Genomic DNA, 144,179 nt, shown 5'->3' on the forward strand with positions numbered 1-144,179 from the left:
CATTGTTATATCAATGGTTATATCAATGTTATATCAATGGTTATATCAATGGTTATATCAATGGTTATATCAATGTTATATCAATGATATATCAATGTTATATCAATGTTATATCATTGTTATATCAATGTTATATCATTGTTATATCAATGTTATATCAATGTTATATCATTGTTATATCAATGTTATATCATTGTTATATCAATGTTATATCAATGTTATATCATTGTTATATCAATGTTATATCATTGTTATATCAATGTTATATCAATGTTATATCAATGATATATCAATGTTATATCAATGTTATATCATTGTTATATCAATGTTATATCATTGTTATATCAATGTTATATCAATGTTATATCAATGTTATATCAATGTTATATCAATGGTTATATCAATGTTATATCAATGTTATATCAATGATATATCAATGTTATATCAATGTTATATCAATGGTTATATCAATGTTATATCATTGTTATATCAATGTTATATCAATGTTATATCAATGTTATATCAATGTTATATCATTGTTATATCAATGTTATATCAATGGTTATATCAATGTTATATCAATGTTATATCAATGATATATCAATGTTATATCAATGTTATATCAATGTTATATCAATGTTATATCAATGTTATATCAATGTTATATCAATGGTTATATCAATGTTATATCAATGTTATATCAATGATATATCAATGTTATATCAATGTTATATCAATGTTATATCATTGTTATATCAATGTTATATCAATGGTTATATCAATGTTATATCAATGTTATATCAATGATATATCAATGTTATATCAATGTTATATCAATGTTATATATTGTTATATCAATGTTATATCAATGGTTATATCAATGTTATATCAATGTTATATCAATGATATATCAATGTTATATCAATGTTATATCAATGTTATATCAATGATATATCAATGTTATATCAATGTTATATCAATGTTATATCAATGGTTATATCAATGTTATATCAATGTTATATCATTGTTATATCAATGTTATATCAATGTTATATCAATGGTTATATCAATGTTATATCAATGTTATATCAATGTTATATCAATGATATATCAATGTTATATCAATGTTATATCAATGTTATATCAATGTTATATATATAATGTTATATCAATGTTATATCAATGGTTATATCAATGTTATATCAATGTTATATCATTGTTATATCAATGTTATATCAATGTTATATCAATGTTATATCAATGTTATATCAATGTTATATCAATGATATATCAATGTTATATCAATGTTATATCAATGTTATATCAATGTTATATCAATGTTATATCAATGATATATCAATGTTATATCAATGTTATATCAATGTTATATCATTGTTATATCAATGTTATATCAATGTTATATCAATGGTTATATCAATGTTATATCAATGTTATATCAATGTTATATCAATGTTATATCAATGATATATCAATGTTATATCAATGTTATATCAATGGTTATATCAATGTTATATCAATGTTATATCAATGATATATCAATGTTATATCAATGTTATATCAATGGTTATATCAATGTTATATCAATGTTGTATCATTGTTATATGTTATATCAATATTATATCAATGTTATATCAATGTTATATCAATGTTATATCAATGCTGTATCAATGTTATATCTATGTTATATCAATGTGATATCAATATTATATCAATGTTATATCAATGTTATATCAATGGTTATATTAATGTTATATCAATGTTATATCAATGGTTATATCAATGTTGTATCAATGGTTATATCAATGTTATATCAATGTGATATCAATATTATATCAATGTTATATCAATGGTTATATCTATGTTATATCAATGTGATATCAATATTACATCAATGTTATATCAATGTTATATCAATGTTATATCAATGCTGTATCAATGTTATATCTATGTTATATCAATGTTATATCAATGGTTATATCAATGTTATATCAATGTTGTATCATTGTTATATCATTGTTATATCAATTTTATATCAATGTTATATCAATGTTATATCAATGTTATATCAATGTTATATCAATGTTGTATCATTGTTATATCATTGTTATATCAATATTATATCAATGTTATATCAATGTTATATCAATGTTATATCAATGCTGTATCAATGTTATATCTATGTTATATCAATGTGATATCAATATTATATCAATGTTATATCAATGTTATATCAATGGTTATATTAATGTTATATCAATGTTGTATCAATGGTTATATCAATGTTATATCAATGTTATATCAATGTTGTATCAATGGTTATATCAATGTTATATCAATGGTTATATCAATGTGATATCAATGTTATATCAATTGTTATATCAATGTTATATAAATGTTGTTACATTGTTTTATCATTGTTATATCATTTTTATTTCAATGTTATATCAATGTTATATCAATGTTATATCAATGTTATATCAATGGTTATATCAATGGTTATATCAATGTTATATCAATGTTATATTAATGGTTATATCAATGGTCATGTCAATGTTATATCAATGTTATATCAATGTTATTATCAATGTTATATCAATGTTATATCAATGTTATATCAATGTGATATCAATGTTATATCAATGTTATATCAATATTTTATCAATGGTTATATCAATGTTATATTAATATTTTATCAATATTATATCAATGTGATATCAATATTATATCAATGTGATATCAATGTTATATCAATGTTATATCACTAAGTCCGTGTGCATGAAGTATTTAATATAGCTATATAATTATATCACTTATTGATAAGGAATTCTCTAATATTCAAATCAGTGATATTCTTTAAAATATTTTTTATACCTGTTTGCGTTTTTCTGGAAACTGAGAAACATATCAGTCTGTGCTGACTTGGTTGTGTTCTTTGATAAAGACACTTCACCCTAATACGTCTGGACGTTTTGCGTCGGGCCTCCCATATGTCATTCATTGAAATAACCACCAGCTCCCGCATCAAAATTGCTGTTCAAGGGACGTTAAACTCATCATCGACCAAACAGTTTGATTTTATTAGTAATGTAATCAATATTTTTGAATAGCGATACGATATTAGTTTGAATAAGTAAGTAACACATTTTGCTGACTATGCAAACTGATACAAGTCTATTTCCGGAGAACGAATGGTCTTTCTCCCTTGAATGTGCTATTATAACGATCACATGACTGCTCAATATCTTTAACGTTAGCCTACACGCTGTGCAGTTCACATAAGATCAATGACAGCTCAAGGGGATTCTACCGATATCTTCTATTTGACCGGATTTTGTATACAGATGCAAGCTTTGCATATTTCCAAATAAATTTCAAAATGTACGCATACAGGATACCGATTTAGTTTCCACGTAAATTGTCAATGCCCATGAGATGTGGTCATGTTAACATGAACAGCGATATCTCGCGTCATCTCGTAAAACATCGGGAGCGGTTAGCTTACGAGCGACATCTAGCGCCACCTAGGGAAAACGTCTTATCAAATTAGTGCGACTATTTTTGTTGGAACTTCCTTATTTGTCGCGGGTGACGACATCACCCTGTGAAGGCGGCGACTTGCTAGATAAAGAAAAGCTTAGCTGATCTTAACTGAACGTTTGTGGTTACCAGAATAGCTGTAGGTAAAATGTTACTTGATTGGTGTTATAAAGTACCATTACGATAGGATATGAACCAATATTTGAGATCTTTTACGTTAATAGATTTATCTAACCTTTATTTCACACCATACGCTGAATTCGATCCTTAATTTAATATCCGCTAGTGTAAAATTTTAACTGTAATTGTGCAATCTTTTATTTTCTGAAAATCATTTAATGCAACAATTTCGCAATTTGTGCTGATCTGATGTCATTTTAACATCTTAAATAAAAACAGCAATTCAGTATATTGCCTTCAGATTAAACTTTACCCTCATTAGAAGAGTATTTCTATAATGAGAACAGTGACATTTGATATTATAAACGTTTTCTGTTGTTTCACACACACAATCTTACGTCACGGTGCACGGTTCAAGAGCACAGTGAATTACCCTAAGGATCGTTTAAAATATCAATGATTCACTGCCACTTTCAAACCCGCGCAATTGAAAGCCCACATATTATCTTACCGTCCATATCCTCCTCCCAGGGGTTTTTGTAAAAATTAATCCGGCATTTTATCCGTTTCCACGAATACTTATTTATTGTCGCCTCTATCACCCGCCAGCTTTTTTAGTAAACTAGCAATAGAAACATAATGAGAGGAAATTATACCAGGACAATGGTAAGATCCCCAGGCACGTTTCTCGAAATCGTTGATATTAAATTTAAACTTTATTTTCATTAACACGATTAAGTCGATCTTCCCGAAGGCCTACCCTCAGTCAGAGTGTAACTATGATAATAATACGCTTTGATAGAGAGCTTTCTCGTTTGTTTAAAATTGATGACCTTCACCTACGTTCAAGATCGGAAAGATACAGTACATGGATATCCTCAAACGATTTCTTTCCAATAACCACAAGTTTTAGTGTCGTGATATTTGTAAAGTTGCTTTCTGAGATAAATTAAATTTCATAAAATGATTTTTATTCATTCGAATTGTAGCACGGTTACAGAATATAAACAAGCATTTGCCGCTGTTTAAAAGTTATCAGACATAAACATTACTAGATTAATGACATCGCTGAACGCCATTAACCCCATCTACATGTTGACATTGTTTTTAATCAATTTGGATTTTCCTCAGTCACCTCCTAGGTTACAAAGGTATTTTGCATCACTGACGAAACATTTGTAAGATGTGGTTTTATTCATGATATTGTGCTAATGCATCTAATTATAAATTGTGTTAAAATGTGCTGTTCACTTGTCATTTGTAATGTCCTTGAACGAACCACTTTCAAGGTCATGTAGTTTCTTTCAAACATTTATTATGAAAACCTAAGGTAATACTGTTTGATAAGTATAGTTTGTTTAGTTTAGTAGCTGAAGGAAACACATTGACCTACTTTCTAGGTCGTTTTGAGGTGATGTTTTAAATCTTTAATTCACCTCTGTTAAACAACCAAAATGGTTCAGGGTCACGATGTGACAATAACAGGTATTTATGAAGTCAATTTTATTTAAATATAAGAAGTGTGTGAATAGATCTCAGACTCCACACTCTTCGGATAGCCACTATCTTTATAGACTCATATTACCATTTGAATTCAACAACGCAGAAACTGTAAAACCAAAACGAGACCACGTTGAACTCCACACAAGTAAGGCAGACAGGAAAAAGGTTAATATGTCCTGTTCAAGGACATCACAGGAACACACCGTCTGAGGAGTGTGGACCTACGACCTTATCAGTAGCCTGCAACTCTTCTGACAGGGTTATATTTTCGATAGTTTCTCAGGCATCGTTAAATAACCATGTCACTGAAGACCGGTTTATCTTGATAATACTCGTCAACAGACGTAATTCTCAATGCCGACAATTGGTTCCTATTTTAAACACCCGTTTGTTATTTAGAGCATTGCTTTGTAATGTCAGCTGACAGATCAGTTTGTTTATGTTATGTTTTTAATATCCATGTGGGTAGAACGTAAGAATCAAAAGATGTGAATAAACTTAAAATCTGTGTTTTCTCTCTTTCCTGAGGACGTTTTCCCGTGTTGATTCTACAGCACTTTTGTTCAGTGTCCGCTCAGTTAAAGAAGGGCATCGGTTCTGTCACCAGGCTTTGATATATCAAAGTTATAAAAATGATACTTTATGTTCCTTGTTGGGCGGTCTGCATTGAATGCGAGTATATCGTATCCAGGTGGAGTGACATGCTACCGTATCAAAGTAGCGTCATTTCAGTGTGATGACACTATAAAAGTGTACCTGTAGTTAGCATAGAGCATACAATAACCGAATTGAGTATGTGTGTGTGTTTGGGGGTGTCATTCTACTGTGTGATGGAACTCTGAAAAGTGTCTCTGTACTCAGTATAATTTTACCACGTGGGATGTCATGTGACGGTGTTCAAGTGGAGACATTTCAGTGCGATGACACTATCAAAGTGTCTATTAGTAGCCAAATCGTCCGTGGAAACAGTCTTAGACGACAATGGATGTTGGATGGGTCTGAAACAAACAAAAAAACAAACAAACAATTCATCTGAGCGATCTATAATTTTCAAAATATCTGTAGTAAGTATTGTCATGGAAGGTCTTGTTACGAGTCCTGGCATTGGCAAATGACATTTACGAGTGCATTTGATTTTGTACACTTTTTAGACGTTATGTGCCGAACTCTTTTTTATAAAGGATGCGATGGGAGGTTCTTTTATAGTCGAGAGTTTGAAACCAACCATTACACCGATTTTTTTTTTCAATACAAAAGTTCAATGCATCATATTGTCAATGCTCAATCCTACACCGGTTGATGACCCTAATGACCTTTTATATGTTGACGGGCCGTTAAGATTGCAGTAATGATAATAATAAAACCGAGTCGTCTTTCATAATATTTTTCTCAAACTAGCTGTGCTGTCTTGCTACCTTCCCTTTCAGTTTGTATTAAGAGTTATCTCCCTTTTTACCACTCTTTTGTTAAATAGTTGCACCGTGCATGCTTCATGATAATCAAAATATCTTAAGGCAACTATCGTGTAAGTTTATTGTATCATTCCTATCTGATATCAGTTTATACTCAAATATTTGATTCCAGTTTAATTCAATTTATTAGTAATACACTGTAATGTGATAATTGATGCCTAGATTTAAAAATAGATCTTCCGGTCAAATCCATTCGGTATGTCCGTCATACACTGCTCGTTTATTTTTTATAACATGCTTGGAAAATTTAATCATAATTTCGTTTCTTTCAACAAAGTGTAATTCCAAATAGTGGATTTAGTTTAACAATTTAGATTAGTTTGACATAGATGCTAAATTTATTTGCCCCCGATTACGGTAACGGGGTTACATAGTATATTTATATGCATGTATATGAAACCACTCCAAGTTAATAGATGTGATTAGTGTGATTAGTATAAAATGTTAAATTCCAAGCTGCACATTTTATATTTACTCCTAAATTTTTGACACATTGTATTATTCTGTATTTTGCAATTTTTCACCCTCTCTTGAGGTCTGTGATCATTTACAATGCCAAAAACACATAAAGTTGATTCCATCACAGTGAAAAAACGATAATCCCTTATCCAAGATGTCTTCATCAAGGCCCCGTGCCAAATCCACTAAGGGAAATGACCTTCATGAAGCCTTTGTCGAGAGACATCAAAGGCGTATCCTACATAGACGCAAAGCCTTAGATGCAATATTTCAACAATCATGTGATCTCTCAAATATATCACGAAGTGAACTTGAACTCTACCAAAAACATTTTGAGGCTAAATATGACAGTTATCGGAACGCTACATCTGAATTTATGAGTTATCTCTCTCGCAACCGTTCACCAGAAAGTGACAATGAACTTTCATCTCAGAGATTAATATTCAGTAGTGTTCATGACAAGTATATGATGTTAAAAATGAACATTAGTGCTCAACTCGCCACTATTCCAGAAGGATTTGCTCCCGACCAAGATAATAAGTCCTCTAATTTGTTAGAAGCACATCAGATGTTGAAATGTAGCTCAACTCACGGATCGGGGTCAACACGATCAAACACATTGTATATTGAACAGAAAGCGGATATGGAGGCTGCGAGGGTCAGGTTAAAATCAGCACAGACAGAGGCAGATCTGATAAGACGACAGGCTGCCCTTCAGGTTGACAGATCTTTGCTTACAGCCCAACGCGAGTTTGATGAGGCACAAGCCAGGCACAGAGTTCTGTTTGAGGAACTGGAGATTAGTAAAGGTAACAGATCTGATGAAGGGTTGAGAAGTGAAATCTCTATCAGAACCAGTAAGTATGTGGAAGATCAAAACCAATTAATTGAGAATGAAAGGTCCTCCCTCCTACATGTACCTCCATCAACAATTAGAGATGTTTCCCCTGTTATCACACAGAATACTCCTCCCACAAGTAACCCCGCTTACCCGATGTCACACGTCCGCAGCTGTCATCTATACATGTGACACCTATGCCTGTGAATCAAACTGCTTGTTTTTCACCCTCTCTTGAGGTCTGTGATCATTTACAATGCCAAAAACAAATAAAGTTGATTCCATCACACCAGCTGTTGACGCCGTCTCATATAGGTGATCGACACGAGCTGACCAGGTGATGTGGCTGTGGTCGAGGCTTACCTATATCTAACGGTAGAAAATTAAGAAATGCTCACTATTGATACTGTAAACATAACATCTATTAGTTGGCTTTTTAGCTACAGGAGACAGTAGAATTAACACCGTTCTAGATACAGTCACAGCAGGAGCGTTATAAAACCATTGTATAACAGATTTCTATTTTTTTATTTTCATCTTTTTAAATGTTATTACTCCCCAAGAGGTTTCAAGTTATCCGTGAATGACAAAAATGTAATTAATTTTCCATTTTTCTCTAACGTGTTAATAACAATGCCAGATGTCTTCAATGTAAAGAAGCAATCGTTGTCTGACATCTTTAGGATTCGAGGAGAAAACTGACAAGCTTGCTATAATATGCATGCTACGTTTTCATCCATTCGAACATTTTTACGCTTCTGAATATACCCATGTGCTCGATGCTTTAAGATATTTCTTTAATTATAGGGCTAATGCACCTCTGTGCCTAGATTTTGTCTTTTTTTCGGATCAGTTTTGATTATCAGAGCCGCCTCCTAGGTCTCTAAAACCGAAGTCATTGGTATCAGTGATGAATCCTAGATAGTGGAAACAGCCAAATGCACCTCTATCATTCTGTATTTAGTGACGTTGGAGGAAAAATCTTTCTAGTTCTAATACATTGTCATCACATTTACTGCTTTTAAGAAATTTTAGTTTCTCTGATCCTTCAAAGTACAAACTATTTAAGCTTTATAGATCGTGGTAAGTCCATTACAAACAAATCAGTTTTCCCCATGATACTCGAGTTAAATAAGTACATGTATTGTCTCAGATCCATGAATTTAGATTTCATGGTTTTTGAGAAGAAGTTGGTTTTTAAAACTTCTCTTTGATCGATTAAATCATAAAATATGGCCAGTCGTTTCCTCACCCAATGTCATGACTTTTTTCTGTTCAAATTATTTCCGCGAAAACTCAAAAGTCATAGTTTGGGTTAGTTCTAAATGTAAATAATGTGACTTGGTTCAGGTATCACCTTAATCTTGTTACCCTGGTGATATCCTGCAACGAGATTCTAAAATTTCAGAAAACTAATTAATCATAACAGAAGCGGTGTTCCCTAATTACTCTTCCAGCATTTCAATATTTCACACAGTGCCACATCTGTGGTGTACCGCGCCACACGACAATGTAATAAGTGTTGTGAAATAGAGCGAATGTCAGTGTTGAGAGAAAGTCTAGCTGTCCATGTGATTACACATGATAATACGACGAGTGTTTAAGTTTTACTTACGATCACGAACGATGACTTGGTTCTAGTTTGTACAGTTTATTTACCACGTAAAAAGGTATGGAGTCACCTTTCCGACCTCGTGGGTTTTCCCTGGGTATTCCGGGTTCCTCCACCCGGGCCAACAACAGCGATTAATATAATAAATCATATATAATTTTTCAGTTTTCAAATTGAAATGTAGGGTGGTCGAGTGGCGCAGTGGTAGTCTTTCACATCGTCGTCCGAGGTTCGATTCCCGGCACGGATAAGAAAAGGAAAAGGATCACGTGACCGACCACGTGGGTTTTGTCCAGGTACTCCGGTTTCCTTCCACAGTAAAATCCTCATCACATAAGCTGAAGAAACTTGTTTTACAATTGTTGTAAAATAAATAAAAAATTCAATTTTTTTCTATGAAAATGTAAATCTGAATCAGTTGGTTTATGGATAAGGAATCACTGAGCCAGGCGTACCACTGTACCATATACATACAATATAATTGAATATAAATTACATACATTTTCATAATTCTGCTACCGTAGTGACCTTATGATTCCTGGATGACATTTAATGGGAAAAAATTATACGTGTATAAATATATAAATTCTTTATAAATAATATTCATAATGTAATATTCATCTATAGATTTTTTTGACTCCATACTTGCAAAATATACACACGTGAAAAATTCTGTCAATAGGTCTGTTAGGTACGAGTACAGAAAGGTTTTGAGGGCCTGTTATGGTCACGACAACCACATTTATTCGCGTGTCTTATCAGTAGTACACGCTCAATGTTGGCCTTTGTTTTTGTCGGATGTGGTGGTCAAAAGTGATTTCATTGTTATGTGGCCGTACCAGGCCAGACTCCTTATATAAACAACACATTTCAAAAGTCCACACAAAGGGCGTTCTTGTTTACAAAGATATCACATTAACGATACGAATTCATTCTTTGTGTGTGTGTGTGTGTGTGTGTGTATTCCAAAGATGATGTAGGTAATATGACTCTCAAAACTTGTCTATTTGAATAACTGTAAAATATCTAATTTTTGTGTTGGTTATATTTTCGTTAAACCCATGGTTACTCTTCATCCACGAATCAGTATATATCTACGACACGACAAACATAAACAAATTAACACGAGTTACAGTGCTAGTGGGTTTCGTGAACAAGACTTCTACACGAAACTAAGTCAGGTCTTGTCTATATAACGCTAAATACGACAACATGGAGATGATGCTACCAATATTATCTTATCATATAAGCGAGACAAATTCGGTTTGGAAAAATATTAATTTTGTTATGGAAATTGCGATATTTCTTTAAAAAGTCATAATTTGATAAAATATTTTTTAATTATCGAAGTGACACATAAATATATGTACATACTTATATATCGTTATGATTTAACATCAATATTTGAAAACACCAACAGTAGACGTACAACACATTGATCAGATTCAGTCTTTGAATGGCAAGCAAGGTGTAATCTTACTTAACAAAAAGTCTTATCGAAGGGCAGGGTTGACAGCTGTGTCAGGTAACCTCAGGCCGTGTCACTGGGTCAGATATATATCCTGTGTAACTGGGTCCTGTAATGGGCGAATTTTGTCGACGACTTTTAAAGACATCTTTTGGAACTCTTGGTCTTTTCTCCTTACACGTTTAAAGAGTCTAAGTGTAACACTTGTTAATATCTTACTCTGGAACACTGTTTTCAGGATTTCAATTGGTCAAGAGGCTAGTTGTATTACGATGTTTCCATAAAAGATCCAAACTGAATGTTTTAAATTCTGGGCAATTTTAGTGGCGTCTTATTGTAGAATTAGAATCGTCCGTGGTCCGGACATAAATGTCAAACCCATGATTATATTTCAGCATAAATTTGTAATAATGTGGAATCGTCCAGAATAATGTGGAATCATCCAGAATAATGTGGAATCGTTCAGAATGATGTGGAATCGTCTAGAATCATGTGGAATCGTCCAGAATGATGTGGAATCGTCCAGAATAATGTGGAATCGTCCAGAATGATGTGGAATCGTCCAGAATAATGTGGAATCGTCCAAAATAATTTGGAATCATCCAGAATAATGTGGAATCGTCCAGAATAATTTGGAATCGTCCAGATGAAAATTAGCATTTTCAGTATTCTTGTATTTTAGTAACTTTAATTTTTGTTGTCTAAGTCGTTTGACACTTGTTTATTTTTACATTGTTGAGATAAAGTCATTCGGATAGAAAATAGGGACAGACGACATATAGAACCCGCTGTTCTCGCGAGAAAACACGGACAGACGCCTTATAGAACCCGATGTTCTTGCGAGAAAACAAGGACAGTATAGAACCCGCTGTTCTCTCGAAAAAACAAGGACAGATACCTTATAGAATCCGCTGTTCTCGCGAGAAAACAAGGACAGACAACATATAGAACCCGCTGTTCTCGCAAGAAAACAGGGACAGTATAGAACCCGCTGTTCTCTCGAAAAAACAAGGACAGATACCTTATAGAATGCGCTGTTCTCGCGAGAAAACAAGGACAGACGACATATAGAACCCGCTGTTCTCGCAGGTAAATTTGTAGGTAAAACTAAGGTAAATTTGTAGGTAAATCTGTATGTAAATATGTATGGTAAAACTGTAAGAAAAACTGTAGCCGGATGTGACGGCCCAAACTGTATCACTCATCTGGTCCTCTCGCTAATATGGTCCCGGCGACGATACGCAATGTTACCTTGGTGATTATAACGTTACCGGAATCTACAACTTTCTTCCTAAACCGCACTTATTTAAGGTATTTGTGCTATTAATTGCCTTATCAAAGTCCCTTGGTTATTATATATACCATCATCTTAATCACAGTTTTATTTTCTTTAATGTGAAAATCCCTTGTTAGTTTATATCACGTAACTGGTTTACTGTTATGTCATAAGACCATATTAAAAATATCCTAAGACACACTATAACACTATTGTGACGTCATAAATAAATCACGTTTCGATGACGTCACATAATGGGACATTTTAGTTAAAAATAAATAAAACAAAATAAATAGAAACATAGATAATAAAGATAACTAAGTATTAATATCAATATCTGGATTTTTCAAGTAAAAATCATAATTTTACTATGACAATTTATGTTATAAAACGTACGATATCAGAAAGTTAAACACGCCCTTCACAGGTGCATGAATAATGTCCACAATTTATTTGTGAGTACATCCATATGTAAAACAACTGGACGGATTTATGTTATGACTCGGCGACCTACAAAAGTCAGACAGATAAGGAAACTTCCTCTATGCCACAGGACAAAGTCCATGTCCTGCTTCTCTTGACTGTGCGGTTAACGGCTACTATATAAGCGCATGCGCAATTACAAACGGATATGACTAACGCTTAAGTCACGGTTATTTCATAGGACGTTGATATGATAAATGTGATGTATGTTCACCTCAGCACGTACTTTAAAATATTCCACAGTCCGATAATTCGTTTTGCCTCCCGTATGACTTTTTTCCCATCCGGAAGTGGAGATATCACCAAGGGTGAGCTAACGTCTTGCGTAATGTTGACCCTTGACCTCAGCATGTCTATATTATCCATGTTAGAATATATACGATCTTAAATGATTGTATGTAATCTAAGATGAAGGTAAGGGTTCGAACAACTTAAATCGAGTCTCGGTTGAGAAAAAAAAAAACTCGACTTTTTAAATTTATATATCTATTAGTGCTACAGGTTTCGTCGAAGAAGCAGACGACACTTAAATGGTTTAATTTTTTTCCAAAACACGTTATTGTCCTTGTGCATGTTCTGAGTAAATCTTTATTTTCTTGATATTTTGTATTTGTTTCATTGATTTGGACCTTGAATTAAGATTGTTTGACTTTGTCTTTGTTTAATCATGTGAAATTCAAACTTTTCCCGTGTGTACTAAGCCAGGGATAAAATATGTTATAGTTTGAGAGGTGAACGATGGACTCATCCAATTTAAATGCTAAAACCATGACCTCATATCTGCCATGTCAGGTCTGGTATATCACAAATTAATGTGACATCCTCAATATTATGCCAAAACATGGTATTATCACCATAACCAAGTTTGTTAAAGTATACTATGACGTAAGATTTTCAATACTAATTTTTCAATATCACGTCATGATTTCAATATCGGGTCAGTATTTTCAATACTAGTTCTTCATTATCACGTCATGATGTCAATATCGGGTCAGTATTTTCAATACTAGTTCTTCATTATCAAGTCATGATTTCAATATCGGGTCAGTATTTTCAATACTAGTTCTTCATTATCAAGTCATGATTTCAATATCGGGTCAGTATTTTCAATACTAGTTCTTCATTATCACGTATTTTCATTACATAAAATCCTTATTTTCACGATTTAACGTCTTGTTTTCTTTATTTACATGATATCGTGTTCTTTTATAAACACGTATATGTCAAGTTAAGAATCTTAGGTTGCACAACATCAATTTTATGAACATGTGCTATCTATCATCTAAGCATATGACCTTGTCTATCGCGGGGACGTTTAATCCGTAAGAAGAAGAACAAGAACAAGAAAAATAGAAAGAAACTGAAGAAACACTTAAATGTTGAAGTATCGGAAAACACTTTCAATGGTTGACAGTATGTATCCGCCGAACAGAAGGAACAATACCCTCTCGAGATTACATAACAACTGGTTTTTACTGTAATAGACCTGATTAGAATCTGAGTGTGCAGCCAGATTTGTCATGTATTCTGTTTATATAAAATAAAATTATTCACATGAAAAAAATCGAAAAATGGACTCTCTACACGCCGTATATAATCAGTGTTAGACTTTGTCACTTAATGAATGACATGATGTTTTTCACAAGTGAATGACAGCTTTCAATATCATATTAATAAGATATATTCCTGAGATAAAACTGCAACATACAGTTGTCTTGTCCTTGTAAGACTCGTCATAGTTGTTAACGCGTTCTACCATCTAATAGAGTGAAAGGAAGGGAAGTAACTCTGGCAGATCAGAATGTGACGCTAAAGGCCTAAAAATATCAAGGCTATATTTGTGGCAGTTCTTACTTTTCGGGTTTTCAAAAATTATGCATTTTTAAAAGAGATTATAAACCTGGATATTTTTCTTCCTTTTTTAAAGGCAAAAATAGAATTTCTCAAAAATAATGGCATTTACAATATATTCCAAATGTCTTAAGACTGCCTCTGGTCTAACAGTTAGAGACAAACTACTTCATGTCTGTACATGTCAAATTCAAAATGGCGATAATGACAACCTTTCATCTTATATGCAAACTTTGGGATTAGTTTGGTGTACTTAACTATAGGTGAGCTGTGAATAGTCATGAATGATACTGAATTTACCACAGATTTTGTTGTTTGGATTTTTCATTTCCTCGTCTCGACATCATCCGAATCGAGGCTTTATCATTGGTGAAAAGAAGGACAAGAACATTAATAAAGTTGATGGAATTTCACAGCCATTTCATGTGTTTCATAGGATCCTTTACAAGATTCTATTTCACATTAGAGTTGTGGAACGTATCTAATAGATTTCCATTTATCATGTCTTTGGCGATTTCAATATCAATTTCACCATAGAACCATATATGTAGAATAAAAATAAACAAAAACCAAAAAAACAAAACAAACAAAAAAACCCAAAAAAAACAACAACAAAAAAGGCCAGTCTCTGGGAACCAGTTATAATATGATGACACTCTGTACTACAATGTATGAACTTAAGTGATAATTACCATATAAGGCATGTTACTATTCCTATATTCACGTTACATTGTTAATTAACATTTGTAAGCTGGCTTAGACTATAACTTGGCCACACTTTTAATATCTTCAGTTAACATGATTCATCACATCACGTCAACGACTTCACCGTTATAATGTCCCTATACCTGTAGCATACCATCTGATATCCACACAGCCTAGAAATCTTAAATGTGAGGTTTAAGATTAATTTCAACTTCTGAAAGAGTCAAAAGACTGAAATCGGTATATCAATGATTTGGATCGAAATGTTGACTTTGTGTACCAGTAAACTAATCCGATTTAAAGAGAAAAAAAAATCCACTCGTGGAAACCCAATATTTGTTTATCGGCTGTAATGGAGATTAATGTTTTGATGCATCGCATGACCGATGAAAATATTATCGGGTAAAATCGATTTAATTTATAAAAAAAACCTCTCTCAAATGTCGAACAAACAACATTCAAGCAGTATAATAATACTTTTCTTAGGAAACATAAACAAACTGTGTACATCCCATAATAAACAAACTGTGTACATCCCATAATAAACAAATTGTGAACATCCCATAATAAACAAATTGTGTACATCCCATAATAAACAAATTGTGTACATCCCATAATAAACAAATTGTGAACATCCCATAATAAACAAACTGTGTACATCCCATAATAAACAAACTGTGTACATCCCATAATAAACAAATTGTGAACATCCCATAATAAACAAATTGTGTACATCCCATAATAAACAAACTGTGTACATCCCATAATAAACAAACTGTGTACATCCCATAATAAACAAACTGTGTACATCCCAAAATAAACAAACTGTACATCCCATAATAAACAAACTGGTGCACACCAATATTGAGCTCCCTTGCCCCTCTTCCCCATTCTCACATCCTGACTCCAGCAATTGGGAAACGCCATGTAATACTTGTGGATGGGTGTAAGTTCTTTCTACTTTTCAATAAATAACACAACATTTGACTGTTATGATGTTAGTTTTATGTGTCAAGTTAAATTCAAATCGAAATTAGAATTCAAATAGAAGAAACGAAGATCAAAGATAAACTGAACATTTTTTAATAGTGATATTCGAACAAAACATGGACGATAAGACTAGGCATACCGAGAGAGTCACATCAGAAATGAAACCCGCCATGTTAATCTAGGCGAAATCCAAGTGATGTAAGGTTGTAAAAATGAGAATCGTGAAAATAACACAGAATGTGTAAGTCATCATATCTGACGTTACCAAAGCGTTCCGTGTGGTTACTTTAGTCATTTTTTAAAGGACAGTACATAAAATCATGGTGGACCGTAAAATGTCTCCACAAACAATTCATACCGTGGGGACTGTTTTTTTTAAAGAGTTAGTACTTTCACGGACTTTGATATGAATTATCTAGAATTCGCCACATGTGACGCTCAGGGTACATTGCAGAACACCTAACTGATAGTAATTTCTATGTATGTAGGCCATGATTGCAAGTGTCCGGCAGACAAACACACAGTGGGTATGTAGGCCATGATTGTAAGTGTCCGACAGACAAACACACAGTGGGTATGTAGGCCATGATTGTAAGTGTCCTGCACACCAACACACAGTGGGTATGTAGGCCATGATTGTAAGTATCCGGCACACCAACACACAGTGGGTATGTAGGCCATGATTGTAAGTGTCCGGCACACCAACACACAGTGGGTATGTAGGCCATGTAGTGTCCGGCAGACAAACACACAGTGGGTATGTAGGCCATGTAGTGTCCGGCAGACAAACACACAGTGGGTATGTAGGACATTGATGTGTCCGGCACACCAACACACAGTGGGTATGTAGGCCATGTAGTGTCCGGCAGACAAACACACAGTGGGTATGTAGGCCATGTAGTGTCCGGCAGACAAACACACAGTGGGTATGTAGGACATTGATGTGTCCGGCAGACAAACTCACAGTGGGTATGTAGGCCATTATTGTAAGTGTCCGGCAGACAAACACACAGTGGATATGTAGACCATTAAGTGTCCGGCAGACAAACACACAGTGGGTATATAGGCCATGATTGTAAGTGTCCGGCAGACAAACACACAGTGGGTATATAGGCCATGATTGTAAGTGTCCGGCAGACAAACACACAGTGGGTATGTAGGCCATGATTGTAAGTGTCCGACAGACAAACACATAGTTGGTATGTAGGCCATGAAGTGTCCGGCAGACAAACACACATTGGGTATGTAGGCCAGGATTGTAAGTGTCCGGCATACAAACACACAGTGGGTATGTAGGCCATGAAGTGTCCGGCAGACAAACACACAGTGGGTATGTAGGCCAGGATTGTAAGTGCCCGGCAGACAAACACACAGTGGGTATGTAGGCCATGATTGTAAGTATCCGGAACACCAACACACAGTGGGTATGTAGGCAGGATTGTAAGTGTCCGGCACACAAACACACAGTGGGTATGTAGGCAATTGATGTGTCCGGCAGACAAACACACAGTTGGTATGTAGGCCAGGATTGTAAGTGTCCGACAGACAAACACACAGTGGGTATGTAGGCCATGAAGTGTCCGGCAGACAAACACACAGTGGGTATGTAGGCCAGGATTGTAAGTGCCCGACAGACAAACACACAGTGGGTATGTAGGCCATGAAGTGTCCGGCAGACAAACACACAGTGGGTATGTAGGCCAGGATTGTAAGTGTCCGACAGACAAACACACAGTGGGTGTGTAGGCCATGATTGTAAGTGTCCGGCACACTAACACATAGTGGGTATGTAGGACACTGATGCGATACACTTACTTACAAGGCTGGTGTCGTCGATGGGTGTGTGTGTGTGTGTGTGTGTGTGTGTGTGTGTGTGTGTGTGTGAGGGTGTGTGTGTGTGTGTGTGGGGTGTGTGTGTGTGTGTGTTTGTGTGTGTGTGTGTGTGTGTGGGTGGGTGGGTGTGGGTGTGTGGGTGTGTGTTGGTCCACCAACAGCATCAACGATAATCTCAAAGATTGTACAAAGGTCACAGAATTGTATAACACAATTCAAAGTTAACTACAATAGAGAAAAAATTAAACAGCATGCTTTTTTTCAAACGATTTGCAAAATAACAATACAGACATGTACCCTTTGTCTAAATGAGTATAATGGTATTTTTCGCCTCAGTAAAGAGAGAGGGTTCGATTTTTGAGTTCAACTGTGTCCACCCACGTATTTATACAATTACCACTGGTTGACTTCAACTGACGCCACGGCGTTCTCTAACATAAAAACACTACTGGGTGTACGTACAGAAATGACGCATATAAAATGTCAAGGTTCACACATTGCGATTAAACAAATCCGGCAAAATAAAACGAGGAAGGATATTGACAATGAATATCTGATAGTTTTAACAAATGTCTCCCTGATGCTTTTATACTAATCTAGTTATGCTTCCAAGTAATAACCCCAGAAGGGTTTAAGTTAAAACAGATCAAAATATTTCCTTATGTTAATAGTACCTCAAAAGCTACTGACAGAAATAGACTACATAGCCGAGTACCGAATGTCCTCAGTAGTAATCCTATACATACTAAAAGCAGCGAACCTGTTTTGTCTACAAGTCCTCTAGTGAGCGATATATCAATTGTATTACATTTCACACAGTGGATGGTTTGGTCAATAAATTATGCAATGCGTTGCCATAGTCTGCAGCCCAAAAGTTCAGAACTATTAGTAATGTTATTATTGTCTTTGTGTAATTTTACGTCACCAACTTGTGACAACTATAGCCCATGTTGTTGAGCTTTTGATCAAATAAAAGTCCACAGATAAACATAAAGTAAAAGATATTTTTTCTTATATACATATTATCTATACATAAAAGTAGTGCAAAATATAAATATAGAATTACATATACTAAAACCAAAGTATTAATTAAACCGCAACATACAGCTGTTTCGTCCTTCTATGTCTCATAAGTGATGCTACATCATACAGCTGTTTCGACCTTCTATGTCTCGTCGGTGATGGTACATCATACAGCTGTTTCGTCCTCCTAGGTCTCGTCAGTAATGTTACATCATACAGCTGTTTCGTCCTTCTATGTCTCATAAGTGATGCTACATCATACAGCTGTTTCGACCTTCTATGTCTCGTCGGTGATGGTACATCATACAGCTGTTTCGTCCTCCTAGGTCTCGTCAGTAATGTTACATCATACAGCTGTTTCGTCCTTCTATGTCTCATAAGTGATGCTACATCATACAGCTGTTTCGACCTTCTATGTCTCGTCGGTGATGGTACATCATACAGCTGTTTCGACCTTCTATGTCTCGTCAGTGATGCTACATCATACAGCTGTTTCGTCCTCCTAAGTCTCATAAGTGATGCTACATCATACAGCTGTTTCGTCCTTCTATGTCTCATAAGTGATGCTACATCATACAGCGGTTTCGCTCTTCTAGGTCTCGTCGGTGATGGTACATCATACAGCTGTTTCGTCCTCCTAAGTCTCATAAGTGATGCTACATCATACAGCTGATGCTACATCATACAGCTGTTTCGTCCTTCTATGTCTCATAAGTGATGCTACATCATACAGCGGTTTCGTCCTTCTATGTCTCATAAGTGATGCTACATCATACAGCGGTTTCGCTCTTCTAGGTCTCGTCGGTGATGGTACATCATACAGCTGTTTCGTCCTTCTATGTCTCATAAGTGATGCTACATCATACAGCTGTTTCGTCCTTCTATGTCTCATAAGTGATGCTACATCATACAGCTGTTTCGTCCTTCTATGTCTCATAAGTGATACTACATCATACAGCGGTTTCGTCCTTCTATGTCTCATAAGTGATGTTACATCATATAGCGGTTTCGCTCTTCTAGGTCTCGTCGGTGATGGTACATCATACAGCTGTTTCGTCCTCCTAGGTCTCGTCAGTAATGTTACATCATACAGCTATTTCGTCCTCCTAGGTCTCGTCGGTAATCCTACAATATACCGCTGTTTCGCCCTCCAAGGTCTCGTCAGTGATGTCACATCTTTCAGCTGTCTCGCCCTTTTTGGACTCGTCGGTGATGTTATATCAAACGGCTGTCTCGCCCTTTTTGGACTCGTTGGTGATGTTATATCATACGGCTGTTTCGCCCTTCGAGGATACCATCGAAATGTAGAGAACTTGATTTTTCTGGCAACTTAAGCAATATAGCAAACAAGGAAAAAGTTGTCAACTTATAAACATACACAAAACAATAGCTTTCCGTCTCCAATGTACAGAAAGAAGTATAATTAAGTTATAGGTACATATTACATTAACATAGAAAACATCAACAATTAATATGTAATTGGATACATCATCAGCCTAACTATAGAGATACACCATCAGTCCCAACTATAGAGATACATCATCAGTCCTAACTATAGAGATACATCATCAGCACCAACTATAGGGATACATCATCAGTCCCAACTATAGAGAAACATCATCAGTCCTAACTATAGAGATACATCATCAGCCCAAACTATAGGGATACATCATCAGCCAAATTATAGGGATACATCATAAGTCTAAACTATAGAGATACATCATCAGCTCCAACTATAGAGATACATCATCAGCCCCAACTATAGAGATACATCATCAGTCCCAATTATAGAGATACATCATCAGCCAAACTATAGGGATACATCATAAGTCTCAACTATAGGGATATACATCATCCGCCCCAACTATAGAGATACATCATCCGCCCCAACTATAGAGATACATCATCAGCCCCAACTATAGAGATACATCATCAGCCCCAACTATAGAGATACATCATCAGCCCCAACTATAGTGATACATCATCCGCCCCAACTATAGAGATACATCATCAGCCCCAACTATAGAGATACATCATCAGCCCCAACTATAGAGATACATCATCCGCCCCAACTATAGAGATACATCATCAGCCCCAACTATAGAGATACATCATCAGTCCCAATTATAGAGATACATCATCAGCCAAACTATAGGGATACATCATAAGTCTCAACTATAGGGATATACATCATCCTCCCCAACTATAGTGATACATCATCCGCCCCAATTATAGAGATACATCATCAGTCCCAACTATAGAGATACATCATCAGCCCCAACTATAGAGATACCTCATCAGTCTCAACTATAGGGATACATCATCAGTCCAACTATAGAGATACATCATCAGCCCCAACTATAGAGATACACCATCAGCCCCAACTATAGAGATACATTATCAGCCCCAACTATAGAGATACATCATCAGCCCCAACTATAGGGATACATTATCAGCCCCAACTATACAGATACACCATCAGCCCCAACTATAGAGATACATCATCGATCCCAACTATAGAGATACATCAGCACGCCCAACTATAGAGATACATTATCAGCCCCAACTATAGAGATACATTATCAGCCCCAACTATAGAGATACATCATCAGTCCCAACTATAGGGATACATCATCAGCCCCAACTATAGGGATACATCATCAGTCCCAACTATAGAGATACATCATCAGCCCCAACTATAGGGATACATCATCAGTCCCAACTATAGAGATACATCATCAGCCCCAACTATTGAGATACAACATCAGCCCCAACTATAGGGATACATCATCAGTCCTAACTATAGAGATACATTATCAGCCCCAACTATAGAGATACATCATCAGCTCCAACTATAGGGATACATCATCAGCCCAACATTAGGGATACATCATCAGTCTCAACTATAGGGATACATCATCAGTCCTAACTATAGGGATACATCATCAGTCCCAACTATAGAGATACATCATCAGTCTCAACTATAGGGATACATCATCAGTCCTAACTATAGGGATACATCATCAGTCCTAACTATAGGGATACATCATCAGCCCCAACTATAGGGATACATCATCAGCCCCAACTATAGAGATACATCATCAGCCCCAACTATAGAGATACATCATCAGCCCCAACTATAGAGATACAACATCAGCCCCAACTATTGAGATACAACATCAGCCCCAACTATAGGGATACATCATCAGTCCAAACTATAGAGATACATTATCAGTCCCAACTATAGGGATTCATCATCAGCCCAACATTAGGGATACATCAGCACACCCAACTATAGAGATACATCATCAGTCTCAGCTATAGGGATACATCATCAGTCCTAACTATTGGGATACATCATCAGTCCTAACTATAGGGATACATCATCAGCCCCAACTATAGAGATACATCATCAGCCCCAACTATAGAGATACAACATCAGCCCCAACTATAGGGATACATCATCAGTCCTAACTATAGAGATATATTATCAGCCCCAACTATAGGGATACATCATCAGCTCCAACTATAGAGATATATCATCAGCCCCAACTATAGAGATCCATTATCAGCCCCAACTATAGGGATACATCATCAGTCCCAACTATAGAGATACATCATCAGCCCCAACTATAGAGATACAACATCAGCCTCAACTATAGGGATACATCATCAGTCCTAACTATAGAGATACATCATCAGCCCCAACTATAGAGATACAGCATCAGCCCCAACTATAGGGATACACCATCAGTCCTAACTATAGAGATACATCATCAGCTCCAACTATAGGGATACATCATCAGCCCAACATTAGGGATACATCAGCACACCCAACTATAGAGATACATCATCAGTCTCAACTATAGGGATACATCATAAGTCTCAACTACAGGGATACATCATCAGTCCTAACTATTGGGATACATCATCAGTCCTAACTATAGGGATACATCATCAGCCCAACATTAGGGATACATCATCAGTCTCAACTATAGCAATACATAATCAGCCCCAACTATAGAGATACATCATCAGCCCCAACTATAGTGATACATCATCAGTCTCAACTATAGAGATACATCATCAGCCCCAACTATAGGGATACATCATCAGCCCCAACTATAGAGATACATCATCAGCCCCAACTATAGAGATACATCATCAGCCCCAACTATAGAGATACATCATCAGCCCCAACTATAGAGATCCATTATCAGCCTCAACTATAGAGATACATCATCAGCCCCAACTATAGTGATACATCATCAGTCTCAACTGTAGGGATACATCATCGACCCCAACTATAGGGATACATCATCAGTCCCAACTATTGGGATACATCATCAGCCCCAACTATAGAGATACATCATCAGCCCCAACTATAGAGATACATCATCAGTCTCAACTATAGGGATACATCATCAGTCCCAACTATTGGGATACATCATCAGCCCCAACTATAGAGATACATCATCAGCCCCAACTATAGGGATACATCATCAGTCCCAACTATAGAGATACATCATCAGCCCCAACTATAGTGATACAGCATCAGCCCCAACTATAGGGATACATCATCAGCCCCAACTATAGAGATACATCATCAGCCCCAACTATAGAGATACATCATCAGCCCCAACTATAGAGATACATCATCAGCCCCAACTATAGAGATACATCATCAGCCCCAACTATAGAGATACATCATCAGCCCCAACTATAGAGATACATCATCAGCCCCAACTATAGGGATACATCATCAGACCCAACTATAGGGATACATCATCAGCCCCAACTATAGAGATATCATCATCAGTCCCAATTATAGAGATACATCATCAGTCCCAACTATAGAGATACACCATCAGCCCCAACTATAGAGATACATCATCAGCCCCAACTATAGGGATACATCATCAGCCCCAACTATAGAGATACATCATCAGCCCCAACTATAGTGATACATCATCAGTCTCAACTATAGAGATACATCATCAGCCCCAACTATAGGGATACATCATCAGCCCCAACTTTAGGGATACAACATCAGCCCCAACTATAGAGATCCATTATCAGCCTCAACTATAGAGATACATCATCAGCCCCAAATATAGAGATACATCATCAGCCCTAACTATAGGGATACATCATCAGTCCCAACTATAGAGATACATCATCAGCCCCAACTATAGGGATACACCATCAGTCCTAACTATAGAGATACATCATCAGTCCCAACTATAGAGATACATCATCAGCTCCAACTATAGGTATACATCATCAGCCCAACATTAGGGATACATCAGCACACCCAACTATAGAGATACATCATCAGTCTCAACTATAGGGATACATCATAAGTTCTAACTATAGGGATACATCATCAGTCCTAACTATAGGGATACATCATCAGCCCCAACAATAGAGATACATCATCAGTCTTAACTATAGAGATACACCATCAGCCCCAACTATAGAGATACATCATCAGCCCCAACTATTGGAATACATCATCAGCTCCAACTATAGGGATACATCATCAGCCCCAACAATAGAGATACATCATCAGTCTCAACTATAGAGATACATCATCAGCCCCAACTATGGGGATACACCATCAGTCCTAACTATAGAGATACATCATCAGTCTCAACTATAGAGATACATCAGCACGCCCAACTATAGGGATACATCATCAGCCCCAACTATAGAGATACATCATCAGCCCCAACTATAGGGATACATCATCAGCCCCAACTATAGAGATACCTCATCAGCCCCAACTATAGAGATACCTCATCAGTCTCAACTATAGAGATACCTCATCAGCCCCAACTATAGAGATACCTCATCAGCCCCAACTATAGAGATACATCATCAGCCCCAACTATAGGGATACATCATCAGCTCCAACTATAGAGATACATCATCAGTCCCAATTATAGAGACACATCATCAGTCCTAACTATAGGGATACATCATCAGTCCCAACTATAGAGATACATCATCAGTCCTAACTACTGAGATACAACATCAGCCCAACTACAGAGATACAACATCAGTCCCAACTACAGAGATACCGCATCATCTCTAAGTTTTGGGATACTTTATATGCCCCGACTCTTGAGATCCATCAACAAAACAACTTCTGAGAAACGTTAAAAGTCATAACAACTGGGATACATTTCTCATTAAAAACATTCAGTTTTGGTTCTAATTTACCCTATCTCATTGATATTTGATTAAAACTGCTGATCGTTTATATGTCTTGTACAATTTTCTAGATTTTAGATTTACATGTGTTTGGCACTGCTGGTATACTAGTCACCGATATTTTTTGGGGCACATTTTAATTGATTCCAATTTTGGAACGATTCATATTATAATCAATGTATTCGATATTCTTTGGGAATATTGATTATTGATTTTTGTTTTGTGTTTTGTGTAATTAAAGGATTTCTACCCCGCGACGAGTTGATCATATTTATTTCGGCCGCGTTGGTTCCTTCTGTCACTTCCTACGTATCAAGAATTTTGCCGCTCAGCATCACTGACATGTTCAAGAAGGACGAAACAACTCTGTAATGTAGTTTAATTTATCATTTGACTTATTTTAGATTTGTGTATCGTGTCTGTGGTGTTATTTATGTACTGTAAAACCGTTAATTTTCGTAAGGGATTTATCTTCGGGTACTCGGAATCCACGAATTTATATGTCTAAATTATACGTAACTAAATGTTAAGTATAATTACAGTACGAGTTTTTTTGTAATCAAGATTTAACCACAAAATTAAGTCCAAACGAAAATGTATATTTTTGGAAACCACATACCACGAAAATATATGGTTTTACAGTAAGCAAATACGAAGAACGAAAGAACAAAATGCGTATTATATTGAATGCAGGAAATGTAATTATTCTCATTTCCCTGATTTTCTATGGACAATGTCAGTTGTAACAAACCAGGCAAACAGATTGTCTACCATCAAATGACTACCTTTGTGAACATGATGGGTTTCTGACTGCTGTTTGATTGGTGTTGATTGTCTAGGTTTAATTAGGAGTTGATGGGTCTGATGTTAGATGCCTGTTACGTATGTAGCTATAAAATCAATTTCAATCAGCTATAAATGATCCATCGGGACCCATATTGCCATGACAACCAGCATATTTACGGTCCAACCTGCTATTTGTGGTACATGTATGTATGAGTTATAATTTGCGTCAAAATGAAACAGTTAGTTGAACTAATCAGCAAAATAGATTGCCATTTTAAAGTATCTGCTAACAAAACGTATTTTGGTTGGTAACAAATGGTTCGCCCCCGTGATTTTTTCCTATCGCTCGACGTTTTCTCGAACGTCAGTAATCACGTGACGTGATGTATTTCCAGAAATAAAGTATTCATTCTCAGTCGTATGTTGTGTATTATGTATGTGTTTTTGTGTATTAGATTGAACCATTGTCAGTTTGATATACATATTATCCATTTTACCTTATATGGTCGATGCCCATTTAAAAAAAAAGAAAATAGCGACATGTCAACATAATCCTACATCAAACTCAAATTCGAGAAAACGAATACAAAATATCCCCAAAAGGAGAAATAACACGATAAACAACATACCAAAAGGCATATCAACGAGCATCAAACACGGTAAACAACAACGGAACCAACAGATCAACTAACGAGCATCAAACACGGTAAACAACGGAACCGACAGGTATACTAACGAGCATCAAACACGGTAAACAGCTGAACCAACAGATAAACTAACGAGCATCAAACACGGTAAACAACAACGGAACCAACAGATATACTAACGAGCATCAAACACGGTAAACAACGGAACCGACAGGTATACTAACGAGCATCAAACACGGTAAACAGCTGAACCAACAGGTATACTAACGAGCATCAAACACGGTTAACAACAACGGAACCAACATATATACTAACGAGCATCAAACACGGTAAACAACAACGGAACCAACAGATATACTAACGAGCACCAAACACGATAAACAACAACGAAACCAACAGGTATACTGACGAGCATCAAACACGATAAACAACAACGAAACCAATAGATATACTGACGAGCATCAAACACGGTAAACAACAACGGAACCAACAGATATACTAACGAGCACCAAACACGGTAAACAACAACGGAACCAACAGATATACTGACGAGCATCAAACACGATAAACAACAACGAAACCAATAGATATACTGACGAGCATCAAACACGGTAAACAACAACGGAACCAACAGATATACTGACGAGCATCAAACACGGTAAACAACAACGGAACCAACAGGTATACTGACGAACATCAAACACGGTAAACAACAACGGAACCAACAGGTATACTAACGAGAACCAAACACGGTAAACAACAGCTGAACCAACAGGTATACTGACGAGCATCAAACACGGTAAACAACAACGGAACCAACAGATATACTAACGAGCATCAAACACAGTAAACAACAACGGAACCAACAGATATACTAACGAGCATCAAACACGATAAACCACAGCTGAACCGACAGGTATACTAACGAGCATCAAACACGGTAAACAACAACGGCACCAACAGATCAACTAACGAGCACCAAACACGGTAAACAACAGCTGAACCAACAGGTATACTGACGAGCATCAAACACGGTAAACAACAACGGAACCAACAGGTATACTAACGAGCATCAAACACGGTAAACAACGCAACCAGCAGGCATACTAATGAGCATCAAACACGGTAAACAACACAACCAACAGGCATACTAATGAGCATCAAACACGGTAAACAACAACGGAATCAACAGGTATATGACAGAGCATCAAACACGGTAAACCTCAGCTGAACCAACAGGTATACTGACGTGCATCAAACACCATAAACAACGGAACCAACAGGTATACTAACGAGCATCGAACACTTCTAATCCAAATCGTAAAAGTAATAGAACATTTCTCAACGAGATTATCATACCGACCATAAACCCTCCCATTAATCTTCATCAACTTGCATATTAAGGAAGCTGTTGCTGTCAATTTGTCAACTGTCGCCATCTTCCATAAAATCGTAATAATGAGAACAAGAAATTAAATATCGAATCTACGGCAACATATAAACAGTCCAGATAAAGAGTTTGTAGTTCTATTCAATATGGCCACAATCTTTTAACAGGACTAATGCCATTTCGTAATGGTTGTTTATCAACATGTTTTCACTTGTTCTTACGTTTCAACCTTTTAGGCTCCTTGCTTAACTGATGAGGCCTATAAGGACGAAACAGCTGTGTTAAACAGTTTAATGCAGCATTGAATTATGATGTATCTAATTGTACATTTCATTTTTTTTTCAATTATCCTATTGTGACCTTTTCCATATCTGGATAGCAACATACCTGCATCCCCAACCTACGGTGTATACAAGTCCCAGTAAATTCGATATTCAACGGCCTGTTCCCATTATCACGATTTTCGTGCAAGAAGTCATCAATTGACCGACAAAACCTCGTAACACAGGGTTTCAAAAGGTGCAGGTTGATGAAAATGACGGGAAAGTTTTACGGTCGTCATAGTGATTTCAATGAGAAAAAAGTATTTCTTTGTGCGATATGAACTAGACGTATTTGATACTCATTAGTTTGCCTGTTGGTTCTGTTGTTGTATACCTTATTCTTATTTGAGAACGTGGCGTTACTTACTTAGACTGACCAAGATTTACATGGCGGGTGTCATCAATAAAGCAGGAGACGCTTACTCTACCTGAACGCCTGGTCTTATTCTCCTTGTACATTTCCAGAAGTATCCTTGCGGGTATTTCTTTGTTCATATTTGACCTATATTTATTAAATTTGAGCTTGGATTATCATCGGCTTCAATTGTTATTCAACTATCTTAAAGTTGTTGTTGTCTTTTTGGCGTAATTGCTATCTCTAGAAATAACCTAACCTCGTTTTCTCGAAGTGGGCGGGAAGGTGGGATTACTTCGAGTATTAAATATATAAAGGGGTTCGAAAATTTGGCGTGAAGTTTGGCCGAGACTAACAAAATCCTACGAATTTAAAAAGGTCTTTGGATTTATTGAGTTTGTTATATCGAGGTTCGACTGTAGTTACACAAACTTGGATAATGTTTTCTTGACGAAGTTTGATTCATGCCTCGTCAACGCGCACTAGTGTACAAATAGATATTTGATCACAACAAACTACTACCCGTAATACTTCATCAGACGTTATGCTTAGAATAGTTCTGACCTCCTGATGTATGTTTTCATGTTTAATCCAGGTAAGTTTTACATGTAGACAGAGTAAGATTAATATAATTCCAGCATTGTATTTCCTGCCACAGGGGAACCGCCCCCATGTTTTATGCGGTGTGCTAGGTATAATGTGATGAATGATGATGCGGTAGAGGTCAGGTGAAATATATAAAGGTCGGACACCTTTTCCGTAAATAACACTGTATATGACAGTCTCCAATGTTTTTTACGTGTCCAAATTGAACAGGATTGCTGAAAACTTTCCCACCTCAATATATGAATTACCGACCACACACATTCATTTAGAATTTATAGAGTAGAGCGAAATAATAAATTAAATTTGTTTCTTTATATAAACGCTTAATAGAACTTTATAGTGATGCAGGATTGACAAAAATCAATAGCTGACAGACACCAGACAGATATATACAGGATTGACAAAAATCAATAGCTGACAGACACCAGACAGATATATACAGGATTGACAAAAATCAATAGCTGTAATACAGACACCAGACAGACATACAGGATTGACAAAAATCAATAGTTGTAATACAAACACCAGTCAGATATATACAGGATTGACAAAAATCAATAGTTGTAATACAGACACCAGTCAGATATATACAGGATTGACAACAATCAATAGCTGTAATACAGACACCAGTCAGATATATACAGGATTGACAAAAATCAATAGTTGTAATACAGACACCAGAAAGACATCTACAGGATTGACAACAATCAATAGCTGTAATACAGACACCAGTCAGATATATACAGGATTGACAAAAATCAATAGTTGTAATACAGACACCAGAAAGACATCTACAGGATTGACAACAATCAATAGCTGTAATACAGACACCAGTCAGATATATACAGGATTGACAAAAATCAATAGCTGTAATACAGACACCAGACAGATATATAAAGGGTTGACAAAAATCAATAGCTGTAATACAGACACTAGACAGATATATACAGGATTGACAAAAATCAATAGCTGTAATACAGACACTAGACAGATATATACAGGATTGACAACAATCAATAGCTGTAATACAGACACCAGACAGACATATACAGGATTAACAAAAATCAATAGCTGTAATACAGACACCAGACAGACATACAGGATTGACAAAAATCAATAGTTGTAATACAGACACCAGACAGACATATACAGGATTAACAAAAATCAATAGCTGTAATACAGACACCAGACAGACATACAGGATTGACAAAAATCAATAGTTGTAATACAGACACCAGACAGACATGTACAGGTTAGACAAAACTTTATTACTATAATATGGAAACCAGACAGACATATTCAAAATGAACAAATATCTATTACTTTATTACAGATACCAGACAGACATATATGAGAATGCAGGACTGACAGTTGGCTATATTTTTACAGACACATTGATGACAACTATCAAGCTGTAATACAGACACAAGACAGACATATACATAATTGACAACATTCTAAAGCTATAATACAGACACCAGACAGACATACACAGGATTGACAAAAATCAATAGGTGAAATACAGACACTAAACACACAAATCGAGAATGCATGGCTGAAAATAATATATAAGTGTAGTACAGACACTAGACAGACATAAATGGAATTCCAGTATGAACAAAATCTATAATCTGTCATACAGACATCAGACAAACTTGGAATACAGGCCTGGCAAAAACCGATAACATGTATATATACACCGGACAGACACATCAGGAATAGTCTGTAGTTGTAATACAGACACTAGACAGACACATTAGGAATTCATGGCTGAAAATAGTGTATATTTATAATACAGAAACTCGACAGACCTATTAGGAATGCAGGGCTGAACAGAATCTATAGATGTAATGCGGACACTAGACAGACATATAAGGAATGTATGACCGAGAGGAGTCTACCAGTGTAATACAGACTCTAGACAAATATATCTTGTATACTGGAATGAAAGTGGTCTATATTTGTAATACAGACACTAGACAGACATATCTAGGAATACTGGACTGACAAAAATCGATAACAGTAATATAAGCAACGGACAGACATATCAGGAATACAGGAAATAGTTTGTAAGTTTGATACAGACACTAGACAAATATACATTAAATACAAGGCTAAAAATAGTCTATGTTTGTAATAAGACACTAGACAGACATATCTGGAAATGTAGTACTGACAAAAATGTATTACTGTAACTCGGACATCAGACAGACAACATGTGGTTACAAGACTGGCAGTTACTGTACATACAAGAGACAGAAAAACCAATGGTTAATTAGATTTTCAACATCATTCGTATCATTTACACAAATTTAATATATTCAATCAAAACGATGTAACATTAGAATTTCTTAAATAAAAACAATACATGATAATTTCACGTAACTCTAACATATCGATATACGCATTGCCTTATTTGGGCAGGAAGAAGAACTTTAACATTTATGTTCCTTGAGATTAACGAAATTACTTGCAAGCATTGGGCTCCACATAGGAAACATTCACACCTTTATCAGCATCAAGGGGGGTTATAATTCCTTAACAGACTGTCAGAGCGTGGGCGTGTCTATGAAATATGGGTGAACCTCACCGTTCGCTGCTGCCAAGTTCTGGGATTGGCTTTTCTTTCGGAGACTTACGTAATTACGGCCTGAATGAGACTTGTGGAGAATGCACTTTCCCCCATTTACGTGGAAACCTAATGAAAAGCATGAAAAGTGCGTGTGGCATTCGCGCAGATTTTGACCGAAGTTGGTCAAGAGTGCATATTTCAGTTTTTGTGTATAATTTCAATCTTTTAGCGCGTGTTCTAGCCAAATTTTCACAATAGCCACGATATAGCTATCTTCAATATTCTGAATAATTCTTTAACTCAAATCAGTTTACAAAATGATTATTGTAATTGCGATAACTGAACTGGGATGGCAGTGGGATGCAGATCCGAGATGCGTGTTCCCTACACGTGGCAGATTTTGACTCTCAGGAAGTTGAGAAACCGACCAGTCTGAGCTGTCTGGAAGTGTCCTTGGGCACTCTACCGGCACTCTACGGGATTTTTTGTGGAGGACATGAGATGGACATCCGGTATGTTATTCAGTGAGGCAAGACCACGCCTAAAAATGATCTTTGGCGATAAACACAGCAAACAGCCAAATTTAGCAAACAACACAATTTTGAGTTACTAAGAAACGTTTATTCATGCAGAAATCGACAAACCATCAGAAATTTGAACGACGGTAGATCCCACTTATATCACAAAACCTTATTTAGACTCCTCTATCTTTGTCATCATTGTCACACAATTTAGTTCTTTGGGGAGGTATTTTCGTCGATTTCGTGGGTCCTCTTGAATTCATGAATTGATATATGCACGAACTATTGAAATAAGTAAATGTAAATTTATTTGATCCCCATGAAGAAATATAAGGTCTATAGTAAGCACTTTGTGATAAACGCCTGAAAACAAGGACGTTAGAAGAAAGGCCCTCACCTGGTCACCTTATTTTAATCAAAGGCGTCTCTGGCATCAGCACCGAAATGAAAGGTCAAACGGAGTAAATAAGAGATAATTTCCTTGTACGTTTTCGGGAGATTCCGTGTAAATCTTTTTGTGTCTATTTTGCTCATTTTTATTTAATTCGAGTTGGATTATGATTCTGTTGGCATGCTGGTATTTTTTTGTTTTTTGTTTTTTTTTTTTTGCTTTGCTAAACAGCTGGAAGTTTTACAAGAGCAGTATGTTTCTGCTAACCTACTGTTATAATGAACACGAGACGTACGCAAATGTTCCTTACTTTTCTGATGCTCGTATATAGAAGAAACAATGGATTTCCTTCAGCAAAACACACCCCATTGTACGCCTCATTTGAATACACTACTGTGATTGTGCTCTGTAGATGACAATTTTTATTACGAAGGTTACATATGACATAAGGACAACGTATACTGTTTATACATAAAAATTGTACTTAGATACGTCTGTTCAGGTAAATATTAATTCATTAATTAACATATTACGGCCATAAAGTAGAAATGTCCTTAATTAACTCCGTGGTATATAATGTGATGTATATATTACGTTAGATTTATGTTTCTAACTTGTATGTTTTACTGAAGAGTAGATAGAAAAGTATGTTATACTGAACAGTAGACAGAAAAGTATGTTATACTGAACAGTAGATAGAAAAGTATGTTATACTGAACAGTAGACAGAAAAGTATGTTATACTGAACAGTAGATAGAAAAGTATGTTATACTGAACAGTAGATAGAAAAGTATGTTATACTGACCTGTGGACAGAAAAGTATGTTATACTGAACAGTAGACAGAAAAGTATGTTATGCTGACCTGTGGACAGAAAAGTATGTTATACTGAACTGTGGACAGAAAAGTATATTATACTGAACAGTAGACAGAAAAGTATGTTATACTGAACAGTAGATAGAAAAGTATGTTATACTGAACAGTAGACAGAAAAGTATGTTATACTGAACAGTAGACAGAAAAGTATGTTATACTGACCTGTGGACAGAAAAGTATGTTATACTGAACTGTGGACAGAAAAGTATGTTATACTGAACTGTAGACAGAAAAGTATGTTATACTGACCTGTGGACAGAAAAGTATGTTATACTGAACAGTAGACAGAAAAGTATGTTATACTGACCTGTGGACAGAAAAGTGTTATACTGACCAGTAGATGTGGACAGAAAATGTTATACTGAACTGTGGACAGAAAAGTATGTTATACTGAACAGTAGATAGAAAAGTATGTTATACTGACCTGTGTACAGAAAAGTATGTTATACTGACCTGTGGACAGAAAAGTACGTTATAGTGACCTGTGGACAGAAATGTATGTTATGCTGAACAGTAGACAGAAAAGTATGTTATGCTGAACAGTAGATAGAAAAGTATGTTATACTGAACAGTAGACAGAAAAGTATGTTATACTGAAGGGTAGACAGAAAAGTATGTTATACTGAACAGTAGATAGAAAAGTATGTTATACTGAACAGTAGACAGAAAAGTATGTTATACTGACCTGTGGACAGAAAAGTACGTTATACTGACCTGTGGACAGAAAAGTATGTTATACTGACCTGTGGACAGAAAAGTACGTTATGCTGACCTGTGGACAGAAAAGTATGTTATGCTGAACAGTAGACAGAAAAGTATGTTATACTGACCTGTGGACAGAAAAGTACGTTATACTGAAGGGTAGATAGAAAAGTATGTTATACTGAAGGTAGTAGACAGAAAAGTATGTTATACTGACCTGTGGACAGAAAGGAATGTTATACTGAACAGTAGATAGGAAAGGATGATATACTGAAGAGTAGATAGAAAAGTATGTTATACTGAACAGTATATAGAACAGTATGTCATACTGAAAAGTAGATAGAAAAGTATGTTATACTGAACAGTAGATAGAAAAGTATGTTATACTGAACAGTAGATAGAAAAGTATGTTATACTGAACAGTAGATAGAAAAGTATGTTATACTGACCTGTGTACAGAAAAGTATGTTATACTGAACAGTAGACAGAAAAGTATGTTATGCTGACCTGTGGACAGAAAAGTATGTTATACTGAACTGTGGACAGAAAAGTATATTATACTGAACAGTAGATAGAAAAGTATGTTATACTGAACAGTAGATAGAAAAGTATGTTATACTGAACAGTAGATAGAAAAGTATGTTATACTGAACTGTAGACAGAAAAGTATGTTATACTGAACAGTAGACAGAAAAGTATGTTATACTGACCTGTGGACAGAAAAGTAAGTTATACTGAACAGTAGATAGAAAAGTATGTTATACTGAACAGTAGACAGAAAAGTATGTTATACTGAAGGGTAGACAGAAAAGTATGTTATGCTGACCTGTGGACAGAAACGTATGTTATACTGAACAGTAGACAGAAAAGTATGTTATACTGACCTGTGGACAGAAAAGTACGTTATACTGACCTGTGGACAGAAAAGTATGTTATGCTGAACAGTAGACAGAAAAGTATGTTATACTGAACTGTGGACAGAAAAGTATGTTATACTGAAGGGTAGATAGAAAAGTATGTTATACTGAAGGGTAGACAGAAAAGTATGTTATACTGACCTGTGGACAGAAAGGAATGTTATACTGAACAGTAGATAGGAAAGGATGATATACTGAAGAGTAGATAGAAAAGTATGTTATACTGAACAGTATATAGAACAGTATGTCATACTGAAAAGTAGATAGAAAAGTATGTTATACTGAAGGTTAGATAGAAAAGTATGTTATACTGAACAGTAGACAGAAAAGTATGTTATACTGAACAGTAGACAGAAAAGTATGTTATACTGAACAGTAGATAGAACAGTATGTTATACTGAATAGTAGATAGTAAAGTATGTTATACTGAACAGTAGACAGAAAAGTATGTTATACTGAACATTTGATAGAAAAGTAAACATACAACTTCTCTGAACAAACAAAAAGACAACATCAACAACATATCCTACCCCAAAACGCACCAGAACAGCATTTATCAATAAAGCAACACTGTTTGTCCCACGTTACAATATACCTCACTGAATGCAAACACATCTGTTCATCTAGTTTGTGTTCGTCTTAACAAGGAATCTTGCCTGTTTGAATGAAAGCAAATAGCATTATCTCTTGTGTTACTCTATCATTCAATATATACTCCAGAATAAAAATACTCCAGAATAAAAATACTCCAGAATATTTATACCCAAAAAATATGCGTTTAATTGCAATGTGTCTAAATTAGCGTAATTGTTTACATAGAAAACTAAAAATAGACTGAAGAACTTTAGGGGGGCCATAAATACTTGATATAAGATAAAAACCAGCGATGTCTAAGAATAAATATCAAGGTTACGATCGTGAGAGAGTGGAGAAAAGTCAGTGATATAAAATGGAGACAGATGTCAAGGTCGTGGGATTAAATGTGTGGTGTGTTCTCGTCTGTCGATGATAACAAATTGGACTACTTATGTCATTCAACTGTTAAGATTGAAACTGAGACAGAAGCACAGTATAATGGATTGATCGAATACAGTAAATGTGCAGCTAAATAGTTTCAGTTATCGTTGTTATCTTTGATCATGGATGTTGGTATCCAAATAAATGTCTTTTCGTTGAATTTCATTCCGAGACCTGTTTCAAGATGCCTCAAGAAGTATATATATTATGCAAATAAGTATAACTTCGACAGTTTCTCGATCGTAAGAAGATCAGATTCATCATGTTGGAACGTATTCGTTTCCTCTCCCCGTGCTGCGAAGTCTTCAAGTGGATCCAGCTAATGTTGCTTCTAGTGACCTGTGGAAACTTCGTAAAACTGTTGATAATGTGTCACAAATCAGGCTTTTTAAACCTGTCAGTACAGCCAATCCTGGAACAACTCACCGATGTAGATTGGGTTTGCAAATAAGAGAGGGGATACCATTAACATCAGCAATATTTTCTACAAGAAATCTGGTAAAGCTAACATTCCACCATAAAGTAGAAACAATCCTGTCATTTCCTACAGTTACTCCAAGCACACTGCATCCAAACTATCAACTACAAACAAACGATGCAACAACTAATTGTAGATGACCCAAAACCTCCATTAGCTTGTTCTACCTCTACTTATAATTATGGACCAAGTAGGCACATAGTAACTGGTGATTTAAGCATTATTCAAAATGCTACGAGAGCTTTTCCTGAAGGGTTTTATACATCCCGTCCGTTAACAGGAATATGAATTTTAAGATACTTATGGATTCTGCTGAAAATATGCTAAAGAATGGGTAAAACGAGAACATTCTGCGTTTGGATTAAGTTTTGAGAGGGTGAAATCTACTCTACTGAAAAAAAATCTCCAAATCGAAGAAGAAATATAAGGTGGACGAAATCATAAAAGTGATCGAAGATTTCCTTACAGACTATTGGCATACCTATCGGAATTAACTATGACCCTCTGTTGGCGGACTGTTTTCGTTTTCATACGAGGCTGAGTTTATCGACAAGCTTATCAAAACAGGTCACAAAGACCTTGCAAGGTCGTTTAATTTCACTTTCAGATATATTGATAACGTCTTATCTTTAAGTAACAAGAAATGAATTGACCACGTCCATCGTAAATACCAGAATTGGAAATCAAGAAAACGCAGATTCTTCTACATCTGCCGCTTATCTCGAGCTTTTCCTACAACGAAACCAACCTGGACCAATATGTATGATAAGCGTGATTATTTCAATTTCCCTATTGTGAGTTTTCCATTTCTGGATAGCAAGATTAATGTCACAGTTGATTCGATATTCAAAGGTGTGTTCCCATCATCACGGTTTTCGAGCAAGAAGTAAAAAAATGACGGGCAAACTCGTATCACAGGGTTTCAAAAGGTCCAGGTTGGGGAAAATTATGGGGAAAACTTATGGTCGCCGTAGTGATCTAATTGAGAAATATTGTATTTCTTAATATGATATGATGCAGGACGTATTTAATGCTCGTTAGTTTGCCTGTTGCTTCCGTTGTTAAATATCTTGCTCTTATTTAAGAACGTGACATTTCTTGGATTAACCAAAATTTACATGTCGGATGACGTCGGTGAAGCAGAAGCTGCTTACTCTTCTGGAACACTTAATCTTATTCTCCTTGTACTTTATTCAGGAATCTCCGTGTAAATATTTCTTTTGTTCATATTTTACCCTCGTTCTATTGAATTTGGGTTTGGATTATGATTATGTTGACATGTTGGTATTTCTTGATTTTTTTTGCTGTCCTAATTTTATTGAATCTGAGTTTGGATGATGTTGACATGTTGGTAATATCCTGTTTAATTTTATTGTTTTTAAATCCTTCTCCGATATAAACAATACACCATGCTTTGTCAGCAAACATATGTAGGCTAGCACAATTATCTAGAGCAATAAGAGATGTCAGATTATGACTGACAACTGTGTTGTACTAATTTAATTACATTACCTGAAAATATTCATCACATAAAATGTATTAATACATGTTACCTACAACACTGTCGTATAATACATACATTATGTTGTTAAGCCCATCTATCCTAGGAACAGGGTTTTAGTTGTGTGATAGTTTTGATTGCTTCCATTTATATTCTGACATGTACCTTGCATTGGTATGTATCTAAATATAATAATTTTGAAATGTTATGACAAAATACAGATCTAAATATATCTATATCTATGAATATCACACTTTGAATGACTATTTGCATTCATTTCATCGTTGGAGTGAAGAAGGATGGCGACAGCTAAGCTGACTTAAGCTTTGGCCTTGGTGATATCAGGTAAAAATCTCAGGTGAAAACCCCAGGTGCATAGATCGATGCTTTAAATCGATGGCTTTTTCCGTGAAGTTATAAAACGGATGGATCCGTGCTGCCGTGGTTGTGTTCTTTGGCAAGACACTACCCTCATCGCTGTGTATGGTTTCCTGTATTGCATTCACTGCAGTAGGTACCAGGAACTACAAGAAGACCCTATCTCAAAATGACTCTGGCTCTTCACGAGACGATCAACTGAAGAAACATGAAACTATTTGTTATAGTGTGTACACCTTAGTTTTGTATACAACTTACACATGTTAAAATGTCATAGTGCAGCTACAAGTTTGTTGGCGGGTCCATTATACCATATATAGATATATATATATGGATTTCAATTTCAAATGATGTTTTTAATGTTAAGTTTTTTATGTAAGTCAGCCTCTAATGAGCAATGCCCATCAATCTGCAAGGAAATGGAATTTGTTTTTCACAGGTCACACGAACAAATTTCAATTTCAGGACTTCTCAATAGGTCATAAAATGGTTTCCTACGCAAGTTATCGCACGAACTTACGTGTGAACACGGAAAATAATGACTATATCTGACTGAACTTAGTTAAACTGTACATTGTTTATTCATTATCAACAATATAAGTAAAGATGCATATAACGACCACAAAATGTTCCTAAAAATCAATGTTTTATTCTTTCAAACTCTTGATATTGGTATGATGTTTAACGACCACGGTTAAAATTGTTAATTTTGTACACATGCACGAGAAGAAATCTTATAAAATGATCGGATCAAAAAGGGTCTGAATATGCCCTTTCGGTTAACATATAAACATGGTACAAATTAAAAACAAAACAAAAAGAAACACCAGCGGATGTCAATGCAGCGAATGGAAAGTGGGAATGAGATTGGTCAGCACTGAAATAACAGTAGAAATGATAAATACTACAAAAACAATAATAATGATAAAAACAGGAACAAAACTAAACAAATAGACTATCAACATGTAATATGGTGATCGGCAATGCTTTGTATAATTATTTGCTGTGGCCGCGATATTTCTGACCAGTCCATATCTCTTGACATGGAGGCATTCTTGATTTCCTTGAGAGATGAGCAGCTTCGCGTTTCTTCGTCTAAAGGGCAGAGTTCAATGTATTCCGTGTCTCGGGATTTCCTTGACACGGCCTCTGTAACCTTCGTTTGAGAATTCATCGTCCTTGAATTGAATGGAAACCCCGTATGTTATCAGCTGTTGGTCTCATTATGCTTCCACGTGGATGACCTGTCACGAAAGATGAGCTTTCTGGATCATCGCCTTGACGATACTGATTACGTCAATTCAGTTTAGAAATTTCAGCTAAGCCATCTTCAATTATCTGATACGTTAAAACACCAGGATATTTTACTCACATGCAGTAGCCTCATTAACAAAAGAATGCTTGGTGAATCTAAGGTCATAGCTTCGAGTAATGACGGTGCCTGCAAAATAAAACTAACCAAGGTAACAAGTGCACAACGCTGATTTTGTAATAGATGTTATGATTTCAACATACAGTGTATTGATAATTCATGACCGGTATGTTTTATATAAATTATATCAAAGGTATGAATATTCAATATCGGAATTATCATACAAAAATAATTTAATGTCATATTCATCAGCTGAATGACATGTAAGGTTGATTTTATAACGTGCTTTCTCGCGTTCATCTTTGCCAAGCAGAACTTTCAACGGTATAGCTTTGATTGAAAGAAAAAGAAAATAACACTATGTCAATATAATCATAATCCAAACTCGAATTCAATGAAACTAAGGCAAAATATGAACACAAGAAAGATTTACACGAACACATCAGAAAAAGTAAAGCGACAAAAAGACAACACTCGCCATGTAAACCTTCGGTCAATGTTGGTCAGTTATGTCAGGTTCTCAAATAAGAACAAGGTATACCACAACGGGACCAACAGAAAAACTAACGAGCATCAACCAAGTCCAGCTCCATTTCGCACAAGGAAATAGGCTTTTTTCTCAATGATGATTTATACATTTTAAGAAGGTTGATTTATTTGAGAGGTATTATCTACCTAATTGACGAGTTGGTGGTGCAACAGTCAGAACAGAGTCGTCTTTATCTAAATGACAAGTAAATAAAACAACACCAGTACAGACAAACCTGTCCAAACCGCAGTTGTGTCAAACTCATGAATATTTCATCAGGGAGATTGCCAACGAATCTGTGTTTCCTCTGTTCTTTAAACTTGAAGTCTCATTTCTAATTTTTGTTCCTGGATACGGGGGCATCTTTTGCTTCATCGATCTGGCATGAAAAATTTGATCAACCCAAATAAAAAAGTAATGTCGCGTTCACAAAAGAGAACAAGATTTTAGCTGTCAAGTGGCCATGTATCCAAAGCGCATGGAAACAGTCTATTTCTCATGAGAAGAAAGCAACGACTATACAACTACCCACATAGCATTCATTAGCCTGTACATCTCGAAAAGGTCATGTCTCGACATATCTCTCTTATCAAAGTCTGATAATGGGAACACAACCTGGCATATGAAATCAATGACGACATGTAAACACTAAAGGTTAGGAAATTATAAAGAAATGAAAATTCATTAAAAAAACATCAAACGCATCCAACGTATAATTTTATTATCTTCACTCATGAAGGAGAATTTATATTTCAAAAATAATGAGTGTAAGTGAAAAACGCCAAAATATAAAACTACATTTTAATCACGGATATGCATTGATCTTGAAGTAAGGACGATTTGTAGATTTGCAAAATTCATGATTTATTGTCTTGTATACTGATATCAAACCGAAAAATATACCGTCTAATTTAGCTCACGTTTATTTCTATTTATCTTTTTACCAGCTCCTTCGGGAGTAATACCTTCTATAAATACTCCAATTACTCAAAATATCGATCATACATATTACGTTGAATATTCTGCATGTAATTGAGCAACAACAACAAACAATAACAGTAAAACAACAACAGCAACAACACAAATGTCAGTATCAAAACACTTTAAATCATAGTTTAACATACAAATATTCTTACATTTTTCAGATTTCTTTAATGAAATACTATTTTTAGCATGCTCTTTCTCTCTAGAGTCAATCAAAATTTAAAGAATAAGATTGAAAGCAATATTAAGCATTGTTTATTTCAATCTGCTTGCCATGCGCTACCAACATGTCCACATAATCAGTTCAAATTCAAATTCATTGAAACAACTAGAGAGGGACCTGATAAAAAAAGACTTACAAGAAGACCCTTGAAAAAGTACAAGGGGAATACTATACTATGATAAAAACAAGTCTTCTAGAGTGTTGATGATACAAGAGAATTAGACCAGGAGGTATGTAATGGAAATCGTCTTCTCCTTAATCGATAAATCCGACATGTAAATCAGGACAACACAAGGAATATAAACATATTTTCCGGTTTCAGTTGAATAGTATTCCGTAGTTTCAAAACTGGGCACTAGCTGGACTGTGATCCTTAGTTCATCAAAATCAAACATATGTCATACAGAGACTCTAATTCGACCCCATGTATATAAGTATAATTGTACGATATTTTCTCTCGGGAGAGCTTATTTGATATTTTTCTTTTACAGCTGCAGTAAATCAGCAAGATAAATAGCCAGGATCATATCGATTATATTCTTATCATGATGTCGAGATTAATAAATCAATAAAGCGATACATAAACAATACTTAATAAGATAGTTGATAACCTGATTACAGAACAAATCAAAATATACATTTAAAAGTGGTAACACTTGATTACAGAACAAGTCAAAATATACAATTAAAAGTGATAACACCTGATTACAGAACAAATCAAAATATACATTTAAAAGTGGTAACACCTGATTACAGAACAAGTCAAAATGTACATTTAAAAGTGATAACACAAGGTTTCGAGATCTAACAGTTTGGTGAAGATTTCGAGGAAAATGTTTGGCTTGGATCGTGAGCAAATTGGTTAAATCTTTTACATTTTTGTGCGATATGAAAACAGAACGAGAGCACATGCTAACATGTTTACAGTCATCCTTTTTGTTGCCAACTCACCTCGTCAGGTCAGTCTGGTATTATTCACATCATGTCCTGTTTTAATGGTGAAAAACGCTAGAATCGCCTGATATCTCATTTCAACATTTTGAGAAGACATTAGATAACTTGAGGTTAGCTACAAACTTTATCAATTAAAACGCATTTACACGGTATCATTAAAAACAATAATATGTTCTGGAATGATAAGCGTCTTCTGCTTCATCGACGGCACTCGTCATGTAAATTGTAGTCAATCAGAGTAAAAAATGTGGCATTTCACAGTGGGAACAAGATTAAGAACTGCGAAACCAACTGAAAAATGACAGCGTCTCTGATCATGGTAGCACACAAAGAAACTCTTCAAAGTCAAGCTGCATCTATCGTAACCATTTCTGTTGCAAATAGGCCGTGAGACGAAATTTCAGATGAAAAGTTTAGGCAGAAATATTACCCGATACCTTCATGCCCTTACGAGTGGTATAAGTCTTCATATAGGGCTTATGTCTGTTACGACAAAAACGGGATATATAAGTGCAATAGCAAAACGGGAAAGATACGTTTTCAACCATTAAAACAGTAAGTAAGCAGCTGATTAAAAACTGTTTCCTTGTCCATCATATTTTACTGCTATTTCTATCCTTGAATCTAAAACGTCTCTCCGGCCTCGAATAATAACTATCATACCGATTAAAAATCGAGTTTTATTTACCACAGTTTTTTTTATGGAAGAAACAGATATAAAATGGCAATGCAATATCATAGGGAAACATAATCAGGTACTTGACATTTAACAAGTAATGGAAAACAAGGACAAATTGATTAATACATAAAATACCCTACTGTGGCACACGTGGGAGTAGGTTAGATAAAAAGTTTCTATAATTTCCCCAGATAACGCAAAGTTTTAAAATCCTACAGTCTGTTGTTTCTGTGTTATAAAGACAAACTGCTAGCTAGTTAAGGCATATTCTGCGTAGACAGTGTCTTCGGTGGTTTTCAACGGTTGGTTAAACAACTATGTAATGGTCCGTCCATGTACGCACATAGCCGCTTGTCAATGAATACACCTTGCTTGGCGATGACGCCATCAAGGTTATTGTATCACGTGATCTAACTCCGCCAATCAGAAAACCCCTACTGCCAGAGGATTTAATACGTCAATCAACGCCACGGAAGTCTCATATCGATAGTGGAACTTGGACTATACAGACGGCTGGCCCGTCCGAGCAACATTTTGTAGATTTGTTTATTGTTTAAATGTAAATAACTTGTACACAAAGGAAAAATGGCACCGAGTCCTGTTGATGAGTTAGCCCTATTGGACTTGGAAAGGTAAGTTTTCTATACATTATTTATTTATTGTGTTGTGGTAGCTATTTCTGAGCGGGGAGTGGTCCACTATCAGTGGTATTACGGAGATGACTATAATCCTAGTTTATTCTGTATGTAAATATGATAGAGTTTGATAAGGGGGTACAGTATAGATGTTTTGGTGATATTACTATGCAAGGTAAATGCCTGGTCCATCGTTATTCATACCTGGTGTTGGGAGATATTGGGCGCCATTACACCAAGCTCTGCGCACCTGTTTGAAGCTAGATGATTCACACACTACTTACACACACGGCATAAACGTCAGAGAAGCTATACATAGCTACAACACTGGCTGTAGCTGGCGGGCATACGTTAGGGAATTTAATTACGTTTCCCGGTAATACTGATGTTACAGTGTCAGTCAAAAAGACCAGGAGAGAGTTAGCATTGTCATTTACCGTCCTTGTCAATCATTTCAGATATAATTTATAACGTATATAGTTCCGATGACCTCTGCCTTGTTCTCGTCTGCTTCAGCAGATAATTACAAGAGTAATTTATTATTAAATACATGCATACCTTCATATTCTATATATTAAATAACACGTTTTTTTTTCAAAATAATTCAAGTTTTGTTGTATTTGAACATTTGAAATGGCATCACGTTTCATTCGCATTTCCTAGTAGCGGCTTATGTGGACGTATAATATATGTTGATGAAATATTACGTAAAGAAAATAAATTTTGTGCTGAAACTTGTTGATAGCAAATTATACTTATTTACGAACAGGTCCAACAAGGGAGCATCAAAACAAAGGCGAGACCAGATAAACTCAGAAATCGGGATAATGCGAGATCTTTTACCACTGCCCGAAAGTTCACGGCAGAGGTTATCTCAACTCCAGGTCATGTCACTGAGCTGTGTCTTTATCAGGAAATGCAACATCCTCCAGAAAAGTAAGTTTTTTTTATATTCAACACGTTTAATAAAAACATGCTTTTATATCTTACGATATTCTTCACTAAAAGAGCAATTTCGCAAACTGTTAGCATTCAACAGTTTACTACTTGTAACGATAATGATAGTCAATACTTCAGAAGGTTATCTTTAACATGTAAAATGCCTCAAATTGTAAATCTTGTTTCTTATTATTTAATTCAAACTACTGTATTTTATTTAAACTTCCTGCTCAACTTATTTTGTCCATATAAGGATATTCCAATGTGTTCAATGCTTCCTTGTTACGTATGTACAATATCCGGTTTCAACCATTTAGTCACATGAATAATTTATAACTAATCGTCAACAAACAACACTTTTGTAGTGGTTTCTGCTGGTACGGACCATTCATGTATGCATTTATTTTTTCAGTGATACAATCACAGCCTTGCCCTAACGAAGCCCCATGCGAGTTTTCACAGGTAAGGCTGATTCTTTAATTGAAGTATCACCCAAATAAAAAAGCATTTCTTGGTATGTTGATCACGCGAGTGTCGAGTGATCGGGGTCATATATGACGTAAGATAAAGGTCATGTTTGTTCAGCGGTTGGGATCAGTATCCCATCTGTTTATCCAACGTTTCGCTCTACTGACTTGAGTGACCTCATTTTAACTTATCAATTGTGAAAGGTGTCCATTTTACTCGTGTACATATGTCATTTTAATGTCACTACACCAAGAAAACTTCAAATCAAATATTAAGATGGAGGTTATGAATATAAATCGAGCGGGCCTTTCGTGATATAGGTAATGTACACAGAGTGGTTCCCACTTTAGGTCCGAGTTAAATTTAGAAACCGCTTGACGTCATTCTGTGCTTGAATAATTGTATGCCGCACTCTAGATCAAGGCGATTTAAAACCCAGTTTGAATAGCTGATTGTTGTAGCCGATGGTTTGATATGCCTCTGTTTACGTATGTTTTGGTGACGGAATCAGATCACTGTGTCCTTGCGTGCCCTCGATACTAGCAGTACTAATGTCCTTAGTCCACTTTAGCCGGTACTTAATATTCGGTTCAGAATCCAGGGTTCTTTTATAATCAATAGGGTCAAAATACAGAACTGTGACAGCTTATACAACCATTCAATGCTAGTGTCATTTTACGAGAATAGAAATCGTTTTTAATGGAACACTGAAGTATATCTCCAGCCTGAATAAACATTTTCGTCTGCGCACAGTCACGTGATTGCATGTGGTAAACGTGGGAGAATGTTTTACAGAAGCTTTGAGCGTGTGAGATAACACATGTTACAGACTAAATATTTCTTTAGAATGTAACCCACATTGAGTGAGAGTCCTGGGAAGGCGCCAACATTTTTTTATATTGCAGGCGAGTGTGTTCTAACTGGCGGGTTAAACACAGGTCTGCCTCTAGCATTAAACAACAGGAACACTACCCTAGTTTTGCCTAATGAGAAAAAGTTTCATTTAGATATTGGCAGGTTTCTGAGTTTCTTCTTCATTACAAAAATGTCGGCCACATTTGCTCGTAATGATAGCCCTCCAGTGTTGGCCTCATATTATCTTGCCAGAATGCAAACACAGACAATATGATGATAGCATAGCAATTTTAAGACTGCGTCCTCACTAAGAGGTGATCGAGAATTTTGGGTGGGAACACGTGCTTCATGCTCTTTGTCCCCCAGTATCACGGTTTTTTTAAACTCACTGATAGGATATGACCTGTAACCCCGTCATACAAAAATAAATGTATAGTGTAAGTGAATGTGCTGTATAATGTTGTGGCGTATCTTTAAAGATGACATGTTTACGACCCATGTTTGCAATGATCGTCACACCCTGGACAACATTCTTGATAAGGTCGTTTTATCGTTACAGTCTCTAACTGGATTCCTTCTCGTCACAACCAGAGATGGCAAGCTGGTCTACATCTCGGAGAACGTTACAGAGTACCTGGGACACTCAATGGTAGGTTGAAGCACAAAGTCTTAAAAACACCAGCCTGAAAAAGCATTATCAGCTCGCTTTCGGCTCCAAGCACTATATGAAATTGAACTCTGTTGCCATCTTTCATCAGAATAAAGGAAGTAGTTTTAAACCAAAAGTATAGATAAAAGACAGATATTTGATAATATCGGTTTGGAAAGAAGGAAATGTTTTTCACCAAAATGAACATTACCAGAGGTATTGGATGAAGGCATTGTTTTCACGTTTGGCATTATTTCAGGTTGATATGAAGACGCAAGGAGACAGTTTATTTGATATTGTTGACAAACGTGATCATGGCACTGTGCAGGCACAGTTGATGCACGGAGTAGGAGAGGCTGACAATAAACAACCAATCAGCTTCTTCTGTCGGATGAACATGTCAAGGACCCTCAAACGCCAGGCTGGCTTTGGCGATGTCAAGGTAGGCCTATTTCCTTACCTTTCTATTTTAGACAGGAGTGATTTGTTGACATTTTACACGAAGTAGGGAATTGTTTAAAGTGTTATACGAACATACTTCTCGGGTAAAGGTGATTCAGGAAACTGGACTTGACCATATGTAAACAAAGCCGTAAAGAAAGCGATACGATTCGGCTGTAGTTTTGTCAGTATCACGGAAATGGTTGGAAGGTGAAGTACAACATCCGGGCTAGCGATAACAACAAACATTGTTGTTTTCCCTCAAGTACGTTGGAAGCAAACAAGAACACCGAATACGCATGAAGTTTCAAGAGTGTATTAAATTTGACCATGCCTGAAGGATTATTACTCTTCCAAATAAAACTTCAGGAAACCGTCTTTATTCTATGTATTTTTCAAGTAGAAATAAAAGGTTGAAACAGATTTTTAAAATAAAATGACAAAATTTCTTATGATATATGAAAATATATTTAGCTGAAATTTAAAATTTGGATATGAGATGTAATTTTCAAAAAAACAACTTGTAGGATTTTCGGAATAGCAGGGATGGTTATCAGATACAATCAGAAAAAGATATCAAGCAGATCTGAACATTTATCAATATGTATACTAAATTCTCGGAAACATTGATTTGATGAGAGTTAATCAGTACGTACATAATTTGTAAGTTTTGCACTATACCGATATCAATACGCCAGACTTGGAATGACGCCCTCAGGTTATATACATAATCGCCGATAATAGATGGAAAAGTTGGATCGCTCGTAGACGTAATTTACGTTTACCTGAGCTTGGCAGTATGCCAATTAGCTGTGGTTGTGTTACGGTGGGCGACTGGTATACATTGACATAGAACAGACACTGATGGATGTTGTCTTCCTATAGTACTCCATTAATCATATCAGCTGACACATTAAATCTTGTTCTTCTCTGGAGAAGAGCTATTGAAACGAGGCTATGTTAGGGTCAATGCGGCATTAACTAGTTTACCTGGGAAAGTATACTGATAAAACGCTTTTGTTTTTATATTGGGAAGGTAATGCTTTTATCACTTAATATATTCTGTTGGGTTTAAGTTAGTATATCTTTGTCAAATGGGAATTTAATGGGTTAAATTAATATGTCTTTGTTAAATGGGAATTTAGTGGGTTAAAATTAATATATCTTTGTTAAATAGGAATTTAATGGATTAAAATGAATACATCTTTGTTAAATGGGATTTTTTGTATAAAGTTAGTTTATCTTTTTGATTGAGATTTTTCAGGTATAAAGGTAATTAATCTGTGATAAATGTGGGATTTCCTGACATCTTATCATTTTACTTCTTTCTTTGTCTTGTACTTAAAATACTAATGATTAAATAGTTAATGCATAGACTTTAACATGTCTCTGAACATCCTTTTCTTCCGTTGAGAAAACTAATAAAGGTTTTTAGATGCTCATCATTCAAAGAAAACCGTACTATCATGTAAACATTATACTTGTCTGACCTCCCTGTTATGTTTAGTAAAATATATGGTGTAGTGTTCTTATATATATAATCAATTAAAACGACTTAATTCATTCACCTTACAAACGAAGTCTTCTTATTGTATTTTAATGACTATAAAAATGCTATTCAAATGGGTGTTTTACGTCGTAACTAGACCATAGTTCTGGCAATTACACTTATCTCATTACCTAAAGACCAACTCGGAGAGAAGACGTAAAGCTATCACATAGCCATAATTCACATCGCTACAACGCAGTCATGGTAGGATCTATCTACATTAGACCTACTCTGAGCAAGCCCGAGGCAGCGACTTCACGCTTGAGTGATTCTCCATAATACGGTCCTTGTGGTATAGGATGATAGGCATCTGTCGGTCTGAATCATCACCGCGAGTTCGTATATAATTTGTAACTGGCGGAAATAAAGGCAACAGGGCCACCGTAAAATATACTTTGTATAGAGTTCACTAGCATATTAGTGTCGGCTTAACAAAATGTATACACATGACATTTGCGTCAGAGATATATTTCACAATATTAAGTGCTTAAAACATCTTTATAAACTGGAAGAGACATGTGGTTTCACACACGAAAGTATACGAAATCATTAAAAATGTAGCCAGTTTTGTTCGGAGCATTAAAAAAACAAGAGCAATGTTTTTAAAAAGAGAGTTAGCGAACACAGATGCTAGTGAAGGGATTTTATTAAATGTATAAATCACACCGTAGACATCCGAGCTAAGGTTATAACATATTTCACAAGCTTATCATCAACCGCCTCGCTTACTTTCTACAACGGAGAGGTTGACATTTAGCTCTCTCCGTCATACGTCAAAATAGCAGACATATCCTGCTGATGTTCTGACCCTGAGGTAGATTAAGAAGATAACTTATCGTTCTTGGTATTAACGCCACACATGACATAATGTGCATTAGCAAATTGTATTGTATTATATCATATACTGCATTATATTACACATTTTCTGAAAATATTTATGAATGCTTCAATTTTAGAATATGATATATGATGAAAACAATTCTGTAACAGCGTTCTTATCATATAATTTTTTATTCCAGGTGATGCACGTGCGTGGGCACTTTGTTGCTGTGCCGGGGCAGGACTCTGGTAGTGAACAACAGGTGTTTATTTCCGTGTGCTCGCCGCTGATCACCCCGGACGTCAAAGAAACCCTTATTCAGAACAATACCATGGTCTTCAAAAGCATACACCATCTGGATATGAATTTTCTGGAAATTTCTCAAAAGTAAGTAAAATAGTTATTGAACATAATGATCGAACAGGTTCAATGTAATGCTTAGTTAATGATCAAATTTGATTGTTATGTTGCCGTTTATTTGGTAATAAGATAACAATAGCCATTGATAATGGGGAAGACAACGTTTTCAGATAATTTGGTTATGTTATTTATTTTTTCTGAAGTGGTGGTCAATGAAAACGGTTTTAATGTCCAAGGATATATATCATTGTGTTACTACTGCAAATACCGAAATAATAAATCTAAACAGCTGTGATCCTCCGTAAAAAGTCTAACAATGCCCTAATTACGAATCGGTATGTAATTGACAAACACGTGTTTCTGCCAAGTTACCAGGGTAACATCTGGCAAATGAGTATTGATTAAAAATTCTCTGATTACCTTTGTAGCGGCGAGTATCACCTCGGTCTTACTGGCGATAAAGTAAGGGGAAAATCCTGGTATTCCTGTCTCCATCCAGAAGATATCCACGAGGCCAGAGAAAAACATATCCAACGTAAGTAATTAATTACCAATAAGTGATTTATATAAACATCATTCTATTATCAAGTAACCATGTTTTTTTCGCATTTTAAGGAAGGACTATGAAATTATGACTTTTTGTCTTTAAGTATCATTATTATGCCTGGATGTTTGTTACATTTCACTAACGATACAATTTTATTTCACAGTTGTAAAGTCAAGACACGAGATGGGATCTATGATGACAGTGCGTATGATCACTGAAGATAATCAGGTCATCTGGGTGAACATAGTGATGCACGTGCGTCAAGCTTTGCTTTCCAATAGTGACGAACCCGTCATCTTTTGCATCAATCAAGTTATCAGGTAGGCACTAGATGTTTGATTACGCATTTCCCGAACGTGTGATACTAAGCATGTTGCATTTCGCCAGAAAAAGCAATGACATATTTCGAATTCTCCGCAAGTATTAATTGTAATTAAACTATTTATGTTTCAGTGAACAGGAAGCATACCAATTTAAGATCCAGGGTCAGCTATTTGCTCTCTACGCAACTCGTGCTTCTGACTTTTTCTTCGGCTCTGCTTTCTGCGCGCCTGTTTCACAAGCTTTGGAGACCGGTATTATTTCTCAGCAGCAACAAAGTTCACCGAACTTTGCTCCATCGACATTTTTCGCGGGACAAAGTGTTTTCGATGCATCTGCTTCTACATCGCAAGGATTCAATCAATCCCCGATGTTTTCATCACAGCCGAACTTGTGCATGAGAAACAATGCTCCCGGTCAGGTCATAGGTCGTCAGGGTCAAGGACACACAAATACACTGAAGGCATTGAAGAGAAAGTTGCAGGAGAACTTCAGCTCCACTTGTAAACCAATCAAAGTCCCAAGAATGGTTCAGGACAGAACTGCAGGAAATGGATATATGGTTTCTGGTGGCACGCCTCTTCCATCGTCGTTTGAAAGTAACTCGTATCGCAATGCCCACGGCTCCAGCTTAGCCCCACAGCATGCGGTTACAACTGGGCCTGTACAGATGATGTACTGCCTAAACAACAATTCCATTAACACCAAACCAAAGTCAGTTGTACCCGAACCCTTGCCAACATTCGTGGAGTCGCCGAGGCTGATGCCAAAAGCCACGCCACTGGAACAAGTGGTACCTGAGCTGCCGATTCCCGCCTGTTTCCCCACTCCAGAGCCATCCCCAGTATCATCACCTCAACCACAAATGAAGAAAGAGCCGGTTACGTGTGGTGTTGACCCGATTTTGGTGGCCAAGCATCTGTGTGTCATCAGACAGAAACAAGTCAATAACGCACAGCAAAACGCCAAGGTAGCAAATACAGAAACCCAAAAGAAACTGTTACCGAGCTTGGACGTGTCGTTTGTTGACTCTTTCTTCGACGAGATTGGAACCGTGAATGGAGAGCCTATGTCAATTAAAGGACTCCTTCAGCGCGTAAAACAGGAACCAGTCGACACCACAGACTACAGTTGTCTTCAGACACGGGAAAAACAACTCCCAGCATTTGAACAATTCGACATTGATGAGTTGTTCGAGATCAGTGGTGTACCTTTGAATAACAACTGCAACAACTTTGTCGGTATGAAGATGGAAATGGAAGATCAACGGATCCCAGCGTGCGAAAGCCAACCGAGTCCCACTCCTTCATCTCCTCGTTCAGTTACAGAAGACAAGCTGGCTTATGATGACATAATGTCAAGCGTTGTGCTAACTCCAGAGTCGGACTTCGATACGGATCAGTGCGATGATCTGGACCCGGATTCCTGGATGCTGGAGACGTGCAACATTGATATGTCGTCTAAAGGTCTCGACTTGTTTGCCGAACCAAAACTCCAAACTGACTTTTGTCTGAAACGGGCTGGTCCTTGCTCAGATGAAACCGAGTTGTATCAACTCAAACAACTTATATCTTCATGGACTCCAAGTGGTAAGCATATGATTAATGAAAATTATGAAAATGTTTTCATTTTTTTATTCATCTGGGAAACTGGGTCAGGAGTATGTATAAAAATTTTATACAGAAATTCATTTCTAGGAATTTAATGTTGAATTACTTTTCTAACTATGATGTCTGCTTGATGAAAAATATGATAAAATTTGAACTTGACAGATAATATTACAACGCCGAGTTATGATAGGACATCCACTTATGTTGTATTAATCTCTGTGTGTTTCAGGTGTCTCTGAATCAAATGAAGACTCCCAGTAGGCCGACGTGTAAGTTACGACTTACGATTTATAAACTGTATGGCATATTGCCATTGGACGTTCCTTAGCTCAACTGCTGGACAGATGACCAAGAAGACGTCTTGAAATCTCCCGCTGGCCGGGAGAAACTTTTCTACATTATTTAGAAATTTTGTTATATTCGCGAACACTTATACATCAAATCCAACGTGCTTTATCCCCAAGATCCGCTGGTCGGACTTTGCTTTGGATTAAAGACATCGGTTCTGGAGGTACTTCCGGTTCCGGTGTGTATGATGTCTTGCTGGATAAGACTCGTACATATCCATTTTTGTACATATTTTCGGATTTTGAATTTTGTGGCTGTAATATAGATATGTTTTTTATGAAGTATAGATGTTCTATAGTTTCATTAACGTTGGTTATAGTAACACAAGTGTTTATCTTGTTGAGCGATGCCCTCGATACATATGCTATTGTCAAAGAATTTCTTAATCTAGAACCGTGTTAGTAGGTATTATAACGGTTTGCAATTTGAATTGTTTTACGTTCATTTTCCATTCATATTCACTCGTGACTCGCTGGTCGAGGACGTATTACTCTCTAAGATAGGAAAATTGTTCTCGGAATGAAGGAAGAAAGTAGGCTCGTTGATCGAGAATCCATCCTTCATTATATAAGCTGTTTTACGAACACACAATTTCATTATTTGAACTTATCTTCCAGTACACACCGTCAACATTTTTTCTCTGGTCATTATGATCAAAAACGAGGCTAGTCCTCAAAAAATTCATCTTTCATCTTTTTTTTTTAATAAAAAGGCTGGTCCTTTTTTTCCACATATGGTTTTAATAATAATGAAATTGTTGTTCATTTCATTTGTGTAATCATTGTCGCTTTTGGGCTTCAAAATGAACGTCAAAAGGAAAGGGGTGTAATGGAAGTTTGACCTTCTTGCGAATCTCTATGCAAGTGAGAATAATGGCACACTACTTCAAAATGTGAAGGCAGCATTGTCACGTTGTAAGCCACGTGGCTTTTCACGTGACTTTTAAATAACTATTAATTATGCTGACGTAGAGGTGATAGCGGCTATACATAGTACAGGTAAATGTCGTATAGTTTGCTCCTTGCTGATATGCCGGTTTAACGAGAAGTATTTGACAGAGACGTTTATTTCGTAACCATTGTTAAATTTCATACTGTTTGTACCTTGTTATTATATAATGTAGACTCGTTGCCATGACGACAAACCTCACCCGCTGGTCGGTAGATAGGTGTTGTCATTACAATGATTTTGTAATCATGGTAACCAATGCGAGAAGCTATATACCTGTTTGATTGAGCTTCTCAGTTGTGTTATTATAATAATAAATGAAGAAAACTACACAATTGTTTTTGTCTTTTTGTTTGGAGAACATGTCGTTACAGAGGGAACAAAGCACACGTTGATCGATGATAGTAACGGTTCATAAACGATGTCGTCATCTATCAAATATCTGCTTCTTCCGGAAATTACTTCATTGAAAAATCAATAAATCGATTGTTGTAGTAACGGTGTTTGGAGAAGTACATTGATTTTATAAGTGTTAAATCATCCACATTTACTGAGAAAGATGTTTTATGATCGGCTAATTCCATGAAATGAATACTAACATTTGAAATTTGATAGAAAATAGAACCTCTTAACATATTTACACATTTTTAAACATTTTTTTGTCAAAAATGAAATTGTCTTCTGGAGTAATGCAAATCATAACGGTAAAAAATCACCAAAGATCGGCGAAACGACGACAACTGATTATCAATATCCGCTGGACATAAGCATTGTACATTTTATCTGGACAGGTGTACAATTAAGCTGGACATAAACATTGTACATTTTATCTGGACATGTGTACAATTAAGCTGGACATAAACATTGTACATTTTATCTGGACATGTGTACAATTAAGCTGGACATAAACATTGTACATTTTATCTGGACATGTGTACAATTAAGCTGGACATAAACATTGTACATTTTATCTGGACATGTGTACAATTAAGCTGGACATAAACATTGTACATTTATCTGGACAGGTGTACAATTAAGCTGGACATAAACGTACATTTTATCTGGACAGGTGTACAATTAAGCTGGACATAAACGTACATTTTATCTGGACAGGTGTACAATTAAGCTGGACATAAACATTGTGCATTTTATCTGGACAGGTGTACAATTAAGATGGACATAAACATTGTGCATTTTATCTGGACAGGTGTACAATTAAGCTAGACATTAACTTGTGTTAATGTTCACATTATACCCAGACAAGTCTACACTACGTCTAGCCTAGATATATCTGGACATGTTTGCACAGTAGATATATCTAGACAAGCCTACACCACGCCTAGATATATCTGGACAAGTCTACGCTACACCTAGATATAACTGGACAAGTCTGCACAGTAGATATATCTAGACAGGTCTAAACCACGCCTAGATATATATGGACAAGTCTACACCACCTCTAGATATATTTGGACAAGTCTACACTACATCTAGATATATATAGTTAAGTCTACACTACGCCTAGCCTAGATATATCTGGACAAGTCTACACCACGCTTAGATATATCTAGACAAGTCTACACTACGCCTAGCCTAGATTTATGTTGACAAGTCTACGATACACCTACATATATCTGGACAAGTCTACACTACACCTAGATATATCTAGACAAGTCTACACTACGTCTAGCCTAGATATATCTAGACAAGTCTACACTACGCCTAGATATATCTAGACAAGTCTACACTACGCCTAGCCTAGATATATCTGGACAAGTCTACGATACACCTACATATATCTGGACAAGTCTACACTACACCTAGATATATCTAGACAAGTCTACACTACGTCTAGCCTAGATATATCTAGACAAGTCTACACTACGCCTAGCCTAGATATATCTGGACAAGTGTACACAACGCCTATATATATCTGGACAAGTCTACACTACGCCTAGATATATCTGGACAAGTCTACACTACGCCTAGATATATCTGGACAAGTCTACACTACGCCTAGATATATCTGGACAAGTCTACGATACACCTAGATATATCTTGACAAGTTTACGATACACCTAGATATATCTGGACAAGTCTATGATACACCTAGATATATCTGGACAAGTGTACACTACTCCTAGATATATCTGGACAAGTCTAAACCACGCCGAGATATACCTGGACAAGTGTACACTACGCCTAGATATATCTTGACAAGTCTATACCACGCCTAGCTTAAATATATCTGGACAAGTCTACACTACGCCTAGATATATCTAGACAAAAGTCTACACTACGTCTAGCCTAGATATATCTGGACATGTCTACACTACACCTAGATATATCTAGACAAGTCTACACTACGTCTAGCCTAGATATATCTGGACATGTCTACACTACACCTAGATATATCTAGACAAGTCTACACTACGTCTAGCCTAGATATATATGGACAAATCTACGATACACCTACATATATCTGGACAAGTCTACACTACACCTAGATATATCTGGACAACTCTACACTACGCCTAGCCTAGATATATCTAGACAAGTCTACACTACGCCTAGATATATCTGGACAAGTCTACACTTCACCTTGATATATCTGGACAAGTCTACACCACGCCTAGATATATCTGGACAAGTCTACACTATGCTTAGATATACCTGGACAAGTGTACACTACGCCTAGATATATCTGGACATGTCTACACTACACCTCGATATATCTGGACAGTCTACACTACACCTAGATATATCTGAACAAGTCTACACTACGCCTAGAGATATCTGGACAAGTCTACATAACGCCTAGAGATATCTGCACAATTCTACACTACACCTAGATATATCTGGACAAGTCTACACTACACCTAGATATATCTGAACAAGTCTACACTTCACCTCGATATATCTGGACAAGTCTACACTACGCCTAAATATATCTGGACATGTCTACAGTACACATATATATATTTGGATTAGGCTACACTACGCCTAAAGATATCTGGACATGTCTACACTACACCTAGATATATCTGGACAAGTCTACACTACACCTATATATATTTGGATTAGGCTACACTACACCTAGATATATATGGACAAGTCTACACTACGCCTAGATATACCTGGACAAGTCTACACTACGCCTAGATATATCTGGACAAGTCTACACTACACCTAGATATATCTGGACAAGTCTACACTACGCCTAGATATATATGGACAAGTCTACACTTCACTTAGATATACATGGACAAGTCTGCGATACACCTAGATATAACTAGACAAGTGTACACTACGCCTAGATATATATGGACAAGTCTACACTACGCCTAGATTTACCTGGACAAGTCTACACTACGCCTAGATATATATGGACAAGTCTACACTACGCCTAGATTTACCTGGACAAGTCTACACTACGCCTAGATATATCTGGACAAGTCTACACTACACCTAGATATATCTGGACAAGTCTACACTACGCCTAGATATATCTGGACAAGTCTACACTACATCTAGATATATCTGGACAAGTCTGCGATACACCTAGATATAACTAGACAAGTCTACACTACGCCTAGCCTAGATATATCTGGACAAGTCTACACTACGCCTAGAGATATCTGGACAAGTCTACACTACACCTAGATATATCTGGACAAGTCTGCGATACACCTACATATATCTAGACATGTCTATACTACGCCTAGATATATCTGGACAAGACTACACTACGTCTAGATATATCTAGACAAGTCTACACCACGCCGAGATATATCTAGACAAGTCTACACTACACCTAGATATATCTAGGCAAGTCTACACTACGTCTAGCCTAGATATATCTGGACAAGTCTACGATACACCTACATATATCTGGACAAGTCTACACTACACCTAGATATATCTAGACAAGTCTACACTACGCCTAGCCTAGATATATCTAGACAAGTCTACACTACGCCTAGATATATCTGGACAAGTCTACACTACGCCTAGATATATCTGGACAAGTCTACACTACGCCTAGCCTAGATATATCTAGACAAGTCTACACTACGCCTAGCCTAGATATATCTAGACAAGTCTACACTACGCCTAGATATATCTGGACAAGTCTACACTACGCCTAGATATATCTGGACAAGTCTACACTACGCCTAGCCTAGATATATCTAGACAAGTCTACACTACGCCTAGCCTAGATATATCTAGACAAGTCTACACTACGCCTAGATATATCTGGACAAGTCTACACCACGCCTAGATATATCTTGACAAGTCTATACTACACCTAGATATATCTGGACAAGTCTACACTACACCTAGATATATCTGGACAAGTCTACACTACACCTACATATATCTGGACAAGTCTACACCACGCCTAGATATATCTGGACAAGTCTACACTACACCTAGATATATCTGGACAAGTCTACACTACCCCTAGCCTAGATATATCTAGACATGTCTATACTACGCGTAGATATATCTGGACAAGTCTACACCACGCCTAGATATATCTGGACAAGTCTACACTACACCTAGATATATCTAGACAAGTCTACACTACGCCTAGCCTAGATATATCTAGACAAGTCTACACTACGCCTAGATATATCTGGACAAGTCTACACTACGCCTAGATATATCTGGACAAGTCTACACTACGCCTAGCCTAGATATATCTAGACATGTCTACACTACGCCTAGCCTAGATATATCTTGACAAGTCTACACTACGCCTAGATATATCTGGACAAGTCTACACCACGCCTAGATATATCTGGACAAGTCTACACCACGCCTAGATATATCTGGACAAGTCTACACTACACCTAGATATATCTGGACAAGTCTACACTACCCCTAGCCTAGATATATCTAGACATGTCTATACTACGCGTAGATATATCTAGACAAGTCTACACCACGCCGAGATATATCTGGACAACTCTACACTACACCTAGATATATCTGGACAAGTCTACACTACCCCTAGCCTAGATATATCTGGACAAGTCTACGATACACCTACATATATCTGGACAAGTCTACACTACACCTAGATATATCTGGACAAGTCTACACTACACCTAGATATATCTAGACAAGTCTACACTACGTCTAGCCTAGATATATCAAGACAAGTCTACACTACGCCTAGCCTAGATATATCTGGACAAGTGTACACTACGCCTAGATATATCTGGACAAGTCTACGATACACCTAGATATATCTTGACAAGTCTACACTACGCCTAGCCTAGATATATCTGGACAAGTGTACACTACACCTAGATATATCTTGACAAGTCTACACTACGCCTAGATATATCTTGACAAGTCTATACCACGCCTAGATATATCTGTATATGTCTACACTACACCTAGATATATCTTGACAAGTCTACACTACGTCCAGCCTAGATATATCTGGACAAGTCTACGATACACCTACATATATCTGGACAAGTCTACACTACACCTAGATATATCTAGACAAGTCTACACAACGCCTAGTCTAGATATATATGGATAAGTCTACACTACGCCTAGATATATCTGGACAAGTGTACACTACCCCTAGCCTAGATATATCTGGACAAGTCTACGATACACCTACATATATCTGGACAAGTCTACACTACACCTAGATATATCTGGACAAGTCTACACTACACCTAGATATATCTAGACAAGTCTACACTACACCTAGATATATCAAGACAAGTCTACACTACGCCTAGCCTAGATATATCTGGACAAGTGTACACTACGCCTAGATATATCTGTATAGTCTACATACACCTAGATATATCTTGACAAGTCTACACTACGCCTAGCCTAGATATATCTGGACAAGTGTACACTACACCTAGATATATCTTGACAAGTCTACACTACGCCTAGATATATCTTGACAAGTCTATACAACGCCTAGATATATCTGTATATGTCTACACTACACCTAGATATATCTTGACAAGTCTACACTACGTCCAGCCTAGATATATCTGGACAAGTCTACGATACACCTACATATATCTGGACAAGTCTACACTACACCTAGATATATCTAGACAAGTCTACACAACGCCTAGTCTAGATATATATGGATAAGTCTACACTACGCCTAGATATATCTGGACAAGTGTACACTACGCCTAGATATATATGGACAAGTCTACACCACGCCTAGATATATCTGGACAAGTCTACACTACACCTAGATATATCTGGACAAGTCTACACTACCCCTAGCCTAGATATATCTAGACATGACATGTCTACCCACGCCTAGATATATCTGGACAAGTCTACACTACGCCTAGATATATCTGGACAAGTCTACACTACCCCAGCCTAGATATATCTGGACAAGTCTACATACACCTAGATATATCTGGACAAGTCTACACTACACCTAGATATATCTGGACAAGTCTACACTACACCTAGATATATCTAGACAAGTCTACACTACGCCTAGCCTAGATATATCAAGACAAGTCTACACTACGCCTAGCCTAGATATATCTGGACAAGTGTACACTACGCCTAGATATATCTGGACAAGTCTACGATACACCTAGATATATCTTGACAAGTCTACACTACGCCTAGCCTAGATATATCTGGACAAGTGTACACTACACCTAGATATATCTGTACAAGTCTACACTACACCTAGATATATCTTGACAAGTCTACATACCAGCCTAGATATATCTGTATATGTCTACACTACACCTAGATATATCTGGACAAGTCTACACTACTCCTAGATATATCTGGACAAGTCTACATACGCCAGTCTAGATATATATGGACAAGTCTACACTACACCTAGATATATCTGGACAAGTGTACACTACGCCTAGATATATATGGACAAGTCTACACTACACCTAGATATATCTAGACAAGTCTACACAACGCCTAGTCTAGATATATCTGGACAAGTCTACGATACGCCTAGATATATCTGGACAAGTCTACACTACACCTCGATATATCTGGACAAGTCTACACTACACCTCGATATATCTGGACAAGTCTACACTACACCTCGATATATCTGGACAAGTCTACACTACACCTCGATATATCTGGACAAGTCTACATTACGCCTAGAGATATCTGCACAATTCTACACTACACCTATATATATTTGGATTAGGCTACACTACACCTATATATATTTGGATTAGGCTACACTACACCTATATATATCTGGATTAGGCTACACTACACCTATATATATCTGAATTAGGCTACACTACACCTATATATATCTGAATTAGGCTACACTACACCTATATATATGAATTAGGCTACACTACACCTATATATATATGAATTAGGCTACACTACAACTAAATAGACTGGCCTTATACATTTCATTCATTGGGCTGATATTTATATTTTACGAGGACAGTACATATTTACATATTGCCAGGAATAGACCAACATACATCTAGATATTATCATGTGTAGATATTTACATTTAACTAGGACACGTGTCTACAATACAACTGACACATGTTAACACAGCTTGGTATTGAACACTGACATGTGTTGATGTTGATATTTTATCTCATACAGTACAGAAAACGAACAAACGTGAAAATGTAGGAGGCACATGTCCGACCACGAGGGTTTTCCATGGGTAATCCGGTCTCCTCCCACTCCTCACGCGCTACATCCGGGCCAACAAGAGTGATTAATATAAGTTGAAATAACTCGTTTCCCAACAGAATGAAATTCATTGTTGAAATGAATTAATGTCATATTAAACGCGTGTGAAAATACAAGGAAATACCATCAAGTCAACATGACCTCAAATTGAATAAAGCTAGGGTAAAATAGAAAGAAAAGAAAGATTTACACGGATACTCCTAAAACGTACAAGGAATATAAGACCAGATGTTCCGGAAGAGTAAGCGTCTTGTGTATGTTCATATTTAGACGTTAACAAACAGATAACTGTCCTTCTCTAGCAAATAAAACTCACATGTGTACTTTCCATCATGTTTGTAACACATAACATAAGTGTTTTAAAATCTACATTAGATCTAGATTACCATTTTCAGGGAATAAAAAAGTGACAAAAATCGAATTAAAGCATATATAAAATAAACTACATCATTTAGTAAAAGTTATACCTTATTTGCATTGCTTGTAGACAAATTCTTTCAATTTTATTACATTTAACAAAGTCATTTTACCCAATTTTTACAACCCGTCTGATATAGCTAAATCGTCGTACATAAATATGCATATATTTCATGAAACGGATGTGGAACACTTAACCTGTTTAACATGCGTGTAATCATTGTCATCAGGTATGTAAACTGTATATCATATTGCATGATTTCGTGCAGAAGAAACGAGCCTTGTGCCCATTGCGAAATTACAGGATTTCAATGGACGGGTACGTTCCGGTGAGTCACATTCTAGGCGTGTCAACAAAAGACGTGTGATAATGCGTATACAATTAATACGATACTCGGGCACATTAAGGTATATATTGTTTTATAAAAGGCAAGGAACTCTGGTCATACGTAGTCGCCTCTCTCTCTCTCTCTCTCTCTCTCTCTCTCTCTCTCTCTCTCTCTCTCTCTCTCTCATTCCCTGTCTCTGTCACTGTCTCTCTGTCTCTCTCTCTCTCTCTCTCTCTCTCTCTCTCTTACACACACACACACTCTCTCTCTCTCTCTGTCTCTCTAGCATGATTCCGTCTATTTATCTACCAATAATCAGGTGACATCTGACATCAAGTTCCTTTGCTTTCATTCGGCTTAACTGCCTGCCTCGATTACTAATAATGTTCCCGTAGGAATAGCTGCCATCTATTGATTTTTATGTACAGTTTGCATATAGGATATACAAATTACTGACATCACCAATATCACAAACAGTATGCTGCTGATAGTAGAACACTTTCCGTTTAATCATTTAATAGCAACCTTACCATTACATTCATTTTCCATTAAAACTTATTTTTGTCAGTAACACGTGTCTCATTACTCAGTTTCTGTTGTTGTCGCCCGTTGTTGATGTTTCCTCAATGCCTGTTGTTGTCTCCTGTCGTTGATGTTTTCTCAATGTCTGTTGTTGTCTCCCGTTGTTGGTGTTTCCTCAGTTCCTGTTGTTCTCTCCTGTTGTTGATGTTTCCTCAATGCCTGTTGTTGTGGCCCATTGTTGATGTTTAATCAATGTCTGTTGTTGTCTCCCGTTGTTGGTGTTTCCTCAGTTCCTGTTTTTTTGTCCCGTTGTTGGTGTTTCCTCAGTTCCTAATGTTGTCTCCCGTTGTTGATGTTTCTTCAATGCCTGTTGTTGTCTCCCGTTGTTGGTGTTTCCTCAGTTCCTGTTGTTGTCTCCCGTTGTTGATGTTTCCTCAATGCCTGTTGTTGTCTCCCGTTGTTGATGTTTTCTCTATGTTTGCTGTTGCTTTTCCATTTTTTTGTAACTTTCCTCAGTTCCTGTTGTTGTCCTCCCCAACTCCCAGCCACCCTTTGTTGATCTTACCTGAGTTCCTGTTGTTGTCTTCCCTTTTTCTTTTTCCTTAGTTCTGGATGGTGTCTCCCCCTTTTGATCTTTCCTCAGTTCCTATTGTCTCCCCTTTTTGCCCAGTTCCTGTTGTTGTCTCCCCTTTTTCTTTTTCCTTAGTTCTGGATGTTGTCTCCCCCTTTTTTGCCCAGTTCCTGTTTTTGTAACCCCCTTTTGATTTTTTCCCAGTTCCTATTGTCTCCCCCTTTTTTGCCCAGTTCCTGTTTTTGTCTCCCTCTTTTGATTTTTCCCCAGTTGCTATTGTCTTCCCCCTTTTTTGCTCAGTTCCTGTTGTTCCCCCCCACCTCCCCCCCCCCCCCCTTTGATCTTTCCCCAGTTCCCAACAACAACGACGACGACAACGACAACGACAACGACGACGACGACGATGACGACGACAACAACAAACAACAACAATGATTGGGATGACAGCACCAAACTCTCAACAGTTTTATCTATATGTTCTATCTACGCACCTATACGACCGAAGCTACAACATTCATTACAGGTGTACATTGCGTCACGTGGGGATTCTACTAAATAATTGCGGTATTCCCTGATAAATGATTCTGATATAGATCGTTAACAATAAATTAAACAGATACATTGTTCCTCTCTTTACCCTGAATTGAACCGATGTAATTACATCCTGAATAACTTATTTTCACTGGAGTCAGATTATTGTTTAATAGTATTTCGACCTAATCTGACATTAAATATTGAAGCTGTACACTGGTAAGATATAAAGTTGCTGGTATTAAACGTATTATTTGGTGGAGCGGTGTGTATGTATTGTTAAGGCTTTGACGTAGTTTGATGTCACGGAAGTCCCAGAGTGACGATATTAATACCAGTTAGTGGTAGTGTTAGTGTTCGTACCCATCGCACCGTGTCTCCGCTTCAAACTCTGGGGACCTCTCTCATGTCCGAGGTAACTAAACACCCACATAGTTATTAACCTTGCGTTTGAATGTGACACTGTATCAGGATATTGGTAGAATCTTTCCCAAAAACATACACATCTCTCTATTTACATAGTGTTATTGTGTTTCGTGAATTTGTTTCGTAGGTTAAGGAAGGACGTACTTAATTTTTGCTACAAAAAGGACGGTTGCCGTACCATGAGCTTATAGTTGCTATCAGGAACGAGACATGCTCGTATATATTGGCATAAGATCATGGCGCCTTTTCTTCTGATGTCCTTTATCCTTCCTGGTGCACAGTGGTATACCATACCAACCTCGTTATCCCTCATGTGAATTTCAGGTTTTAATTGTGACATTTTTGGTTAAATCCCTATTTAATTGATGACAGTCAATGGTGAAATTTTAACTTACAATCGCGCGTGTGTGCGATAATAGAGGTCGCTTTCGTTCAATTTATACAGTATCGTGCATATAATAAAAAATCGAGATGAGTGATTGTATCTCTATCCAGAAAAGTTCGTATTTATCATATCACAGTCTATCCTCTATCGTGATTCCTTTGGTCAAGACACTTTGTCGAAATAAGATACCAGGCGACGGGCCTCTAGTATGGTATTCAGGAATACGTTAGTTTAAACAATATTATATTAATATTCAACAATTTAACACTTACAATTAATATGTGTTTAGAGCTTTTATTAATTACTTTTCTATAAGTTAGCTTACAGAATCTTCTACAATATTTGTGGAGATTAATAAAAAAAATATTTCTTTTAAAACTGAACTGTGGAGAGAAAAACTGGAAACGAAAAGAACAGATCTGCAACGAAGAAACTGGCATTTAGGATTACAGAAGGTAAGAAGCGGGTTTTGATCGCGTACAATATGTTTTTTTTACAACTATCATAGAAGCTTTACACTAAAATCGGGATATACATTTCATCTGTTTATGAATATTTATAAAAAGTAACAATTTAATGTTGCAGTAAGCAATTTGTCTAGCAAAGCTTTGTGTTTTTGTTAGTTTTATTGGTTTGTGTCTGTGTCGTGCAACATCGTGATGAAAATGGTCTTTGTCTCGTTCACAAATGAAATGAAAATCACCTGAACCCTCGAAAAGAAATTAAATAAATAAACAACAGAGTGTTGACAAAGACAAAGTGGTTTTGAATTTATAATGAAGCCTGGGCCATTTTTACATGATGGTGACGTCATACCTTGACATTTGCTATCTCGATGATAAATCAGGGGTCGTTTGTTTTGTACAAGGACAAGTTAATGGGTATAAAAGACGATTGAAACGATAATGTTACTCGAATTTTTAAAAGATTCCTGGAATTTTCGGCTCATAATTGTATTTTATCATTGCTTGCAGTTAAATCACTGACCCCTTTCATGTTTCAGCGGAACAAGTAACACATCTCCTTTCACATGAGAGTTCTAAACACAACAAGGAAATACCAGCATGTTAACATTATCGGCATCCAGACGCAAATTCAATAAAACTAGGGCAGAATATATACAGAGTAATGATTTACACGAAGACTCCTGAAAAAGTACAGGGAAAATAAGACCAGGTGTTCCGGAAGAGTAAGCATCGACACCCGCCATGTAAACCTTGGTCAATCTAATTACTTAACATCATGTTGAATGAAATGAGAACAAGATGTAAAACAACAGGCCAACAGACAAACTAACGAGCACCATACATGTCCAGCTCCTTATCGTACAAAGAAAGAGAACATTTCTCAATGAGATCACTATGGCGAACCTAAACCTTCCTCATAATTTTCACTACTCTGCATTGTTATCTGAGCTACTGTTAAAATAATACTTTTCTGTGGTTAAAATTTTCGCCGTCACAACAAAACCTTGAAGCAATACTATTTTTTATTCAGAAAATCAATTGAATTAATCTCTATGTAAACTTATTTTTAACGTTTTTTTATCGCGGTTTTTTTCGGTCATCGAAAATAGTGAATCACTCACAATGAAACCGATATATGGTGTTGTTATCAACGTTTTACCGCACGTTACTGGTTCATAGGGAACGAGGAAGTGTAGTAAATACAACTGTATTATGTCGATGAGATAAGACATCCATATATCAATATATAATGGACCGGTACTGTAGTTCACTCCAATGTTATGGCTTTCTTAATTAAGGGAGAATATTCATGACATTTGTATCAATAACTTCATGTAAATGAGTCATTTGAAATGTTCGAGTCCCAGCTGTGTGTCTTTTGTACAATAATTAATTTGGCTTTGCAATTTCGAAAACATGGCTACTCTAAACATCTTTATATCAACGGAATCTTAATTATACTTCAGATATCAATTTTTGACTGGATCAGTTTTGTTTACGTTTTTATCAAAAAACTTCCAAAAGTGTCAAATTAAAAAGATGAATTTTTTTAAGAAGTTATGTAATGAGCTATCGTTGACATAAAATTGTTAGGATAATAGGTATCGTCGTAGCTTTATTCAATCTTGTAAATGATTGAAAAAATAGAAACCACTCAAAGCTTACAATGTTTACAGCTTCCGATTACACCCTTATATATCTCTAGCAACAATGTGTGACTCAGGAAGTTTTACATTGGGAAATCCAATCACCATCGTACGATGCAAGTCCTTTAAATGTCTATAAATAGGTTTATTAATAGCGCTGATGTCCTATATAGGTAATGTGATATATCTACAGTAACTTTGATAGTGAGAAGCGTTCAAATGCTGGGGGGATGTAATGACAGTCCGTGTGATAGCATTGTTATGATCTGCACCTAATTGTTATGTATGTTGGTTAGCTGTGTTTTTGGTTTGAGAAACGGAGAAGCTGTAGTGCTGGTCTCCATGGACACATTTTTCTGGGTGGCATTTAATCTTGTTGAGCGAATTAGCCAGCATGTACTGCAAGGCGACCCCACCTTTAAATGATTGTGACTGTTCCCGGTGTCATCAGCACAGGAAGCAAACATTTAACATTTGAAAATAACTATCGAAATTATTGGTGTAAAAGTATAAATATGAACATGTAAATACACTGAACAGTGACAGTAAATCTTTAACAGTTACAACAGACACCCAAAAGTGAACAGAGCTTCAAGTAGTGTGTTAATCACAGTTACCCGATAGTGAACAGAGCTTCAAGTAGTGTGTTAATCACAGTTACCCAATAGTGAACAGAGCTTCAAGTAGTGTGTTAATCACAGTTACCCGATAGTGAACAGAGCTTCAGGTAGTGTGTTAATCACAGTTACCCAATAGTGAACAGAGCTTCAAGTAGTGTGTTAATCACAGTTACCCGATAGTGAACAGAGCTTCAGGTAGTGTGTTAATCACGGTTACCCGATAGTGAACAGAGCTTCAAGTAGTGTGTTAATCACAGTTACCCGATAGTGAACAGAGCTTCAAGTAGTGTGTTAATCACAGTTACCCAATAGTGAACAGAGCTTCAGGTAGTGTGTTAATCACAGTTACCCGATAGTGAACAGAGCTTCAGGTAGTGTGTTAATCACGGTTACCCGATAGTGAACAGAGCTTCAAGTAGTGTGTTAATCACGGTTACCCGATAGTGAACAGAGCTTCAAGTAGTGTGTTAATCACAGTTACCCGATAGTGAACAGAGCTTCAAGTAGTGTGTTAATCACAGTTACCCGATAGTGAACAGAGCTTCAAGTAGTGTGTTAATCACGGTTACCCGATAGTGAACAGAGCTTCAAGTAGTGTGTTAATTACAATTACCCAATAGTGAACAGAGCTTCAGGTAGTGTGTTAATCACAGTTACCCGATAGTGAACAGAGCTTCAGGTAGTGTGTTAATCACAGTTACCCGATAGTGAACAGAGCTTCAAGTAGTGTGTTAATCACAGTTACCCAATAGTGAACAGAGCTCAGGTAGTGTGTTAATCACAGTTACCCGATAGTGAACAGAGCTTCAAGTAGTGTGTTAATCACAGTTACCCAATGGTGAACAGAGCTTCAAGTAGTGTGTTAATCACAGTTACCCAATGGTGAACAGAGCTTCAAGTAGTGTGTTAATCACAGTTACCCGATAGTGAACAGAGCTTCAGGTAGTGTGTTAATCACAGTTACCCGATAGTGAACAGAGCTTCAGGTAGTGTGTTAATCACAGTTACCCGATAGTGAACAGAGCTTCAGGTAGTGTGTTAATCACAGTTACCCGATAGTGAACAGAGCTTCAAGTAGTGTGTTAATAACAGTTACCCAATAGTGAACAGAGCTTCAAGTAGTGTGTTAATCACAGTTACCCGATAGTGAACAGAGCTCAGGTAGTGTGTTAATCACAGTTACCCGATAGTGAACAGAGCTTCAGGTAGTGTGTTAATCACAGTTACCCGATAGTGAACAGAGCTTCAGATAGTGTGTTAATCACGGTTACCCGATAGTGAACAGAGCTTCAGGTAGTGTGTTAATCACAGTTACCCAATAGTGAACAGAGCTTCAAGTAGTGTGTTAATCACAGTTACCCGATAGTGAACAGAGCTTCAGGTAGTGTGTTAATCACAGTTACCCGATAGTGAACAGAGCTTCAAGTAGTGTGTTAAACACAGTTACCTTTAATGCAAACTGTCCACAATTGTCGTTGCAAACCATCGGTAAAAATCTAGGACATGTTTAATGATGTTCCCGATATTGACACCTAAAACGTTTTCGTCGTGGATATGGGATGTTTTATATACATAGCATATAAAAAGAAATTCCTTTGCTATATTTGTACCTGTATGACGTTCGTAAAATATTTTTTTCTTACCTGTAAAGCACTTAAACATAGCATTACATGTCAGTATGACAACTACAGGAACAAAGCCCTATTATTTTTCTTATTTTACATGAAAAATGAATCTCTTTAAATGATCATAGCCACTGTGCATTAAAGGTACAGTTGATGCGACCATTTCAGTAGAGTGTCGTTGACATATCTCATGGAATCGAGTGTGTGTTACAAGCGTCTTGTTAACTGTGCAGTTATGACGTCAGAACCGCTTTAAATAAAAACAAGTACCACAGACAACAAACACAAATTCTAATTGCTTTTCTGCGTAGGCGCAATTTTTTATCAAACCATTCGTTACGTTTGAATTATAGCTAATCGGGTCGACATTTGCTATTATGTTTTATGACTTCAGACAAACTTTTTTAAAAAGTACATAAATAAGCAATTAAATGTAATTGACTCCAAATTCGGTAAATAACTTGAACGTTTGTGACATCACATACAACACTTAAAAAACGATGAGAGATCTGTCTCATTATACTTCTGCATTGCTATCAAATTTCCGTAACATTATTGTTATCACTATATACAGCTTGCACCATATCAATGAGTGGGAAATCTTCCCTGGGGAAATAGTTGGTAACAGCATTCTTGTGTGTGTTGTCTTTTAACTTTGACCCTGTATTTGATAACGAGTCTGTGACGTCAGACGCCCGTTTCTGTCTGTGATGGCGAGATATTGCGTGTCGCAGTGTACTGTGCGACCCCCAACACTTTGGTTCAGTTTTATGATGACTTATCTGTTAACAAATGAATTACTTAAGCATATATGTGTAATTGATCGCCGAAACAATGGTCCAAATTCGGGGTAGCTGTGATGAGAATCACAAATGGTTACAAAGTGCACATTGTACTAAATGAGATTTAAACGATAAATAATACGACTGATATTCTAGACCCCATGGGATAGACTCGATCGTGTTTGAAGAACTGTGCCGACGTAGACTAAACATGTCCGTTTGAATTGATATTAGAGAAATACAAATAAATGTACTTGTGTGGTAGGTCTGTGCAGTCGCTTTCACTTTTCAATATCCTACCACCAATGGTAACCTGACTCTGTGCCCCGATCCTGCAGGATCTAATATATGTTTGCTGCACATTGCTTTGATGTCAAATTCAGGCTGTAGACTTAAAATAGGGAAATATAGAAGGGAAACATTAAAGCAAGGTTACCTTTGTATATAAAGTACCAAATTTAGTTATAAAAAGAGACCATATGAGATCCCTTGCCAAGTTCACTCAAGACGGGTTTTAAATATAGCCTGCCTATTTACCTTTTGTAGGCCGACGTCTAACAGGAAAAGTATTGACTTTGTAGAGTTAATATCTCTACTTGTCTCCGGGAGGGAAGACATCGGTGCTGTCATAGAAAGCGCCTGAAATGTCAGTTGTAAATTTACACAGATTTATCTATACATCGTATTTAGAATTCAGAGATGTACTTCATCTGTAGTGATTTTTATTCATTGTGTAACCAATAAATGCAAAGTAAATCTCACAAACCATTAATTTAAACATTGCACTTCTTTCAGTAAGCATTCATGGGCAGATGAATGCCAACAGGATAAGGGCAATATCAGTGAAGCGCTTCAGCACTTCCTGTTGAATTGTACATTTAACATCATGATTAGGTGGCATTCATAGCCTATGAATGTCAACTCACAGCAATTTAATGCTTATATTTACAGTTTTCAATTTTCCTCTTGTTAATAGGGAAGACGACAATATTAATTTACTTGTATTACTTGCAATATCCCTACGCTGTTGTCAGTCCATGAGGAGGTAATATCAAATATAACTTAAAGAACAGTTTTGTTGCTATCAGCATTAATAAATAAGGCCTGGTTTCTCTTTATCTTCGCAATATGAAGCTGAACGTGTTAGATTCTCGTTATCATACCTGTTGACTCCGTTTTCTATACCGTGTTCTCATTTACTTACCTATACTTACCTGGACTGACCTCGATCTGTCTGTGTCGTCGTTGAAGCAGAATACACTTACCTTTCCGGAACACCTTGATATAAACTCCTTGCAAAGCTTTCATAAAGTTTGTGTTTGAACTACGTTGTACCTATAACACTTGATTCAAAGCGTTTTACATGTTGTCAGAGACTTCCTTATACACCTTCCTGTTATTCATGATTATCATGTAAAAAATTATTATGTAAGAAAGTAAAGAAAACCAAAAGCCTTACCACCCACCAAAATGTCCAGGCTAGATATCTACAATTCGGTAACCACTGTAGATAAATGTCTTATTGCTATTACGTTGTTTCGGCTATAAGTGCATGTACTAGTTTTATGTCGGATATATAACTATTTTTGGTTAAAATTCAGTATGTGTTAATTAAAATGAAAGTGACGTGTCCTAATTTGAAGATACTAGATGACAATTAAACTTGCATCTATGGTTATCATCAGTCTGAATGGTTATATCTTAGGAGCTGGTTTGGCTGATAAACACTTTTCAATGGGAGTGCATGTAATAGTTCCATAACCGTTCATTTTTTCTGTCCTTAAGGCAAGACACATGTCCACAATAGACAAGAATATGCGACTGTTTTTCACAATTTTATGAAATTACGAAAACACACACCCAAACACCATCCCCCAGCACATACCTTCACCTTCAAACACTCACAAACAAACAGAAAAAAACTAGGAAAATATGTTCAAAGATGTTGATAATGAAACCTTCTAATGAAACTGAAATTTTTATGAGGTAAAACGAGACAAGCGAATCCTATAGCGGTTAATTTTTTATAGATAGGACGTCAACAGCTGTGTGTTAAAAACTAATTCACAAAACAGGATTGATGCTAATGCCGAATTATTTAGTTTTTAATCTGTGAGTGTTAGAGAAAATATTGAAATGCGTATTAGCATGGACTTCTGCGAGAAAACGTGAGGGATTATTGACAACACGTCGATATTTTCCCGCCTTCTCGAGTATATAATATTGTCATCCTTATGTGGATTTCTCACGTATAATCTCCATAATCAGCAGTGTTGTAACCGATAGCTGCAGGATTCTTTCAGCCGTAGTTGTGTAATCGCTGAATTAATAGAGCCGTCACAGAAAGACAATACATATCTATAGAACAAATCTGTGGCGTAATAGTATCGGAGTCTTTATAAGATACTGTCAGGAAAATGTCAAATATTTCTCTAAAAAATCAAATTCAATATATAGAATACTGCACACATTCTACATTAAAACGATATCTAACTGTATTGGAAATTTCTATCCAATTTAGTCATTTAACAAAGCAATGAATAAAAAGTACATCTCTTAACCATACTTTTATATCCTACAACTGGCACTGCCGTTGTCGGAATACACCCGCCACATATATTTGGCAGTGACGGAAAACAGCTGTATTTTTAGCACGTGAGGTAATTCGACAGAATTACTCTCTGAATTCACATAAATATTAAGTTTAGAAGTATGAATAGTTGTTGAATTATGCTATTTCACATGTTGTAATGAACATGCTTATCTATGAAAATTCATAAAGTCGCTGTTGTATCCTATGAAGTTTGGAACTATTTTTCCGTGCGGAGCAATTACTTTGACGTCTGTCATCAGGCAATATTCAGCGTAACGTCAACACAAGGTAAAGATAGATTGGACAACAAAACTGCTTAAGTTTCAATAGTCTGATTTTCAATCTCGAGCCTCTAAATACAGTGTATATTTTAAGACTCTGACCATGTATTCTCTATATATCCTTACTGAAAATGTATTATTCAAACACTTACTTAAATATTTCCGTTCGGTATTACAGTAATATTATGTACTAAGAAACAGAAGAAAATCTTATATAATGGCAATGACAGGAAAATAGTTTTATGTTCTAGAAATGATATCACTGCTCACACAGTTGTAACCTTTCTAAATGCAGTGACTTTTGCAGTAGAAAGTGTATAAAACAGTTTCTGAAATATACATGTATTCATAATTCACTCAAGCATAACACAATGCAAGTACATTGCTCCTGTACGCAAGAGCTTCAAAAAATTGAATTTTCCTATCTTAGAAAAACACTACCGCTCCACCAATTTTATTTAACCTTATTGTCGCTAAACAAATCCCACCTCGCCTTTATAACCCTAAATGTCACTTAACGATATATAACAATAATTCATAACCCTTTTAGTCTTGAAAACATGTCCCTCCCATCCTAACTAATCAAATCAAACATATCTATATTTTTTATGTCTGATCTGTCACTCCATGCTTGTTTCCACTTCTCTGTTGTCCGCCTTGCTGGTCAATATATACAGGTCAATATATACAGGTCAATATACAGGTCAATATATACAGGTCAATATACAGATCAATATATACAGGTCAATATATACATGTCAATATTTACAAGTCAATACTTGTATACTGGTCAATATTTGTATACTGGTCAATACTTGTATACTGGTCAATACGTGTATACAGGTCAATACTTGTATACTGGTCAATACCTACTTGTATACTGGTCAATATATACAGGTCAATATATACTGGTTGATACTTGTATACAGGTCAATACCTACTTGTATACTGGTCATTACTTGTATACTGGTCAATACTTGTATACTGGTTAATATTTGTATACTGGTCAATACTTGTATACTGGTCAATACTTGTATACTGGTCAATACTTGTATACAGGTCAATACTTGTATATAGGTCAATACTTGTATACTGGTCAATACCTACTTGTATACTGGTCAATACTTGTATACTGGTCAATACTTGTATATAGGTCAATACCTACTTGTATACTGGTCAATATATACAGGTCAATACTTGTATACAGGTTAATACTTGTATACTGGCCAATACTTGTATACTGGTCAATACTTGTATACTGGTCAATACTTGTATACTGGTCAATACTTGTATACTGGTCAATACCTACTTGTATACTGGTCAATACTTGTATACTGGTCAATACCTACTTGTATACTGGTCAATACTTGTATACAGGTTAATACTTGTATACTGGTCAATACTTGTATACTGGTCAATACTTGTATACAGGTCAATATATACTGGTTAATACTTGTATACAGGTCAATATATACAGGTTAATACTTGTATACAGGTCAATACTTGTATACAGGTCAATATATACAGGTCAATACCTACTTGTATACTGGTCAATACTTGTATACAGGTCAATATATACAGGTCAATACTTGTATACAGGTCAATATATACAGGTCAATATATACAGGTCAATACTTGTATACAGGTCAATATATACAGGTCAATACTTGTATACATGTTAATACTTGTATACTGGTCAATACCTACTTGTATACTGGTCAATACTTGTATACAGGTCGATACTTGTATACTGGCCAATACTTGTATACTGGTCAATATATACAGGTTAATACTTGTATACAGGTTAATATGTGTATACAGGTCAATACTTGTATACAGGTCAATATATACTGGTCAATACTTGTATACAGGTCAATACTTGTATACAGGTCAATACTTGTATACAGGTCAATATATACAGGTCAATACTTGTATACAGGTCAATATATACAGGTCAATACTTGTATACAGGTCAATATATACTGGTCAATACTTGTATACTGGTCAATACTTGTATACTGGTCAATACTTGTATACTGGTCAATACTTGTATACAGGTCAATATATACAGGTCAATACTTGTATACAGGTCAATATATACAGGTCAATATATACTGGTCAATACTTGTATACAGGTCAATATATACAGGTCAATATATACTGGTCAATACTTGTATACAGGTCAATATATACAGGTCAATACTTGTATACAGGTCAATATATACAGGTCAATACTTGTATACTGGTCAATACTTGTATACTGGTCAATACTTGTATACAGGTCAATACTTGTATACTGGCCAATACTTGTATACAGGTCAATATATACAGGTCAATACTTGTATACTGGTCAATACTTGTATACTGGTCAATACTTGTATACAGGTCAATACTTGTATACTGGTCAATACTTGTATACAGGTCAATACTTGTATACTGGTCAATACTTGTATACTGGTCAATACTTGTATACAGGTCAATATATACAGGTCAATATATACTGGTCAATACTTGTATACAGGTCAATATATACAGGTCAATACTTATATACAGGTCAAGATATACAGGTCAATATATACTGGTCAATACTTGTATACAGGTTAATACTTGTATACTGGTCAATACTGGTCAATACTTGTATACTGGTCAATACCTACTTGTATACTGGTCAATACTTGTATACTGGCCAATACTTGTATACAGGTTAATATTTGTGTACTGGTCAATACTTGTATACTGGTCAATACTCGCATACAGGTCAATACTTGTATATAGGTCAATACTTGTATACTGGTCAATACCTACTTGTATACTGGTCAATACTTGTATACTGGTCAATATATATATACTGGTCAATACTTGTATACAGGTCATTAATATATACTGGTCAATACTTGTATACAGGTCATATATATACTTGTTTAGGTCAATACTTGTATACAGGTCAATACTTGTATACTGGTCAATACTTGTATACAGGTATACAGGTCAATATATACTGGTCAATACTTGTATACAGGTCAATACTTGTATATATACTTGTATACTGGTCAATACTTGTATACAGTCAATCATATATATACTTGTATACTGGTCAATACTTGTATACTGGTCAATACTTGTATACTGGTCAATACTTGTATACAGGTCAATACTTGTATACTGGTCAATACTTGTATACAGGTCAATACTTGTATACAGGTCAATACTTGTATACTGGTTAATACTTGTATACTGGTCAATACTTGTATACTGGTCATTACTTGTATACTGGTTAATACTTGTATACAGGTCAATACTTGTATACTGGTTAATACTTGTATACAGGTCAATACTTGTATACTGGTTAATACTTGTATACTGGTCAATACTTGTATACTGGTTAATACTTGTATACTGGCCAATACTTGTTTACTGGTCATTACTTGTATACAGGTCAATACTTGTATACTGGTTAATACTTGTATACTGGTCAATACTTGTATACTGGTCAATATTTGTATTATTTGTATACTGGTCAATACTTGTATACAGGTCAATACTTGTATACTGGTCAATACTTGTATACAGGTCAATACTTGTATACAGGTACATATATACAGGTTAATACTTGTATACAGGTCAATACTTGTATACTGGTTAATACTTGTATACAGGTTAATACTTGTATACTGGTCATTACTTGTATACTGGTTAATACTTGTATACTGGTCAATACTTGTATACTGGTTAATACTTGTATACTGGTCAATACTTGTATACTGGTTAATACTTGTATACTGGTCAATACTTGTATACAGGTCAATACTTGTATACTGGTTAATACTTGTATACTGGTCAATACTTGTATACTGGTCAATACTTGTATACTGGTCAATACTTGTATACTGGTTAATACTTGTATAGAAGTTAATACTTGTATACAGGTCGATACTTGTATATAGGTTAATACTTGTATACAGGTTAATACTTGTATACAGGTTAATACTTGTATACTGGTCAATACTTGTATACTGGTCAATACCTTGTCTGCTTGTTTGATGCAAAATGTGATAAGTCTGCTTCAATTACATAAAAACAATTCATTCTGAATCATCACAGCTATTGATGATAAGATTAAATCATCATTTATTTTATAATAGCATTGCTTAACTAAGTTAGATAGGTAAATGCACTCTCATCGTAGGGGCCGATATCAACACAACCATATACTTCCGTATTTAGTCCTTACGGATGTGGTATCTTTTAAATGATCTGCCTGTTGTGATTATATCCTACATACAATACAGTGTCCTGGGACTATGACGTAGGTTCAGCTGAAGTACACATACCTAGGAATGCGTTTTGTTTACTCTTTCGATATGTCTCGTGACGTGTTATATCAAAACTGATATGCAGACTACTTTTACCCCTGTTTTTTCAGCCTCTACATTTTCTTGGGTTTTAGATACACGTCTTTACCTGACCTCATAAATAAACAAGTAAACAATTTCATTTGTTCTTTTTTAGCACTCATAGGGTTTCAACATCCATATATAACTGTGCCCCTCCGTTGTCTGACATGGTTTTTTTTTTTAATTCATACGAGGCTTAGTGTATCGAAGAGCTTATCAAATCAGGTCACAAATTGCAAAGTCTTTCAATTTCCCCGTTAAATGTGTAAATGACTTCTTGTCTTTAAATAACAAGAAATTTATTGACCACCTCCATCGTCTTTACCCACAACAGTTGGAAATTAAAAATATGACAGACTGTTCTACATCAGATGCTTTACCCAATCTTTTCCTTTAACAAAATCATTACGGACAGTGTTCCACCAAGCTGTATGATAAACGTCATGGTTTCAATTTCCCTATTGTGATTTTCTGGGTAGCAACACTCTAGCATCCTCAACCTATGGCAGTTGATTCGATCTTCAAGTGCCTGTTCCCATTATCACGATTTCTGTCCAATAATTCGGTAAGTGACAGACAAGCTCGTAAGACAAAGTTTCAGAACAGTGTTATAAACGCCAGTGATTAACATGCCTCTAATTTTACATTATTAACGTCAGTGATTAACATGCCTCTAATTTTACATTATTAACGTCAGTGATTAACAGGCCTCTAATTTTACATTATTGACGTCAGCGATTAACAGGCCTCTAATTTTACATTAATAACGTCAGTGATTATTAACAGACCTCTAAATTTACATTAATAACGTCAGTGATTAACAGATCTCTAATTTTACATTATTAACGTCAGTGATTAACAGACCTCTAATTTTACATTATTAACGTCAGTGATTAACAGTCCTCTAATTTTACATTATTACCGTCAGTGATTAACAGACCTCTAATTTTACATTATTAACGTCAGTGATTAACAGGCCTCTAATTTTACATTATTACCGTCAGTCATTAACGTCAGTGATTAACAGGCCCCTAATTTTACATTATTAACGTCAGTGATTAACAGATCTCTAATTTTGCATTATTAACGTCAGTGATTATTAACAGGCCACATCTAACGGCTTGTTCTTTACAGTATATCAGCTTGTTCAAGGAGAACATGGACCATATTTCCTTGGGCTGGATGTTTTATCTGAGTCAGGATGGAAACTGTACAGAATTTCACCTATGTTATTGATGCCTTTCACCATTTGATCTCCACACCAACAACCAGGAAATGAGATAAGAAATCGCATTCGAAAATTTGCTGTTGTTGCTAGTAGCAATAGCAGCCGATGATACACGAAAGGCATTGAGAGCTTACGTAGTAGGTTTTTCCCATCTCTGGAACATCCGACAACTATAATGAGATTTTATCAAAGGTTTAAGCATGATTTTACTTGTCTGTTGACTCACACAACAGATTTTGGAAAACATTAATAGATGTACTTGTTGCTAATCTGATTGAACTACCAACTGCATCGACAAAAGAGAAAAGAAAACTTTTAACAAATTAAAAGAAGCAACGAGTTTAAAATGTGTGATGCAATTAGACTGGATTGATGGACAACATGTCTGCTATCAGATGTGAATAGACTGATACAGGCATAATGTAGGAATGTCTTTTATCTGTCATCAAAAGGTTTACTTCAATCTAACTCTCCAATATTATTGTCACCTTGCATATCAATCGAGTCACTCCTTCAGCTTGTCCTCACTTGAAACTCTCCTTTTATTTCGAACAATCTCTCGCGGGTGAGTTTTTTCAATCAATAGATAGAAATATAACTTGTTTGTAGTCGAATCTCGTTATCTCGAAGTCGATGGAATCGTATGAAAACTTCGAGTTTTCCGTTTATTTCATTTGCATAAATTCGAATGTTTAGTGTAAAGTTGGCAGGGACCGACAAATTATTTCGTCATAAGTCATGTTATAAGAGTTCGAGATAACGAATCTGTACTGAATTATCTTAAATATAAACATTAATCTATTGTTTAGGTTGTTTTTGTTTTGATGTACTTTGACTAATATGTCATTGACACTAAGGAGACAGAACTTGTAGGCATTTTCCTTTTTATTTCATTTGTTGCCAATTTCTATTAAGTAATAAAACAATCGAATATGGATTACATTTTCATTTTCCGAATACAGTCGAACTTTGCTATCTCGAACTCTTGCGGCTCGAAGAGCCCGTTTACTTCGATTTTTTTCTCCGGTCCCTGCCAACATTCACTCAAAACATTTGAACTCACATAAATCAAATATACTCGAATAAGTCGTAGATTTTACACACTCTCGCCGACTTCGTGATAACGAGATTTGTCTGTAGCCGTGTGCACAGCATAAAACAGACATCCCCGCTTTGAGTCTGCAGGTACAATATTAATGAAGTAGAAAGCGATTTTTCACAAATGTGAGGATTATGTAACACGCCGAAAGGTCTTTCTATAAATCATGTGAGGGCAGGTGAAAAAACAGGTATTCTGTTGGTGGAATATCGACAATTTCCCCATTGTAAGGTATAAAAATTCCACCTGCGCATTGAAATTATCAGCATACGTGGAAAAACCAATATTCAGTCTATGTGATTAGCCTGCTTACCTAGTTGTACGTATATAAACGTAGGTACAAAAGCACTCTGTAGAAACACAGCAAAATAAACGAGAAATACGCCGGTATATCAATTACTTCGTCATCTCGAATTATGGTTAAAAAATACACCAGAGTTATATTGTACATCCCAATTTCATATTTTAATGTTTTATTTCGTACCCTTATCAGAATTTTATCATAATCACGTGACATTGTCTCGGAGCATTAAACTCAAACGACAGAAGGTGAAAATGATTGCAGATGGAGTGATGATCAAAGTGAACTAGAATTAGACTGATGTTGCTATGTAGCCCACAGTGATGTAATACCTACGTCATCCCCTGAAGATTCGCGACGCGGGAGAAAGATGATTAAGTTGGCATCCTGAGTGTTTGATACATAATAACCTTTGCCCAGTTGTCGAGATCCCTTGTTTAATGCAGAAAGCTGGTATTTATTGAATACTTTATTTCCCGTCCCGTGTTTGCTTTCATATGAAAATGTTGTTGTTATCTTATATAGTGTCTATGACGTCATTTTTACGAAATGGCGTGACGTCAATTTTACGAAAGTTAAATCTGAGTAAAGATTTTAACATCGCTATTTATTTTAGAGAGCCACAAACTCAACATCTAACGCTAGTGATTTGTTATCAGCAGAAGTGACTGGTGAGAGAATTAGAAACGTTTTACCTTAATCTTCGACTAAAACTCGATATCTTTTCACTCCGACTCGGAGTATCCAAATTGTTACTGTACCTAAATTTTAAAACGTATTGATTTCACATACAGAAAACTACCATAAGGCTTCTCTGAATCCACATTGGCAAATGAATCCGGTTTTAAAAAAACTACGTCCTGGTATTTGACAAGGACCTGATATGGCAAGAGAGATGTAAATCAGAGGTATCATATTATTATAATACCTGAGTATAAACATAAATCTATTCGTGTTTTAATTTACACTTATGCGCACATCTAGGATTCCTCAACACGTCTAATATTTGTAAACGCGTGGGCTTGATTTATGTCGTAGTTTCCGAGAAAGCGATATCTCGGGTGTCGAAAACATGACGTCATTAGCGCGTCTTATTTCGTTCCTCCGTTACAACTTAAGGTGGTGAGAAGCTCGAGGTAGGTTAGATGTCCCCGTGGGATTGCAGATCCAATACATTGTCCGTCGTTATACTGATTGTAGCAGTAACTGCTAGATAAACTCCACAACATATCTTTTTGTCGATATCCCGGTACTTACACTGTAATTACGCAACAACTCAATAGAATTCAGACTGTCTGATTCAGGCATTTTTTCTGATGGAAATTGATAAAGAAAATGAGATTTTTTTTTCTTTTATAGAGCTTGAACCAAACCATGATAAAATTGATAGTGACGAATGAAATAGATATCATTTAAAAGATTTCAAAAGTGAAAATAATATACATAAATATCATTATTCTTGAAAATTTTTCATGGAGATAGTTTCTTGTGCTGACTATTAATCTAAGATATTGACATTTGTTAAAAAACTCGAGATTTCCGGAAATATAAAACATGACTGACTATCTTGATAAGGTACATATATTTTACTGGTATATATTATGGTCAGGTGTGTTTTATGGTCGACTTGAAGCAGGGACAACCTGCTCTGTCTATACACTAGGATTTTTTTCTGATTAATGACTCTGTTTACTTCCTCAATATATTGCGGAATAAAGGTATTGTATTGTTTTTTATCTGAATTTTAAAAAATTTAAAGATAAATAAATAAAAACAAAAACAAATCGTAGTTAAGAGAAAAAGATTTTTCCAAAACGATTCTGTAGAAATGTCACTTGAACCTCTTCCTTTGTATGTAGGTAAGCTGTTCACCATCCTAATTACCAAATTGTTCGGAAGGACATAAGTACTTGTTACAGTTAATTTCTTCATCGCTTCCTTGTCTTTTACATTACCATAGAACTGCTGTATTGTACTAAAAGCTTTGTTTTTGTTCGCTTGGGAATGATTGGACTGATAAAACATCGTCTATTTTATAACCTGTGACGTACAAATACACATCGTCCCGGGGTATGACCTATGCACTATTAGCAGATATATACAGAACAGCTGATATCGAAGACAAACATCAGACAAACAGTTTTCCACCTGATATCGCGGTCATTTGAGTTCACTTTCCTGGAATCTTTTCTACATTTACGTTCCAAATGATAGTCGTCATATCGAGAGGAGCACGGAGATCAGATCGAAAAATAATTTCGATTTTTCCATCCTGATAAAAAGAGGATATTGCGATACGCCTTTTGACTTTAGACTTCTGATTTACCTGTAATTAAGTACCTGTAAAATTAAGTTTTGAAAATGTTGAAATACAATACTTATATTGATATGCTTTGGGTATTGGTATTGAATATAACACATGGTTGTTCGATTGCTTTATGACTTTTTCTCATTGGGAGAATATGGTATTATTTACTTGAATTGGCCAAGATTAACATTATGGGTGTTGTCGATGAAACCGAAGATGCTTACTCTTCCTGAACACCTGGTCCCATGTGTTCAACGGTTGGTTAGAGGTAGGAATAAAACAAAGGCGTTATCTTCTTTATAATTCCACAGCTATAACTTTGTAGAGAAAGGCCAGATTGTTATTTCGGATGTCAAGTTTGCTTTTTAAGTCCTTGTTTTTTCATTGGCAATAATTTGAATTTTTCATTACCACTGGTTAACACGAACTAATCTTTGATCAACCGGGGCCTGGTCTTATTCTTATTGTACTTTTTCAGACGTCTCTGAGTAAATCTTTCTCCTGTATATATTTTGTCCTACAAACCTATCACATTCGAAATTTCGCAGTTTACATGTACATGACTGTGAGAATATACAATATTTCATTTCTGAATCAAATAACATGTTACAGATTAAGTAACTTGCCTTTACCAATCAAATTACAGGTAATAGAAACAAAGTCCCTTCTTCAATTAGGTTATTGATAACAGATATTAAGAATATGAAATCAACAATGAATATAAGAGAAATAAATTTGAAAAATAAAATAAGCGTCTTTACTTACCAGATCGTAAAAGAATAAAAAATAACCTTTCAGTTAGTATATAAATAAATAGTTCACCTTTATCAACAACATAACAGGTGAGGTACACACCTTTATCAATCATGTTGTATGTAAATTTTATGTTAATACAAAGGGCTATGTATTTTATCAAATATCAGTAGTCAATATTAGGTGAAGGCGACATTCTCAAAGTGACAGAATTCTTCCATCTAAGTATACTTCAGAATGTTATCTTCATATTTCATTTTCTGACATTAACATGGTGGTATGTTATTTTCTTTCTTTTTAGAAAAAGTAAATTTGATCCAAAGGTAATATTTATGTGTACAGGTAATTACGTACATACGTATATATATGACGCGATATAAAATTATATTTTCTGTAGTGTTGATCTATGTGATGGTGACAAACTGGAACGGCATTGAAAAAGATAGGCCATGTTACGAAAGCTATGTGGACAGCCGATAGGGTTTACACAACCCCCAGCTAGGTCGCAGGTAATATGTACAGGTGTGATAAGTGGACCGTGACTTTTGCGTACGTTCAAATCAGTTAAAAATACTTCGCGGTTTGTGTGACGTGGTTACGACATGAGGAAACTCGCTTTATTTTCCGGGAAGATAATAAAATGGTTTATAGATAACTGAAATATCTGTAATATTTTGAAACAGGCGACATGACCTTGCTGATTGGGGAAAACTAGAGAAAGAAATACGTAAACAATTGGAAATTGTTTCCAGGGAGAGGAAGGGTGTGTTCCAATACATATTGGAAACAAAAAGTTTGGGAAGGGCATGGTTCATAGGTCATGTAAGTAAAATACATTGAATGGAGAAAGAAATGTTTTAGTTTGGAAAACGATAAACCGAGGAGAAGGATAGGACTGCTAAAAATATTTGAAAATGTGAAATAAATATTGAAAATGATAAGCACCGTGGAGGTGGGGGCTGGGGATAGGGTGGGGGCTGAGGGTGGGGTGGAAGTGGGGGCTGTTTGGTTGCTTTTGTATTTGTTTTTGTATTAGATTATTTATACTTCAAACTAATGGTTCTGACAAGATCATTTTACTCAGAAAGCAAACCCAATAGAGACAGCTTTTGTTCTGTCCAACAAATGGAGTTTTCGTCCACTGGGTACATTAAAAGCTTAACTTCGAAATCCATTTATTTCCTATTTTATGTAAAGCCCTCCTAGATACGTTTTTGATAACATTTAAATCGCCGGTTACTATGCAGGGTTTCCTGATAGATAGACATTCTGAAACGATAATTTGTTTTAATAGCTTTTAAAAAACTTAAACAAAATCAATTTTTTTTCATATCCATTTTTACTTACAACAAAAAGTAACAGATAAATCTCATCATTAGCTGTTTGATTTCTGGAGTTTCAGATACAACATTGTAATTTCCTCTGTTTCTCGACTTACCGTGTTTACAGTTGTTTCCATTAGGCAGGATTCACAATATCTATGTTTCTGATGAAGATCTTTGCTGTTGGCAAGAAATATCACCACACAGACCATCGAGAAATGCAATTTTGTTTCTGTGGTTTTTTGACGTGTTTTAACGTCCTGGCAACAACAAGGGTCATATGCGGACGGATGTCTAGAGGGACACCAACACCAAGGGTCATACGCGGACGGATGTCTAGAGGGAAACCAACACCAAGGGTCATACGCGGACGGATGTCTAGAGGGACACAAGCATCAAGGTTCATATGCGGACGGATGTCTAGGGGACACCAACACCAAGGGTCATACGCGGACGGATGTCTAGGGGACACAAACAACAAGGGTCATACGCGGACGGATGTCTAGGGAGACACAAACATCAAGGGTCATACGCGGACGGATGTCTAGAGGGACACCAACATCAAGGGTCATACATCAAAGGTTATATGCGGACTGATGTCTAGAGGGACACAAACAACAAGGGTCATACGCGGACGGATGTCTAGGGAGACACAAACATCAAGGGTCATACGCGGACGGATGTCTAGAGGGACACCAACATCAAGGGTCATATGCGGAGGGATCAAGGGTCATATGCGGACGGATGTCTAGGGGGACACGAACATCAAGGGTCATACGCGGACGGATGTCTAGAGGGACACCAACATCAAGGGTCATATGCGGAGGGATGTCTAGAGAGACACCAACACCAAAGGTTATATGCGGACTGATGTCTAGAGGGACACAAACAACAAGGGTCATACGCGGAGGGATGTCTAGAGAGACACAAACAACAAGGTATATGCGGACTGATGTCTAGAGGGACACAAACAACAAGGGTCATACGCGGACGGACGTCTAGAGGGACACAAACAACAAGGGTCATACGCGGACGGATGTCTAGGGGACACAAACATCAAGGGTCATACGCGGACGGATGTCTAGGGAGACACAAACAACAAGGGTCATACGCGGACGGATGTCTAGGGAGACACAAACAACAAGGGTCATATGCGGACGGATGTCTAGAGGGACACAAACACCAAGGGTCATATGCGGAGGGATGTCTAGGGGACACAAACATCAAGGGTCATATGCGGATTGATGTCTAGGGGGACACAAACAACAAGGGTCATACGCGGACGGATATCTAGAGGGACACCAACATCAAGGGTCATATGCGGAGGGATGTCTAGAGAGACACCAACACCAAAGGTTATATGCGGACGGATGTCTAGAGGGACACAAACAACAAGGGTCATACGCGGACGGACGTCTAGGGGACACAAACAACAAGGGTCATACGCGGAGGGATGTCTAGGGGACACAAACATCAAGGGTCATACGCGGACGGATGTCTAGGGAGACACAAACAACAAGGGTCATATGCGGACGGATGTCTAGAGGGACACAAACACCAAGGGTCATATGCGGAGGGATGTCTAGGGGACACAAACATCAAGGGTCATATGCGGATTGATGTCTAGGGGGACACAAACAACAAGGGTCATACGCGGACGGATATCTAGAGGGACACCAACATCAAGGGTCATACGCGGACTGATGTCTAGAGGGACACCAATACCAAGGGTCATACGCTGATTGATGTTTAGAGGGACACAAACAACAAGGGACATACGCGGACGGATGTCTAGAGGGACACCAACACCATGGGTCCTATGCGGAGGGATGTCTAGGGGACACAAACATCAAGGGTCATATGCGGACGGATGTCTAGGGAGACACAAACAACAAGGGTCATACGCGGACGGATGTCTAAGGAGACACAAACAACAAGGGTCATATGCGGACGAATGTCTAGAGGGACACAAACATCAAGGGTCATAGGCGGACTGATGTCTAGAGGGACACAAACATCAAGGGTCATATGCGGACGGATGTCTAGAGGGACACCAACATCAAGGGTCATACGCGGACTGATGTCTAGGGGGACACCAACACCAAGGGTCATACGCGGACGGATGTCTAGAGGGACACAAACAACAAGGGTCATACGCGGACGGACGTCTAGGGGACACAAACAACAAGGGTCATACGCGGACGGATGTCTAGGGGGACACAAACATCAAGGGTCATACGCGGACTGATGTCTAGAGGGACACAAACATCAAGGGTCATATGCGGACGGATGTCTAGAGGGACACTAACACCAAGGGTCATACGCGGACAGATGTCTAGAGGGACACAAACATCAAGGGTCATATGCGGACGGATGTCTAGGGGACACAAACATCAAGGGTCATATGCGGACGGATGTCTAGAGGGGACACTCAGAGAGAAAACAAATAGAGAAGAAAAAAACAGATTAAGATTCGAAGTGTTAAAATGGGGGCACTGTATAGGATTTTAGTCTCTTTAATGTCCCAATCGCATAAACCTGCCCTGATCTACAAGGTGTGACCCATAATTTACAACAGGTAGCTAGAGAAGGAATACAAGACAGTGAGAATGACATCATCATAATCAAATCGAGATATATTTTGGGTGATTTTAGCTACATAATGTAAAGAAATTTCACTGGTAGTATTTCTCATCGTGTCAACCATGTTTAACTATCGTTTACAATTCCTTCAAAGAAAATGAACAAGAAATAAGATATGGCCGTTCAACCATTCCTCACCCAATTATGTAATCTTTCGTAGAATAATTTCGTATTTCAACTTTGCGTCTGATTGGCTACCTGGTGCCATTGAACCTTTCTGAAAAACTTTTTTTAGTATAAAAACTCTCATTGGTATACTATGATTATTAAATAATGTCACCACTTAACACGTGTCCAGCTAAGTCACGTTTGTAGACAAAACCATTGTAAATGAGGATTTTTTTTCTCTATGGGGTTTGTGGACTGTTTGTAATAACTGGTATTTTACTGTATATAATGTAAGATAAAATCGAACCAAAATTTTGCTTAGTAGGAAACTATTCAATCATATGCCTCCGTGGCCCAATGGATAAGGCACCGGCCTCCTAAGCCGGGGATTGCGGGTTCGAGTCCCGCCGGAGGTTAGTGTCCCAGCTCTGTTTGTGTATCTACCAACCACCAAGTTTTTAATCCATAGTCATGTCATATTTCTTGTGTATCACGTAAGTGATTTTTCAATCACACCAAAACACAACTTCGAGTACACATGTGACAGGGGATTTATCACAAAACTCTAAATTAATGAAAAAGATTTAAGGATGTCGTATTACCTACGAAAAACTGGCTAAAGTTTTACAAATTTGACCATTTAATCACATAAAGTAGCAAATAGTGTACGTCAAACTTTTCTTAAGCATTGATGTATTTTTTTTTAGTTTCATCGGGGTCAACATCAACGCTTATAATTAATTTTTAATCCACCGAATTTAGAATAAAACATAAAAGGAAGTAATTTTATACGAATTTAATAATGGCACTTTATATATCCGCAATAACCATGAACTGGACGATATGCAAATGAGCGCACGCGTGTCAGCTGATCGGATCAGCGGGAAGACGTCGGCCATCTTTCATAGCTCACCCAAGCGAGGAATGCTGGATGGAAAAGTTCATTGTTTTACTTGGTTTGACACAAACCGGAAGTTGAAGGTGAAAATCAAAGTTTTTTGTGAGCCTTTGATGTTGCCGGGGGAGGGGGGGAATAGTTCCGGCGAAGAGGGGGCATGGCTTATTTATTTATTTATTTTTTTCATAGAGGTATGAAATTTTTGTAAGACCAATCAGATTGCAGCATTTTATATGAAAAAAAAAAGAAAAATTAATTATATGTCTTTAAAACAAATGACTTTACATAATGGTCTCTGTTATGACACTATGGTGTTTGGATTGTTTGACGTCATCTCATTGTCACCTACGTCACGAATTTCCTCTGTCATGTGTTAATATAGTGACTATCACGTCATTCGTGTTTTATAACAAAGTACATTGAGACTGTGACACGTGGTGTTCCACGCCACATTTACCTAACTACGTGTATACATGTATTATGATATTTCTCATCTTGTCAACCATGTTTAACTATCGTTTACAATTCTGCTTTAACTGTTTAATCCTAAAGCATACGCTGTGTCAAGTCGAGTGATTTTAACTGATAGACAGAGAGATTGTCACATTATGTTCCAGTGGGTTTACTTAAAGATTGAGAGAGGATCTTGCCCCTAAAATCAATAAAAAGTTTATCAACTTGGAATTCATCTTCCAATTCAGTTTTAGTCTAAAGATATTTCATCGTGACCTTTGATGTTTACATGCTTCAGAAAGAATGTTTCAGTATTATAAATGTTTAACTTAATATCTGTATCACCTTTCACCTTCAGTAAAAAAATCCTTTCGTTATAAGAGAAAGAAGGAATCTTTCCATGAACACGAAATAGAAATGAGATATGGCTGTTCTTCTTTTCCTCGCCCAATTACGTAACTTTCGTAGAATAGTTTTCGTATTTCACGTTTCCGTTTGATTGACTACCTGGTGCGATTGAGACTTTCATGTAAAGACAATAACGGCTGAATAGTGTTTATATCATCACTCTATATACGTCCACTGTGCAGAAAAGTAGAACACGCCATTTTTTGACTATTAAGTTTGAAAACTTTACCTGTATAAAGTATTTATGATAACTAATATTTACTATATATGAAAACTTTACCTGTATAAAGTATTTATGATAACTAATATTTACTATATATGAAAACTTTACCTGTATAAAGCATTTATGATAACTGATATTTACTATATATGAAAACTTCCCCTGTATAAAAACATTTATGATAACTGATATTTACTATCTATGGAGCAAGTTTGCTAGTTTCTTTGGTTTTTTGTTTGTGTTTTTAATGTCGACCCAAAATTTTCCAAATAGGAAACTGTTCAATCATATGCCTCCGTGGCCCAATGGATAAGGCACCGGCCTCCTAAGCCGGGGATTGCGGGTTCGAGTCCCGCCGGAGGTTAGTATCTCAAATCGTTTCGTGTAACTACCAACCACCAGCTTTTAATCCATATTCATTTCATATCTCTTGTGTAACGGAAAGTGATATCTCGATCACACCTCGACACATTTTACATGTAATCGGAGATTTATAAACAGGTCTCTCTATCTGTTTTTGTTTTAGATATTCGCTGAAATGGAACATTTGTGGCGAGTTTTATGAACTTTGAAATAATTTCTAATCAATTGAAGATTTGATCATTTATCATCACGAACTGTAATGTATGTTTTACGTCCAATTCTCACGGTGTTTTTGAAATCAGTTTCACTTAACATAACGGTCTCTGTTATGACACTATGGTGTCTTCGATTGTTAGACGTCATCTCATTGTCACCTACGTCAAGATTAGTCCTATATCATGTGTTAATTCAGCGACAATCACGTCATTCGTGTTATATAACAAAGTACCTTGAGACTGTGACACGTGGTATTCCACGCCACATTTACATAACTACGTGTATAAAGGTATTATGATATTTCTCATCTTGTCAACCACGTTTAACTATCGTTTACAATTCTGCTTTTACTGTTTAATCCTAAAGCATGTGTCAAGTCTAGTGATTTTAATTGATTGACAGACAGGCATTCAGACATGTAGATAGACAGACAGACAGACAGACAGACAGACAGACAGACAGACAGACAGACAGACATGTAGACATGTAGACAGACAGACAGATAGACAAGCAGACAGATTATCACATTATGTTCCAATGTGTTTATCTATAGTTTGAGGGAGGATCTTGCCCCTAAATTCAACATAAAAACATATTTACCCGAAATTCATCTTCTGATTCATTTTTATTCTCAATACATTTAAGTAGAACACGCCGAATTAACAGTTTTACTTTATTAAGTTTGAAAACTTCACCTGTATAAAATATTTATGATAACTGATATTTACTATCTATGGAGCAAGTTTGCTAGTTTCTTTGGTTTTTTGTTTGTGTTTTTAATGTCGACCCAAAATTTTTCAAGTAGGAAACTGTTCAAACATATGCCTCCGTGGCCCAATGGATAAGGCACCGGCCTCCTAAGCCGGGGATTGCGGGTTCGAGTCCCGCCGGAGGTTAGCAACATGAGCTATTTTGTTATAATCAAATATCTTAAGATAAGAGGTGCTTCATATATTCGTAAAACATAGACATTGTATATACTCTGCTGTCTTCATTCATCAACATTTTGTGAGCAATATCTAACGTGTTCCATCAGAATGCCACTTATTCTTAGATCAAAAGAGGCCGTAGGATGAATTCAATTACGGTTAATTAAAGTTGAGAACAAAGACAAACACTGTGTATTAAAGATTGTGTGAAAAGTCTGACATATTGTTCTTTGTGTGGTACCATTCAGATGTGTACCCGCTGTAATTCCACAGAGACTAGACGGCGAAAGTTTCAAATTCCAACACAATGTTTAATCATTTTTTGTTTTAAAAAATATGGTGTTTAGTTCATTCAGTCTAGTTCAAGTGAGATAAAAGACAGCATAAAAATCTCGAAGCACGCGGGACCATGTGAAAACTTTGAAATATCCGAGTATTCTATTTAAGTAAGTTCGAATGTTTAGTACGAAGTTTGGCTGGGACCGAAGAAATACTTCGAAGTAAATATAGTTATCACAGTTCGAGATATCGAATAAGTTCGACTTTACATTTCTTCTAGACCTTCGACTCCTCAAAACTCATGTTCAAATCGCTATCAGGTGCGGTGTCGTCGTTACTATCAGTCAAGTTGGCTGCCATTTCTGTTGAACTTATGACGTCACGAATAGAAGCGCCTCGATTCCGCGGAAATGACGATTACGCTGATTAGGTCTGAGCGGACAGGTGAAAATCGACACTTTGAGCTTTAATAACTCGACACTGGGGCGACGGATTTTGACGGGGTTTTCGTTATTATTATTTTTACGTCATTCTTAACATTATATAAGAATATAAAATTACACTCAGGGTCCACTCCTCAATATTTCTACCTCTTGAATGCAAAGCATTCGTATCCAAAATTTCAAATTGCGTTTACTTAAAATCCCGGTATGTTATACCTTCCTGGCGGTTAAAACTTACCTAAAATAAATATTTAACTTACAGCTATGTGAAGATGTCTATTTAAAAAGAAATTACTTTATCGTTTCTGAATGTTACGAGATCAAGAAATTGAAATGTGAGAGACCATGGTTTGTTACCTGGTTACCTTCATCTTCACTTACTAAGCTGTTTGGTAAACATGACGGTTTCGATTTATCAGTTGTGAATTTTCCATAACTTGATGGTAACATTCCTCCTAGTTCCAAAAGGTTAAAAATATAAATAGGGAAGATAAAATGATAGAACAGTTGAGCTAGGATAGCAGGACTCAGTGGAATCTTCCTGAGCGCAAGATCACACGAATTGACCTGTGGTGGATAGAACCATTAGGAATTTCTTCATCCTCAGATCAGTGTATAATACACTATCGTCGTAACTTGTGTAGATGGGACCTCTAGGCAGAGGAGACACAATAGTATTCACCGTACCCGGCCCTCCACGCAGCTGGAAAGATACAGGCAGCGTTACACTATGTTCTGGTAGCCGAAACTGACTGGAGAAACAGCGGCTATAGGGGAGGCCTGTGACGAAACACAGCGGTTGTAGAGGACGCTTGTGACGAAACACAGCGGCTGTAGAGGACGCTTGTGACGAAACACAGCGGCTGTAGAGGACGCTTGTGACGAAACACAGCGGCTGTAGAGGACGCTTGTGACGAAACACAGCGGCTGTAGAGGACGCTTGTGACGAAACAAAGCGGCTGTAGAAGACGCTTGTGACGAAACACAGCGGCTGTAGAGGAGGTGACAAAACACCATAGACCCACCCACATACAGTTCGTGAAAGCTGGAGAGGACATCTAACTGGCAGTCCATGTCACGAAAACGTACTCCGCCAAACACCGTCCTGGGAAATTTGAGCAGACCTCAACAAACGTCTCGCCTGTCCTGATGCTGTGTATAATTCACTGTGACCAGACGTGGTCACAACAGAAGCAGAAGTTCATATTAGTGGAAATGACGATTCCGGAGGAGGAAGGGTGCGACGAGGCACATAAACAGAAATCAGAGCTTTCTGAGCAGTGCAGACAGAAGGGACGGAGAACCTGACTGTTTCCAGGAAAGCACCACAGAGTCCCCTGCACAGTCAGTTTGGAAGATGATCAAGAAAACGGGACTGGCAGGAGAAAGGCGAAAGACAATTTTAAGATCATAGCTGAGAAGGCAGAGAGAACAGCATGGTGATTAGGGTGCAGACGAGATCAGTCAATTTGGAAACCCGACAACAGCGAGCAGTGATCGATCACCACAGATGACCCTCTAATCAGAGGACATCATGAAATAGGTGTCGAAACGGCCGATGACGGTTGAAATCCACTTGATGACACTGTCAACAGGAGTCCCGTGAGCTCCCTGTCGCCATGGTTTAACTGACATAGCGGTTGGGTTTACAAACAACGGAGAAATATCATACTGATATCGTGTTTCCTTCATGAACATTATGGAAATAATAGCCATTACTTCGTGGAACTCTGATTTGGAACCCTGCTGAGATGTCACGTGACATTGATATTGATTGGTCGACAGATAGACTGGCTCACAGTGGGTTCTAACGTGTTTACAATATATTTACCAATAGTTTGCTGGAAAACTCTGTTCATGTACTCAAAAAGATATGTATAATGAACCTGGAACTCATCCATGCTTTTAATGTTGTTCGTAGTGTATTTCATCTTGACATTAGTGGTTTGTTTGTGTTTCAAATATCTACGGCTGTACATATTTCTTCAGATACCCAGTATCTGAAATATATTTCACAGCTGGAATCATAGTCAGCTACAGAGCCAAACGCTGCTTGAAAAATAAACTTAAAGAGCAGAATGTTGTATAATCTACTATCATTAATGTACATGGTTATATAATCAATTACAAACCAATCACCCCCCCCCCCCCCAGTTGACGTACGCCTCCGTGGCCCAATGGATAAGGCACCGGCCTCCTAAGCCGGGGATTGCGGGTTCGAGTCCCGCCGGAGGTTTTGCTATAGCGGTTCGATAGTCAAAACACTATTCAAAGTTTTTATATTTTCAAAGATGGAAAATGTGTAAAATGGCATCAACAAGCAATAAATACGATATTCGACAAGTTTGAGGGAAATGTCTCATCCATTAGATATAATCCAATCAGAATTGAATAAAGGCATGATAAGGCAGGACAATCACGAAGTCGGTCTAAATGACGTAATTTATAAGACGATTCCAGACATTGACATTGCTCAACAGAAAATTAACCAATCACCAAATATCTCCTTCATTCCAACAGATCAGAAAATCATGTTTTCGTCAATGTATTCGGTATAAACGACTTTCGTGAGTCACGTGATCGAGCTGTCCTTGTTTCGCCACACTTCTCTCTTCCCCGTGTTACGCAGTGCTCCATGCGCATGCCACATGTGTTACTTTTATCGTTTTCATTTTCGTTCTTTGCTGCTACGGAACACACAAAAGTCAGGCCCTTTTCTAGATATCATGTCTGTCCGGTATTCCCACGGGGTTCATGTCCTCCATTTGGGGGTAATGATTTTATCTGCCCCTTTCTAAGTTCCTTAATTGCACATTTTGAAACAAATATAGGTCATAAGGCTGTTAATATGCATCCTTAAGTCATTATATTCAAGTATCCTAGTTTGAAATTTAACTTATTCCTAAAAAATGACGGTGATAGATGTCGATTGCTCATAGAAACAACTTTGCAACACATTTTTTATGGTCATTAGGATAATCTCGCTGAGATCTATTTTTGTACGATACTGAAGCTTAAAGAGTTCGCTAGCTCTATGATTTCAACTTAACCTGTATTTACTACCAGTAGAATAACAAATGTTTGACTGTAGAAGCCATTTGGAAAGGATAGGATACTTCACGTTTTCGACCGATGCTGTTTCATCTAGTGCCTACGTGGCCCAATGGATAAGGCACCGGCCTCCTAAGCCTTAGTGACGGTTGTAAATGTTCGCCTAAGTGACGGTTGTAAATGTTCGCCTAAGTGACGGTTGTAAGTGTTCGCCTAAGTGACGGTTGTAAGTGTTCGCCTTAGTGACGGTTGTTAGTGTTCGCCTTAGTGACGGTTATAAGTGTTCGCCTTAGTGACGGTTGTAAGTGTTCGCCTTAGTGACGGTTGTAAATGTTCGCCTTACTGACGGTTGTAAGTGTTCGCCTTAATGACGGTTGTAAATGTTCGCCTTACTGACGGTTGTAAGAATTCGCCTTAGTGACGGAGATCGTTCGCAGAAAATTAAGCAATCACATATCACGATTCCCTTCCTTCGGTACAGTACAACAGATGAGAAAGTCGTGATGTTTTTGTACAGTCCTGCATGGTGTATTTTCCTCAGTGTATGATACACACACGGGGTTCATATGTTTCACCGGAATCACAGAAGGTAATTCGTTCTGATATATATATATATCGTCGTGGTACGCAGTACACCTCGCGCGTGCTACAAGTCTTACTCTAACTGTTCCTAGAGCTCAAAGATATCATTGTTTCGTTCTAAGCGGCTAGAATAGCTTTTGTTGGAATCAGAAGAGATAATTTTTTATCTGACTTTTTCCAGTTCCATAATGTCAAATGAGTGTATATCTTGATATCCTGAATGGTTACTTGTATTTAAGTCATTAGTTATTCAAACTTACCTGATTTTGTTTCATATTCAATATTTGAAAAAAAAGAAGATCAATTATGCAACACACGTCTCGAACAATGCTTTACGGTCGTGAGGATGATCTTCACGGGATCTATTTTTGTACGATGGTGAAGTTTAATGAGTTCGCTAGTCAGGTAATTTCTTGCCTTGTTATTACTACAAATAGATTAGGAAATATTTGACTGGAGAAGCCATTCGGAAAGGATACGATACTTCATGTCTTCAACTGATGACGTTTAATCATGTGCCTCCGTGGCCCAATGGATAAGGCACCGGCCTCCTAAGCCGGGGATTGCGGGTTCGAGTCCCGCCGGAGGTTTTGCCTCTATTTTACATGCTTGTCATTGATAATGAGACGTACATCGTGTCAAATTACGACAAACAAAACACATGTTACCCACTTTATGGTACTGCGATTGGCGCGTTATATCCACCACATATGTATATAAAGCATAATTGTCATTTTTGTTGATCCCACTGTCCGTCAGACATACAGCCGGAGGCAACTTGTCTGTCCTTTCAATTTTTGGGTTTCACCTCACCATCAAAATAACACTTTGCAGACCCATCAAATTTCCACTCATTCCACAGATGCGTCCTGAATGCTTCCATGCATATATCCTGAATGGTTACTTGTACTTATTCATTTAAAAACATGCTTGATTTTGTTTGATATTCCAGAGTTCCGCCGGAGGTTTTGTCTATATTTTACATGCAAAACACTTGCTGCTTGCCAAGATATTCCATTGATAGTGAGACGTACACAGTTTCACAGTCGTACATTTATATTAATTAAAATACGACAATCTAAACACCTGTCACCCACCAGGACGTGTCACCTACCGGTGTTGACTTCGTGGTACTGAAATTTAGTACATTACATATCGTATATAAAGCTTTATCATCCCTCTAATTATCGATTGAAGGGGGTGGTGGGTGACCTCAAACAAGTATATCTGTGGGCTGTATTTACGGACGTACGACTGGACACGACTTGCAGGTTGTAATCAATCTTACGACACTGCTTTCTGATTGGATATGTTTGCTTTAGATTGGTTTTTGGGTCAAATGTCAAACTTCAAGTTTGCTATCATTATAAATAGTATATTAGTTTCAGTTCAATAACTAAAGTTCCGCTTGGCCGATCAAACACAACTTCATACATAGCTCACTTACTAATCGTGCTTGTTGTTTTTATATTTCTTGTAGTTCAAATATCAATATAGATCAACGAGGTCACTGTTACTGAAAATAGACAATTATTTTCGAAACCAATATAGAAAATTTTACCTTCGAAATCTAAAAGGTTTTGTAAGTTAATATCAATAGGAAATATCAATGATACCATCTTGTAGTGGTTAATTAATGTTTAACTAAACACCGTGGAGGAGACCCGTCTCATAGTGTCACGACAAGTTGTGCTAGTCTTAAATAAACAAGCAGGGCGGTAGATCTGAAGCATTAAGAAGCTCAGATAAATTGACATAATATAAACATATGCCTAACGCTCAAGAGACACAAACGTTGTATGTACACTGTAGAACAAGAAAATCAAGGACGGTTTACATACTGTAACTTGGTGACCGGTTCTCTTTTAAACACATGCCTCTGTGTTTTTTGATATTGCTATATGCGTGTATGCAGTACATCAACGAATATCAGTCAGTATTTCATCTCGCATCTTGTTAAGTCTGATCAACACTGTTTGGTTTTTGTCGTCTCGTGTTGTCAGTGCGCATGGGCGAAAACAGCAGCGCGTCAAATCTCGTCAGTACTTTTGTCGCGTTGTGATTTAACAGGATGACTCCTTGTAAGATCTAACACAGACTCATATTTTCTCAAATCCCGGACGATCCCCACTCTTGTAATATTTCGTTATTTTTAGTTTTTTAAAACTTTACTGAAAGTAATCAGAGTATGTACAAAACAGTACATGTTATTATTTATAAGTCCACATTGTACTGTATAGTTGTTGAGAGACTTCTCGTTCAGGTCTAGCTTGTATTTTCCCAAACATTTGTCTTGTCACACGATGTATACAATGTACTTCGTACTACACAAGCACGTAAACAAACAGATATACGACTAGATGATGTCGGTAAATTGTTTGTTGAAAAATTGATAAAGTTTACGACACCCACTACTACGCGGAAACAGAGATGTATAGCGGAAACACCCGGGTCAATACTCAACCTACTTAAGCCTCGAGGAATTCATCATCGATATTTCACGCATGACCAGGTTTATATTTGTCAGAGGTTAAAAAGTGGTAATGGAGACAATATATCATTTTGTATGTATATGGTGATTAAAGGAGTCATGTTTTTTTATACAAGCAAGGTGCCATTGGGTTTGGATCTCAGTAATCGAGGATACCTTCACGGGACCTGGTGTGTTTGGGTCCTGTGGCACTCTAACAATTCGTTTTCCCGTACAGGCCACTCCCTGCCTGTGATATGGCTTGGATACTGGTCATGTTACATATTCTTGACTGCCTTTTTTTGCATGACGCATGCGTATTTGTATATATATATTCGTTTCTTTAAAACATATCATCAAATTTGATCATTGAATTTGAAAAAGAAATAATTGCTTGATTTCATCTAACCCATCACTCACGGATCAAGTGCAAAATGAAAAACGACCAAACAAACGAATAAACACACAAAAATCAAACTTTGATTTCATACTGTGGTAATGTTCCGACATTGATATAACACGACCCAAGGTCCTTAACTTCTGAAATATAGCAGGACCCAAGGTCCCTTACTTCTGAGATATATCAGGACCCAAGGTCCTTAACTTCTGAAAAATAGCAGGACCCAAGGTCCCTTACTTCTGAGATATATCAGGACCCAAGGTCCTTTACTTCTGAGATATAGGAGGACCCAAGGTCCTTTACCTCTGAGATATAGCAGGACCCAAGGTCCTTTACTTCTGAAATATAGCAGGACCCAAGGTCCCTTACTTCTGAGATATATCAGGACCCAAGGTCCTTAACTTCTGAAAAATAGCAGGACCCAAGGTCCCTTACTTCTGAGATATATCAGGACCCAAGGTCCTTTACTTCTGAGATATAGCAGGACCCAAGGTCCCTAACTTCTGAGATATAGCAGGACCCAAGGTCCTTTACTTCTGAGATATAGGAGGACCCAAGGTCCTTTACCTCTGAGATATAGCAGGACCCAAGGTCCTTTACTTCTGAGATATAGCAGGACCCAAGGTCCTTTACTTCTGAGATATAGCAGGACCCAAGGTCCTTTACTTCTGAGATATAGCAGGACCCAAGGTCCCTTACTTCTGAGATATAGCAGGACCCAAGGTCCCTTACTTCTGAGATATAGGAGGACCCAAGGTCCCTAACTTCTGAGATATAGCAGGACCCAAGGTCCCTTACTTCTGAGATATAGGAGGACCCAAGGTCCCTTACTTCTGAGATATAGGAGGACCCAAGGTCCCTTACTTCTGAGATATATCAGGACCCAAGGTCCCTTACTTCTGAGATAAAGCAGGACCCAAGGTCCCTTACTTCTGAGAAGGTAAAGTTAAATTAAAAGTATGAGAAAAGCAATCACGTTACAAATGATACTTTCTATATTTATACATATATTCTTTCTCATACAATACATGAGGTAAGCCAATGCCTTTATTATGTAATTTTATTTTTCTAGATTTATCATTTACGATGATTCTACGATCGACTTTCTCGTGGATCGAGAGATAAGCGGGTATGTAGCAATGTCGCTAAGGTTCATGTAAAATAATCACATTTTAGCCGCTCATGTTGCGGAAAAACAGATCTCGCATTGTTGATACCGTGATGTATTTGGAGGTATGTTTGGACGTGTGTGCTATAATCAGGCAATTTCATCAGACAGTCGCTATACACACAGCACAACTAGACACTTGTAGACAATTGCCATGAAGAGGTTTGTGAGTTTGTATCCGGTCCAAAGCATTCTGTTAAGTGCAAAACATCAATGGCGGCATTCATGTGGGATTTGGGATACGTCGGTTTTTATAAATGTAGGCTGAACCCTTCAGGTTAATATGTTTCTTTACCTTCTATTAAACAATGCTATAAAATGGTAGTGGTATTTTAGTTCTAAATTTGACGTAAATATATATTAGGTTTTTATAACCAGACTAATCCATGTCTAACATTAAAGCAGTTTGTTTTTATTGCTCTCAGTTCCGTTCTCCTGTATGAATCAGAGCAACAACAGCGACGGTAGAGGTGTGGGACTTTTTTTTCTGAAAGTTCGAAATATAGTAGGAAACATTTAAGGTTGAAATATAGAAGAAATTCTCTACGTATCAGTTTTCTCCACTCATCTCTGAGAAACCACTTTGCATGCATTTCCGCTTGATGCGGAATGCACTTTTCCCTAATTGAAGCACCGCACTACCCGGAAATAACGTTCAGCGTATAAAATCCGATACGGTTTGCGCGTCGATGCACGCGCTGGTAAACTTTTAAAAATCTTACATAACTTGTACATAGAAAGACAAATCTGAGACATGTAGGTTCATGTTCGATATATGTGTATTTCCTCGGTCGCTAGAGCTCTATCAGTGTAGAGCACTGTGCCTACGTAACTTCATTTGCAGATTCGAGGTGCGTAGTTCGACACTCCTTTACCAGGCCGGTTTGTGTTTTTCGGGAATCTGAGAAACGGACCGGTTTTTTGTTTGTGTCATTGGAGAAGATACTTTAACCCAAATAGCACTAGGTGACATGTGACGGGCCCCCAGTCTGTTGTTCAGTGAGGTTACTGCTAACCATTTCAAGGAGACCCCTCTTCGAAATCACCATGGCTGTTCACGCGGTAAAAACCAGCAAAGAAACAAACGTAACAGTACATTGTAGTAACTTAGTAGTCAGGCGTTCGATTCCTAGAAGAGGCATCGAAATAAGTATATATGTATAGAAAGCAAATACTTTTTTGTGAAATTATATACACGTAATTTAGGTTCGCATTCCTTTCCAATTTTATTCACAGGATAACATTTTAACTCTGTTATTTTTTTTACTAAAATATAATGATAGTTGGGTAGCTAAACTTGGCATGGAAAAGTTAATTTTAAAGTGTGAATTAGTTGATTGGTGGCTGTTCTCTGACATTGTTTAATTAATAGTTTAAAGTACAACCGATAAAAATTGGAAAGAAATCAACAATAAATAAAACGGAACCCTAGATAATACGTTCACATGTATCGCAGTAGAGAATACGTACACATGTACCACAGTAGATAATACGTTCACATGTATCGCAGTAGAGAATACGTACACATGTACCGCAGTAGATAATACGTACACATGTACCGCAGTAGATAATACCTACACATGTACCGCAGTAGAGAATACGTACACATGTACCGCAGTAGATAATACGTACACATGTACCGCAGTAGAGAATACGAACACATGTACCGCAGTAGATAATACGTACACATGTACCGCAGTAGTTAATACATAAACATGTACCGCTGTAGAGAATACGTACACATGTACCGCAGTAGAGACTACATACACATGTACCGCAGTAGATAATACATACACATGTACCACAGTAGATAATACGTACACATGTACCGCAGGAGATAATACGTACACATGTACCGCATTAGAGACTACATACACATGTACCGCAGTAGATAATACGTACACATGTACCGCAGTAGATAATACGTACACATGTACCGCAATAGAGACTACATACACATGTACCGCAGTAGATAATACGTACACATGTACCGCAGTAGAGGCTACATACACATGTACCGCAGTAGATAATACGTACACATGTACCGCAGTAGAGACTACATACACATGTACCGCAGTAGATAATACGTACATATGTACCGCATTAGACTACATACACATGTACCGCATTAGAGACTACATACACATGTACCGCAGTAGATAATACGTACACATGTACCGCAGTAGATAATACGTACACATGTACCGCAGTAGATAATACGTACACATGTACCACAGTAGATAATACGTACACATGTACCGCAGTAGATAATACATACACATGTACCGCTGTAGATAATACGTACACATGTACCGCTGTAGAGAATACGTACACATGTACCGCAGTAGAGACTACATACACATGTACCGCAGTAGATAATACGTACACATGTACCGCAGTAGAGAATACGTACACATGTACCAAGAGGATCCAACCAGTATACGATTGTATAGATGTTTCAAAATACATTTCTGCTGAATCGTATTCCGGGAAATATCTAAACAGACATGTTTTAATCTTAATTACGTATTGATATAATTTATCATTGGCTTTTTGCCTTTGCTCGACTCGAAATCTGTTTTAGAAAATAAAAATATCAGAACTTAGAAATCAGCATAATATCTATATGATGTACATTTTATCAACGTTCAAACAAAGCTTACCGATATATACAATTCGGACCCGTCCCTACTGTTTTGTAGATGGAAGTGATGAAGGCGGGCAACGTAATACAAAATGCAATAAATCAGAATGAATGGTTTTATTGTGATATATACACGTTACAGGCCCGTCCTTGACCGATTTATATCATCACGCCTGTAACAACTCAGTTTAATGGGCGATAGGGCTATTATCAAACAAACTATATAATGTAGTTAATGTGTGTTTGTAACAGTTATCTATTGGGGTTCGTCCGACAACAGATGGTGCCGTACTGGGTACAATCAAGGGAGATAATTAGCTCCTTTGATTATGAGGTCGGTGAGTACGTCCATGTGTATATACCCGTTAAGAGTGTCTGTCTGTTTACATAAACATATGATGACGTACACTCTGTATAACTCATCCTGTTGTTGGTGATGAGGATAGTGGTTCACTTGTATACTTACAAACATGGAGACACGTGCTACACGCGTGCCCTGTCATGCAGTGCCTTGGTTTTTCCGAGAGACATTTTAAAACACCGGTCAACGGTAAACATTGATATACCTGTGTGAACGGTCACTTTACAACCTTGTTATACCTCTGTGAACGGTGAAATGTCTTTACAACATTGATATACCTGTGTGAACGGTCACTTTACAACATTGATATACCTCTGTGAACGGTCACTTTACAACATTGATAGATCTCTGTGAACGGTAACTTTACAACATTGATATACCCCTGTGAACGGTGAAATGTCTTTACAACATTGATATACCCCTGTGAACGGTCAGATGTCTTAACAGCATTGATATACCCCTGTGAACGGTCAAATGTCTTTACAACATTGATATCCCTCTGTGAACGGTAATTGACTTTACACATTGATATGCCCCTGTGAACGGTCAAATGTCTTTACAACATTGATATACCTCTGTGAACGGTCAAGTGTCTTTACACATTGATATACCCCTGTGAACGGTCAAATGTCTTCGCAACATTGATATACCTCTGTGAACGGTGAAATGTCTTTACAACATTGATATACCCCTGTAAACGGTCACTTTACAACATTGTTATACCTCTGTGAACGGTCAAGTGTCTTTACACATTGATATACCCCAGTGAACGGTCACTTTACATCATTTATATACCCCTGTAAACGGTCACTTTACAACATTGTTATACCTCTGTGAACGGTGAAATGTCTTTACAACATTGATATACCCCTGTAAACGGTCACTTTACAACATTGATAGATCTGTGTGAATGGTAACTTTACAACATTGATATACATCTGTGAACGGTGAAATGTCTTTACAACATTGATATACCCCTGTAAACAGTCACTTTACAACATTGTTATACCTCTGTGAACGGTCAAGTGTCTTTACACATTGATATACCCCAGTGAACGGTCACTTTACATCATTTATATACCCCTGTAAACGGTCACTTTACAACATTGTTATACCTCTGTGAACGGTGAAATGTCTTTACAACATTGATATACCCCTGTAAACGGTCACTTTACAACATTGATAGATCTGTGTGAATGGTAACTTTACAACATTGATATACATCTGTGAACGGTGAAATGTCTTTACAACATTGATATACCTCTGTGAACGGTAACTTTACAACATTATTATACCTCTGTGAACGGTCAAGTGTCTTTACACATTGATATACCCCTGTGAACGGTCACTTTACAACATTGTTATACCTCTGTGAACGGTCAAGTGTCTTTACACATTGATATACTCCCGTGAACGGTCACTTTACATCATTTATATACCCCTGTAAACGGTCACTTTACAACATTGTTATACCCCTGTGAACGGTGAAATGTCTTTACAACATTGATATACCTCTGTAAACGGTCACTTTACAACATTGATAGATATCTGTGTGAATGGTAACTTTACAACATTGATATACATCTGTGAACGGTGAAATGTCTTTACAACATTGATATACCTCTTTGAACAGTAATTTTACAACATTGATATACCTCTGTGAACGGTCACTTTACAACATTGTTATACCTCTGTGAACGGTCAAGTGTCTTTACACATTGATATACCCCTGTGAACGGTCACTTTACATCATTGATATACCCCTGTAAACGGCCACTTTACAACATTGTTATACATCTGTGAACGGTGAAATGTCTTTACAACATTGATATACCTGTGTGAACGGTCACTTTACAACATTGATATACCTCTTTGAACAGTAATTTTACAACATTGATATACCTCTGTGAACGGTAACTTTACAACATTGTTATACCTCTGTGAACGGTCAAGTGTCTTTACACATTGATATACCCCTGTGAACGGTCACTTTACATCATTGATATACCCCTGTAAACGGCCACTTTACAACATTGTTATACATCTGTGAACGGTGAAATGTCTTTACAACATTGATATACCTCTTTGAACAGTAATTTTACAACATTGATATACCTCTGTGAACGGTAACTTTACAACATTGTTATACCTCTGTGAACGGTCAAGTGTCTTTACACATTGATATACCCCTGTGAACGGTCACTTTACATCATTGATATACCCCTGCAAACGGCCACTTTAAAACATTGTTATACCCCTGTGAACGGTGAAATGTCTTTACAACATTGATATACCCCTGTAAATGGACACTTTACAACATCGATATACCTCTGTGAACGGTCAAATAACTTTACAACGTTGATATACCTCTGTGAACGGTGAAATGTCTTTACAACATTGATATACCTCTGTGAACGGTCAAATGTCTTTACAACATTGATATACCTCTGTGAACGGTCAAATAACTTTACAACATTGATATACCTCTGTGAACGGTCAAATGTCTTTACAACATTGATATACCTCTGTGAACGGTGAAATGTCTTTACAACATTGATATACCTCTGTGAACGGTCAAATAACTTTACAACATTGATATACCTCTGTGAACGGTCAAATGTCTTTTCAACATTGATATACCTCTGTGAACTGTCGCTTGGCCCTAGAACTTTGGCACTCGCTGTGAAAGGTCATATTACTTAAGAACATTTGTATGATACGTTTTTAAAATGTCTATTAAATCTTGGGACTTTATCGCCAATATCCTATGTTTATGGTTCGGTGACTTTTATTCCTCACGATATGTCACGGCTCATTGGTATATACGTGTCCCACCCTATGTTATTTGTCTCCAGTGATAACGTAGGTGTAACAAGAAATCTTTTAAATAGACATTGACGCAGCTCACTAGAATGAAATTTAAATTGACTCAAACTAGAAAGTTCTAGGTTCTATTTATCCTGAATTGAAAATTTTAAAAAGTCATTTGAGTCCCTAGAAAAAAAAACAAACATTACTTTCATTTACATTTTCGCCGCTCTGTGCAAACATGACGTTGTGCAACTTCACTCACTGAACTCATACAATTGGAAAATCGCACTTCGTTTCATGTGAATACGTAGGGTATATATAAACACTTTGAAATCATATAATAAATCTTTCTTCTTCTTTTTTTCTATTGCGTGCTCACTTTGTTGAATAACTTCCAAGAAATCATAAGGAGGCATCCAGACAATTGTTTCCTACTGGGGCAGGGGCAGGAGGCAGGGTCAATAAATGTGTCTGGCTCTCTTTATATTTTCTGATTGTTCTCTAGATACGCATAAGAGCAAACTCCAATAGATTCAATGTAGGTTTAAATATAAGCAGCAATACAAAATACATTTTAACAAATGAAAATACGAACTAAGGTAGAGTCCGCTTAGAAATCGAAACAGAAAGTCAGACCAACTCATCGCTTTACTATGTCATCTCCCAGTTCAGAAAGATTTTACATCATATATTGTATAACACGTCGCCTTATCCTTTCTGTGGTCTTCGACGAAATATAAAATCCCTAAATACATCAGCAGTATTGTAGGCTACATTATCTCTTTTTGTGGTTAAAGGGAGATAAATGTATCTTACACAAGAAGAGAATTTTGGTTTCAGGGGAGATAACTCATTTTATTTTGTGAAACCAATGTTGTAAAAAATATCGTTTTAATTTCTTTAAATTATTTTTTTGAGTTGCCATCTATTTAAGATTTTTTAAAGTCCTGTATCTCAATCTTAAAAAAAGTCTGGACAATGAGCTACTAAACACTGTTTACACTATACTTAGACTGGAGCCTCAGTGGTATCGACGGTCGGTCAACAAAGCGTTCACATCTAGAACATCGCCGAAGGTTTTCTTTTGTATATAATTTATGGCTGCTGTAACAAACACTATAAATCACGTGACCACAATGCCGTCATTGTAGTCTTAGAGATAGCGTTGGTATACTGTCAACATGACTTTTCTAACACTAAATATATGTTTCATGCAGTGAGTGACAAAAAAATCGGTGTTTGACTAAATAAGAGTTGCCAACGGTAAGCTTAGGGAATGTAAATAAATTATTAGATCGCTTGGTGTTTCATTTATAACTGCAGTAAATGACAAATTTATCCCAGAGTGCATTGCGGTACCCTAATATCACTTCTGTAAACGGCTCAGGCCATTTCAAGATTCCTGGAAAAAATATTTCATTATATTTCTGCTTTCTTATTTGTATTATTATTTCCAAAATAGATTATTGTTCACCTGGAATATGGTTATAAACGTTATGGATTATATAGCGGACCCTGAGGTAAACTATTGGTAGCCCGTGAGCCACAGGCGCAGTGTGACTGTTAAGGAACGACAGCTCTGGTAGAGATTGTTTATATATGTGTATTGTGACCATTAAGGAACGACAACTCCTGTAGAGATTGTTTATATATTCAATTAAATTCATTTCAATTCAATTCAATTCAATTCTTTTATTTCGATACTTCACGGCCTCCGGCCCACAGTACATTTAATAAATCACATTCCATCACACTCAACACTTCAACAATATTTTTTTATATACAATTTGTTCAGTATATTTTATCATTCTACAATACATCGGTCTACACATATGTTAAGTATATAGTTGGCTACAATACATCGGTCTACACATATGTTACGTATATAGTTGGCTACAATACATCGGTCTACACATATGTTAAGTATATAGTTGGCTACAATACATCGGTCTACACATATGTTAAGTATATAGTTGGCTACAATACACATGTCAACACATATGTTAAGTATATAGTTGGCTACAATACATCGGTCTACACATATGTTAAGTATATAGTTGGCTACAATACATCGGTCAACACATATGTTAAGTATATAGTTGGCTACAATACATCGGTCAACACATATGTTAAGTATATAGTTGGCTACAATACATCGGTCAACACATATGTTAAGTATATAGTTGGCTACAATACATCGGTCAACACATATGTTAAGTATATAGTTGGCTACAATACATCGGTCTACACATATGTTAAGTATATAGTTGGCTACAATACACATGTCTACACATATGTTAAGTATATAGTTGGCTACAATACATCGGTCAACACATATGTTAAGTATATAGTTGGCTACAATACATCGGTCTACACATATGTTAAGTATATAGTTGGCTACAATACATCGGTCTACACATATGTTAAGTATATAGTTGGCTACAATACACATGTCTACACATATGTTACGTATATAGTTGGCTACAATACATCGGTCTACACATATGTTAAGTATATAGTTGGCTACAATACATCGGTCTACACATATGTTAAGTATATAGTTGGCTACAATACATCGGTCTACACATATGTTAAGTATATAGTTGGCTACAATACACATGTCAACACATATGTTAAGTATATAGTTGGCTACAATACATCGGTCTACACATATGTTAAGTATATAGTTGGCTACAATACATCGGTCTACACATATGTTAAGTATATAGTTGGCTACAATACATCGGTCTACACATATGTTAAGTATATAGTTGGCTACAATACATATGTCAACACATATGTTAAGTATATAGTTGGCTACAATACATCGGTCTACACATATGTTAAGTATATAGTTGGCTACAATACACATGTCAACACATATTTTAAGTATATAGTTGGCTACAATACATCGGTCTACACATATGTTAAGTATATATTTGGCTACAATACATCGGTCTACACATATGTTAAGTATATAGTTGGCTACAATACATCGGTCTACACATATGTTAAGTATATAGTTGGCTACAATACATCGGTCTACACATATGTTAAGTATATAGTTGGCTACAATACACATGTCAACACATATGTTAAGTATATAGTTGGCTACAATACATCGGTCTACACATATGTTAAGTATATAGTTGGCTACAATACATCGGTCTACACATATGTTAAGTATATAGTTGGCTACAATACATCGGTCTACACATATGTTAAGTATATAGTTGGCTACAATACATCGGTCTACACATATGTTAAGTATATAGTTGGCTACAATACACATGTCAACACATATGTTAAGTATATAGTTGGCTACAATACATCGGTCTACACATATGTTAAGTATATAGTTGGCTACAATACACATGTCAACACATATGTTAAGTATATAGTTGGCTACAATACATCGGTCTACACATATGTTAAGTATATAGTTGGCTACAATACACATGTCAACACATATGTTAAGTATATAGTTGGCTACAATACACATGTCAACACATATGTTAAGTATATAGTTGGCTACAATACACATGTCAACACATATGTTAAGTATATAGTTGGCTACAATACACATGTCAACACATATGTTAAGTATATAGTTGGCTACAATACACATGTCAACACATATGTTAAGTATATAGTTGGCTACAATACACATGTCAACACATATGTTAAGTATATAGTTGGCTACAATACACATGTCAACACATATGTTAAGTATATAGTTGGCTACAATACACATGTCAACACATATGTTAAGTATATAGTTGGCTACAATACACATGTCAACACATATGTTAAGTATATAGTTGGCTACAATACACATGTCAACACATATGTTAAGTATATACTGGTATATATAAACTGTCAATGTATATATAGACACATCAGATATGAAGTAGAAGCAAAATAATGTGTTCACATAATTATACACACAGGTTAAATATTTATTCATAACTGCAGAATTTCATCTCTATATTTTAAGGCTTTATAAATGTACATAGCAACATTTTTCAGAATAACCTCGTCTGTGCTTTTGAAAAGCCTTACTAAATGCATTGGATCTGGGTTTGAATGGCAGTACTGTGGCAAGTTAGCCTTTCTAAAGTCCGAAAGGACTGGGCATATAAGGAGGAAGTGCATCTCATCCTCCACAGCTTTCCTATTACAAATATTACACAATCTTGAGTCCCTTGCTATGCCAAGTTTACGCCCTCGTTCAATTTCCAGAGCATGAGTAGAACATCTGAAGTTGGCTAGAACAAATCTGAGATGGATTGGCAAGTTAATTAGTAGATATCTTTCACATACCAGATCATCCTTAATACTACTATAAAATTTACATTTGCCAGGTTTATTTAACTGTGAGTTCCATTCTTGGATATTTACGTCTCTCATTCTCTGTTTAAGTGAAAGTCAAAACATATTTGAATCACCAACCCCCTGATTAAGCCATACATAGCCAAATCCTAGCATATTTAGCATTTCACGCACTTTGGTGCACCAGTTCTTTTTTCCATTAGCATCTTGCACCAGTAACATTTTATAACAGAGTTTTGGTAACCTGTTGTCCTCCATACTGAATAATTTCATCAGATATTTGGCCGGTTTACACATATATGATGTATATAGTTCTAATCTGCCACACTCACCTCTTACCATACAGTTTGTTGCTTTCACACCAGTACATAATAGCAATTTACAAAAGTTGTTCTGTACACTTTCAATGTCAGCATTTGGAGAAGTTCCCCAGATTTCTGCACCATAGAATAAGATTGGCGAGATCATAGCATCGAACAGTTTGAAACCTATTTTAACATCTCTTTTGCCTATTTTACACAAACAATGCTTTAACATGTTTAACGCTTTAGTTGCTTGTAGGGCAAGTGATTTGCAGCAGTATGACCAACTCAACTTCGATGAGAAAAATACTCCTAGATATTTATAGAAGGTGACAACTTTAAGTTCTGCTCCTTTATATACCCATTTTTCGTGTTTGGATAACTTTCCACCATTTTTAAATACAATAATATTTGATTTGTCTAAGTTCACACTCATATTCCATATTTTACAGTATTTTTCTAGAGTATTTAGTCTTCTTTGTAAGCCTATTACAGAATCAGCCACTAGAGCAAGATCGTCTGCAAATAGTAACAAGAATATATCCTCTATCATCTGGTTCACAAAAATACCACTACCACTTTCCTTCCGAATCAAATCAGCTAGTTCGTTTATGTACAATGAAAAGAGCCAAGGACTGAGCATACAACCTTGTTTTACACCGGAGTTGCATACCACCTCTTTTGACAAATATTCACCGACCTTGACCTTAGCCTTGACCTTCTGATACATGCTCTTAAGAATATTAAGGATAGAACCTTGAAAGTTGTGGCTCTGAAGGACCAATAACAGCTTGGATCTATTCACTAGGTCGAAGGCCTTTCTAAAATCTATGAATGCACAATAGAAAACTCCCCCCTTTTTCGATAAGTATTTCTCGACCAGACTATTTAGACTGAATATGTTGTCAATGGTGGAGTAGCCACGCCTAAAACCAGCTTGTTCTTCAGCAACGGTGCCATATGTTTCTGACCAAGTTTGAAGTCTACTATTGATAATAGAAGTGAAAATCTTACTTATGACATTTAGTAAAGATATTCCCCTATAGTTACCTGGATTATTAGGGTCCCCTTTCTTGTAGATGGGTAATATAATACTACTCGACCACCTCTCCGGGAAATAACCTTTGGTTAGTAACTTGTTGAACAGTTTATGTAAAACAGGTAATAAGGCATCTAAAGCAAACTTATAGAATTCTACTAGATTGTTTATATATGTGCATTGTGACTGTTAAGGAACGACAACTCTGGTAGATTGTGACTGTTGAGGAACGACAACACTGGTAGAGATTGTTTACAGGGGTGTATTGTGACTGTTAAGGAACGACAACTCTGGTAGAGATTGTTTACAGAGGCGTAGTGTGACGATTAAGGAACGACAACTCTGGTAGAGATTGTTTACAGAGGCGTAGTGTGACGATTAAGGAACGACAACTCTGGTAGAGATTGTTTACAGAGGCGTAGTGTGACGATTAAGGAACGACAACTCTGGTAGAGATTGTTTACAGAAGTGAATTGTGACTGTTAAGGAACGACAACTCTGGTAGAGATTGTTTACAGAGGCGTAGTGTGACGATTAAGGAACGACAACTCTGGTAGAGATTGTTTACAGATGTGTATTGTGACTGTTAAGGAACGACAACTCTGGTAGAGATTGTTTACAGAGGCGTAGTGTGACGATTAAGGAACGACAACTCTGGTAAAGATTGTTTACAGAAGTGTATTGTGACTGTTAAGGAACGACAACTCTGGTAGAGATTGTTTACAGAGGTGTATTGTGACTGTTAAGGAACAACAACTCTGGTAGAGATTGTTTACAGAGGCGTAGTGTGACGATTAAGGAACGACAACTCTGGTAGAGATTTTTTATATATGTGTATTGTGACGATTAAGGAACGACAACTCTGGTAGAGATTGTTTACAGAAGTGTATTGTGACTGTTAAGGAACGACAACTCTGGTAGAGATTGTTTACAGAGGCGTAGTGTGACAATTAAGGAACGACAACTCTGGTAGAGATTGTTTACAGAGGCGTAGCGTGACGATTAAGGAACGACAACTCTGGTAGAGATTGTTTACAGATGTGTATTGTGACTTTTAATGAATGACACTTCTGATAGAGATTTACCACATCCTGTTTCCTTTCGATATAACACAGCGATTGTGTAACTTTAAGCTGTTGCCCGAGTTGTTAAATATCGACAAGTCTGGAAGACACAATGAAAGATTTTTTAGATATTTGATCCATGTATACCAGTTTATTTTCGGCTATTTATATATAAAAAAACCCATACAGAAACGAATACTTTTGATCATATAACTCATATTTCTTGGGACACTTGTGAATACAGCAATTTATTAGACTGAAACAAAATCTAAACATGCGGTATTTTTATTCTGTATCTCGTTTTACTCCGACGTCACAACAAATATGACGTCGCACTGGAAACAATTGGAAACTTCATTAAGCCAATCACAACTCCTCAAGGTCACAATACATCAATAAATATTTCAAATCTCATGATGTTCCTAGATTTTTGAAGTGAAAAAAAGTTTTATAATGAAACAAAGCAATTTACAACAAAAGCTGAACTCAGATCCGACGTTATACAAGGACTGTTTAAATTAGTGTTTGCCTGACGTTCTTGAACTGTGTTCAAAAGTTGTTGAATGGAAGCATACTTTGAAAAGAAATAAACGTTATGAAACAGACTAACCATCAGAACCTAAGCGTTCGTTGGCTCTTAAACTGACCTAGTACGATTCAACTTTTAAGATCATAACTATTATTATCATTTTTATTTCTTTCTTAAAAATCAGCCGTTTGTACGATACTGGTGTAAAATAGTCTATGTATTTTGTGCCATAAGGCGTAGAACAGTTTATCGTCAGTACTGATAAGCCGGTCGAAATATCGGCCGCATGCCTTATCTAAGTCACTGAAACGTGAAACCAAGAAAGTTAAATAACAAAGAAAAAGTCAAGATTCATTGTCATTCGAATACTTAAATACCCTATTGCTTATTCCCAGTAAAAACAGTTTACATCAATCGTTACATCTCGACAAACTTCGTCAGACAACAATTTTTGTTCCATAAATTGACGGATTTAACCGAATTGTAACGTCTGCCGTTTTGTTGAGTGTTCCAGTCGGTACCTGATAGGACAGCCGTTATAATGTACTGTCTGGTTCTGTTGTTCCTGACTCTAGGACAAGGTTGGTTTTTAAATCAATATATTGCATAAGAAATCGGATTTATAATAGATAGATATTAAAAATATCGTAATTACAAACGAAACTGATCATAAAGTGTTTGTAAAAAATACTGTAAAAAAGGTTTACGTTGATAAAAAGTTACAATTCTAGTTGATATCTTCAAACATACAATTCTGTATTTTTTCTATATTGGTTTGTATTCAGTGCTGGCCAACTGTCCGAATGGATGGACTGCCCACGGAGAATCCTGCTACCACGTCAGTAGAGACGTCGCTTCATGGGTTGAAGCTTTGGTAAGGTTTTATTCGTAACTAATGAGGTAACGATTACGGTAACTCATTACTTATAGAGGCCAGGGTAGGGTGACTCATTACTTATAGAGACCAGGGTAGGGTGACTCATTACTTATAGAGGCCAGGGTAGGGTGACTTATTACTTATAGAGGCCAGGGTAGGGTGACTTATTACTTATAGAGGCCAGGGTAGGGTGACTTATTACTTATAGAGGCCAGGGTAGGGTGACTTATTACTTATAGAGGCCAGGGTAGGGTGACTTATTACTTATAGATGCCAGGGTAGGGTGACTCATTACTTATAGAGACCAGTTTAGGGTAACTCATTACTTATAGAGGCCAGGGTAGGGTAACTCATTACTTATAGAGGCCAGGGTAGGGTGACTCATTACTTATAGAGGCCAGGGTAGGGTGACTTATTACTTATAGAGGCCAGGGTAGGGTGACTCATTACTTATAGAGACCAGGGTAGGGTGACTCATTACTTATAGAGGCGAGGGTAGGGTGACTCATTACTTATAGAGACCAGGGTAGGGTAACTCATTACTTATAGAGACCAGGGTAGGGTGACGTATTACTTATAGAGACCAGGGTAGGGTAACTCATTACTTATAGAGACCAGGGTAGGGTAACTCATTACTTATAGAGACCAGGGTAGGGTGTGGTATTAGTTATAGAGGCCAGGGTAGAGTGACTTATTACTTATAGAGACCAGGGTAGAGTGATGTCTTACTTATAGAGACCAGGGTAGGGTGATGTCTTACTTATAGAGACCAGGGTAGGGTGATGTCTTACTTATAGAAACCAGGGTAGGGTGACTTATTACTTATAGAGACCAGGGAAGGGTGTCTCATTACTTATAGATATCAGGGTAGAGTGACTTATTACTTATAGAGACCAGGGTAGGGTGACATATTACTTATAGAGGCCAGGGTAGGGTGTGTTATTAGTTATAGAGGCAAGGGTAGAGTGATGTCTTACTGATAGAGACCAGGGTAGAGTGACGTATTACTTATAGAGACCAGGGTAGGGTGACGTATTACTTATAGAGACCAGGGCAGGGTGACTTATTACTTATAGAGACCAGGGAAGGGTGTCTCATTACTTATAGATATCAGGGTAGAGTGACGTATTACTTATAGAGACCAGGGTAGGGTGACATATTACTTATAGAGGCCAGGGTAGGGTGTGGTATTAGTTATAGAGGCAAGGGTAGAGTGATGTCTTACTGATAGAGACCAGGGTAGAGTGACGTATTACTTATAGAGACCAGGGTAGGGTGACGTATTACTTATAGAGACCAGGTTAGGGTGATGTCTTACTTATAGAGACCAGGGTAGGGTAACGTATTACTTATAGAGACCAGGGTAGAGTGACGTATTACTTATAGAGACCAGGGTAGGGTGACTTATATTACTTATAGAGACCAGGGTAGGGTGACTTATTACTTATAGAGACTAGGGTAGGGTGTGACATATTACTTATAGAGGCCAGGGTAGGGTGTGGTATTAGTTATAGAGGCAAGGGTAGGGTGATGTCTTACTTATAGAGACCATGGTAGGGTGATGCTTTACTTATAGAGACAAGGGTAGGGTGACGTAGAATCCAGGGCAGGGTGACTTATTACTTATAGACCAGGGATCATTACTTATAGGTAGGGTGAGTGTATTACTTATAGAGACCAGGGTAGGGTGATATTACTTATAGGCCAGGGTAGGGTGTTATAGTTATAGACAAGGGTAGTGATGTATTACTTATAGAGACCAGGGTAGAGTGACGTATTACTTATAGAGACCAGGGTAGACGTATTACTTATAGGGTAGGGTGATGTCTTACTTATAGAGATAGTAGATATCAGGGTAGAGTGACATATTACTTATTGAAACCAGGGTAGGGTGACATATTGCTTATAGAGGCCAGGGTAGGGTGTGGTATTAGTTATAGTGGCAAGGGTAGAGTTACTTATAGAGACCAGGGTAGGGTGACGTATTACTTATAGAGACCATGGTAGGGTGATGCTTTACTTATAGAGACAAGGGTAGGGTGACGTATTACTTATAGAGACCAGGGAAGGGTGAATTACTACTTATATAGATCAGGGTAGGGTGACTTATTACTTATAGAGTGACGTATTACTTATAGAGGCCAGGGTAGGGTGTGGTATTACTTATAGAGATCAGATTAGGTTGTCTTATTACTTATAGAGATCAGATTAGGGTGACTTATTACTTATTAGGGTGACGTATTACTTATAGAATCCAGGGCAGGGTGACTTATTACTTATAGAGACCAGGGAAGGGTGATGTCTTACTTATAGAGACCAGGGTAGGATGTCTCATTACTTATAGATATCAGGGTAGGGTGACGTATTACTTATAGAAACCAGGTTTGGGTGATGTCTTACTTATAGAGACCAGGGTAGGATGTCTCATTACTTATAGATATCAGGGTAGAGTGACATATTACTTATTGAAACCAGGGTAGGATGACATATTGCTTATAGAGGCCAGGGTAGGGTGTGGTATTAGTTATAGTGGCAAGGGTAGAGTGATGTCTTACTGATAGAGACCAGGGTAGAGTGACGTATTACTTATAGAGACCAGGGTAGGGTGACGTTTTACTTATAGAGACCAGGGTAGGGTGACGTATTACTTATAGAGACCAGGGTAGGGTAACGTATTACTTATAGAGACCAGGGTAGGGTGATGTCTTACTTATAGAGACCATGGTAGGGTGATGCTTTACTTATAGAGACAAGGGTAGGGTGACGTATTACTTATAGAAACCAGGGTAGGGTGATGTCTTACTTATAGAGGCCAGGGTAGGGTGTGGTATTAGTTATAGTGGCAAGGGTAGAGTGATGTCTTACTGATAGAGACCAGGGTAGAGTGACGTATTACTTATAGAGACCAGGATAGGGTGATGTCTTACTTATATAGACCATGGTTGGGTGATGCTTTACTTATAGAGACAAGGGTAGTGTGACGTATTACTTATAGAGACCAGGGTAGGGTGTCTCATTACTTATAGAGGCCAGGATAGAGTGACTTATTACTGATAGAGGCAAGGATAGAGTGACTTATTACTTATAGAGACTAGGGTAGGGTGTTTCATTACCTTTAGATATCAGGGTAGATTGAATTATTACTGATAGAAACCAGGGTAGGGTGACGTATTACTTATAGAAACCAGGTTAGGGTGACGTATTACTTATAGAAACCAGGGTAGGGTAACTCATTACTTATAGAGACCAGGGTAGAGTGACGTATTACTTATAGAGACCATGGTAGAGTGATGTCTTACTTATAGAGACAAGGGTAGAGTTACGTATTACTTATAGAAACCAGGATAGGGTGACTTATTACTTATAGAGGCCAGGGTAGGGTGACTTATTACTTATAGAGACCAGGGAAGGGTGTCTCATTACTTATAGATATTAGGGTAGGGTGACATATTACTTATAGAGGCCAGGGTAGGGTGTGGTATTAGTTATAGAGGCCAGGCTAGAGTGACTTATTACTTATAGAGACCAGAGTAGGGTGAAGTATTACTTATAGAGACCAGGGTAGGGTGATGTCTTACTTATAGAGACCAGGGTAGGGTGATATTTAACTTATAGAGACAAGGGTAGGGTGACGTATTACTTATAGAGACTAGGGTAGGGTGACGTATTGCTTATAGAGACCAGGGTAGGGTGACGTATTACTTATAGAGACCAGGGTAGGGTGATGTCTTACTTATAGAGACCATGGTAGGGTGATGCTTTACTTATAGAGACAAGGGTAGGGTGACGTATTACTTATAGAATCCAGGGCAGGGTGACTTATTACTTATAGAGACCAGGGAAGGGTGTCTCATTACTTATAGATATCAGGGTAGAGTGACGTATTACTTATAGAGACCAGGGAAGGGTGACGTATTACTTATAGAGACCAGGGTAGGGTGACTTATTACTAATAGAGACCAGGGAAGGGTGACGTATTACTTATAGAGACAACGGTATTGTGACGTATTACTTATTGAGACCAGGGAAGGGTGATGTCTTACTTCTAGAGACCAGGGTAGGGTGACGTATTACTTATAGAGACCAGGGTAGAGTGACGTATTACTTATAGAGACCAGGGAAGGGTGTCTCATTACTTATAGATATTAGGGTAGGGTGACATATTACTTATAGAGGCCAGGGTAGGGTGTGGTATTAGTTATAGAGGCCAGGCTAGAGTGACTTATTACTTATAGAGACCAGAGTAGGGTGAAGTATTACTTATGGAGACCAGGGTAGGGTGATGTCTTACTTATAGAGACCAGGGTAGGGTGATATTTAACTTATAGAGACAAGGGTAGGGTGACGTATTACTTATAGAGACTAGGGTAGGGTGACGTATTACTTATAGAGACCAGGGTAGGGTGACGTATTACTTATAGAGACCAGGGTAGGGTGATGTCTTACTTATAGAGACCATGGTAGGGTGATGCTTTACTTATAGAGACAAGGGTAGGGTGACGTATTACTTATAGAGACCAGGGTAGGGTGACGTATTACTTATAGAGACAAGGGTAGGGTGACGTATTACTTATAGAGACCAGGGTAGGGTGACTTATTACTTATAGAGACCAGGGAAGGGTGTCTCATTACTGATAGATATCAGGGTAGAGTGACGTATTACTTATAGAGACCAGGGTAGGGTGACATATTACTTATAGAGGCCAGGGTAGGGTGTGGTATTAGTTATAGAGGCAAGGGTAGAGTGATGTCTTACTGATAGAGACCAGGGTAGAGTGACGTATTACTTATAGAGACCAGGGTAGGGTGACGTATTACTTATAGAGAGCAGGGTAGGGTGATGTCTTACTTATAGAGAGCAGGGTAGGATGTCTCATTACTTATAGATATCAGGGTAGAGTGACATATTACTTATTGAAACCAGGGTAGGGTGACATATTGCTTATAGAGGCCAGGGTAGGGTGTGGTATTAGTTATAGTGGCAAGGGTAGAGTGATGTCTTACTGATAGGATGTCTCATTACTTATAGATATCAGGGTAGAGTGACATATTACTTATTGAAACCAGGGTAGGGTGACATATTGCTTATAGAGGCCAGGGTAGGGTGTGGTATTAGTTATAGTGGCAAGGGTAGAGTGATGTCTTACTGATAGAGACCAGGGTAGAGTGACGTATTACTTATAGTGACCAGGGTAGGGTGACGTATTACTTATAGAGACCAGGGTAGGGTGACGTATTACTTATAGAGACCAGGGTAGGGTAACGTATTACTTATAGAGACCAGGGTAGGGTGATGTCTTACTTATAGAGACCATGGTAGGGTGATGCTTTACTTATAGAGACAAGGGTAGGGTGACGTATTACTTATAGAAACCAGGGTAGGGTGATGTCTTACTTATAGAGGCCAGGGTAGGGTGTGGATTAGTGGCAAGGGTAGAGTGATGTCTTACTGATAGAGACCAGGGTAGAGTGACGTATTACTTATAGAGACCAGGGTAGAGTGATGTCTTACTGATAGAGACCAGGGTAGGGTGACGTATTACTTATAGAGACCAGGGTAGAGTGACGTATTACTTATAGAGACCAGGGTAGGTTGTCTTATTACTTATAGAGATCAGATTAGGGTGACTTATTACTTATAGAGACCAGGGAAGGGTGACGTATTACTTATAGAGACAACGGTAGGGTGACGTATTACTTATAGAGACCAGGGAAGGGTGACGTATTACTTATAGAGACCAGGGTAGGGTGACTTATTACTTATAGAGACCAGGGTAGGGTGACTTATTACTTATAGAGATCAGGGTCGAGTGACTTATTACTTATAGAGACCAGAGTAGGGTGACGTATTACTTATAGAGACCAGGGTAGGGTGACGTATTACTTATAGAGACCAGGGTAGGGTGACTTATTACTTATAGAGACCAGGGAAGGGTGACGTATTACTTATAGAGACAACGGTATTGTGACGTATTACCTATAGAGACCAGGGAAGGGTGATGTCTTACTTCTAGAGACCAGGGTAGGGTGACGTATTACTTAGAGAGTCCAGGGTAGGTTGTCTTATTACTGATAGAGATCAGATTAGGGTGACTTATTACTTATAGAGACCAGGGAAGGGTGACGTATTACTTATAGAGACAACGGTAGGGTGACGTATTACTTATAGAGACCAGGGAAGGGTGACGTATTACTTATAGAGACCAGGGTAGGGTGACTTATTACTTATAGAGACCAGGGAAGGGTGACGTATTACTTATAGAGACAACGGTATTGTGACGTATTACCTATAGAGACCAGGGAAGGGTGATGTCTTACTTCTAGAGACCAGGGTAGGGTGACGTATTACTTAGAGAGTCCAGGGTAGGTTGTCTTATTACTGATAGAGATCAGATTAGGGTGACTTATTACTTATAGAGACCAGGGAAGGGTGACGTATTACTTATAGAGACAACGGTAGGGTGACGTATTACTTATAGAGACCAGGGAAGGGTGACGTATTACTTATAGAGACCAGGGTAGGTTGACTTATTACTTATAGAGACCAGGGAAGGGTGACGTATTACTTATAGAGACCAGGGAAGGGTGACGTATTACTTATAGAGACCAGGGTAGGGTGACGTATTACTTATAGAGACCAGGGTAGGGTGTCTTATTAATTATATATCTGTGTCTAATGTTAATCAATATATAAGATTTCTAGTTGAATTAAGATAACGAGACGGAAGGTTCACACAACATTTGTCAACAAGCTGATGATAAAGGTTAATAAGTTTTGTAGATAAATAGTTTAACACACATTCTTTTTGCATCAAAAGTAATCGACCTTTTTTGTTTTTGTTTTTAACAGAAGATGTGTGAAGTTCATGGTTCTTATCTTGTGAGAGTAGAAACAGCATTCGAAGATAATTTTCTCGCTTCAATGATCCGCTCGCTTCAAAACCGTAAGTATGAACTCTAAAATAAACTCGAATGCAGATATCTTTTAATAACTTATGAAAAGCCAATCAATGTTTCTTTCCTCAGATAACTGCTTGTTCTCAGGCAGCGTAAGAATCGGGAACTTTGTAAATCCATTGTTTCAACAAGAATTAATAAACCATTATAGATTTCTGTGGGAATAAATAATGAGAGAAAAAAAACAATGTTTTTATATAAATAGAATTGAATGCATTTATCTATTCATTTATTTTTTCATTTATATATTTATTTATTTTTCATTTATTTATATATATATATTTACAATTATTTATTATTTTTTTTATTTAATTTATTGATCTATTTGACACTTATCATTATCTAAAGCTTAAAAACTAGCTATGCTTTAAACCTACTTTTGGATTGTACACTCCAAGACGTTCACACATACTGGATGGGAGGATCAGACTGGACAACAGAAGGGGAATGGACATGGGAGCCACAGGGAGCTCCCTTTGTCTACACCAATTGGTATCGTCATCAACCTGACAACCATGCAGGGCAGGACAATTGTCTGGCCATGGAGGGGTCATCCTTCTACAAGTGGACGGACGAAAACTGCCAGGACAAGTACAGATACATATGTGAGAGAGCGTAAGTCATCAAGTTAGATACCCATCATTTATCAAGCACAGCCACACCTATATTCGTACAAGGCCTGTGTGAGTTCTCGTCTACCCCTCTGTGAACAGTGCCTTCAATCACGGACACATTCTATGTCCGTTCGTTCAATCTAATGAGAGTCTGTCTTTTCATCCTTTGTAATCTTTTCGCTATCATGACCTGTTAATTCTATTACGGTTGGATTTTGTCAATATTTTGCCTGGAACATGGTTGGGTGAAGGGCATTCATTTTTTTGCATAACTGGTAGGGCTCGGTCCTCTGGGTTTGGAGGGGCGGGGCCCTTATAGGGGTAATAGAGCAAATTCTTTAATTTTCTACTCCTCCTGTAGAAATGATTGAACTAAATTCAGTCCGAACTATACTTGGGTGAAATGGAATCAATTGTATATGAACATTGGATTCAGTGCCCCTGGGGTGGGAGAGGCGGAGCCCACTTGAGCAAATCGAGCAAATTTCTTAAAATCCTTCTTCTCCATTAGGAACGATAAGATATCGCCCAAGTTTGGTCAGATGTATTCTTGGGTGAAGTGGAACAACGTTCTGTATAAATGGTGTTTGACCACAAGGGCGGGACGCAATAAGGAAATTATATCAGAAATTCTTTGTCATATTTGATATTTTATTAAATTATTGAATAACTAAATTAGCCAGGTGCAGGCTCCTTGGACCTTTTGGTATAATAACTGTTTAGGGATTCTAATGTGAATCTGAGGAAGCCATTTAGTGTCCATACACATCAAACTAACTTCTCCTCTCCGTACAGCCAACGTTACGGGAGGAATAGCGATCATTTCTAGATGGGGACAATATCAGGAAATGTTATTAAAAAGGATCATACCCGTCAGATTGAAGGATAATTATAGTTCTTATAGTTCACAGCCTTTCTAAAATCAACACAAACATCCCGACAACTGATTTAGCATTGTCCAGACTATACTTTTCTCAACAACACATCAATTTAAACGTCTGTCTTTCACTATCGAATAGCAGTGAAAGACTTATTTGAATAAAAGACAGTTTGTTTGCTTCATATTTATGTCCGAATTTCACAATTGTTGATTCCACTTGACCGTGACGTTTCATCTTTAACAGTTCATTATTGGTGTATTAACTTGTTGCCATATGACGTAAAATGGACCTTGTGACCTTGTTACCACGTGACTATGACAGTATGGATGGCACTGTTCACACTTTTTGCCACTCGACTGTGACGTAAGTGCCACTATTGAGACTTGTTGCCATATTACTATGACATAAGAAGCCGCTATTTACACTGATGACGTAAAATGCCACTTATAGTTATTGTTGCAACTGATCCGTGACGTAAGAACCCACTTTTTAGACTGCTGCCACGTGAAAATATCGTTAGTCATCGCTATTAATACTTTTTGGCTACTCGACTGTGACGTAAGATACGACTTTCTACATCAATCGACTGTGGCGAGATACGACTTTCTGCATCACTCGACTGTGACGTATGATACGACTTTTCACATCACTTGGCTGTGACGTAAGATACGACTTTCTACATCACTCGGCTGTGACGTAAGATACGACTTTCTACATCACTCGGCTGTGACGTATGATACGTCTCCACATCACTCTACTGTGACATTAAATACGACTTTCTACATCACTCGGCTGTGACGTAAGATACGACTTTCTACATCACTCGGCTGTGACGTATGATACGTCTCCACATCACTCGACTGTGACGTATGATACGACTTTTTACATCACTCGACTGTGACGTTAAATACCACTTTCTACATCACTCGACTGTGAAGTTAGATACGACTTTCCACATCACTCGACTGTGACGTTAAATACGACTTTCTACATCACTCGACTGTGACGTAAGATACTACTTTCTACATTGCTCGACTGTGAAGTTAGATACGACTTTCCACATCACTCGACTGTGACGTTAAATACGACTTTCTACATCACTCGACTGTGACGTAAGATACTACTTTCTACATTGCTCGACTGTGACGTAAGATAGGGCTTTCTGCATCACTCGCCTGTGACGTTAAATACGACTTTCTACATCACTCGACTGTGACGTAAGATACTACTTTCTACATTGCTCGACTGTGACGTAAGATAGGGCTTTCTGCATCACTCGCCTGTGACGTTAAATACGACTTTCTACATCACTCGCCTGTGACGTAAGATACTACTTTCTACATCACTCGACTGTGACGTAAGATACGACTTTCTACATCACTCGACTGTGACGTTAAATACGGCTTTCTACATCACTCGACTGTGACGTAAGATACGACTTTCTACATCACTCGACTGTGACGTAAGATACGACTTTCTACATCACTCGACTGTGACGTTAAATACGACTTTCCACATCACTCGACTGTGACGCAAGATACTACCTTCCACATCACTCGACTGTGACGTTAAATACGACTTTCTACATCACTCGACTGTGACGTAAGATACGACTTTCTGCATCACTCGACTGTGACGTAAGATATGACTTTCTGCATCACTCGACTGTGACGTAAGATACGACTTTCTACATCACTCGACTGTGACGTAAGATACGACTTTCTACATCACTCGACTGTGACGTAAGATACGACTTTCTGCATCACTCGCCTGTGATGTAAGATACGACTTTCTACATCACTCGACTGTGACGTAAGATACGACTTTCTCTCATTTCCACCTGTGTCAGATAGGCCTGTCCAGGGCAATAAACATGGTCATGATAGACGTTTATTACACAGGCACCTGTGTAATAAAGCCTCGCGCGCGGAGTAATTCATAGTTTTTTCCCGCGCACTCATCGACTATGTCCTCGTCATCCGCTTCATCCACAAACACGCATAGTCGATTGGAGTCATTGTTTGCAGGCTCGTGTTAACAAAACTGTTTTATAAATATCAACATCACCAACCCTGGGACTGAGCCTTTCCGCCGTCGTCCACGTGTGATTGAAAGTGACAATGACTAACTTTCCTCCTGTCGGTGTGGCGCGAAATGTGTGACGTAAGTGACGTCATCTCACAAGCAAACCAAGAATTCCATTCATAAATGTGTAAGATTTGTAAGATTACTATTGACAGTGAAGTAGTATTAATAACTTGACCAACATGTTCAAAGATGTAAAAAGTGTTTATGATATATTATACATTGAGCAATAGTAAATATTAAAAAGAAAAGTGTTGTTTTATTGCGTGTTTTAAGGCACTATATTTGAACGCGTACGCATGTCTCTGGGTGATGTATTTGACAGGGTATTTGACCCAGCCCGCTTGAAGAAAAAACAGTTAAACACTGACGTTGGATGTTTACATTCAAAGTCCATATTATGTTTTCGACCGCAAACATAGTTTGCAAAATTCGGGGATGGAGAATCTATTTCAGCATATTTTTTATGTATATGGCCCAAGGAAAAAAATAGAAATCTGAAAAATGGCGGCGTCCAGTGATGGCTACCGCGAGGTGGGTGCAAATATTTGATAATATGAGATTAGAAATGAGAGAAAAAAACTCTTTTCTATATGGGTATGTAGGATAGGGATATTCCACCCTCGGGATCACAAAATATGGTAAAAACCCTCGGCAAGCCTCGGGTTTTACCACATTTTGTGACCCCTCGGGTGGAATATCCCTATCCTACATACCCATATAGAAAAGAGTCTTATATTCTGCATCTCTCACCTGTGACGTAATATGCGACTTTCTACATCACTCGACTGTGACGTAAAATGGTGTTTATTATTGACAACTATTGTCACTCGACTGTAACGTGATATATTGTTTTTTATTTACAACTATTGTCACTCGACTGTGACGTGAGATATTTTGATTTTTATTGACAACTATTGTCACTCCACTGTGACGTGAGATACTGTTTTTTTATTGACAACTATTGTCACTCGACTGTGCTTTGTTTTTAATTTGCAGTGTGGATACCTACTACACAACCATGGCACAAATAATTGAGACGCCATCATCTTAAACCAAGCAAGAAACTGGTGTAATTATTTTACCACGAAGCAAACTTAATAGCTAATGACTGATATTTGACGAAATAAAGGTGATTGGCAAAAATATTGTGTTTTCTTTTTCTAAGCTTTGCTTCGGGTCATATTCATTGCAGCAACAAAATGTGCAAAACCATGCTTCTGTAAACTCGCTCATATTGGGCTTGATGTCATTCATGATGTTAGAGGATATTTTTTATTTCAAACCCGGGGACTCTGGCTTGCTAGTCTGACGCTCAGTTAATCTAGCTAAACAGCAGTTTTCTGCAGCTGAATTTGACATTGCGGTTAGTGTTTACCAGGAAATTCCCGTAACTAGTCGCTAAGATATTTGCAAAGATTTGCAAAGATAATCCTGATCATTTTTATGCATATCAGTTTCCTTTTGAAAACCAATTCTTCTCCAAAATCCGTCGGAATTTACCATCCAGAAATCAACATTGTAAACGTCACACATGACCTGTGTTTTCAGTTGACCAATCAGCGGCCAAGGAGAAACAAATTATGAAAAATGTTTACATAATAACTAAACCATGAACAACAAAAGGATTCAGGTTATGGATCGATATCAAGATGTTCGGAATATATTTGTAACCACTGATGATAAAAGTTGACTTACAAGAGACAACAAGAAAATACCAACGTGTCAACATAATCCTAGTCCAAACTCAAATTCTATAAAACCAGGGCAAAATATTAACAAAAGAAAGGATTACACCGAGACTCCTGAAAAAAATATCATGGCTGATTGATAAGTTGTGAACCTCATATTTAAGGGTTTGACTTTTGGTGGACATATTGCATTAGTTTTCAATATAATCTCCTTCAATATTTATACTCTATACAGAGATGTTTAAAGCCCCAATATACGTAACATTCACCAAAAATTTAGTGTAGAATCACATATAATTATTGAGATATTCTCTAAGATGTAGTTAAAATTAAGTTATTCAAACAATAGTTACCATGACTTTGTGCATAAAGTATTGATATATGAGCAGTTGAAACTCGCTATTTGTAAACACACCCCCATTTTAAACACGCCGCCATCGAAATTACGATTGTTGCCGAACCACGTCGGAAAGTTCATGACCTGATCTCGCGAGAATTGAGGTTTATACTTATAGAGAAGCACATGCAGATATGTCTACGGTAAGTTTTTGTTTACAAACATTGTTTGCGAAGTCTTGTCGTAGACTTTAGGTATTCCTGTGATAAACATTCAGTTTTTGGGAAATTATTAGAAGGAATAATTAGTTTAGAAACGATACGACGCACAATTATAACGTTAGAATTCAGAACTGGCCTGATGTATGATTGGGAAAAAAGGAAGCGACTGGTGAACGTCTGTACTGTGTCTGCCATGTTTACACACGCGGAATATGCGCATGCGTAATGTTATCGCTACGAGCGGTAATGTATGAATTATTGTGGGTCTCACATTGTTTATTTTCCGATTTTTTCAATTTTTATTTAAATTGAAAACAGTCAGTTTTATTTTATTTACTTAAAGGAAAGTATTTGTTTTGTTACATACATTACGGGGAAAATAAGGTAAAGTTTGTTTTTTTATAGTGATTTTTACGTATATTGGGGCTTTAAAGGCCTCAATACCACTTTTAAAGATGTCCTTTCCTTGATCGTTCAGGAATTCCTCCATTGCGTGTATGACGTCATCATCTGACCGACAGTTGAAAATTACCTTTTTTTCCAATTTTGGAAATTGATGAAATTCTGATGGAGCGAAATCAGGCGAATAAGGCCGGTTCTCAATTAAATACAAAGTCACAATCGTTAATGGTAGCCATGACATTGACAGACTTATGAACAGAAATATTGTCCTGGTGAAGTATCATGGAATTTATTGACCATTTTTGGGGTTGCAACGATGACAGGTCTTCAAGAAAAGGCGTCATCCCCAAGGCTCTATCTGCCACGATTAAATCCCGCCACCCATTTGACTGTAGCGTTCGCTAGTGTTGCTACCATATCAGTATAGATATCCGTAGGTGCAAGACCATTCTTATGCATATATTGAATCACTGCTCTTTAAGCGATTTTCTCCAGTTAACAATAGTCACTTGCCTTGTTTACTTTAGAGTGTTATCTCTTCGACATATACTGACCAAATAACATGTCTTCTGGTACACAGCCTTAAAATGTCACGGAATAGTAGAGCTGTAACGTACACAGGGTTCGGCACCTGTCTGGTCCGTCCCAAGTGTATTCTTAGGATGTGCTGTGCAATGGTAGCGTAATAAAATTGATACCTACGGCACACTGGTCAAGTGTGACCAGTAAACTATAGACTCATCAACAAGGAATTACAAATAATTACACATGATTCCCGATAATTACGACTCAAATAAACAATATATCACTTATCAAGAGAACAACACCAGGCTACTTGCCACGGCCCGAAAATACAACCAACTACAAACACAATATACGCACTGGACTCTTGCGCACTTTTTACCTTGCAACGGCGCTCTACCACTTGACTAGCCACTGCGCACCGGCTATATATGGCTTAGCTACTGCACCGTAGTTATTGCATAGCCTATGCACTCAGTCACCACTGCGCTACAGTCAGAGAAACCCTAATGTACTAAATGGTCTGTCTTCTACGATCACTGGTCACTTGTTCAGAGACCTCACCACCTATGGAATATTGAAAAGACTTCTTCAGCTTTTGGTTCCTTAATTAGATAATTATTTATAAGTACCTAAGCTTCTACAGTTTCTTCCGATTATTTCTCTGGCCGTTTTCCGTCAGAATTCTCTCCTTCAGTAAGTCGAACCCTCTCTTATATACTGTTAAGCAAGTTCATTCATGGGTAGGATAGGTTATTCCATTTTCCCGGAAATCCTAGTCAACTCAATGCTTACCTCAAATGGCTTTTAACATATGTAAAACAGAAACGCAATATGACGGTGATTTTTCAATGTTTATATACACAATTTACGGTAAGCTGAAAATACTGACAAAGCACACAATCCACTTTCATTGCAGAGCTAAAAATGGACATCCCTGCTCAACTTCTTCAATAGAATTAGCTCTTGTACAAGGAAAATAAGACCAGTTGTTCCGGAATAGTAAGCTTTTTCTACTTCATCGATTATATCCACCATGTACACCTTGGTCGATCAAAGTAAGTAATGTCACGTTCTCAAGTGAAAACAAGGTATACAACAACGGAACAAATAAACAAACTAACGAGCATCAAACACCTTCAGCTTACATGATAAGTTTTCTTTAATACACGTTTGTACAATATTGATGAATAAAATCACACATATTACTACGACATATATTAAGCTGTGTCTGTAGAAATAGAAACCATATAAACAATCTAAAATGTCGCAAATGAATTTCTCCTCGACACGTACATAAATAGGATTATAACATTATTTGTTTTCATGCTTAAAAAACTTTCCTCTTGAGATTTAAGAAAGAAAGAAAGAAAAAGAAATATGTTGATAAAGTACAAGGAGAATAAGACCAGTTATTCCGGAAGAGTAAGCGTGTTCTGCTTCATCGACGACGTCCGCCATGCAAACCTTGGTCGATCCAGTCGAAATTTAAAAAAGAAATATGTTTTAGAACGCTTCTGAAACCTCCCTCTTAAGGTAACGATATCTTGCGATCATCGTATCGAGGAAAGTAACAGACATTGGCATTCTTTTTCAAATCCAAATTTATTTCTTTTCTAAGTGGCATTGTCAGTTTTTATATCGATATTGATTTACCATATGAGTAAACGAAGGGAATTAACTCTAAAAAGATCAGAATGATACCTGGCATTATTTCCACAGTAAGGAGTGTTCACAGAAAATTATTCGATGATCAGTATCAAAGTAAAAAGAGAATGACCATTGCATTGGTTGTAATGTCAGAAAGGCCAGCCTACGGGCTTCATATCATAGAATCTATCTCATTCCTCACATCAGAGATGGTCGGATGGAGGGGCCTTTTTACGACAAGGTTCATATGTATAAAATTGCTTATTCGCAGACATAGAAGTCAAGGAAAAACTAATCTAAGACATTTAGGAATCAAAAGAGACTTAAGATACAAAAAGGTTATTGGCGAAAAAAATAAACTGGTTTATTGGTTTTTCACATACTTCAATCAAGCTGATTTAAAGCGGATATATAGTAACTTCTGAAATAGACGTAAGATTCGTTAAATAAATTAAAACATGTAGATAAATGTCTTAGACATATCACCAAGGCGGACAAGTTACGGGAAACTTTTAATGCTTATTAGACCATACTGTTATTATGACAAAGAAAGGAAATAAACAGAGTATGACGAATCAGCAAAACATCAAGTGCGCGTGTTTACTTATAGAGAGACACAGTACAATGTAATTCAAAACTCTGACGGTCGGACAGCCTTAATGTTAAACACTTGGCTTATTTTTGTTTGGTTTTTATATACATTTTAATCCTCTATTTCTAATATAGTTCTATCATACATTATATAAAACATTAAAAAAACACCTCGAATCCCTACTATTGTACGTTTCCTTATACATACACCCAGTATACATACAAATATATATCGAAGTTGATATTAAAGATATTTGCATTCAAGATATGTTAAAATAGTACTAACTAACAGGAAACAACTGCTACAAAATACCAATATGTGAACATTATCATAATGTGGCAGTCTCCAGGTACTAGCCGTTGGTCGGTGGTTTCTACGGGCACCCCGGCTTTTCTCCATCACACAAACCTGACTCGTCCTTAAATGATAAATGCTGGTGATACGCTAAAACAAGTTGTCCGGACTTTAACAATAAGCATTGGAACTTCGTTATAAAATAAATAGAAACCGAGAGTATAACAGAACAAAACGGATCGCATTGGATGTCATGATTCCTCAAACATAACTAAGTTAATAAAATAATTAGAAATAATTAATAAACTCTGATGATTTCAATACATTTAAGAGAAAGTGTAATAAAAGACACACGAGTGAATATCAACTGTCAAAAAAATAAATAAATAAGATAGGGCCTATATTGAAATTTCGTCTTTCTAGGACTTTTGATTTAAACAAATTTATTTTGTCAAATTAGTACAAATGGGATTGGGCACAAGTTTGTTAACTTATATTAAGCCCTTACCCGGATCACGTGACCGGTCAAGGCAGGTGGCCGGAATTTGTATCGCTCCTGAAAATCTTCGATTCTACAACAATTCTGGTGAAAATTATTTCACCAGCCTACTACACCTGATCCGTAACATAACAGTTATGTGATTCCCGGAGAGGCTGTTGTTTGCTAGAAACCCACCTAAAATGTGAGTTATTCAGACTTTATTGACATTCCGTTGTATCGAACAGTGCTCACCTTACATCACGCGAATACATATAAGTGTGTATACGATATACGTTACCTGTACACTATGATATGTATAAGTTACATGTACCTATACGCTCAGCTCTATATCTGACGGTAATATTTAGAGTGAACAATTAGTTCAATGGAAATGGCAGAAAAACGTAAAATTGTATCTACTTCAAGCTCTGACATGAGTTTTTGTGATACTGATGCTCCAAAGAAAAGCACCAAAAAGACGGTCAAAAAAGCAAAAACTATTGTTAATACCAATCAACCTACCCTTACAGCCTTCAAATTCGATAAAACACAACTTAGAAAGCTTGGCGAAGGAATGATGAGAGCAATCACCAATCTTGAATCCAAAATGAACTGTATAGATCAAAAGTTATCTGGCATGGTAACCGTGGAGAGCTTAAATGAAAACTTTAGTAAAATGGCCACAGAATCAGATCTCGTAAACGCCACATCGGCCAGGAACGACAACAATAACATCGGAAGTTGTCGATAAGTTGAACAAGAAAGTTGACATACTAGAAACTAGAATATTTGACCTTGAGATTACAAACGACGACATGAAAAAAGTCATTTCATTGGAAAGCAAAGTGAACAGAATGGATGATATCGTTACAGAAGTGGGATATACCGCGGAAAAGGCTGAGTATGGTCTTAACGAACTTGAACAATACACCAGAAAATCCAGCATCCGTATCTTTGGGCTACACGATGACGAGAAGGAAAAAGTTGAAAACACATGTGAAAAAGTGTGTGATCTTCTAAAAACTAAACTCGAAATGGAAATCGCGAATAGTGACATTGACATCGCACATCGCTTAGGTCGCTTTAACAATAAAAAAACAGACCTGTGATAGTTAAATTCATGTGTAGGAGAAAAAAAATGGAATGCATCGCCAACCGATACAAACTGAACGGTACTCGTACTGTCATAAAGGACGACCTAACCCAGGTCAACCAAAACGTACTAGACGTGTGTAATTATGATGACAGAATTCAGAAATCGTGGACCGACAAACTGTATGTACAATTAGTTCAATTTACCGGATTCACCCAGGAATATCCATCGAAATTATCAAATACTCTTTTGAAAATGAAAAATAATAAAAGCCCAGGTTCTGATGGTTTCATTGTTGAGTTTTTAAAAATGTTTTGGCAAAAGTTAGGGCACTTTAGTTTAAGATCACTTAACTATAGCTTCAGTATTTCAGAACTTTTAAATAACACAGAAACAAGGTATAATAACTTGTATTCCTAAAGGTAATAAACCACGTAATAAATTAACTAACTGGCGACCTATAACTTTATTGAACACTATCTACAAACTTGCTTCTGGTACAATTGCTGAGAGATTCAAAACTGTTATAAGTAAATTAGTAAGTAATAACCAAACCGGTTTTATTCCTGGCAGATATATTGGTGAAAATACACGGTTGATTTATGATGTAATGAAATACACAGAAGACAACAATATTCCTGGCCTTTTACTTTTAATTGATTTCGAAAAAGCGTTTGACTCTATATCCTGGAATTTCATTACAAAGACTTTGAATTTTTTAAAATTTGGCCCTAACATGATTAAATGGATTAAACTTTTTCAGAATAATACTAAATCAGCAATAAAGATAGGGGGAATTTGTCAAATTTCTTCAACATTGAATGCGGTTGTCGTCAGGGAGATCCGGTTTCATCTTATATTTTTATTTTGTCTGCAGAGATTTAGTCAATAATTGTAAGAAATAACTCTAACATCAAAGGAATTACTGTACGAGAAAAAGAAGTACTTCTATCACAGTTTGCTGATGACACTTCTGTTATATTGGATGGATCCAAAAAGTCTTTAGATGAAATATTAAACAGTCTTACATTCTTTGCAAATATTTCAGGTTTAAAAATGAACTTCTCCAAGACTCAGGTAGTATGAATGGCAGCAAAAAATACAGTGAAGATACTTATAATACCAATTTAAACTTAAAATGGGGGTGTACTAACTTTAATCTTTTGGGCATAGAATATGATGTAGATTTACATAAAATTACTAAACTTAATTTTGACAAAAAACTTGCGAAGCTTAAATCGTTAATATCAGTGTGGCGAAAACGAATACTTACACCAATTGGTAGAATTACTGTTATAAAAACTTTATTGATATCTCAGTTCAATCATCTTTTTCTATCTCTTCCCAATCCTGATGACTTGTATATGAAAAAATCAATACTTTATTTTATGTTATGAGATGTTATAATTAAAAACTATTTGGAAGGGGGGCTAAAAATGATACATATTAAATCATACATTACTGCTTTGAAAGTAACCTGGATCAGAAGGATATATAACCATTCTGGAAATTGGGAATTTTTTATAGATTCCTTTTTGATAAGCATAGGTTAGCTAATATGGGAATAGAAAAGGTGAAAGAGCTGTCAAAACAGTATGAAAACAAATTCTGGAAAGACGTCCTAGAAGCGTGGTATAGCACTATTTTAGCAAGCAAAATTTATAAAACACATATAATAGAAAATCCAATTTGGTTTAATAGTGAAATAAAAGTTGATAGAAAACATGTCCTCAATAGGGTTTGGTATAATAATGGGATTCATACTATTAATGACTTAACTAAAGAGGATAAAACATTTTATAATCTTGAAGAATTAAGAGAAAAATGTAATATTCATACTAATTTCTTAACTTATCAAAGTATTAAAAGAGCTGTCTATCATTTTATCTTGAGGAACCAAAACGTATTCGACTTAGAAAAAAGAACTGTTTTACCTAGTATTCCCATTAACTTAAAACTTATTTTGAAAGACAAAAAGGGAGCTCAAGAAATTTACAAAACAAGCAGTAAAAATTCTACTAGACCAAAATCTGAAATAAAATGGAACACTTCATTAAATTTGAGAGAAGATACATGGAACAACATTTATTCAGCTCCTTTTAACACAACATCAAACTCCAAACTTCAATGGCTGCAGTATAGAATTAATCATAGAAACCTTGTTACAAATACATTCTTATTCAAAATTGGAAAAACTGATAATAACCAATGTTCTTTTTGCAAACTTCATCCACAAGCTATTATCCATATATTATGGGACTGTGATCTTGTGTCAAATCTAATTGAAAATTTAAGAATTAACATTATAGCTAAAAATCTTGGTCTAACATTTGATAAAAAAGAATTCATTTTAGGTAAAACTTTAAATAAACACAATAAATTTGACATTGATAACCTGATATTACTTATTATAAAACATTACATATATAAGTCAAGATGTCTTGAACAACAACTTAATTCTAATAGTGTTAAAAGTCACATTAAAGTTGAGTTAAAAGCACGCCAAATTCTTTTATCTAAATGTAAATTAAAAAATAAAGCTCAATTAAGAGCACCAACCAAACAGTGGTTAGATTAAAGTTAATAGTTGGTATTCGTGTGATTTACTTTTGTCTAATATTCATTCTATTAATCTACCTTGGTACAAAAGTATGCCTTTGTCTTTTAACACATGTATTCTCTATGTATTATATATTCTTTACATTATCAGAACCTAGACTTATTTTGTCTATTGTACCTGTCGGTGTAATTAGTGTGCTGTTGTTATGTTGTACAACATGTTCTTCTCCATTTGTTCCATGTCTTATGTAAATGTGTTTTGTTTTGAAAATGTGAAAATGAATAAAATATAAATTAAGCCCTTACCCGAAAAATAAAACAATACACATATTTACAAGATGGCATGTTACATACATACATATCTATATATACAGGAGAGAGAGAGAGAGGGAGAGAGAGAGAGGGGGGGGGGGGGCTGGGGAAGGAAGGGCGGAGGGGAGGGGGTTTTCATACTTGATGTGATGTGTGTCTCTTTGCGGAATTCTTGCTGAGATATTTATAGACAATATTCAGATCTGACAAAATGATTAAGACAAATGGAACAGCCAACATCACAGCTCCCACAGCCCCAATCGTCTTTGCCGATGTCCGCGAGTCTTCGACACTTGTCTTCTGACGTACACTCACTGTTCAAATAAGATATATAGATATATAATACTTATACTGTAGATAATTTAACGTGATATTTGATACTGAAATTAGTTTAGCGCTAAATATAGTTATGAAACAATGCATACATCATGTATACATGTATGATACATGTATATGGAATCTTATATGAAATTTTCTGAATTTTGCATTTTCGCGAGCCTCTGGCGAGACATGCCCGCTCTTTATATGTAGTTCTTATGTCACAATGTCATCTCCGGATGTGTGACGTCATTTCATTATCGAAAGTGACGTCAAAATAAGTAAATTACACATGTGAAAAATGCAAAAAATACTTGGATAAATCATAAACAGAACACGCCATTTACTTTAACACCAAAACAACATACAGGATGATTTAAAATAAACTTCTGTACTTACGACTTGTTTTGGTTTTGTCAACTTTCAATTCTTCCTTCAGTGCAGCAATAACTTCCGACAAGTTCTCTGACGTCATGTTGATTACATGATTTCGGCATGTACAGCTAAATTGCGTAGAACCGTTAGGACAGACAGCTGAAATAAGGATACATAATTAATTTAGAACATTTTTTCTTGACAAATATTTTAAATATGATATGAAGGCATTTTTGTTCTTTTTTCATCTTGTTCTCAATTTCAATAAGTTATTAAAGCGAAATATCTTAGACACGTGAAATTTTACAGATGATAATTAATTAATTAACAGGTACATTTCTATATGCCAATATTTAACTTTTCTTACTTTCTTACAGTGTACAAGTATGTTTCAAGTTTCATTGGTAGATCTGTTACTATTCAGAAGATTTAGTCAAAATTTGGAACTCATGAAAGTAAAGGTCACGGAAACCCCAGTCAAATAGTACTATACAAAGCCCGGAGTCACAACTGCTAGTGACAATGCAATATGTATACCTTCATTTGGAGGGAATATATCATAATTAGGATATTAACGAAAAATAATGTGATTACTATCAAGTATTCGTTAACCGATGTCTGTACTTTCTTATGTAGATATATATCCACCAAATATTTTCGGTGGTATGAAAATCAACCTTTTCTGATGATAAATCCCGACAAATGCCTTACGTGGACAATCAGCTGTGTTACAGGCCTGGTTGGCTATAGCTGTAGACGGATTATTCTCACAGTCAGCGCCACCATGTTGTCGTAAGGGATTGGAACACGTTCTAGTTTTCTGCTGAGTTCCACTTCCGCAGGTTTGAGAACAGGATCCCCATTCATTCCACTCGGACCAACCTCCATCGACTACAAGAGATTGTACCGAAGACACACGATTGACTACAAGAGATTGTACCGAAGACAGACGATTCACTACAAGAGATTGTACCGACACACGATTGACTACAAGAGATTGTACCGAAGACACACGATTCACTACAAGAGATTGTACCGAAGACACACGATTCACTACAAGAGATTGTACCGAAGACACACGATTGACTACAAGAGATTGTACCGAAGACACACGACTGACTACAAGAGATTGTACCGACACACGATTGACTACAAGAGATTGTACCGAAGACACACTATTCACTACAAGAGATTGTACCGAAGACACACGATTCACTACAAGAGATTGTACCGAAGACACACGATTGACTACAAGAGATTGTACCGAAGACACACGACTGACTACAAGAGATTGTACTGAAGACACATTCACTACAAGAGCTTGTACCGAAGACACACGATTGACTACAAGAGATTGTACCGAAAACACACGATTGACTACTAGAGATTGTACCGAAGACACATGATTCACTACAAGAGATTGTACCGAAGACACATGATTCACTACAAGAGATTGTACCGAAGACACACGACTGACTACAAGAGATTGTACCGAAGACACACGATTCACTACAAGAGATTGTACCGAAGACACATGATTCACTACAAGAGATTGTACCGAAGACACATGATTCACTACAAGAGATTGTACCGAAGACACACAATCGACTACTAGAGATTGTACTGAAGACACACAATTGAGTAACATCTCACGTTAGACTTTTAACACAATATTCATAAAAAATAATAGTGCTTCATTCTTGACCTTAAAGGGGAGTAACTCAGAACGTTATTGACAAAGATAGAAGTAAATTACAAGGTATGATTCCGATATCATTTGTTAGTAAATTAAGACAGATTTATTGATTAAAGTGAAACGTTATCATCAGATAAGATATAATTGTGAGTTACCAGTTCAAACCCGTTGTGGGATTCAATTTAACTTAACACAACGATATGATTTGTTGATAGTCCTATCTTCGTACAAAGTTTTAGTCCTTGATTGAAAAAAATTGTTAGGTTAGTAATCTAGAATTCGAAAAACAAAATCAACATACTTGGACAAGGGTCAGTACTACATGGAACGGTCTCTGAAGTGTTTCCAGCACAATCAGATCCGGTCCCAACAGGTGTCGGGTTATCACATGCCCTCGTTCTGGTCTTACTTCCGGTTCCGCATGTTCTTGAACAACTTCCATATGAACCCCATTCGGAAAATCCACCATTTACTTCAAAAGACATAGACATATTTTATCACCATGACAACGTCGAATGATACAACAATTTTTGAGAAATCTGGAAAAGCAGTTGCAAAAAACTTCTTTTTTTTTTCTTCGTAATCCTTATAAAGAAGCAAAACTTACACAATGACACAGTAGTTCAAATATTGTTAATACACTGTGACAAAATACATAGAATCCTACTGCAGCATTTATGAACTCCCTAAAACCCAGGAATTTGTAATCTGTCATTTTGCTTCAACATGAATCTTCACCCTTTTCAAGCAAATTTTCTGGTAAGCAACTCCAATATAACCAGAAATATGGGAATACATATATCCCAAAATCATGTTTTACCGATAATGATGTTACCATAGCAACAACAATTTTGAATATTTGAAAAAAATCGTATCATTAGCAAATGTTTTCGATATTGGAAGTGACTCTATTTGAAATAGAAAATATTTCCCAACTTCATAGTATTGTGAACAACTGAGGTAGATACCTAAGGCTTATGTATATGCCAAACATTTACTGATTCACGGTTGTTGCCATGGTTACCAGCTCATTTTAAAAATATGTTGTTAAAATTAGCAAATTTCATTTTTGTCTACCAAGATTTCATTACACGAGAAACATGCCACGAGGCTGTTTGACTAGCATCAGATATATTTTAATTGCCAAATAAAGTATTTACAGCGAATTACGTAAAAGTGATGGAACATGCATATGGTTTTGGACATCAGTTATCCTTGTATTGCAATTCGTGTTAAATCTCTCGTTCTTTATGGACATTTATGTGGTATACACCCACCCGCGAATAGACGTCTACCGTGCACACGACGTCATCAATCCAAAATGTTCGGGAAAATTTGCCTTGTATTTTCAATTCGCAATAAACGTAAGAAATATTTTTCAAATCAAAATTTACTGACCAAAAATGCGGAAGATAGGACTGTTTCTCCAACACTGACGTCACAATGTATAGAAATACATAGTTAGGACATTACTTACCATCTTCGCATTCAGATCCAAAGTAATCATCAATACATACACACTCATGTGTGCAGACTTTATTACAGTCAAAAGGTTGGCAGGTATCTAGGAAAGGATATGTCAATCATTTTATAGACATTGATTTATTTAAAATTCGCAAATAATTAAATATAACTTTTATAACGTATTTCATTCGTAATGAACGAAAACTGTCTTGTCTTGCTGGGTAGTCAATGATAATATTATTACAAGGGATCTTCTATTTATAGTAACAGAAGTCCAACGTCAATGCCAACTTCAAAATATCAAAAAGATTACGGAATTGATTCCATACAGACTGGAAAGACATCTAAATATTTGTATAAAGTACTGGACAAACAGTCCTAAAAATACGTAGTTTGAAAACGATCTTACAAACTGACACATTTAAACTTTCAGCTTATATCTAAAACCTACGATGATCGCAGTTTCCTCCCAGCAGATTTCCATGACACACACAGTGGCTTGAACAGGAACGTCTCTCACCACAAGGATTAGGTACACACATCTCTATAACTAAATATATCACACCACAAGGATTAGGTACACATATCTCTATAACTAAATATATCACAACACAAGGATTAGGTACACACATCTCTATAACTAAATATACCACACCACAAGGATTAGGTACACACATCTCTATAACTAAATATACCACAAGGATTAGGTACACACATCTCTATAACTAAATATATCACAAGGATTAGGTACACACATCTCTATAACTAAATATACCACACCACAAGGATTAGGTACACACATCTCTATAACTAAATATATCACACCACAAGGATTAGGTACACACATCTCTATAACTAAATATACCACACCACAAGGATTAGGTACACACATCTCTATAACTAAATATATCACAAGGATTAGGTACACACATCTCTATAACTAAATATATCACACCACAAGGATTAGGTACACACATCTCTATAACTAAATATACCACACCACAAGGATTAGGTACACACATCTCTATAACTAAATATACCACAAGGATTAGGTACACACATCTCTATAACTAAATATACCACACCACAAGGATTAGGTACACACATCTCTATAACTAAATATATCACAAGGATTAGGTACACACATCTCTATAACTAAATATACCACACCACAAGGATTAGGTACACACATCTCTATAACTAAATATATCACACCACAAGGATTAGGTACACACATCTCTATAACTAAATATACCACACCACAAGGATTAGGTACACACATCTCTATAACTAAATATACCACACCACAAGGATTAGGTACACACATCTCTATAACTAAATATACCACAAGGATTAGGTACACACATCTCTATAACTAAATATACCACAAGGATTAGGTACACACATCTCTATAACTAAATATACCACACCAGGATTACACACACAAGGATTAGGTACACACATCTCTATAACTAAATATACCACAAGGATTAGGTACACACATCTCTATAACTAAATATATCACACCACAAGGATTAGGTACACACATCTCTATAACTAAATATACCACACCACAAGGATTAGGTACACACATCTCTATAACTAAATATACCACAAGGAATAGGTACACACATCTCTATAACTAAATATATCACACCACAAGGATTAGGTACACACATCTCTATAACTAAATATATCACACCACAAGGATTAGGTACACACATCTCTATAACTAAATATACCACACCACAAGGATTAGGTACACACATCTCTATAACTAAATATACCACAAGGATTAGGTACACACATCTCTATAACTAAATATATCACACCACAAGGATTAGGTACACACATCTCTATAACTAAATATACCACAAGGATTAGGTACACACATCTCTATAACTAAATATACCACACCACAAGGATTAGGTACACACATCTCTATAACTAAATATATCACACCACAAGGATTAGGTACACACATCTCTATAACTAAATATATCACACCACAAGGATTAGGTACACACATCTCTATAACTAAATATACCACAAGGATTAGGTACACACATCTCTTTAACTAAATATACCACAAGGATTAGGTACACACATCTCTATAACTAAATATATCACACCACAAGGATTAGGTACACACATCTCTATAACTAAATATATCACACCAAAAGGATTAGGTACACACATCTCTATAACTAAATATATCACACGGATTAGGTACACACATCTCTATAACTAAATATATCACACGGATTAGGTACACACATCTCTATAACTAAATATACCACACCACAAGGATTAGGTACACACATCTCTATAACTAAATATATCACACGGATTAGGTACACACATCTCTATAACTAAATATACCACACCACAAGGATTAGGTACACACATCTCTATAACTAAATATATCACACGGATTAGGTACACACATCTCTATAACTAAATATACCACACCACAAGGATTAGGTACACACATCTCTATAAATAAATATACCACACCACAAGGATTAGGTACACACATCTCTATAACTAAATATATCACACGGATTAGGTACACACATCTCTATAACTAAATATACCACACCACAAGGATTAGGTACACACATCTCTATAACTAAATATACCACAAGGATTAGGTACAAACATCTCTATAACTAAATATATCACACCACAAGGATTAGGTACACACATCTCTATAACTAAATTTACCACAAGGATTAGGTACAAACATCTCTATAACTAAATATACCACACCACAAGGATTAGGTACACACATCTCTATAACTAAATATACCACACCACAAGGATTAGGTACACACATCTCTATAACTAAATATACCACAAGGATTAGGTACACACATCTCTATAACTAAATATACCACAAGGATTAGGTACACACATCTCTATAACTAAATATACCACACCACAAGGATTAGGTACACACATCTCTATAACTAAATATACCACAAGGATTAGGTACACACATCTCTATAACTAAATATATCACACCACAAGGATTAGGTACACACATCTCTATAACTAAATATACCACACCACAAGGATTAGGTACACACATCTCTATAACTAAATATACCACAAGGATTAGGTACACACATCTCTATAACTAAATATATCACACCACAAGGATTAGGTACACACATCTCTATAACTAAATATATCACACCACAAGGATTAGGTACACACATCTCTATAACTAAATATACCACACCACAAGGATTAGGTACACACATCTCTATAACTAAATATACCACAAGGATTAGGTACACACATCTCTATAACTAAATATATCACACCACAAGGATTAGGTACACACATCTCTATAACTAAATATACCACAAGGATTAGGTACACACATCTCTATAACTAAATATACCACAAGGATTAGGTACACACATCTCTATAACTAAATATACCACACCACAAGGATTAGGTACACACATCTCTATAACAAGGATTAGGTACACACATCTCTATACTAAATAAATATACACACACCACAAGGATTAGGTACACACATCTCTATAACTAAATATACCACACCACAAATATATCACACCACAAGGATTAGGTACACACATCTCTATAACTAAATATATACACACACCACAAGGATTAGGTACACACATCTCTATAACTAAATATATCACACCACAAGGATTAGGTACACACATCTCTATAACTAAATATACCACACCACAAGGATTAGGTACACACATCTCTATAACTAAATATACCACAAGGATTAGGTACACACATCTCTAAAACTAAATAAAACACACCACAAGGATTAGGTACACACATCTCTATAACTAAATATACCACACCACAAGGATTAGGTACACACATCTCTATAACTAAATATATCACACCACAAGGATTAGGTACACACATCTCTATAACTAAATATATCACACCACAAGGATTAGGTACACACATCTCTATAACTAAATATACCACAAGGATTAGGTACACACATCTCTATAACTAAATATACCACAAGGATTAGGTACACACATCTCTATAACTAAATATATCACACCACAAGGATTAGGTACACACATCTCTATAACTAAATATATCACACCACAAGGATTAGGTACACACATCTCTATACACACACTAAATATATCAAATATATCTATAACTAAATATACCACACCACAAGGATTAGGTACACACATCTCTATAACTAAATATACCACAAGGATTAGGTACACACATCTCTATAACTAAATATACCACACCACAAGGATTAGGTACACACATCTCTATAACTAAATATATCACACCACAAGGATTAGGTACACACATCTCTATAACTAAATATATACCACACCACAAGGATTAGGTACACACATCTATATAACTAAATATATCACACCACAAGGATTAGGTACACACATCTCTATAACTAAATATACCACACCACAAGGATTAGGTACACACATCTCTATAACTAAATATAACACACCACAAGGATTAGGTACACACATCTCTATAACTAAATATATCACACCACAAGGATTAGGTACACACATCTCTATAACTAAATATACCACACCACAAGGATTAGGTACACACATCTCTATAACTAAATATACCACACCACAAGGATTAGGTACACACATCTCTATAACTAAATATACCACAAGGATTAGGTACACACATCTCTATAACTAAATATACCACAAGGATTAGGTACACACATCTCTATAACTAAATATACCACACCACAAGGATTAGGTACACACATCTCTATAACTAAATATACCACAAGGATTAGGTACACACATCTCTATAACTAAATATATCACACCACAAGGATTAGGTACACACATCTCTATAACTAAATATACCACACCACAAGGATTAGGTACACACACATCTCAGGATTAGGTACACACATCTCTAAAACTAAATTTACCACAAGGATTAGGTACAAACATCTCTATAACTAAATATATCACACCACAAGGATTAGGTACAAACATCTCTATAACTAAATATATCACACCACAAGGATTAGGTACACACATCTCTATAACTTAATATATCACACCACAAGGATTAGGTACACACATCTCTATAACTAAATATACCACACCACAAGGATTAGGTACACACATCTCTATAACTAAATATACCACACCACAAGGATTAGGTACACACATCTCTATAACTAAATATATCACACCACAAGGATTAGGTACACACATCTCTATAACTAAATATATCACACCACAAGGATTAGGTACACACATCTCTATAACTAAATATACCACAAGGATTAGGTACACACATCTCTATAACTAATTATACCACAAGGATTAGGTACACACATCTCTATAACTAAATATATCACACCACAAGGATTAGGTACACACATCTCTATAACTAAATATATCACACCACAAGGATTAGGTACACACATCTCTATAACTAATATATACCACAAGGATTAGGTACACACATCTCTATAACTAAATATACCACAACGATTAGGTACACACATCTCTATAACTAAATATATCACACCACAAGGATTAGGTACACACATCTCTATAACTAAATATATCACACCACAAGGATTAGGTACACACATCTCTATAACTAAATATACCACACCAGGATTAGGTACACACATCTCTATAACTAAATATACCACACCACAAGGATTAGGTACACACATCTCTATAACTTAATATATCACACCACAAGGATTAGGTACACACATCTATATAACTAAATATATCACACCACAAGGATTAGGTACACACATCTATAACTAAATACCACACCACAAGGATATACACACATCTCTATAACACCACAAGGATTAGGTACACACATCTCTATAACTAAACATATCACACCACAAGGATTAGGTACACACATCTCTATAACTAAATATATCACACCACAAGGATTAGGTACACACATCTCTATAACTAAATATATCACACCACAAGGATTAGGTACACACATCTCTATAACTAAATATACCACAAGGATTAGGTACACACATCTCTATAACTAAATATACCACACCACAAGGATTAGGTACACACATCTCTATAACTAAATATACCACAAGGATTAGGTACACACATCTCTATAACTAAATATACCACACCACAAGGATTAGGTACACACATCTCTATAACTAAATATATCACACCACAAGGATTAGGTACACACATCTCTATAACTACCACAAATATATACCACAAGGATTAGGTACACACATCTCTATAACTAAATATATCACACCACAAGGATTAGGTACACACATCTCTATAACTAAATATATCACACCACAAGGATTAGGTACACACATCTCTATAACTAATTATACCACAAGGATTAGGTACACACATCTCTATAACTAAATATATCACACCACAAGGATTAGGTACACACATCTCTATAACTAAATATACCACACCACAAGGATTAGGTACACACATCTCTATAACTAAATATATCACACCACAAGGATTAGGTACACACATCTCTATAACTAAATATACCACAAGGATTAGGTACACACATCTCTATAACTAAATATACCACAAGGATTAGGTACACAC

At 36.7% G+C, this 144,179-nt stretch overlaps 3 protein-coding genes and 5 non-coding genes across 8 annotated transcripts; 7 read left to right on the forward strand and 1 right to left on the reverse strand.

Moving 5' to 3' along the window:
• The first annotated feature begins 44,103 nt into the window (after nt 1–44,103).
• LOC132561293 (neuronal PAS domain-containing protein 4B-like) lies at nt 44,104–54,432 on the forward strand. Its single transcript, XM_060226020.1, has 10 exons — nt 44,104–44,239; nt 45,012–45,178; nt 45,594–45,643; nt 47,064–47,153; nt 47,413–47,595; nt 50,163–50,350; nt 50,752–50,858; nt 51,034–51,190; nt 51,324–52,780; nt 53,031–54,432. Exons 1-10 carry the CDS (start codon nt 44,193–44,195, stop codon nt 53,060–53,062), a joined length of 2,478 nt encoding a protein of 825 aa, XP_060082003.1. The 5' UTR covers nt 44,104–44,192; the 3' UTR covers nt 53,063–54,432.
• Nucleotides 54,433–87,510: 33,078 nt separating this feature from the next.
• Trnar-ccu (transfer RNA arginine (anticodon CCU)) lies at nt 87,511–87,583 on the forward strand. Its single transcript has one exon. It is a non-coding gene; the product is annotated as a tRNA-Arg (tRNA).
• Nucleotides 87,584–89,437: 1,854 nt separating this feature from the next.
• Trnar-ccu (transfer RNA arginine (anticodon CCU)) lies at nt 89,438–89,510 on the forward strand. Its single transcript has one exon. It is a non-coding gene; the product is annotated as a tRNA-Arg (tRNA).
• A 1,038-nt stretch (nt 89,511–90,548) lies between these two features.
• On the forward strand, nt 90,549–90,621 carry Trnar-ccu (transfer RNA arginine (anticodon CCU)). Its single transcript has one exon. It is a non-coding gene; the product is annotated as a tRNA-Arg (tRNA).
• A 2,918-nt stretch (nt 90,622–93,539) lies between these two features.
• Nucleotides 93,540–93,612, forward strand: Trnar-ccu (transfer RNA arginine (anticodon CCU)). The gene has a single exon. It is a non-coding gene; the product is annotated as a tRNA-Arg (tRNA).
• A 1,914-nt stretch (nt 93,613–95,526) lies between these two features.
• Trnar-ccu (transfer RNA arginine (anticodon CCU)) lies at nt 95,527–95,599 on the forward strand. Its single transcript has one exon. It is a non-coding gene; the product is annotated as a tRNA-Arg (tRNA).
• A 17,071-nt stretch (nt 95,600–112,670) lies between these two features.
• On the forward strand, nt 112,671–120,582 carry LOC132561294 (perlucin-like protein). The gene is made up of 4 exons (XM_060226021.1): nt 112,671–112,710; nt 112,915–113,003; nt 119,857–119,950; nt 120,362–120,582. Exons 1-4 carry the CDS (start codon nt 112,671–112,673, stop codon nt 120,580–120,582), a joined length of 444 nt encoding a protein of 147 aa, XP_060082004.1.
• Nucleotides 120,583–133,832: 13,250 nt separating this feature from the next.
• LOC132561295 (thrombospondin-2-like) lies at nt 133,833–137,650 on the reverse strand (the record flags this gene model as incomplete). The annotated part of the gene is made up of 4 exons (XM_060226022.1): nt 133,833–134,011; nt 134,415–134,549; nt 136,388–136,558; nt 137,564–137,650. Coding segments are annotated over 4 exons (572 nt in total), but the record flags the coding sequence as incomplete, so codon positions are not given.
• Between the last annotated feature and the right edge of the window lie 6,529 nt (nt 137,651–144,179).

Source organism: Ylistrum balloti, unplaced genomic scaffold (genome assembly GCF_031769215.1).
Source record: "Ylistrum balloti isolate Yb309-2 unplaced genomic scaffold, AGI_CSIRO_Ybal_v1 Utg371192, whole genome shotgun sequence".
Taxonomy (NCBI): domain Eukaryota; kingdom Metazoa; phylum Mollusca; class Bivalvia; order Pectinida; family Pectinidae; genus Ylistrum; species Ylistrum balloti.

What these genes read in the sequence shown, in the direction of transcription:
- LOC132561293 (XM_060226020.1), top strand. Translation starts at nt 44,193, where the DNA reads ATGGCACCGAGTCCTGTTGATGAGTTAGCCCTATTGGACTTGGAAAG. An exon ending in GCCCTATTGGACTTGGAAAG is followed by an intron (nt 44,240 to 45,011) that starts GTAAGTTTTCTA and finishes ATTTACGAACAG; the next exon opens with GTCCAACAAGGGAGCATCAA. An exon ending in ATCTTCATGGACTCCAAGTG is followed by an intron (nt 52,781 to 53,030) that starts GTAAGCATATGA and finishes TGTGTGTTTCAG; the next exon opens with GTGTCTCTGAATCAAATGAA.
- LOC132561294 (XM_060226021.1), top strand. Translation starts at nt 112,671, where the DNA reads ATGTACTGTCTGGTTCTGTTGTTCCTGACTCTAGGACAAG. An exon ending in GTTCCTGACTCTAGGACAAG is followed by an intron (nt 112,711 to 112,914) that starts GTTGGTTTTTAA and finishes GTTTGTATTCAG; the next exon opens with TGCTGGCCAACTGTCCGAAT. An exon ending in CTTCATGGGTTGAAGCTTTG is followed by an intron (nt 113,004 to 119,856) that starts GTAAGGTTTTAT and finishes TGTTTTTAACAG; the next exon opens with AAGATGTGTGAAGTTCATGG.